This window comes from Mercenaria mercenaria, chromosome 1, assembly GCF_021730395.1.
Source record: "Mercenaria mercenaria strain notata chromosome 1, MADL_Memer_1, whole genome shotgun sequence".
Classification (NCBI taxonomy): Eukaryota; Metazoa; Mollusca; class Bivalvia; order Venerida; family Veneridae; genus Mercenaria; species Mercenaria mercenaria.
The window spans coordinates 43,778,611-43,880,332 of record NC_069361.1 but is presented as its reverse complement, the minus strand read 5'-3'; the positions used below and the strand labels follow the sequence as shown (position 1 = coordinate 43,880,332).

General features: G+C 35.9%; 4 protein-coding genes across 6 annotated transcripts in view; 2 read left to right on the top strand and 2 right to left on the bottom strand.

The window, feature by feature from the left end:
* Nucleotides 1-13,904: 13,904 nt before the first annotated feature.
* Nucleotides 13,905-55,485, bottom strand: LOC128557721 (probable inactive tRNA-specific adenosine deaminase-like protein 3). Its single transcript, XM_053545759.1, has 9 exons — nt 55,284-55,485; nt 51,634-51,783; nt 50,789-50,843; nt 47,496-47,566; nt 42,416-42,611; nt 34,037-34,148; nt 33,323-33,482; nt 32,442-32,565; nt 13,905-14,704 (listed from the first exon to the last, which is right to left on the bottom strand). Exons 2-9 carry the CDS (start codon nt 51,740-51,742, stop codon nt 14,518-14,520), a joined length of 1,014 nt encoding a protein of 337 aa, XP_053401734.1. The 5' UTR covers nt 51,743-51,783; nt 55,284-55,485; the 3' UTR covers nt 13,905-14,517.
* LOC123540149 (uncharacterized) lies at nt 14,115-21,969 on the top strand. 2 transcript variants are annotated; one of them, XM_053545745.1, is made up of 3 exons: nt 14,115-14,238; nt 18,974-19,067; nt 20,020-21,969. In XM_053545745.1, exons 1-3 carry the CDS (start codon nt 14,220-14,222, stop codon nt 21,356-21,358), a joined length of 1,452 nt encoding a protein of 483 aa, XP_053401720.1. In that variant the 5' UTR covers nt 14,115-14,219; the 3' UTR covers nt 21,359-21,969. The 2 variants fall into 2 exon arrangements, with proteins under 2 accessions (XP_053401720.1, XP_053401715.1); XM_053545740.1 differs by lacking the exon at nt 14,115-14,238 and having other exon boundaries at nt 18,619-19,067; nt 20,020-21,967.
* A 184-nt stretch (nt 55,486-55,669) lies between the features above and the next one.
* Nucleotides 55,670-76,374, top strand: LOC123540169 (enhancer of rudimentary homolog). Of its 2 annotated transcripts, none has more exons than XM_053545720.1 (4): nt 55,670-55,783; nt 73,696-73,783; nt 74,466-74,586; nt 75,776-76,374. In XM_053545720.1, the coding sequence occupies exons 1-4, from the start codon at nt 55,685-55,687 to the stop codon at nt 75,867-75,869; spliced, it is 402 nt and encodes a 133-aa protein (XP_053401695.1). In that variant the 5' UTR covers nt 55,670-55,684; the 3' UTR covers nt 75,870-76,374. The 2 variants fall into 2 exon arrangements, with proteins under 2 accessions (XP_053401695.1, XP_053401702.1); XM_053545727.1 differs by lacking the exons at nt 73,696-73,783; nt 74,466-74,586; nt 75,776-76,374 and adding exons at nt 64,945-65,032; nt 66,036-66,156; nt 68,693-72,716.
* Nucleotides 76,375-85,335: 8,961 nt separating this feature from the next.
* Nucleotides 85,336-101,722, bottom strand: part of LOC128557712 (uncharacterized) — a 17,550-nt gene continuing 1,163 nt past the window's right edge. Inside the window, exons 1-2 of the mRNA XM_053545716.1 lie at nt 101,149-101,722; nt 85,336-86,266 (exon numbers count right to left, since the gene is read on the bottom strand). The exon at nt 101,149-101,722 is cut by the window's right edge and continues 1,163 nt beyond it. Of these exons, the coding sequence (XP_053401691.1) occupies nt 86,106-86,266; nt 101,149-101,722 (735 nt within the window). The 3' untranslated portion in view covers nt 85,336-86,105. The remainder of the gene's footprint in view (nt 86,267-101,148) is intronic.

Here is a 101,722-nt window from a genome sequence, read left to right as displayed (position 1 = left end):
TGAACCACATGTTTCAAATGGAAAACTGATGCTAAAATATTAGAAAGTAGATCAGTAGGTCACATTTATGGTCACTGAAAGACAGTTTAAAGATTGGTATGCAAAACTGTACATGTCATCCAAATTTCAAGGCTGGATCTGGTTAAAAGCAAAAGTTTACACATGGACACACGGACGACGTAGACCTACTGACCTAGTTTTTGACTGCAGTTGACCCAGTTTCGAACTTGACCTAGATATCATCAATATAAATATTCAGACCAACTTTCATACAGATCCCATGAAAAATATCGCCTTTAGAGAGGTCACAAGATTTTTCTATTATTTGACCTACTGACCTAGTTTTTGATGGCACGTGACCTCGTTCTGAATTTGAGCTAGATATCATCAAAGTGAACATTCTGACCAATTTTCATGAAGATCCATTGAAAAGTGTGGCCTCTAGAGAGGTCACAAGGTTTCTCTATTTTTAGACATACTGACCTAGTTTTTGACCGCACGTGACCCAGTTTCAAATTTGAACTAGACATCATCAAGGTAAACATTCTGACCAATTTTCATGAAGATCCATTGAAAAATATGGCCTCTATGGAGGTCACAAGCTTTTTCTATTTTTAGACCTACTGACCCAGTTTTTGACCCAGTTTCAAATCTGACTTGATATTATTAAGATAAATATTCAGACCAACTTCCATATAGATCCCATGATAAATATCGCCTTTAGAGAGGTCAAAAGGTTTTTCTATTATTTGATCTACTGACCTAGTTTTTAATGGCGTGTAACCCAGTTTCAAACTTGAACTAGATATCATCAAAGTGAACATTCTGACCAATTTTCATGAAGATCCATAGACAATTATGGCCTCTAGAGAGGTCACAAGGTTTCTCTATTTTTAGACATACTGACCTAGTTTTTAACCGCACGTGACCCAGTTTCAAACCTGACCTAGATATCATCAAGGTAAACATTCTGACCAATTTTCATGAAGATCCATGAAATGTATGGCCTCTAGAGAGGTCACAAGGTTTCTCTATTTTTAGACGTACTGACACAGTTTTTGACCGCACGTGACCCAGTTTCGGACTTGACCTAGATATCATCAAGGTAAACATTCTGACCAACTTTAATAAAGATCCATTGAAAAATATGGCCTCTAGAGGGGTCACAAGCAAAAGTTTACGCACGCACGCACGCACGGACGACGGACGCCGCGTGATCACAAAAGCTCACCTTGTCACTTTGTGACAGGTGAGCTAAAAATGTGACCTCTGGAGTGGTCAGAAGCAAAAGTTTACGCACGGACGCACACAAAGGTTTATCTTTAATTTGACCTAGTGACCTTGTTTTTGACTCCAGATAAACTATATTGATCTAGATTTCATCAAGGCAATCATTCTGACCAAATTTCATGAAGATCAACTGAAAAATACAGCCTCTAACGCATACACAAAGTTTTTCTTTGATTTGACTAAGTGACCTAGTTTTTGACCCCAGATGACCCATATTTAAACTTGACCTAGATTTCATCAAGGCAATCATTCTGACTAAAATTTATGAATATCCCGTGTAAAATGCAGCCCCTATTACGTACACAATGTTTTTCTTTAATTTGACCTAGTGACCTAGTTTTTGACCTAGAAGACCTATATTCGAACTTAACCTAGATTTCATCCAGAAAAACATTCATGAAGATCAGATGTAAAATGCAGTCCCTATTGTATACACAAGGGGTTTCTTTGATATGACCTAGTGACTAGTTTTCGACTCCAGATGACCCATATTTGAACTTGACCTAGACTTTACCAAGGCAATCATTCTGACTAAAATTTATGAATATCCAGTGTAAAATGCAGCCCCTATTACGTATACAAATTTTTTCTTTAATTTGACCGGATGACCTTGTTTTTAACCCTATATGGCCCGTATGCGAAACTGGCCTAGATTTTATCAAGGCAATCATTCTGACCAAATTTCATGAAGATCAATTGAAAAATACAGCCTTTATCACATACACAAGGTTTTTCTTTGATTTAACCTAGTGACCTAGTTTTCGACCAAAGATGACCCATATTCGAATCTGACCTAGATTTTATCAAGGCGATCATTCTGGTTAGATTTCATGAAGATCAATTGAAAAATACAGCCTCTATCGCATACACAAGCTAAATGTTGACAGACGACAGACAGACAACAGACGACAGACAGACGCCGGACATCGAGCGATCAAAATAACTAATGAGCTAAAAAGAACAAAAAATATACAAGAAAAAGTTATAATTTATACTCTGCACCACCTTATACTGGAAGTGTATATATCATTCAGTAGTTGCAAAAATAATATCCAGAAAACAAGAGTGTCATTGACCCTACAGCGCTCACCTGTGTACAAGGCTTCAAGTGTTTGTATAATGGTTTCAAGTACAGAGTTGGGTTTCTTCTATGTTAGCCTATATTATATACATGTCACATACATTTTTTAACCTAGGGCAATAATTTGAACAATTACGGTAGACAGTACAACTCTGATATCACACTCCAAATATCAAGGCTCTAGCTGTTATTGATTCAGAAAAGAAGGTTTTCAAAGTTTCTTATACATAACTTAAGCCTATAGTAAGTACGTCACACACAGGGGCGTGGTCATTTTTGACCTTAGGGCAATAATTTGGACAAATATGGTAGAGAGTCAAACCCTTATATCTCATGCCAAATATCAAAGCTCTAGAGGAAAAGAATTCAAAATCAGACGGGCAGTTTCTGTAGAGAGGTTTTTCCTTTTTGGCTGCAATGGCAACCAGAACTCTGCATGGATAACTTAGATTTGCAGTGCAAAAAGCCCCCTTATCTAGATGCCAACGGGCAACATGTACAGCATACCCTTTGACCCATGTGATGTTGACCTTTGAGATAGGAACCTGGGTTTTGCACATGACACTCCGTCTCATTGAGTTAAACATCCATGCCAAATATAAATAAGATTCCTCAATGCATGTCAAAGTTATAGGCTGGACAAAATCTGACATGACCTTTGACCTCCAACTGTGACCTTGACCTTTGAGATAGAAACCTGAGGTTTGTGCGTGACACTCACTGGGGTTAACATTCATGCCATGCTCCATGCATGCCAACGGTATGGTCCGGACAAACAAATCCGGACGAACGGACGGATGCACATACACTAAACAGCCATTTGGACAACTATGTCTTCGCTTCCGCAAGCGGGCTTGACAAAAATATATGTAAAGTAATTTAAAATATTATCATAAATCTTACTGTTTAATGAAGGTTGTAACACTGATTACAGAATCTTTATTTGCCCAACGTCATACAATGTACAAAAATGTAGCACACAGGTTGCTGAAAACAAAAAGTGTTACCAAGTTTAAAATGCAATTTGCTTTTCTGAAAAATGAATTTAGAGCTCAATAAACTGCTTTTTAATTTCAAGGTAGTTAATTAACTTTTCAATTGTTAACTTTCTTTAATGTAATTGGTTATTAAATTATTTGCTCCATTCAGCTGAAATGTATTTGAAACCATCTGTTAAAATGATTAATATAGATACTTATTTTTTAATGTAAGCTTCATGAACTTGTAAATGAAAATAGAATTATATGGTCAAATGACCTAAAATAATAATTGTAGGAATGTTTAATATTTGTGTTTTCAGCTGGTTCTTACAGATTAATAAGAAAGAGAATTTATGATACCCTTTCTAGCAAAATTCATAACTCACAAAATTCAATGTGAAGATCAATTAAGCAGATCATGAGAAGTTGCTGAAAGCTTCTTTTCTACCTTTAGCTCTGGCAGCTAACTTGTTTACTGAAAACGAAAAACTTATCTATAAGTATTTTGAAAGTGTAACGAAACAATAATATTTTGCCAAGGATAATATTTAATGGCATTTTATGTAAAAAACAAAAACAAATTTGTTTCTAGTGCTATAAGCATGCTTAAACTAAGTTAAAGCGAATTTTATCACAATTCTCATTACTTTCTGTGTATCAAATCTTCAAACGCAATTCTTAATCTTTACATTATCTTTGAATCTTATATTTGACAACATTAGTAAAATAACAACAACAAAAACATATCTGGAACGCTTTTAAACAATGACAATTACAATTTCATAAGCAGTACTTTTCTTAACAAAACTATTTATCAGATGTACCCAGACGACGAGAAAACCACTTAAGGATGTGCTAGACACATCTGGTTACCTCACAGTTAGAACACTGGCTAGGCACTGGTTACCAGACAGCTAGACACTTCCACATTCTAACGTGAAATAGTTTATTTAATTATGTCCTGTCGTAAAACTGTACAAGCAGTTATGACACAGTCACATGTTGGGTGTGCTATAAAATGTATACTGTCACAAACATTATAACTGTCACAAACATTCAGGCCAAGTACTACGTTACAACGCACTTTAAAGAAAATTTCAGGTTCAACGGCCAGGTCACTGCACTATGCTAAAAGCACTTTTATGGTGACATCACCAGGATGCCGAACTTCTGCAATGGGTTGTCGCGAGATCATGTTGAAGTACTACCACTACAATGACACGCCGAGAATGAAGTGATGCTGCTAACAGTAAGACCTTTATTTTCACACGTAATCCTTAAATACAAGCTTTGTTGGTTCTAAAAACAAGAAGTTTTTTAATTTATCTTTTGGAGTTTGAGATGAAATCAAGCTAAATTGTACTTGGCAAATATATTCATATTCATTTGAGATTCGTAAGGAATCGTGATGATGATGAAGAAAAGTGAAATTACTATAAGACTAAAAGAAACGGAAGGGAATTCAAATGTATATGTGTGCTCAAATGTATATGTGTGTATGATATAAAATCGCATTTTTTTTGTTGTTCATGCATATTTCATTCTGTAAATAGTCATTTTATTGATACCCAATGGTGCATTCTTATATCGTAATTGTATAGGGAAAGCTATGATAGCTTAGATTCCTTGAAATCATGTTAATAGTATTACATGATATATCCTCATAATGTGTCCATTTTCGACATGGATAATTAAACTTATAGAGATGTTGTGCTTCCGCACAAGTTGAATGTTTAAGTACACGTTTATTTAAGGCACTTTTAAAAGCACTTTTATTGACTATTAGATCATCTTCATTACTTGTATATAGATTCATCAAAGTACAGTTATAATGATTTGAGTGTTTAAAATTAACTAAATTGAATTGATACTTTTGTTTCGTATCCTCAAAGTCGACTTGTCAACCTCGTCTCGAGAAGATGATGTGTTGTGATATAATATAAAAATCCCTTCAGGTGTGGAGTTGGTTTCCTCGGAGTAATTATGTTGTACATGCAGTACATATAAATTTGTAATATTGATACAAATAGCAAAGGGATTTGTTGTGAATGTTAAAATCGCCACATTATATAATAGATACAATATGAAGGCTGTTATTTATTGAAAATAACAGATTGTGGTCATTCATTGGTGTAAATATACTCTGCTGTTATAGATGTACTCCATCATTGTTATGCATGTAGAAGCATAACTGATTATAGTCATTAATTTGTGCAAATATAGTTTTCGGTATGTGTTTTGTTTGTTTTCAAATTTGTTTCATTCATGTAAGAGTCATACGGTATTATATTTGATGTTTTACTAGCGTTTCTTCTCTTGTGTGAGGTATCGATTTGTCCGTTGTCTATTTTAGAATACAGACTTTAAAGAAAATTGATACAAGCGTGTACTTAATATTAAGAACTATGAAGATTAAAAGGGCTTGATAGCTTATGATCACACGTTCATATGAATATTCCGGTAAAGGATTTAAACAAAAAGACAGTTCTAACACAACATTTGTAAACAGTTACTTTCTACGAAATAGTAAGAACTTGGCAATTCAGATTAAACAGTGATAAAAAACGTAACATTCACATTTAAAATTGATAGAAAAGGAGAGACATTTCACCGAATTCCTTACTACGAAGTTATTTTATTGCGATTGAGATTAAAACGTAATAAATGGACATAGCATGCACAGTACCATAAATATTAAAATGAACGTAATTATTGAATGACATGCTAAAACAACTGAAAGTTTACATGAATTTAATACGCAGAACGTTAGAAAATTTTAGTGCATGGAGGAATGAAGCCACGACTATCGAGTTGGACATGGTACGATCAATAAAGTTTCGGTGATTCAACGATGATAACATCTCCTTGGGTAGATATCATTTGGCAAAACAACGAACGATGGCAGTGGACTTGCTTAAGAAGCTACATTGAGAACCGCCGTCTACAGATACTGTGGTCATTTAACGTCATACTATAGTCGAATCAATGGTTACGCGCAGTGGATGTCACATTTCACCAACCAACTTGGAACACCAACGGAAAATTTCTCATTACATTTGTTCATCTTTCACATATCTGAGTTTCATGCAATGTTGAACACATTTTATATTGTTCTTTATAATTTCAGAATTTTATGTTTTTGTACCTAATGATTCAGAATATCCGTGAACACACAGACATTGAATGGAATTCATATGCAAACTGGCGCATTCTAAACATGGAGAATGGAAAAGACTTTCACTGCATACAAATGTGTGAATGTGAATAGGACTATACCGAATAATGAATGCTACGTATACATATGAACTGATGTTTACTGTGTAACCTTCATAATGAATTCTATGTTCAAGTGATTACTTATTTGTATGTTTAAGCTATGTTGATCTGTCATGTCATTTAATTTCTGAGACCTAAACAAGTAGGAATTCCTGTTTATTTGATTTTATTGTGAAATGAAAAGGGAACGAACAATTAAAGGAACTTCTCCTGTCTCCTTACTTGGCGTGCCCTGTTATATAGACAGCATTATTCAATTTCCTTAATCTGAAACAATACTAACGCCTTAATACTCCTTAATACATGGATCTTTTAGACTTCTACCATTTTCTGTTTAATTCCATCATTCAGACATTTCAAACATTTTTTTAATTTTTTTTTTTTATGAAAGGAAGGAATTTGTAGTGTAATGGTTAGGTGTTTTGTATTTTATTTCGGGTTTTTCTTTCAGAAGTTTAAGATTTTAAAAATTACAGATGAAAAGCTGTACATTTCATTAATTAACAGTTAGACAAAACTTGTCAACTCTACAGTAGCTTCAGGGTGTAAAACATCCGTGAATTAATTACTAAGTTGACGGAAGTTGAAAAATATGTCTGCAATGTTTTCCTGTATTATCCTATATATATTCAATACATTCTGTGGTCGGGGGAGCTGCCCAGTTGACGGGCAAGAGACATGGTCGTCCCGCTCCCGCTCAAACTCGATTATCAGTTAAAAGTTAGGCTGAAGTGCATTAATAATTAAGAACTTGTGTTCATAGAGTTGTTATCAGAACTGTTTTAAAAAGGCTAATTACACGTTGATTATATCTTTGAAATTCGACTGAACATTTATAAGTAACTGTGCACTGCTCTCCGTAAAAATAAAAATGTTAGAACTGTCATAATCGTGTTGTGTTTCAAGACAATCTTCAGGCCAGGTACTACGTTACAACGCACTTTAAAGAAAACTTCAGGTGCAACGGCCAGGTCACTGCACTACGCTACACGTTGACCCCTAACTGTGACATTGACCTTTGAGATAGTAACCTGTAGTTTGCACATGACACTCCATCTCATTAAGTTAACGATGCATGCCAAATACAAACAGGATTCCTCTATGCATGTCAAAGGTACGGGTCGGACAAGATCTGACATGACTTTTGACTTCCAGCTGTGACTTTGACCTTTGAGATAAGAACCTGGTGTTTGCGCATGACACTTTCATTAGGGTTAAATTAGGGTTAACAGTAATGCCAAATATAAACAAGATTGCTCCATGCATGTCAAAGTTACGGTCCAGACAAACAAATCCGGACGGAAGGACGCACGCATATACACCAAACAGCCATTTGGACGACTATGTCTTCGTTTCCGCAAGCGGGCACAACAAAAGTCAAATTATGTTTAGATATTCAATCCCCTTTAAGGTAATGACAGACGTTTAAATAAATTTTATTTGAAGTGCAGAAAGGTAACGGTCACAAAAGGTAATAAAATTTATTGGCCATCATAATTTTTAACAAGGTCTATACCTGTGGGTAACCCCCTATAAACGAAGTCTCTATGTGGCTGCAAAAGCCAAAATACAGCAACTCTGGAACCCATGATGGGATCTGGCCAGTTTTCGAAAGGAAGTGAGCTATTATACCAATACAAGTTTTGTGCAACTTTGATTAAAATCGATGGCAAAATGTGGTCTCTATCGTGTTCACAAGAAATTGTGGACGGACGACGGACGCCGACGGAGGACGTTCGACGGACGAAGGGCAATCAAAAAAGCTCACCCTGTCACTACGAGACAGGTGAGCTAATAAAAAAGATACAAACTTTTGATGATTTTAGAAAACAAGATTTCCGTCAAACGTCTGTCATTACCTTCATACTAAGTAACCGCAATTGATGTAAACTGAATAATAGCCATTCTCATCATTGCTTCATAGAATGTCGATTTATGTCAAGTTAAAATTTATGGATAAAGAAAGTTAATGGTATGTATACAATCTGCTTAGTCTAGATATTGTCTAGTAAAGGCTAGGTTAGTGATTTGATATTGTAAAACTATCAGGAAGGAGAAATGCTGAACACTGAATTTAGATTTTAGTTCAAATGTAAATGTTTGTAGATATAAAGGTTATATTTATCTACTGCCAGTAAAGATGTTTTTCTTTGCCAAAGATGTTTTTATCTTAGTCTTACTTTCTACTTCATAGATTTATATTGTTATGAAGAACTTTCATCTTTATTCATTCAAATTTCATTCGATTTTCATTAGTGGAGTAATTGCTGGCACTAAACTAATTTAGGATAAAGTACCTCTTACGATAAAGTTTCCTAATGTAAGATAGTGAGAATCTTTGTTGAATACTGTATATTGGGTAATATTTGCATCACTTCATGATCCGATACCCAACAGACCTAGTTAAATGGTACTACACTTCAGTCAAGAGGTCCGGGATTCAAATCACTGTACAGGCATGATATTCTTGGGTATCTCCCGCGTAACTAAGAGACCGGTACCGGTTCTTCGATGGAAAACGGCTTTAGTTTATACATAATTTATTTTAGGTCGATTGTGAAGGAAGTTCTACAACTTATATTAATCACTCTCGACACCTCATTCCTGATGGAATCCATCGCCACGAGGGTATGAGAGAAGAGGCCAGTTTCTGCCCTTTTAATGATGAGCGCCAAGCAAGGGAGCCACTGGTACCATTTTTCACGTCTTTGGTATGACGAGGCCGGGAATCGAACCCACGACCTCCCGCACTCGAAGCGGACGCTCTACCACTAGGCTATCGAGGCGGAAAACGGCTTTATGTGGTCCACCCACACACCAGGCAAACATTCTGATCAATTCCCACGAGTTTCAAACTAAAAATTAGGTCTCTAGAGTGTTAACAAGCTTTACCTTTGATAAGACCTGGTGACCTAGTTTTTGACCCCACCTGACCCAGATTGAAACTTGACCTAAAGATCCTCAAGATTAACATTCTGACTAAATTTAATTACGATATGGTCATAAATGCGGCCTCTAGTGTTAACTAGCTTTTCCTTTGATTTGACCTGTTGACCTAGTTTTTGACCCAACCTGACCCAGATTCAAACTTGACCTAAAGATCATCAAGGTTAACATTCTGACCAAGTTTCATGAATATGGCCTCTAGAGTGTTAACAAGCATTTCCTTTGATTTGACCTGGTGACATAGGTTTTGACCCCACATGACCCAGATTTAAACTTCAACTAAAGACCATCAAGATTAACATTCTGACCAAGTTTCATTAGGTCACAAATATGGCTTATAGTGTTCACTAGCTTTTCCTTTGATTTGACCTGGTGACCTAGTTTTTGATTTTACCTGACCCAGATTTGCACTTGACCTAAAGATCATCAAGGTTAACATTCTTACCAAGTTTCATGAAGATAAAGTCAAAAATGTGGCCTCTATAGAGTGTTAACAAGCTTTTCCTTTGATATGACTTGGTGACCTAGTTTTTGACCCCAGATTACCCAATATCACACTAGCCTAAGTCTTTACTAAGGGTAACATTCTGACCAAGTTCCATTAAGACGGGGCCAAACCTGTGACCTCTAGAGTGTTAACAGTCAAGTTGTTGACGAGGAATGGACGACGAACAGACGACGGACACAGGGCGATCACAAAAGCTCAAGTTCAGCACTTTGTGCTCAGGTGAGCCAAAAAGTAGGTCAGTAGGTCAAGGTCAAAGTCAACTGATGACCCCACGTAATGATTATAACAACAGGGCCATGATGGCCCTATATCGCTCACCTGTTATTATTGCACTTGAGGACAAGAAGGTACTCAGAAAAAATATCGAATTCCAAAGAACAGGAACAACAAAGGGAAGAAATTTAACCAAAAAGAAAAAAAAATTCTTACAAGGGACAATGTATCAAAATACACCTAAAAATTGGAGGTACCATCCATGTTGTACCACCGAGAAGTGGTCTCGGTTTTTCCCTACGACCAATAATAAACAAGAGGGCCAAGATGGCCCTAGGTCGCTCACCTGAGAAACACACCATAACAGTGTAAACATGTTTGACCTAGTGATTTCATGGAAAAAAATATTCTGACCAATTATCATTAAAATTGGAGCAAAAAATCTTGAGTATAAATAAGTATTTTCTTTGATTTGACCTAGTGACCTAGTTTTTGATCCCAGATGACCCATATTTGAACTTGACCTAGATTTCATAAAGGCTATCATTCTGACCAAATTTCATGAAGATCAATTGAAAAATACAGCCTCTATCGCATACACAAGGTTTTTCTTTGATTTGACCTAGTGACCTAGTTTTTGACCCCAGACTACCCATATTCGAACTTGACCTAGATTTCATCAAGGCAACCATTCTGACCAAATATTATGAAATCCAGTCTAAAATGTAGCCCCTATTGCATACACAAGGTTTTTCCATGATTTGACCTAGTGACCTAGTTTTTAAACCCAGCTGACCCATATTCGAACTTGATCTAGATTTCATCAAGGCTATCATTCTGACAAAATTTCTTGAAGATCAGTTGAAAAATTCAGCCTCTATCGCATACACAAGGTTTTTCATTGATTTGACCTAGTGACCTAATTTCTAATCCCAGATGACCCATAATCAAACTCAATGTAGATTTTATCATGGCAATCATTTTGACCAAATTTCATGAAGATCAGTTAAAAAAATACAGCCTCTATCGCATACACAAGTTATTTCTTTGATTTGACCTAGTGACTTACTTTTTGACCCAAGATGACCCATATTCAAACTTGACCTAGATTTCATAAAGGCTATTATTCTGACTTAATTTCATGAAGATTATTTGAAAAATACAGCCTCTATCCCATACACAAAGTTTTTCTTTGATTTGATCTAGTGACCTAATTTTTGATCCCAGATGACCCATATTTGAACTTGACCAATATTTAATCAATGTAATCATTCTGACTAAATTTCATGAAGATCAATTAAAAAATACAGCTTCTATCGCATACACAAGGTTTTTCTTTGATTTGACCTAGTGACCTACTTTTTGACCCAAGATGACCCATTTTCAATCTCGGCCTAGATTTCATTAAGGTTATTATTTTGACTTAACTTCAGGAAGATCAATTGAAAAATACAGCCTCTATCGCATATACAAGCTTTTCCTTTAATTTGACCTAGTGACCTACTTTTTGACCCCAGATGACCCATATTCAAACTTGACCTAGATTTCATCAAGGCAATCATACTGACCAAAATTCATGAAGATTAATTGAAAAATACAGCCTCTATTGCATACACAAGGTTTTTATTTGATTTGACCTAGTGACCTAGTTTATGACCCAAGATGACCCATTTTCAAACTCGGCCTACATTTCATCAAGATAATCATTCTGACCAAAATACATGAAGATTAATTAAAAAATACAGCCTCTATCGCATACACAAGTTTTTTCTTTGATTTGACCTAGTGACCTAGTTTTTGAACCCAGTTGACCCATTTTCAAATTAGGCCTAGATTAGATTATCTCAAGGTAATCATTCTGACCAAAATTCATGGAGATTAATTGAAAAATACAGCCTCTATCGCATACACAAGGTTTTTCTTTGATCTGACCTAGTGACCTAGTTTTTGACCCCAGATGACCCATTTTCAAACTTGTCCTAGATTTCATCAAGGTAATCATTCTGACCAAATATCATGAAGATCAGTTGAAAAATACAGCCTCTATCGTATACACAAGCCAAATGTTGACAGACGAGACAGACAGACAGACAGACAGACGACAGACAGACAGACGACAGACGCCGGACATCGAGCGATCAGAAAAACTCACATTGCTCAGGTGAGCTAAAAAAGTTACTAAAAATAAGCTATTTATAGTAACGTAAAAGGGAAGTAATTAAAAAAAAAATTATTGTAAGTGAACAAAAGAAGGATCTGCCAAATAAATCTGTTGACATAAATGAAATTTCAGATCAGTAACTTCATTAGTTACGGAGATATACCCATTTTAATTTGAAATAAAGGGAGGTAATCTGACATAAAATCAGTCCATAGTTACCTACTCTGATTGTCTCAGTCCAACTAATGACAATAATGAAATTTCAAATAAGTCTTATAAGTACTTACTGATATAAATCCATTTTGATTACAATCAGGGGAGGTAATCAGATATAAAATAACTCTGGAACGTACGATTGGATCTGATTCAGCATGGAATCCAAGATTTAATGTTGTCGAAGATATTTTGGAAGTTTGTATCAAATAAAACCTTGAAGTTTCTATATGGCTGCAAAAGCGAAAATAGCCAATTTTGGACCTTTAAAGGGCCATAACTCTGGAACCCATGATGGAATCTGGCCACTTCATGACAGGAACCAAGATCTTGTGGTGATACAAGTTGTGTGCGAGTTTGGTTAAAATCAAATCATAAATGAAGCTGCTATTGTGCAGACAAGGTCAAAAAAGCTAATTTTGGCCCTTTCAGGGGCAATAACTCTGGAACCAATTATGGGATCTGGCCGGTTCAAGAAAGGAAGCGAGATCTTATGGTGACACAAGTTTTATTAAATTCAAATCATAGATGAAGCTGCTATTGTGCAGACAAGGTCAAAATAGCTAATTCTGGCCCTTTCAGGGGCCATAACTCTGGAACCCATAATGAAATCTGGCCAGTTCAAGAAAGGAACCAAGATCTTATGGTGATACAAGTTGTGTGCCAGTTTGGTAAAAATCAAATCATAAATAAAGCTGCTGTTGTGCAGACATCGTCAAAATAGCTAATTCTGGCCCTTTCAGCGGCCATAACTCTGGAACCCATAATGGGATCTGGCCAGTTCAAGAAAGGAACCGAGATCTTATGGTGATACAAGTTGTGTGCAAGTTTGGTTAAAATAAAACCATAAATGAAACCAGTATCGTGCAGTCAAGAAATTGTTGAAGCACGGATGCACGAACGGACTGACTGACGGACGGACGGACAATGCCATTTCAATACCCCCCCTCCCGATTTCATCGGCGGGGGATAATAAGTTGTGGGAAACGTCAAGTAATGCGGCTTTTGAGATAAAATGTCGACAATTTACTAGCTGTTTTAAACCATAAATAAACATTTTATGTATAATTCAATCAATCCTGTCAATTATATATATAGGTTCATCGAGGGAAACTCTTATAAACTGTAAATAATGGTATAACTTAAAGCTTGTTCGTTACCATCAGTTTTCATGAGACAGCTACCTTTTGACTGGGTACCCAAAATGTTTGCAAACAAAAAGAACAATATGCTGTGAAGTTTCATTTAATTAATCTTAAAATGTATGTATTTTTCAAACAATGAACACTTTCTAAACCAACCAATAATTGCAATTCACCTCTAATCTTAACACTTGGCAAAATCATTCAAGTTACGCTCGGCCACAAGCTATAAATACAAAAATTTTGTTTAAATGCATTCTTCGCTATACCCCTGGTATATCTTATAGGTGCAAGTTGAGCTTGCTCAGGTGACATCTACAACTGATCCTAGTTTTGTTAAAAGAATCATCCAAGCAGTTAAGAATATATAGAGTGGTCATGGATTACAGACGGACTGACCACTGGAAGAATGGACATGCGTATTTTTGGTATGGTAATCCTCAAACCTTATACCCAGGACTTTCATTATCAATACCTTCCATCTTATAGCTTAATCTTCACATGATACCCATATCCCATCATAACCTGTATCAACAAGACCCAATAATCTTGACAATTCTTGAGTTATCTCAATACTATTCTCCCAACAGTATCTATTCCTTCAACGTCAAATTTCAAGCATTTTCTCATACTCACAATTTCATAGAACGTGCAGCTAATAATAACCAAGCATTACTTGGTACTAGCCATTGTGTAATATAATTATATCATCTGTCTATTATATTGTTATATAAATCATCACAATCCGTTTTCATCACACCTTTAAATACTTCATAATGATGATTCAACCCTTCCTGTACATGAACTTTGTACATGGATCCCAGAGCCCCTTCCTGTTGGCAACTACCATAATATACACGCTGTACCCTAGAGTGAACAAGAGCCATGGAACACCTGAAAATAATGATTATCAGGAGTATAGTTTATCGAATAACACAAAGAAAGAACAACATCAGATGAGATATGACTTGGTTCTTAAGATTGTGGTGCCAATCTGGTACATTTTTTGTGTAGTTTGCATTTTTCCTTTGATCAATTAAATCTCAAAAAACTTTTTAAGCAAATAATTCTGCAAGTTACGACACAGTATTAACTAGCGACAAAAATCCACAACCTTTCTTCAGCTACATACCGGTAGTTCCTTCGCAAATATCTCATTCCAAATTAGAGTTACTGAGTTGATTTTTTCTATTTTCAGTAACTATTAATACAATTACACATGTAATTTGTTTTTGCTGGGTTTGGGTTTAATGTTACACTGGCACAATTAATAGTTATTGGCGACTTTCCAGCTATTTTTTTGTATTAGGGGGCTCGTGTCACTTTTTACTTTGGCTTAAAGCAGCAACATCATGTATGTATCCACAAGGGCCTGTCTGCAGCTTTTTAAACAAGAGGGCCAAGATGGCCCTAGGTCGCTCACCTGAGAAACACACCATAACACAACATAACAATGTAAACATGTTTGACCTAGTGTTTTTCATGGAAAAAAATATTCTGACCAATTATCATTAAAATTGGATCAAAAATCTTGAGTATAAGTAAGTATTTTCTTTGATTTGACCTAGTGACCTAGTTTTTGACCCCAGATGACCCATATTCGAATTTGACCTAGATTTCATCAAGGCTATCATTCTGACCAAATTTCATGAAGATCAATTGATGAATACAGCCTATATCGAATACACTAGGTTTTTCTTTGATTTGACCTAGTGACCTAGTTTTCGACCCCAGAATAACCATATTCTAGATTTCATCAAGGCAACCATTCTGACCAGACTTTATGAAAATCCAGTGTAAAATGCAGCCCCTATTGCATACACAAGGTTTTTCCTTGATTTGACCTAGTGACCTAGTTTTTTAACCCAGATGACCCATATTCAAATCTGACCTAGATTTCATCAAGGCTATCATTCTGACAAAATTTCATGAAGATCAGTTGAAAAAAATTAGCGTCTATCGCAAACACAAGGTTTTTCTTTGATTTAACCTAATGACCTACTTTTTGACCCAGATGACCCATATTCCAACTTGACCTAGATTTCATCAAGGCAATAATTCTGACCAAATTTCATGAAGATCAATTGAAAAATAGAGCCTCTATTGAATACAGAAGGGTTTTCTTTGATTTGACCTAGTGACCTATTTTTTGACCCAAGATGACCCATAATCAAATTTAAGGTAGATTTTATCAAGGCAATCATTCTGACTTAATTTCAGGAAGATCAATTGAAAAATATATCTTCTATCGCATACACAAAGTTTTTCTTTGATTTGATCTAGTGACCTAATTTTTTACTCCAGATGACCCATATTCAAACTTGACGTAGATTTCATCAATGCAATCATTCTGACCAAATTTCATGACGATCAATTGAAAAATACAGCCTCTATCGCATACACAAGGTTTTTCTTTGATTTGACCTAGTGACCTAGTTTTTGACCCAAGATGACCCATTTTCAAATTCGGCCTAGATTTCATTAAGGTATCATTTTGACTTAATTTCATGAAGATCAATTGAAAAATACAGCCTCTATCGCATATACAAGCTTTTCCTTTGATTTGACCTAGTGACCTAGTTTTTGATCCCAGATGACCCATATTCGAATTTGACCTAGATTTCATCAAGGTTATCATTCTGACCAAAATTCATGAAGATTAATTGAAAAATACAGCCTCTATCGCATACAAAAGGTTTTTCTTTGATTTGACCCAAGTGACCTAGTTTTTGACCCCAGATGACCCATTTTCGAACTTGGCCTAGATGTCATCAAGGTAATCATTCTGACCACAGTTCATGAAGATTAATTGAAAAATACAGCCTCTATCGCATACACAAGGTTTTTCTTTGATTTGACCTAGTGACCTAGTTTTTGACCCCAGATGACCCATTTTAAAACTCGGCCTAGATTTTATCAAGGTAATCATTCTAACCAAAATTCATGAAGATTAATTGAAAAATACAGCCTCTATCGCATACACAAGGTTTTTCTTTGATTTGACCTAGTGACCTAGTTTTTCACCCAAGATGACCCATTTTCGAATTCGACCTACATTTCATCAAGGTTATCATTCTGACCAAAATTCATGAAGATTAATTGAAAAATACAGCCTCTATCGCATACACAAGGTTTTTCTTTGATTTAACCTAGTGACCTAGTTTTTCACCCCAGATGACCCATTTTCGAACTCGTCCTAGATTTCATCAAGGTAATCATTCTGACTAAATTTCATGAAGATCAGTTGAAAAATAAAGCCTCTATCGCATACACAAGCTAAATGTTGACAGATGACAGACGACGGACGCCAGACATCGAGTGATCAGAAAAACTCATCTGAGCATTGCTCAGGTGAGCTAAAAATGGAATCTGTTAATGCATTACAATTTTGGAGAAAAATCCATCAATGCACATAAAAGTCATGGAGCGAAAACAAATTTTTACTTGACCTTGAATAGTGACCTTGACTTCTGACCAATAACCATGTGTCATATGCGCTACTAATAGTCTATTCACGGATAATATTTCTGTGTAGTAATAAAAATTCTTCAATGCAATAATAAGTAATGGGGCAGAAACTAATTTCCATTTGACCTTAAACAGTGACCTTGACCTTTAACCGACAAGCATAGTTCATGTGTTGACACACTGTTTCATCATGGGGAATGTTTGTGTACATGTATACCACTTAGATAATCCATTTAAAAGTTATGGAGCAGAAATTTTTTACCTTGACCTTTGACATACAATAACATACGTCTGTTGAAATGGACTACATGAATGGGCCACACTTCTGGACAGTTCAGCGCCTTTAAAAACTCAAACTTTTTAAGCATACAACCATAGGTCATGTAGGATACTTTTTTTGTTGTTGTTGTTGGGTTTAACATCGGATTAGAGTTTGAGACTAGCCTGACTGTCAAACCCAAGATTTTGTTACTTTCTGGGCATTTTCGGTCTATATGCATCCTTAGTCAAACATTTTCATCATAACTATGACCATTCAGAGGTTTAAGTAACCTCTAACCAAGCATCTGTAGAAAGGGACTGCATTAATGGGCCACACTTCTGGACAGTTCAGCACCTTTAAAAACTCACAATTTAAAAAAAAACTGTTACATTTCTTCGTTTGATGCATTTGCAACAATGTACCAGCTAGTGTTTAAACTTAACATAACTATGTAAAACATCGTTTCTGCCAATTGTTTACACATATTTCTTTACAAATGGCATTTTTTAAAGGGGGCTACTCCTTTAGAATATTTCAAGTATCCAATTCTATGGGATAGAACAGTAAAACCTGTACTGGACAGACAAGCTGATTGTCATGATGTTGTTTGTTTACTAAAAACTTCTGTTGTTTTGTGATATACTGCTAAACCTTAATATTTCTTTGAAGCAAAGAATTGTCAAATGGAAAATACTCTAATATCAATTTTTTTAAATTTAGGAAACGTTTTGCTATAGAAAGAAATAAATGAAGTGATTTTGTGTGTTTTAGATAATTCTATCTACAGTAACACCCATATCATTATCTTGGGAATAACACTCAAAAGCATTAGTCACTTTGTTTAAATTTGGTATAAAATATAAATATAAGAGATTAAATATCTATGGGTCTATTGTTACAATTTTCAATAATCATAATACTTTGCTATCTGTTAGTGTAACCACTCTAGACATTGTTATATGGTAATTTTTTCAAAACTTAATACCTGCCAAAGATATCATATTTCATATCAACCGAAACATTTAAGTTCGACAAAGATAAACCTGTACAACTTAACACAGACATTGCTCGGGCTAAATTGAATTTTCTTTATTTCACAGAAAAGGAAGTAAATTGAAAAATGCAATATTTGAGTGGATATAAATCTTAAATCTTGTCATAAGAAAGAAATAAAACTGATAATAGGATAAAAATGGCGACTAAGGGTGGCAACAATGCATCGGATGAAATTATAGACACCAAATGCTCTGTGTGTGCTGGAAAAAATATAACGCGAGAAGCTGAAAAATACTGTGTAGAATGTCAGGACTATTACTGTATACCATGCACAGACACGCACAAAACTTTTCCGGCACTGAGAGCACACAAATTGCTGGATAAATCCGATTTCAGTTCACATGGTCTACAGTCATCTTTACCGTCTTTTCCAACAGAGAGATGCCGGATCCATAAAGCCAAACTTTTGGACATGTTCTGTAAGAACCATGATGAGGTTGTCTGTGCCACTTGTGTAGCTATAAATCACAGGTAAATACTTTGAGATTTAGCAGTCTTTAAAGGTCACATACTATAAAATCAGATTTTTATGCAGAAGAATATTCTTTAACTTTACAGAGTGATCAGATATCACCAAGGAAAAGTTAAACAGAAATGAGCCGTGCCATGAGAAAACCAACATAGTGGCTTTGCGACCAGCATGGATCAAGACCAGCCTGCGCATTCGCGCAGCCTGGTCAGGATCCATGTTGTTCGCTAACTGTTTCTCTAACTGCAATAGGCTTTGAAAGCGAACAGCATGGATCCTGTCCAGACTGCGCAGATGTGCAGGCTGGTCTGGATCCATGCTGGTCGCAAAGCCACTATGTTGGTTTTCTCATGGCACGGCTCAAATATCTTGTTTTAGAAAAAGTAAGCAGACGATAGGATAGTATTCATACTGTTTAATTGTAAGGCATCTTGATTCCAGTGATTACTTGTATTTCCAAGTCGTAATTACAGTGAAATCATTTAAATCATGGGGACGAAATTCTGTGGTTTTGAACTTTTGACCAAACAGTTATTTCATGGGGATATAAGTACGCGGATTTTGAACTTTTAACATTAAGTGAAAGGGAATTATACTGATTCATTGAGATTTAATTCTGTGTATTGACTCACCCTTTAAAGCCATCAAAATTAGTTCCTAACCAATATCTTTAAGTTCACAGTAACTAAGTATATGTGAGACTCATCTTGTGTTGGACATGTAACCTGGCTGAACATGATGATAAATTTGATTCGCCAAATTTTAACTTCACAAATATATATGAGACTACAGTATTTGCACTCCAATCAGGTGTCAACATTTACATACAAAATATAATATGAAAATAATTCAAAACAAAGGGAAGTATAGTGTTTCCTCAAAACTAAATAAAACACAAGAATTGAACGAAAGGCTGTTTATGTTATCATATTACACTGATTCTTTTTTTTTCAGAACATGCCCGGATATACACTCTATTCCGGACGATGTTGATAATCTATACAAACAATCAGCTTCTGATCAAACCAAGAAACAACTCCTAGCAGCAAAGAAGGATGTAGAGGATAAAAAGAAAGCCAAACAACAAATCCTCAGTGAGCTGAAGAAACAAAAGCAGAGAGCAACTGATTCTATCATAAACTACAGAAAAGAACTGGAGGCTGAGCTCAAGAGACTTGAAACTGAATCACTCAAGGAAGTTGATGCACAGTATAGAGGAACAAAAAGAGATCTACAAAATGAGATCAAGGAAGCAGAGCAACATATTGATGTCTTAGAACAATCTACTGCCAAGCTACAAATGTGTCATGGAAATAAAGCCCAAGAATTTGTATGTTTCAAAACAGCTCAGAGAAATATTCTTACAGCCAAAAGTTCCACAAGTAAACAACAATCAGAAGTGAAAATATTTTTTTCTGCTGATATGAAAATAAAAAACTACCTAAAACAGTTAAAAACATTAGGAGAGGTGTCTACATCAGAAGCAACTTACAAGCCAAGAACCACAGCATACACAGTAAAACAACAGAGGAATATTGATATTCGGCTTAAAGAAGACAGAAATGCATGTACAATATGGGGATCCTGTTTTACTGAGGATGGTTCCTTGCTGCTTGCTGATTGGTATAATAACAAGTTGAAACGTCTGGATGTCTCTACAGATACCATCACAGACCATCTAGATCTGGAGGCAGACCCTCGTGCTGTATGTCTAACCAGTAAACAAGAAGCTGCAGTAAGTCTTCACAACAAAACCATACAGTTTGTATCACTAGGATACAAGATGACAACAACAAGGAAGCTGAAGATGGACCATTACTGTTTTGGTCTGGCCTTCAATGATGGGAAATTGTTCATATCTGATCAAAACCAAACAGTTTATATTCATGATGTAAGTGGCACCATGCTCCATAAAATTACAACTGACAAATCAGGCAACCCTATTTTCACTTTCACTAGACATATTAGTGTGAGTACAAACAGAGACCGTGTGTATGTGGCTGATAATAATAAAGGTTTGATAACTCTAGACATACAGGGAAATTATCTATCAACATTTACTGATCCTGATTTAGTTTATCCTCATGGAGTATGTACAGATATGAGAGGAAACATACTGGTCTGTGGGTTTGAATCATCAAATATTGTCCAGATAAGTGAGGATTCAAAAACAAAGTTAGGCATAATCAAAACAGATCAATATCCATTATCAGTCTGCTTTGATCCTCACCAGAACAAACTAGTTGTAACTCATCTTAACAGCAATACTGTAAAAGTCTATGAGCTGAAGTAAGATACATTTACTGCTGCTGACATCACAACTTGAAACAATGAATGATCACTTACTTACTTTTGTTGGACTTTAATGTCACATTTCTTTTAAAAAAATACAACACAATTCAAGTCATTATTAATTTTGGAATTATAATATATCATTTATAGTAAAACATTATAAAATAAGTTTAACAAGCAAATTCGATGAATTGGTATCCCCCGCCGAAAGGGTTTGTGGTGAGGAATGGCAAAAAAATATATCCGGCAAAAAGTTAAGGATGTTAATAAGAAGCAAATAATTTCATTAGTCAAAATCAATTTAACAGAAAACAAATGTTTAATTAAAGAGTACATAATAAATGTATGATACATTGATCCTGACTAAAGAATTTATTTTGAATGGGGTATGCTTACTGTAATAAGCTTAGCTTTTAAAATTAAATGCAGTTAATTGAAATGTGAGCTTGAAGCTTAACTGGAACAAAATATTGTCTTTGAGTGGTTGCTGTTTAACATGTACATTTGAACTTAAAAGAACAGAATGTCCCTAAGAGAACACAGGTAAGATATCTTGAACATGGCTGAGGGCAAGGTTTGTGCAGTCACAACTTAACATGTTGAAGGTTTGAACATTTAAAAAAAAAAAGGAATGGAAATATATATATCTATATATATATAGATATATGTATATATTTATTTTTTTAGGGGGTGGGGGTGCGGGGGAACGGGAGAAGAAACAAAATTTCACATGTTGATTATAAATATTGATGGAAAATTAAAAATGAAAAAAAAACAAACAAGAGGGTCATGATGACCCTGGATCGCTCACCTGAGTAACATGAGCTACATGTTTCAAATGTCTAACTGATGATTTTTAGAAATTTTTTGGAAGATTTTCCGATGTACAATCAAGAAACCCCTGGGGCAGGGCCAATTTTACCCCGGGGGTCGTGATTTGAACCAAGTTTGTAGAAGTCTACTAGGCAATGTTACATATCAAATATCTAAGATCTAGGCCTTCTGGTTTATTTTTAGCAAATTTATGAAGATTTCCCTATGTACAATCAAGTAACCCCTGGGGCTGGGACAATTTGACCCTGGGGGGTCAACATTTGAACAAAATTTGTAGAGGTCCTCTAGGCAATGCTACATGTGAAATATCTAAGCTCTAGGCCTTCTGGTTTATTTTTAGAAAATTTTGAAGATTTTTCTATGTACAGTCAAGTAACCCCAATGGGCGGGGTCAGTTTGACCCCAGGGTCATGATTTGAACTTTTTTTGTAGAAGTCTACTAGGCAATGCTACATGTGAAATATCTAAGCTCTAGGCCTTCTGGTTTATTTTTAGAAAATTTTTGAAGATTTTCCTATGTAAAATCAAGTGACCCCTGGGGCGGCGTCTATTTTGATCCCAGGGGTCATGATTTGAACAAATTTTGTAGAGGTCCACTAGGCAATGCTACATGTGAAATATCTAAGCTCTAGGCCTTCTGGTTTATTTTTAGAAAAATTTTGAAGATTTTCCTATGTAAAATCAAGTGACCCCTGGGGCGGCGTCTATTTTGATCCCAGGGGTCATGATTTGAACAAATTTTGTAGAGGTCCACTAGGCAATGCTACATGTGAAATATCTAAGCTCTAGGCCTTCTGGTTTATTTTTAGAAATTTTTTGAAGATTTTCCTATGTAAAATCAAGTGACCCCTGGGGCGGGGTCAATTTTGACCCTGGGGGGTCATGATTTGAAAAATTTTTATAAATGGTCCACTAGGCAATGCTACATGTGAAATATCTAAGCTCTAGGCCTTCTGGTTTATTTTTAGAAATTTTTTGAAGATTTACCTATGTAAAATCAAGTGACCCCTGGGGCGGGGTCAATTTTGACCCTGGGGGTCATGATTTGAACAAATTTTATAAATGGTCCACTAGGCAATGCTACATGTGAAATATCTAAGCTCTAGGCCTTCTGGTTTATTTTTAGAAATTTTCTGAAGATTTACCTATGTAAAATCAAGTGACCTATGGGGCGGGGTCAATTTTGACCCAGGGGTCAAGATTTGAACAACTTTAGTAGAGGTCCACTAGGCAATGCTACATGTTAAATATCTAAGCTCTAGGGCTTCTGGTTTTTGAGAAGAAGATTTTTTAAGATTTTCCTATATAAAATCAAGTGATCCCTGGGGCGGGGTCAATTTTGACCCCGGGTCATGATTTGAACAAACTTGGTAGAGGTCCACTAGGCAATGCTTCACACCAAATATCTAAGCTCTAGGGCTTCTGAGAAGAAGATTTTTAAAGTATTTCCTTTCCGTTTCGGTTGCCATGGCAACCAGAGTTCTGCATGGAATTCAATTCTTTGAATATATTTGAAAGGGGGCCACCCAAAGATCATTCCTTTGAAGTTTTGTGTAATTCTGCCCAGTGGATTGCAAGAAGAAGATTTTTTTAGAAATTGTTGACGGACGACGCACTACGGACATCAAGCAGTCACAATAGCTCACCTTGTCACTTTGTGACAGGTGAGCTAAGGGTAAAAGGGTGAAGTTGTGGGGGATTGGGGTGGGGGGCGGGGGGGGGGGGGTTCATGATCAGTGGTGGGCATGACTGGGTAGAGGAGTGAGGTGGGGGAATGGTACAACTTGCATGATGATAAATAATCATGGAAGGTTTGAAAAAAATCTAAAATAAGAAATGAAAAAAAAAAAAAATATTATTAATTTTTTTTGGGGTGTGTGGGGGGGGGGGGAGGAGGAGGGTTGGGAGGGGGAGGGGGTGTGACCAAGGCAAGTGGGTGACCTGGTGTGGGTGCGCAACTTCACATGTTTATAATAAATGTTCATGGAAAAGAATGAAAGAAATTTAATGAAATTCTGCCAAATGGTAAGTTTGTTATGTACAAATATGTGGATTTTTATACAATTAAAGGGCAATAACTCTTAATTTACAAATAAATCTGTACGAAATTGTGTGTACACAACCACATTATGGTGATCTAAATTCTGTTTAAGTTTCATAGTTCTAGGTCAAATATATCAAAAGTTATGATGCAGAAATTGCCATATTTATAGTACCCTATATAGTTAACACTAGAAACTTCTAAGGGCCATAACTCTAGTGTTACTTGGGCAATCTGACTGAAACTTGACGGGCCGCAAGAACTCATAGTGGTGAACATGTATATGAAGTTTTAAATAAATATCCCCAACCATTTCCTAGATATGGCTCCGGACGGACGGACGGACGGAAAGACGGACGGACGGACAACGCCAAAACTATATCCCTCCGACTTTCGTCGGGAGATAACAAATGAAATAGAATTCTATAAAAAGTATTTTACTACACAGATTTAAGACTTTACACCAGTTAACGGTATGTTAAAGAGTTAGGATTCAAATTAGCTGTAAGATTCTTCTTCATTACAAAATGCTATTTTGGGTTCCAGTGGATTTTTTTTCAATGAATTGTTTAATCTTATTCCCTGTAGACTTTGTGTGTTTTTGTTAGCATTTGTTGCATATCTTCATTTGTACTATACATATGCTACAGATCAAGTTAAGTGAAGATCTTTCAAAGTGCATGAGAAGAAGTTGTTTACAGTTTTCCTATCTTTATCTCTGAGAGCTCTTAAAAGAGGTAAAGTGGAAACACTTGAATAAGATAGAGTGGTCCATGCAAGTATGATGTAGAAAAACAAGTTGAACACAGTGATTTTCAAGTGGTAAGTTTTCAATTTTAAGCTATCTTCTTTGTAATATATTAATTTGTACTTCCCAGCAGGCAAAGTAAATTACAATTAATGCAAATAAGTATATATAAGTATTTTTTAATAATATTTGATAATATATTACTGATTCATTTTTTACATTCACTATAAATGACCAATTCACTGGAAAATCTGCAAAAAGGAAGAAAATGAAATAGGAGAGTAGAAGCAGAGAGAAAGAGTGGAACGAGTGAAAGAAGAATATGATCATTCTCAATAGAAGGTATATTCACTTAACTTGTATTCTGACAGTTCATATTATTTCTATGATATTGTTAAAATGGACCAGTTAACTTTTAGTGAAGATTATGTAATTCTTATTTTGTAGTTCTTTGTAAATATTTCTTTTTCTATTTTAATTCATAGTTTCTGATATGATATATAATACTAGAAATACATTTTGCATCCCCAAGGGCAGTATGTCGAGCCCGCCAGCACCTTTGGCCTCTAAGTGTGACCTTGACCTTAGACCTAGCAACCTGGTTCTTGCGCATGACACTCCGTCTCATAATGGTAAACATTCATGCCAAGTCACATCAAAATCCCACCATGCAAGAAGAACGAATGCTCCAGACAAACTTAATTTGACCTTTGACCTCTAAGTGTGACCTTGATCTTAGATCTAGAGACCTGATTCTTGCGCATGACACTCCGTCTTATAATGGTGAACATTCATGCCAAGTTACATCAAAATCCCACCATGCATGAAGAAGAAATGCTCCGGACAAACTTTTGACCTTTGACCTCCAACTGTGACCTAGACCTTTGAAACACTCATGCCAAATAAACAAGATTGGTACATGTATGTCAAAGTCATGATCCGGCCCAAAAAAAAACAGACAAACACACAGACACACGCACGCACATACACCGACCCGCCATAAGTGATAACTATATCGAGCTCACCGCCAGCGGGTTCGACAATCAAAATCCCATCATGCATGAAGAAATGTTCTGTAGAAACTTCAATTTGATCTTTGACCTCTAAAAGTGACCTTGACCTTAGACCCAGGAACCTGGTTCTTGCGCATGACACTCCGTCTCATAATGGTGAACATTCATGCAAGGTTACATCAAAATCCCACAATGCAAGAAGAACGAATGCTCCAGACAAACTTAATTTGACCTTTGACCTCTAAGTGTGACCTTGATCTTAGATCTAGGGACCTGATTCTTGAGCATGACACTCCGTCTCATAATGGTGAACATTCATGCCAAGCTACATCAAAATCCCTGGCACATGCATGAAGAAGAAATGCTCCGGACAAACTTTTGACCTTTGACCTCCGACTGTGACCTTGACCTTTGAAACACTCATGCCAAATAAACAAGATTGGTACATGTATGTCAAAGTTATGGTCCGGACCAAAAAAAACGGACAAACACACAGACACATGCACGCACATACACCGACCCGCCATAAGTGACAACTATATCGAGCCCACCGCCAGCGGGTTCGACAATAAAACTGTCAAAGACAAGCACACATTTTCTGTATTTCACTAAAAAAAGATACAATATCATTAAAATAGTTAAACAGTTTAATACTATTTGGCCTGTTTGCTAAAAATAAGACAAAGCTGACTACTTTTAAACTCAAGTTTAATGAGAAACTTAAAGCTCTTAAAATCTCAGTTAAAGTATTCCGTATAATTATGTAAAACATCCATAGTAAATATAGTAAATATTTATAACTTGAAATAATGTAAAGAATGTTGTTTTTTTATTGAAAGCTTCTCAGTTTTGAGATTACTGAGTCGATTTTAAACACTTGACAGTATTTAAAATGTTTTCCCTTGTATATACTTTTCATCAAAAATATTATCCAATTTGGCCTCAATTTCATTATTTTTGTATATTTTTTCTCCATTTGTGTATCTTAAAAGTACTTGTTAAGTGATTTGAGCCGCGCCATGAGAAAACCAACATAGTGCATTAATTTTGTGACTAGCGTGGATCTAGACCAGCCTGTGCATCTGCGCAGTCTCGTCAGGAGCCATACTGTTCGCTTTCAAAGTCTATTGCAATTACAGAAACTGTTAGCAAACAGCATGGATCCTGACCAGACTGCATGGATGCGCAGGCTCGTCTGGATCCGTGCTGGTCGTAAAGCCACTATGTTGGTTTTCTCATGGTGCGGCTCAAATAGTGAATCATTTCTACCATATATTATGCTTCTGTCTCCCTCCTATATATTATGAAGAAAACATTTAACTAGCAGATAATATCTCAAAATAATCTGTAGGTTCCAAATCATATACTTGAAGTTTTTAAAGGAACTATTTATCTTATAGTATACAAAGTTCTGTATATATTTCAATGAATGTTTCATACCATTCTTTATAGAACTAGAAATGTGTCCATGGGACACAGATGCCCCGACTATATGACAAAGGACATAAATATTTTCCTAGGTCAGGGAACATAACTCCTACAATACTGAATGAATCCGGACGCAAAACCCCAGGTGCACAACTGCACATGCTGACCAACATTCCTTTAAACTTTGGTGACTCTAGGACAAATACTTTTGGAGCTACGCGTGACACAACATTCAAATGACCAATTTTTAACTAAGTCTGGGGCCATAACTCCTACAAGACTGAATGAATCTGGACGCAAAACCCAAGATACACAACTGCACATGCTGACCAACGTTCCTGTAAATTTTGGTGACTCTAGGTCAAATACTTTTGGAGCTACGCGCGACACAACATTAAAATGACCAATTTTTAACTAAGTCAGGGGCCATAACTCCTACAAGACTGAAGGAATCGGGATGTGAAACCCCAGGTGCACAACTGCACAATGTCATGCTGACCAACATTCCTGTAAACTTTGGTGACTCTACGTCAAATACTTTTGGAGCTAGGCGCGACAACATTAAAATGACCAATTTTTTTACTAAGTCAGGAGCCATAACTCCTACAAGACTTAACAAATCCGGACGCGAAACCCCAGGTGCACAACTACACATGCTGATCAACATTCCTGTAAAGTTTTGTGACTCTCTATCAAATACTTTTGGAGCTAGGCGTGACACAACATTTTCGGAAGGACGGATGGAAGGACAGACAAACAAGAGCAAATCTATCAGCCCCCCCCACAAAAGTGGGGGCATAAAAACGTTTATGGTTTGTGTTTTATTTCAGAGTTGTTCCAAATGATTTAATGACTAACTTCTGTTTCCTTTTTAATATCTTTTATGATTGCCTGTGCTAATAAAATATCTAATCAGAAAACATTACCTTTGTTTATCATTTCAATGTTGTTTATGTTCAGATTTTTGTCATTTTTCAAGTAATAAAGATCCTTCCATTTTAACCATTTCATAAATTAATTTCCATGCTCCTTTATTGCTTTTATCATTTTTTGCTTAATCCAACATACTTTTAAGGCATTCAAGAAATATCCAAAATCAGCCATTTTTAAGGTAGCTCTACACGTTCAGCTCATTTATTTCTACAATGTAGAATCTAATAAGAGCACCCCAATGTGGAGCAACATACACCCGAAGGTATGACCGTTGACCCCACAGTGTGACCTTGACCTTGCAGCTAACCATCCAGAAGATGCACTCTGCACATTTTCTCAATGTCGTGAACATTTGTGTCAAGTTTCTTCGGAATCCTTTAAAGGGTTCAAGAGTTACAGAGCAATGACCTTTGACCCCTTAGTGTGACCTTGACCTTAAAGCGAGACATCCAGATCATGATCTCTGCACATCATCTTGATTTGGTGAACATTTGTGCCAAGTTTCTTTAAAATCATTCAAGCAGTTCAAGAGTTACAGAGCGGACACGAAACACACATGTCATCTTGATGTGGTGAACATTTGTGTCAAGTTTCTTTGAAATCCTTCAAAGGGTTCAAGAGTTACAGAGTGGACAAGTATTTGCTTACAGATGGACAGAAGGCACATAGACGAACACCGGGGGTATAACATAATATATCTCTTCAGGGCATATAAAACACATGAATTCTAGCTACACTGACTTGAAAAGAGTGGACCTCAAGCATGTTTTCATAATAAAAGTCTATGGGAAAATTGCAATTTTGATGAAATTTCTGCAAATATATTATATTCTAAGTTGTAGATTTTACTGAAACTTCCCATAGTTATAAATAAATAGAAGATGCTTTTGTAGAAAAGGGCATGTCTCCCCAATGCATACGTATAGGCAAAACGTCAATAGGGGACTGGAGCAAAAGTCAAAGAGACACTGATGGTAAGCTGCAATATAGATCATCTACTTGGAATGTCAAATCATCCAACTAAGTTTCAACATTCTGGGCCTAGTGGTTCTCAAGTTATGAATTGGAAATGGTTTTCCATGTTCAGGCTCCAGGGGTCATCTACCCTGCATGTCCAATCATCCTATTAAGTTTCAACATTCTAGGTCAAGTTTTTCTCAAGTTATTGATGGGAAATGATTTTCCATGTTCAGGACCCTGTGACCTTGACTTTTGATGGAGTGACCCTAAAAACAATAGTGGTCATCTACTCTGTAAGTCGTATCAGCTTATGAAGTTTGAAGGTTCGAGGTTAAATGGTTCTTAAGTAATCGACCGGAAATTGATTTCCATTTTCTGTCCGCTGTTTTTGTATGTCCAACCATCCTATGAAGTTTCAACATTCTGGGTCAAATGGTTCCCAAGTTAGTGACCGGAAATGGTTTTCCATGTTCAGGCCCCTGTGACCTTGACCTTTAACAGAGTGACCCCAAAAATCAACATTCTGGGTCAAGTTGTTCTCAAGTTACTGATTGGAAATGAGTTTCCATGTTCAGGCCCCTGTGTCCTTGATCTTTAACAGAGTGACCCCAAAATCGACAGGGGTCATCTAAGCTGCATGACCAATCATCCTATGAAGTTTTCAACACTCTGGTTCTCAAGTTATTGACTGGAAATGGTTTTCCATGTTCAGGCCCCTGTGACCTTGACCTTTAACAGAGTGATCCCAAAATTGATAGGAGTCATCTACTCTGCATAACCAATCATCCAATAAAAATTTCAACATTCCGGGTCAAGTGGTTCCCAAGTTACTGACTAGAAATGGTTTTCTATGTTCAAGCCCCTGTGGCCTTGACCTTTAACAAAGTGAACACAAAAGCAATAGGGGCCATCTACTCTGCATGACCAATCATCCTATGAAGTTTCAACATTCTGGGTCAAGTGGTTCTCAAGTTATTGATTGGAAATAGTTTTCCATGTTCAGGCCTTGTGACTTTGATCTTTGATGGAGTGACTCAAAAAAACCCAATAAGGGTTGTCTACTCCATAAGCCCTTCCATCCTATGAAGTTTGAAGGTTCTAGGTCAAATGGTTCTCCAGTTATTGATTGGAAATTAAGTGTGAAGGACGGACGGACAGGGCAAAAACAATATTTCTCCAAAGTGTGTGTGGGTGTGTGCGTGTGTGTGTGTGGGTGTGGTGTGCGTGCGTGTGTGCGTGTGTTGGGGCGGGGGAGATAACAAGAGTCATTGACCCTCAAAAGTCTTCAAGTGTGTTTGTATAACGTACTGGTACCAGAGTTAGGTTTAAACAAGAGCTTGTAGAACACAGAATACCTCTCTTGATGCATCCAGTAACTGCACATGGAATGGAAATTATTTGGATGTTTTGACGTACTGACATCAATTCAATAATGTGTCATTCACAACTCATAAATGACCTCCATATCAACTGCAGTTTAGACCAAAGCATTTTCTACTTATTTGACAAAAAAATGTTTCTTCTGTTCTGGTTAATGTGACCTTGACCTTTGATCAACTGACATCGAAATCTGCTGGTCATGATCAACCTCCCTATTAAGTTTCGTGATCCAAGGGTTCTCAAGTTATCGTCTGGGAACATTTTAAATGTTCTGTGTCACTGTGACCTTGACCTTTGACCTACTGACTTCAAAATCAACAAGGGTCATCTGCTGGTCATTATCAAAATCCCTCTTAAGTTTCATGATCATAGGCCTTAGGCTGAGTTACAGTTTCCTTGACTTTTGTCCTCAAAATCAACAGGGGTCATCTGTTGGTCATGACCAACCTTCCTATTAAGATTCATGATGCTTAAGTGTTCTCGAGTTATCATTTGGAAACGGTTTAACAGTTCCGGGTCACTGTGACTTGTCCTTTGACATACGGGCCTCAAAATCAATGTCTGTCATCTGCTGGTCATGATCAACCTCCCTATTAAGTTTTGTGATCCTAGACCCAAGCGTTCTCAAGTTATCGTCTGGAAACCGTTTTACTATTCTGCGTCAATGTGACCTTGACCTTTGACCTACTGACCTTAAAATCAATAGGGAGCATCTGCTAGTCATTAACAACCTCCCTGTCAACTTTCATGATCCTAGGCTCAAGTGTTCTCGAGTAACTGTCCGGAAACAGTTTAAGTGTTCAAGGTCACTGTGATATTGAGCTTTGACCTACTGACCTCGAAATGAATAGAAATCATCTGCTGGACATCAACAACCTCTGTGTCAACTTTCATTATCCAAGGCCCAAGTGTTCTTGAGTTATCGAGCGGAAACTGTTCAACTGTTCCAGGTCATTGTGACCTTGACCTTTGACCTACTGACCTCAAAATCAATTGGGGTCATCTGCTGGCCATGTCTTCATGCTCAGATGATCTAATAAAATGCATAGGCCTGTGTGCTTATTTTTTAAATATTTGCCCATGATTACAGAGAACTGCACATTCCAAGCTGATTGTAAGACACTAAACAGGTAAACATTTGAGTCATTTTTATCATTGTCATTTTACCGGTAATTTTGATTTATTCAAGAGTTGCCATTTATTCATAAAAGGATTTTTGTTTCTGTATCCCGAATCCAGGCTTTATCCTGTTCCTGAACCATTTGGATAACATTTAGAAAAGACAATACGTAGAGGATGTTACAGATAAAATTTGGTGAAAATCCATAAAGTGGCTCATGTCACTAAATTTCTATTATCATCTCTTGTGGCCCTTACATATGATAAGGAACCATTTGAACAAATCTGAAAGAGGTCCATACAAGGATCATACATACCAAGTTTGGTCAACATCCAGCAAATGCTTTATGAGTTTAAAGCTTCTTTTTTTTCATTTTTTAGCTCTGGTGGTCCCTTAAAGGGGCCAAGCGGACTTATTTGAACAAATTGGAGGGAGGACAATACAATGATGCTACTGAACATATTTGTTGAAGATCCATCAAATGCTTCCCAAGAAATTGTTTAACGCTTTATCTACCCTTTGCTCTGGCAACTAAGGTCCTCCTCATGTGAGCAATTAGATCCATTTAGGTCTTTTGTCTTTTCAAGATTTGACATAAAAATGAAAATTGGAAGGATTTTTACTCACATGACACAAGGCTCCTGTGTAACATACATATGGTATCCTGTACATAAATATGGTCCCGTTTTACTTTCTGGCTCTTCTGATTTCCTTTCTTTCACATCAGGCTCAGCAGAATAGAAGTCAGCCTCTGCAAAGAGAGTAACAAATACAGTGAAGCAACGATTACTAAAAGGTTGCAAGGAAATGAGCGAAAGGATCAGGTTTTCAAGAAATACAAACATAGATTATCTAAGGAAAGCAGCCAAGAGAAAACATGAATTGCTTAAGTGAGCCAATGTGTTTGAGGAATCAATGCTTCAGTGAGTGATATTTGACTGTATAGCATTACAAGACTCTACCCTATGACTTATGCATACCTTTTGGATAGGTCCACATTTCTACACTCTGTGATATAAGCTTTCTTTTTGGATATTTCAACATTCATCCTCCCTGTGATATAAGCTTACCTTGTGGATATTTCCACATTCCTCCACCCTGTGATATAAGCTTACCTTGTGGATATTTCCACATTCCTCCACACGATGATATAAGCTTACCTTGTTGATATTTCCACATTCCTCCCCCTTGTGATATAAGCTTACCTTGTGGATATTTCCACATTCCTCCAACCCGTGATATAAGCTTACCTTGTTGATATTTCCACATTCCTCCATCCTGTGATATGAGCTTACCTTGTGGATATTTCCACATTCCTCCACCCTGTGATATAAGGTATTTCCACATTCCTCCACCCTGTGATATAAGCTTACCTTGTGAATATTTCCACAGTCCTCAACCCAGCGATATAAGCTTACCTTGTGGATATTTCCACATTCCTCCAACATGTGATATAAGCTTACCTTGTGGATAAATCCACATTCCTCCACCCTGTGATATAAGCTTACCTTGTTGATATTTCCACATTCCTCCACCCTGAGATTTAGCTACCAGGTCTATACACACCATTGTGGCATGATGAAGAGGATGAGAAACTTCTCGTATGTCATAAGCCTTTGCTATCACCGTGTCCGTTAATGGATCCACTATTACAGCTCCTATAGGTTTCTGAAACCAACACTGTCAAGTATTATTTACAGATGCATGTCTGTGTAGTCATTATAAATTCATGTATTTGTTAAATTTTATATTTGTTTAAGAAATGACATATCTCATTTAGTGATTTGTCATTGGATAAAATCATGGTTTAAAGTTCAGATACAAAGGAATTATATCGTGAGTGTGCAGACACTTGTGTATATACACTAAACAGTTATTTTAAATGCTATGTCAGGGATGCCACTTAGTTGAGAAAATGAAATTCCCTGACTTTTCACAGACTTTTCCCTGACTAAACCGTACTTTTCACTGACCAATACCACAATATTTTTTCAGTCTCTTCCTCCCCTACAGCCATCCAACACACGCTTTTATATTTATTTTGCTTCAGATATAACAAACTTTTCATTAACGAAGACAAAAATTTCAAAGTTAACTTTATATCAAAATAGATTAAACAAAAAAAAAACATGATGTTAACACACAATTACATCGAAATGTGTTCAGGTGGCAACCCTGTATGTAGAGCACACTCAGTGCAGGCTTGACAATAAATAAAATACCTGTTTACTGCATTTAGCTAGTTGTACCATTCTGATTGCCTCTACCATATGATTGCTGATTACTCTCAACTCTTTGTCTGTAAAGAATGTGCCAGATAGCAGACGACTGATTCTGTAACAAAACATCAAGCTTCTTACATTTCAGTTTAACATCTTTTTATGATACATGTTTTGTACTCCAGTTACAGTTCTTGTTAAGAAGGTCCAAGGGACTGAGCACCAATAGTTTTGACTATTGACCGGCAAGCCATTCCTAAGTGTTTCATTGCATGGCATCAGAAATAAATTTTCTTATTTATTTTTCTTCAAGTTTTGACTTGAGCCCAGCAAAATTTAGTGTTGAACTATAAACCAGACAACAGCACAAACTATAGACTGGCAGTCTATATAAGGAGTCATGTAATAACTGTTTCTGGTAACTGCAGCCATATTCCTGGGTTTATAAACTGCAATTATATCTGTTTCTTATATTATATAATAAGTACCAAACAGGTCGAGGACAAAAGTCTACTAACACAATGACTTGTCACTTTGGTTAATTATTTGCATTAATTCACACAACTCCTTAACTGGTCAACTGAACTTCTCCCTACACAGAACTAAACTAGACAGAAAACACACACACATGATACTTGAGTCTTGTTTTCTGTAATGACAAAATTTATGAGAAAGCATAGTGACCTGCAGTCATAATTTACAAGTTTTATCTTGATGCCTTACTGTCAGTTGAGAAACATTTGTGAGGGTTTTATTTTCAGAAATATTCTCAAATACTGTCGCTTGTGAATTCAAAATGTTTGTATGTATTAATCTGAATCATGTCCTAAAATACAAAAGCTCAATTTGCGAGAATTCTTAACCATAAATTAGGCTGCTAACCAGGAAATTGTTAAGTAAAGCCTAAACCAAAATTCCTCAATCTACAGTATATAAAAATTTAGTCCAGTCAACATTTAAAGATAGATTTTAAATCAGAGTATAGTCAGTTAACAAAACCTACAAAGAATTAATGCCTCCCTACAAAAAAATTCCAATTAGATCAATTTCTTAGGAAATACCAATAAATGAGGCTACTCTTTATTTCATATAATAAGAGCTGTCTGTTGACAGCGCACTCGACTATTCGAAGAACTGATAGAAGTATGGGGTCAAAATATTACCAGAGATTTTCAGACAAAAGAAGACAAATAGATAAGATAAATGAGAGCTGTCCGTAAGACAGCGTGCTCGACTTTTCTCAGTGCTTGACTCTGAATTAGAGCTTTGCCAGTAAAAAAAAATCCAAGTTAAAAAGAGACATAACTCTGTCAAAATTCAAATCAGAGTTATGGGAATTGTGTCTTCTGGTGTAGACTTTGATAGTAAATAACTATTTTGAGTTTCAAGTCAAAAGCTTTATAATAAATTAATAGTAACAGAGATATTTGACTTTATCAAAAATTTTAACAAAAAATTCTAAGTTAAAAAGGGGCATAATTCTGTCAAAATTCATATCAGAGTTATGGGGATTGTTTCTCCTGGTTTAGACTTTGATGGTTAGTAAGTATTTTAAGTTTCAAGTCAATAGCTTTGATAGTAACAGAGATATTTGACTTTATCAAAAACTTTAACCAAAAATTCTAAGTTAAAAAGGGGCATAATTCTGTCAAAATTCAAATTAGAGTTATGGGGATTGTTTCTCCTGGAGTAGACTTTGATAGTAAATAACTTTTTTAAGTTTCAAGTCCATAGCTTTGATAGTAACAGAGATATTTGACTTTATCAAAAACTTTAACCAACAGCGACACCGACGCCGATGCCGACACCAGGGGGAGTGCAATGACTCTACTTCTTCTTCAAAAAGTCGAGCTAAAAATGTACCTGTTTTTGTGGATTTAGATAAGTCTTGCAATATATGGCAATGTGTGACCATGATGGTAAGCAAGTGTTCAAAGTTTCAAAGCCATATATCAAAAGCTTAGACAAAATATGGAATGGTATGTGAAACTTAACTAATTTCTATGTCAAAAAAGGGCCATATTACTGAGCTAAAGTCCTTGTCCTAGTTATGCAGTCTTGCCTACATAAGTATGTAGACTATGATGGTATACAATTGGTCAAAGTTTCAAAGCCATAGGCAAAATATGGACTGGTGTGAAAACTTTAACTGCTTTCCAAAAAGGGCCTTAATTCAGCCAAAATAGTTGACAGAGTTATGTACTCTTGCACACAGATGGAGATCAAGATGATAAATAAGTGTTCAAAGTCTCAAAGTCACATGTCAAATAGCTTTGACAGAACAATGACTTGTACAAACAAGAGGACCATGATGGTCCTGAATGGCTCACCTCCTCCCACATGACCCAGTTTTGAGTATGACGTCATTTTTTCTATTATTTGACATAGTGACCTAGTTTTTGAGCTCATGTGACCCAGTTTTGAACTTGACCTAGATATTATCAAGATAAAAATTCTGACCAATTTTCAAGAAGATCCATTGAAAAATATGGTCTCTAGAGAGGTCACAAGGTTTTTCTATTATTTGACCTATTGACCTAGTTTTCGAAGGTACCTGACCCTGTTTTGAATTTTACCTAGACATCATCAAGGTGAACATTCTCACTAATTTTCATGAAGATCTCATGAAAATATGGCCTCTAGAGAGGTGACAAGGTTTTTCTATTTTTATACCTACTGGCCTAGTTTTTGACCGCACGTGACCCAGTTTCGAAACTGACCTAGATATCATCAAGGTGAACATTTAGATCAATTTTCATGAAGATCCATTGAAAAATATGGCCTCTAGAGAGGTCAAAAGATTTTAATTATTTTAGACCTACTGACCTAGTTTTTGACCGCAGCTGACCCAGTTTCAAACTTGACCTAGATATCATCAAGATGAACATTCAGACCAACTTTCATACAGATCCCATGAAAAGTATGGCCTCTAGAGAGGTCACAAGGTTTTTTTATTATTTGACCTACTGACCTAGTTTTTTAAGGCACGTGACCCAGTTTCAAACTTGACCTAGATATCATCAAGGTGAACATTCTGACCAATTTTTATGGAGATCCATTCACAAGTATGGCCTCTAGAGAGGTCACAAGGTTTTTCTATTTTTAGACCTACTGACCTAGTTTTTGACCGCACATGACCCTGTTTCGAACTTGACCTAGATATCATCAAGATGAACATTCAGACCAACTTTCATACAGATCCCATGAAAAATATGGCCTTTAGAGAGGTCACAAGGTTTTTCTATTATTTGACCTACTGACCTAGTTTTTGAAGGCACATGACCCACTTTCGAAACTGATCTAGATATCATCAAGATGAACATTCAGACCAACTTTCATACAGATCCCATGAAAAATATGGCCTCTAGAGAGGTCACAAGGTTTTTCTATTATTTGACCTACTGACCTAGTTTTTGATGGCACGTGACCCACTTTCGAACTTGACCTAGATATCATCAAGATGAACATTCTGACCAATTTTCATGAAGATCTCATGAAATATATGGCCCCTAGAGAGGTGACAAGGTTTTTCTATTTTTAGACCTACTGACCTAGTTTTTGACCGCATGTGACCCAGTTTCGAACTTGACCTAGATATCATCAAGATGAACATTCAAACCAACTTTCATACAGATCCCATGAAAAATGTGGCCTTTAGAGAGGTCACAAGGTTTTTCTATTATTTGACCTACTGACCTAGTTTTTGATGGCACGTGACTCAGTTTCAAACCTGACCTAGATATCATCAAGATAAACGTTCTGACCAATTTTCATGAAGATCTTTTGAAATATATGGCCTCTAGAGAGGTCACAAGGTTTTTCTATTTTTAGACCTACTGACCTAGTTTTTGAAGGCACGTGACCCAGTTTCGAACTTGACCTAGATATCATCAAGATGAACATTCTGACCAATTTTCATAAAGATCCCATGAAAAATGTGACCTCTAGAGTGGTCACAAGCAAAAGTTTACGGACGCACGGACGGACGACGGACACCTCGCGATCACAAAAGCTCACCTTGTCACTTTGTGACAGGTGAGCTAAAAACGAACCGATTTCCAAGTCCAAAAAGGGCCATTATTCAGCCAAAATAGTTGACAGAGTTATGTACTCTTGCCTACAGGTGGAAATTGTGATGATATTCATAAGCAAGTGTTCAAAATTTCAATGCCACATATCAAATAGTTTTTACAAAACACTGACTTGTACGAAATCTGAACCAATTTCCATGTTCAAAAAGGGCCATAATTCAGCCAAAATACTTGACATGCATACAGGTAGAAACTGTTATAATAAATAAGTGTTCCAAGTTTGAAGTAAATATCTTTGATGGTATACAAGATATTACAATTTCATAACAAGCGGGTCAAGATGACCCTGGATCGCTCACCTGAGTAATATGAGCTACATGTTTCAAATGTCAAACTGATGATTTTTAGAATTTTTTTGGAAGATTTTCTGATGTACAATCAAGTAACCCCTGCGGGGGGCCAATTTTATCCCCAGGGGTCATGGTTTGAACAAAGTTTGTAGAAGTCTACTAGGCAATGTTACATATCAAATATCTAGGCCTTCTGGTTTATTTTTAGCAAATTTATGAAGATTTCCCTATGTACACTCAAGTAACCCCTGGGGCTGGGACAATTTGACCATGGGGGGTCAAGATTTGAATAAATTTTGTAGAGGTCCACTAGGCAATGCTACATGTCAAATATCTAAGCTCTAGGCCTTCTGTTTTATTTTTAGAAATTTTTTGAAGATTTTCCTATGTAAAATCAAGTGACCCCTGGGGCGGGTTCAATTTTGACCCCGGGGGTCATAATTTGAACAAATCTTGTGAAGGTCTACTAGGCAATGCTACATGTCAAATATCTAAGCTCTAGGCCTTCTGGTTTATTTTTAGAAAAATTTTGAAGATTTTCCTATGTAAAATCAAGTGACCCCTGGGGCGGGGTCAATTTTGACCCCGGGGGTCATGATTTGAACAAATCTTGTAAAGGTCCACTAGGCAATGCTACATGTCAAATATCTAAGCTCTAGGCCTTCTGGTTTATTTTTAGAAAATTTTTGAAGATTTTCCTATGTAAAATCAAGTGACCCCTGGGGCGGTGTCAATTTTGACCCTGGGGGTCAAGATTTGAACAAATCTTGTAAAGGTCCACTAGGCAATGCTACATGTCAAATATCTAAGCTCTAGGCCTTCTGGTTTATTTTTAGAAAATTTTTGAAGATTTTCCTATTTAAAATCAAGTGACCCCTGAGGCGGGGTCAATTTTGACCCCGGGGGTCATGATTTGAACATATTTTGTAGAGGTCCACTAGGCAATGCTACATGTCAAATATCTAAGCTCTAGGGCTTCTGGTTTTTGAGAAGAAGATTTTTCAAGATTTTCCTATGTAAAATCAAGTGACCCCTGGGGCGGTGTCAATTTTGACCCCGGGGTCATGATTTGAACAAACTTGGTAGAGGTCCACTAGGCAATGCTTCACACCAAATATCTAAGCTCTAGGGCATCTGGTTTTTGAGAAGAAGATTTTTAAAGTTTTTCCTTTCGGTTGCCATGGCAACCAGAGTTCTGCATGGAATTCAATTCTTTGAACAATTTTGGAAGTGGGCCATCCAAGGATCATTCCTGTGAAGTTTGGTGTAATTCTGCCCAGTGGTTTTCAAGAAGAAGATTTTTTTAGAAATTGTTGACGCACGACGGACGACGCACGACGGACATCAAGCGATCACAATAGCTCACCTTGTCACTTTGTGACAGGTGAGCTAAAAAACCAACACCGACGCTGATGCCGATGACATGGTGAGTAGTATAGCTCTCCATATCCTTCAAATAGTCAAGCTAAAAATAACTTACTTGAAAAAGTTTTTTAGATATTTTCTAGAATATCAAATTTGCGGAGACTTATATTCTCATAAAGAACTATATATCTACTAGAAAAGTAAAAGAACAAGAGGGTCATGATGACCCTGGATCGCTCACCTGAGTAATATGAGCTGCATATTTCAAATGTCAAACTGATGCTAAAATATTAATAAAGTAGGTCAGTAGGTCACATTCACAGTCACTGAATGTCAGTTTTAAGATTGGTGTGCCAAACTGTATATGTCATCCAAATTTCAAGGCTGTATCTTAAACTAGATGCCCACGGGCAACATGTCGAGCCCGCCAGCTGTCAAAAGGACTAGGAGTTGCACATGACACCCTGTCTCGTTGAGGCAAACATTTAGGTCAGTTATTTATAGTAACAACAAAGGGAAGTAAATCTTTAAAAAAATCTAAGTCCACACAAAAATCCTTACTAGTAGAGATTGGTCAAAATACACCTCAAAATTGGATGTAACATGCATATTCTACTACAGAAAAGTGGTCTTGATTTTTCCCTACGACCAGTAATAAAAAAGTTACAATATAAGCTATTTATAGTAACAACAAAGGGAAGTAATTCTAGGTTCTTGCACATGACACTCCATCTCATGATGGTGAACAACTGTGCCAAGTTACATCAAACTCCCTCCATGCATGAAAAAGAAATGCTCCGGAAAAAGTCATTCTTGTATCCGACCTTTGACCTCTAAGTGTGACCTTGACCTTAGACCTAGGGTCCTGGTTCTTGCGCATGACACTCCGTCACATGGTTGTGAACATTTGTGCCAAGCTACATCAAAATCCCTCCATGCATGAAGAAGAAATGCTCCGGACAAAGTCATTATTAAATTTAACCTTTGACCTCAAAGTGTGACCTTGACCTTTGAGATAGGAAGCTGCGGCTTGCGCATGACACTCCGTCTCACTGAGGTTAACAGTCATGCCAAATATAAACAAGATTGCTCCATGCATGTCAAAGTTATGGTCTGGACAAGCAAATCCGGACGGACGCATGCACGGATGCACTGACGCACGCACATAAACCAAACAGCCATTTGGACAACTATGTCTTCGCTTCTGCAAGCGGGCTCGACAAAAACAAGAAAGTAGGTCAGGTGGTCAAGGTCACAGTCAAATGGCCCCTACTTTGGGCCATCAGGTAATTATAATTAAACATTCTAGGAAATATGATCAGGTATTTTTTTTTCCCATATAACTCATATAACAAGTGACCCCGGGTCGGGCCTCTTTTCACCCCAGGGGCATAATATGAATAATATTGGTAGAGGACCACTAGGCAATGCTACATACCATATATCAAAGGCCTAGCCCTTGAAATTTCAGACTAGAAGATTTTAAAAGTTTAATGTAAAACTTGGGACCCCCGGGGCAGGGCCTCTTTTCATCCAAGGGGGATAATTTGAACAATTTTGGTAGAGGACCACAAGGCAACGCTACATACTAAATATCAAAGGGCTAGGTCTTGTGGTTTCAGACAAGAGGATTTTTTAAAAAAAATCCTATAATTTTTATAAGTCTATGTAAAACTTGGTACCCCTGAGGCGGGCCTCTTTTCACCCCAGGGGCATAATTTGAACAATCTATATAGAGGACCATTAGTTGATGTCACATGCCAAATATCGAGGCTCTATGCCTTGTGGTTTTGGACAAGAAGATTTTCAAAATTTTCCCTATATAAGTGTATGTAAACCATGTGACTCCCAGGGCGGGGCCATATTTCACCCTAGGGGGATAATTTGAACAATCTTGGTAGAGGACCACTAGATGATGCTACATACCAAATACCAAAGCCCTATGACCTGTGGTTTTGGACAAGAAGATTTCTAAGCTTTTCCTTTCAGTTGCAATGGCAACCAGAGTTCTGCATGAAATTCAATTCTTTGAACAAATTTGAAAAAGGGCCACCCAAGGATCATTCCTATGAAGTTTGGTGTAATTCTGCCCAGTGGTTTTGAAGAAGAAGATTTTTTTAGAAATTGTTGACGGACGGACGACCGACGACGCACACCGCACGACAGACATTGAGTGGTCACAAAAGCTCACCATGAGCCTTTGGCTCAGGTGAGCTAAAAAAGGGTTTTACTAGTAGCTGTTATGAAAGCAAGTTATGCTTCATTATCTACGACCACCTAAATTTAATCTTTTTCTTTCTTTGAGCATCACTTTTCGGGACTTAAATTACTTACCCCTCTATCTTTATCTAACATGTGATCGGAGCATGCAGATTTCAAACGAATGCTCAAAGTACATATCAAAAAGCAGTAAAGGTAAAAAGAAAGCACGATGTTGTTGAGAAAGGGCACAAAGAAAGGAAGAAACATTATAACTCTTTATATTCGGAGTTCTTGTGACGAGACCTGTGTAGGCTTACATTTGATTTGATAGTGATCAACCTTTAAAAAAATGTTGTCTTTCCAATGTTGTTGCTCTGCAGAACACTGTATCACCAAATTTGAAAAAAAAAATGTGTGTTTTCAGTATAACTTACACTTTATTTTCATGGAAGTTGACAGGCCAGTATTGTATACAGTTGTTATATTGGTTCCGTGTGAGTGGCGGGCTTGCTGGAATCTTGACCACACCAACAGCTCCAATACTATCAATAAACGGTTCCAGTAAAGATCTGACCTCTTCTTCAGACTGACATGATTTCTTACAGATAACAATTTGTAGATTTGCTGTTCCTGTGAAAAGAAACTATACGTTATTACGTCAATTTTATCATCAAAAACCTTGCACTTCTCACACTTCCTGGGAAATGGGAGGTATTCCAGGCAAGCAAGATTATTTTACTGTTGTATACTGTGAAATCATTTATATTCGTGGAGGACTAATTTTCGTGGATTTCGTGGTTTAATAAGCCAATCCATGAAATTTAATCCGTACGAACAAGTAAAATTCCCATTCCTTTTATGTTTAAAAATGGATCCCCATGAAATTGCCGTATTGACCAAAACCATGAAATTTTGTGCCCACGAAATTAAATGATTTTACAGTATATAGTCAATTTACGACATTTAAAATAAAAAAATATTTATAATTTTGTGATAAGAGGATAGTGAAGACACTGTATCACTCACCTCATCTGGCCTTATTTTTCCTCCACATTAACCAGTATTTGATTTGAACATTCTACTGTTTTAAGTCAATCAGGTGGAAAAAGTGGACTATTAACTTAAGGTGAACCTTCTTTTTTCGATGCCTTTATCAAATGACATAGTTTTTAGCACAAACATTTTGACAATGATGACCAGGTTAAAAAAAAATGCAGCCAATAGTGTTATAACAAGGATTTTCTAGGATTTTACCAAATGGATCAGTATTTTAGACCACTAATGACCCAGTCTAAAACTTAACCTAGACTTCTTGGAGACTAATGTTCTGACGAAGTTTCATGAAGATTAGGTTTAAGATGTGGCTCCAGGAGTGTTAATAAGGTTTTACTATTATTTCACATATTGCCCTCCTTTATTGCACAAAATAACTGACCTACATTTATAGAAAAAAACATTTTTAAATAACTTTAACAAAAATCAGGCAAAACAACTGAACAGATGAGGATGATAGTCCGCAATAAACTGCCAATACATAATGACCCAGTAATAGATCCTCCGTCTGTCACATACAGCACACCTTGCATAAATTATCAGACTATCATTAACCTTTACCCTGCTAAATTTCTATAACGAACTGGTCCATCATTCAATTTAGTCAATACCATTTATTATTCAAAAGGCGTTCACTGTAAATTTACTGACTGAATAGCAAACAGTGCAGACCAAGATTAGCCTGCACAGATGTGCAGGCTGATCTTGGTCTGCACTGGCAGGAAAGGCAGAATCACTTGCTGCCAGCAGGCTAAGGATTAACATACAATGTAAGAGAAAAGGCAGTACAGTAAACTCTGCCTGTAACGTATTCAGGGGACTGTAGAATTCATATCACTACATCCTGATATTGTTACACCAAAAGTTGAGTTTGGCATCGACTGAAACCAAAAGTAGGTTGGTTGCAATTCTGATAACGAGGGTGGATCAGACTGTTCTGTTTCAGAGTCACAATCACTGTCAATTTTGTCAGTGTTAGTAGACCTGACGTTTGTGACATTTTGTATTTTATATTTGAGTGTTCTATGATCTCGCATCTTTAAACCACTCAAACAAAGCCTCTTTAACATTACTATTGCTTGTATGTCTTTTTAATTTCTAGGCAGACTGAATGCCGAAGTTTCATATGCTTTTACGACAGCATCCCATTTTTTTAATATCGTGCTAAGTGTGTTTTGCTTAATTCCAAAATCAGCCGCAATATCGTGCTTTTTTTTAGGTCCCTTATTAACTTCACAGATTATTTTGCACTCAGATTCTATATCTAAAAGTTTTCTCTTTCGACTAGGAGAATTCATTATTTTTCATGTATTGCACGAAACTACATGTACAATCTTAGTAACTTTCAATATAAATATTTACTCAAATATTTTTTCGCAAAAAGCATTTAGCTGTAAATGTGTGAAAATAAACGTTTAATTCATTGAATTGTTAGAGTGATAATTTGTTTGACTACCCGTAATCGTCTGAGCACCAATCATTGTCGTGAGTTCACACCATCTCGAAAACCATAATTATCTCATTAAACAAGAGGGCCATGAAGGCCCTGTATCGCTCACCTGACTTTTCGACCTTAAGATCATCAAGATTAACATTCTGACCAAGTTTCATTAACATATGGTCATAAATGTGGCCTCTAAAGTGTTAACTAGCTTTTCCTTTGATTTGACCCGGTGACCTAGTTTTTGATCCCACATGACCCAGATTCGAACTTGACCTAAAGATCATCAAGATTAACATTCTGACTAAGTTTCATAAAGATACATCATAAATGTGGCCTCTAGAGTGTTAACAAGCTTTTCCTTTGATTTGACATAGTGACCTAGTTTTTGACTCCACCTGATTCAGATTTAAACTTGACCTATAGATCATAAAGATTAACATTCTGTGTGTGTGTGTGTGTGTTCGGGTTTAACGTCTTTTTCAACAATTTTTCAGTCATATAAACAACGGTGTCTACTTGTAGCAGTGAGCACAATGCCCAACTTTATAGTGCTGCCTCACTGGAATAGACACGTGGCATGATACCCCACCCAGTTACATTATATTGACACCGGGCTGACCAGTCCTAGCACTATCCCCTTAATGCTGAGCGCCGAAGCTGCTAGTACCATTTTTTACGTATGACGTGGCCGGGGATCGAACCCACGACCTCCCGCACTCGAACGGACGCTCTACCACTAGGCTACCGAGGCAGTCTGACCAAGTTTCATTAACATATGGTCATAAATGTGGCCTCTAGAGTGTTAACAAGCTTTTCCTTTGATTTGGCCTGGTGACCTAGTTTTTGACCCTACATGACTCAAACTGGACCCTGAGATCATCAAGATTAACATTCTGACCATGTTTCATGAAGATACAGTCATAAATGTGGCCTCTACAGTGTTAACAAGCTTTTCCTTTGATTTGACCTGGTGACCTAGTTTTTGACCCCAGATGACCCATTATCAAACTCGTCCAAGATTTATTGAGGTTAACATTCTGACCAAGTTTCATTAAGATTGGACCAAAATTGTGACCTCTAGAGTGTTAACAAGCTTTTCATTTGATTTGACCTGGTGACCTAGTTTTTGACCCCAGATGACCCAATATCAAACTCTTCCAAAATTTTATTGAGGGTAACATTCTGACCAAGTTTCATTAAGATTGGGCCAAAACTGTGACCTTTAGAGTGTTAACAAGCTTTTCCTTCGATACGACCTGGTGACCTAGTTTTTGATCCCAGATGACCCAATATCGAACTCATCCAAGATTTTATTGAGGGTAACATTCTGACCAAGTTTCATTAAGATTAGGCCAAAATTGTGACCTCTAGAGTGTTAACAGTCAAATTGTTGACGACAGACGGACGACTGACGACAGACACAGGGCGATCACAAAAGCTCACCTTGAGCACTTTGTGCTCAGGTGAGCTAACAAGAGCTGTCATAGGAGACAGCGCGCTCAACTATTTCGATGCTGGATAGTGAAACTGGGCACATCTGAGGAAACTAGAGCTGTCACTGGAGTGTTTAATGACTCCAATTGTGGATGAAGATATTGCACAATAGCCTGAGTCTATGTCAAAAATATCAACTTAAAGTAATAAGAGAGGTAAAGATAAAATGTATCAAAACACTATATAAGTATATCCTAAGCAAAAAGGGGCATAATTCATTAAATATTGGTGCCAGAGTTATGCACCTTGTGTCATATGGTGTGGGTGATGATGTTGAACAACTATTTTAAGTTTGAATCAAATCCATTCAGTAATAACAGAGACAGAGTGAAAGTGCATCAAAACTTTAACCTAAAATTCTAAGTAAAAAGAGGGAATAATTAATGAAAAATTGGTGCCAGAGTTATGCACCTTGCACCATATGGTGTGGGTGATGATGTTGAACAACTATTTTAAGTTTGAATCAAATCCATTCAGTAATAACAGAGACAGAGTGAAAGTGCATCAAAACTTTAACCTAAAATTCTAAGTAAAAAGGGGAAATAGTTCATGAAAAATTGGTCCCAGAGTTATGCACCTTGTGTCATATGATAAGGGTAATGATGTTGAACAACTGTTTAAGTTTGAATCAGATCCATTCAGTAATAACAGAGACAGAGTGAAAGTGCATAAAACTTTAACCTGAAATTCTAAGTAAAAAGGGGAATAATTCATGAAAAATTGTGCCAGAGTTATGCATCTTGTGTCATATGATGTGGGTGATGATGCTGAACAACTATTTTAAGTATGAATCAAATCCATTCAGTAATAACAGAGGTAGAGTGAAAGTGCACCAAAACTTTAACCTGAAATTCTAAGTAAAAAGGGGGAATAATTCATGAAAAAATGGTGCCAGAGTTATGCACCTTGTGTCATATGATGTGGGTGATGATGTTGAACAACTATTTTAAGTTTGAATCAAATCCATTCAGTAATAACAGAGATAGAGTGAAAGAGCATCAAAACTTTAACCTGAAAATCTATGTGATAAGGGGGGATAATTCATGAAATATTAGTGCCAGAGTTATGACCCTTATGTCAGATGATGTGGATGATGATGAGGAATAAGTATTTCAAGTTTGAAGTAATTACAGAGATAAGTTGAAAAAAGAGAAAGTGCACCAAAACTTTAACCAAGGTGGGGACGCGGAAAGACACCAACGCCGACGCCGACGCTGGGGCGAGTAGGATAGCTCTCCTTATACTTCGTATAGTCGAGCTAAAAACAGGAAAACAAAGCATTGGGAATCTGAAAAGTGCATCGTTACATCCGAAATATCATTACATGCGATATCGATACATCTGGAGTCAAAGTAAAGGAAAGTTAGAAGTCAGGACTGCAACCACATCATTGTTACAAGCCGTATATCCGTACAAGCAATATCGTTACAAGTGGAGTTTACTGTATATGTATGACTATCAAATATTTCTACAGCATTTCAAGATGTGCAATTCTGAAAATATAATACAAAGAAAGATATTACCATTAGCTTGACTAGACTTTACTCTCTTTATATGTGGATACTGATCCAGCGGGTACTTGACTGTTAAATGCCTGGAAGATACAATATATTATATAGCGAGCTCATAAGGACCTTAGGCAGGCAGTCATAGGTTCAAACTACACCAGAGACCAGGTATTCCATAAACATGAGGTTTATGGTCATTCACTATTATTGCATCACTTAAGCAACTGATTATTATTTGGAGCTTTCATGGGAGAACAAGCTGGCTCATGGGTGGTGGGTAGTTCTCCTCAAGTGCCAATTTCTGCTGAAATAAAGCCTGGCATCTTGATGATATTACATGAGGGACAGTCTCCAATTTAGACTACATAAAGGAATTTTAACAACATTGAATACTAGTAATTCTTTTATGTCATGCCCAATTACACACACTGTCATGTTCTTATAAACAAAAGGTATGTTTTATTTACAACAAGAGTGTCATGATGACCCTGAATCGCTCACCTGAGTAATACAAGCCATATGTTTAAAATGGCACACTGATGCTGAAATATTAGAAAGTAGGTCACATTCATGGTCACTGAAAGTCAATTTTAAGGTACATGTCATCCAAATTTCAAGGCTGTATCTTAAAACAAGAGGGCCATGATGGCCCTATATCGCTCACCTGTTATCATTGCACTTAAGGACAAGTCTTCAAGGTCAAAAGATCATAATAGAAATCAATCAAAAGAATTATGAGAAAATATAGTTGAAATTTTCTTTAAGTAACTTTAAAAACAAGATTTGAAAACTTTTTGTAGAGGTCCACTAGGCAATGCTACATGTCAAATATCTAAGCTCTTCTGGTTTATTTTTAGAAAATTTTGAAGATTTTTCTATGTACAATCAAGTAACCCCATGGGGCAGGGTCAATTTGACCCCAGGGGTCATGATTTGAATAAACTTTGTAAAAGTCTAATAGGCAATGCTACATGTCAAATATCTAAGATCTAGGCCTTCTGGTTTATTTTTAGAATTTTTTTTTAAGATTTTCCTATGTAAAATCAAGTGACCCCTAGGGCGGAGTCAATTTTGACCCCGGGGGACAAGGTTTGAACAAATTTTGTAGAGGTCCACTAGGCAATGCTACATGTCAAATATCTAGTCTCTACGCCTTCTAGTTTATTTTTAGAAAATTTTTGAAGATTTTCCTATGTAAAATCAAGTGACCTCTGGGGCGGGGTCAATTTTGACCCAGGGGGTCATGATATGAACAAATTTTGTAGAGGTCCACTAGGTAATGCTACATGTGAAATATCTAAGCTCTAGGCCTTCTGGTTTGTTTTTAGAAAACTTTTGAAGATTTTCCGTTGTAAAGTCAAGTGACCCCTAGGGCGGGGTCAATTTTGACCCCCGGGTCATAATTTGAACAACTTTAGTAGAGGTCAACTAGGCAATGCTACATGTCAAATATCTAAGCTCTAGGGCTTCTGGTTTTTGAGAAGAAGATTTTTTAAATATTTTCTTATGTAAAATCAAGTGACCCCTGGGGCGGGGTCAATTTTGACCCCGGGGGCCATGATTTGAACAAATTTTGTAGAGGTCCACTAGGCAATGCTACATGTGAAATATCTAAGCTTTAGGCCTTCTGGTTTATTTTTAGAAATTTTTTGAAGATTTTCCTATGTAAAATCAAGTGCCCCCTGGGGCAGAGTCAATTTTGACCCCGGGGTCATGATTTGAACAATTTTAGTAGAGGTCCACTAGGCAATGCTACATGTCAAATATCTAAGCTCTAAGGCTTCTGGTTTTTGAGAAGAAGATTTTTTAAGATTTTCTTATGTAAAATCAAGTGACCCCTGGGGCGGGGTCAATTTTGACCCCGGGGTCATGATTTGAACAAACTTGGTAGAGGTCCACTAGGCAATGCTTCACACCAAATATCTAAGCTCTAGGTCTTCTGGTTTTTGAGAAGAAGATTTTTAAAGTTTTTCCTTTCGGTTGCCATGGCAACCAGTGTTCTGCATAGAATTCAATTCTTTGAACAATTTTGAAAGGGGGCCATCCAAGGAACATCCCTGTGAAGTTTCATCAAAATTGGCCTGTTGGTTTAGGAGGAGATGTTGTGTAAAGGAAAGTGTGGACGGACGACGGACGGACGGACAGACGGACGGACGGACGGACGGACGGACGGACGCCGGACGGTGAGCGATCACAATACCTCACCCTGAGCACTTTGTGCTCAGGTGAGCTAAAAACAAGAAAGTAGGTCAGTAGGTCAAGGTCACAGTCAAGTGACCCATAATTGATTGGGGTCATCAGGTAATTATAATTAAACAGTCTAGGCAATATGATCTGATAATTTTTTAAGTATATATTCCTATATAACTCATATAACAAGTGACCCCTGGGACAGGGCCTCTTTCCACCTAAGGGGCATAATTTGAACAATCTTGTTAGGGATCCACTAGGCAATGCTACATACCAAAAATCTAAGGTCTAGGCCTTGAACTTAAAGACAAGAAGAGTTGTATTTTTTCTTAATATATAATTCTATGTTAAATTTGGGACCCCCAGGGCAGGGCCTCTATTTATCCCAGGGGCATAATTGAACAATTTTGGTAGAGGACCATAAGGCAATGCAACAAACCAAATATCAAAAGCCTAGGCCTTCCAGTTTCAGGCGAGAAGATTTTTAAAGTTTTTTCCTATATGTCTATATAAAACTTGAGACCCCCCCGGGGCAGGGCCTCTTTTCACCCCAGGGTTATAATTTGAACAATTTTGGTAAAGGACTACAAGGCAATGCTACATACCAAATATCAAAGGCCTAGGTCTTGTGGTTTTAGACAAGAAGATTTTTAAAGTTTTTCCCTATATACATGATATATAAGTCTATGTAAAACTTGTGACCCCTAGGGCGGGACTTCTTTTCACCTCAGGGGCACAATTTGAACAATCTTCATAGAGGACCATTAGATGATGTCATATGCCAAATACCAAGGCTCTAAGCCTTGCGGTTTTGGACAAGAAGATTTTTTAAGTTTTTCCTTTCGGTTGCCATGGCAACCAGAGTTCTGCATGGAATTCAATTCTTTGAATAATTTTGGAAGGGGTCCACCCAAGGATCATTTCTGTGAAGTTTGGTTTAATTCTGCCCAGTGGTTTTCAAGAAGAAGATATTTTTAGAATTTGTTGACGGACGCACGACAAACGCCGCACAACAGATGACGGACATTGAGTGGTCACATAAGCTCACCATGAGCCTTTGGCTCAGGTGAACTAATAATACCTCATCCTTCAATCTACTATTAATTCTTTTAAGCTACCTCAGGATTTCAGATGTTTTCTTCTTCTCTGTAACCTGACATACATACACGTCATCTGAAAGTTAAGATTTTGTATGTAGTTTGAACTTATAAATATACAATCTTTAAAAACAATCACGAAAATTACAGTGATAATTCTTTTTTTGTTAAAACTGCATCTCATGGAGTTGCAGTTGTTTAGTGTTAGATCTCGGCTTAAAAAAACTTAAAACTTGAAACTCAGAATGCTGCTTTGTCATTGGTTAATTTCCAAAATGTGCTCTGAAAGCAGCCAATCAGATGCTGCAGTGGACATATTTACTTAGTTCTATTAATTCCACTAACACTGGTTCTATATTAGGACATATTTACCTAGTTCTATAGCAGCAATATATTTATCAGCTAACACTGGTTCTATATGTGGACATATTTACCTAGTTCTATAGCAGCAATATATTTATCAGCTAACACTGGTTCTATATGTGGACATATTTACCTAGTTCTATAGCAGCAATATATTTATCAGCTAACACTGGTTCTATATGTGGACATATTTACCTAGTTCTATAGCAGCGAGATATTTATCTGCTAACACTGGTTCTATATGTGGACATATTTACCTAGTTCTATAGCAGCAAGATATTTATCTGCTAACTGGTTCTATATGTGGACATATTTACCTAGTTCTATTGCAGTGAGATATTTATCTGCTAACACTGGACCTAAAGGTGGACATACTTACCTAGTTCTATAGCAGCAAGATATTTATCTGCTAACATTGGACCTAAAGGTGGACATACTTACCTAGTTCTATAGCAGCAAGATATTTATCTGCTAACATTGGACCTAAAGGTGGACATACTTACCTAGTTCTATAGCAGCAAGATATTTATCTGCTAACACTGATTCTATATGTGGACATATCTGCTGATCAGCTGCATCAGTTCTAAGTTTTTTGTTTACAAGGTGTTGCATAGTATACCTGGCTGAGTCAGATTCAAAACTCTGAGAAAGACCTACAATGAAAAGAATACTCTGGAAACCAAGATCTTTGCACTGTTTAGTTATGTTTTTATCCATTTCAACATGCTTTCAACAGCTAACTAACAAAGTTCTTTGATCTTTATGCGGTACATATAATTATGGTGACTGATTTAAGAACATTTCGATACATGTCACAAGGTGCATTTGAGTCTTTTGTAGTACATTTTGTTGCGTTCTCCTAGCTATTGCATCCCATCACATCATAATAAAATTTTGGAAGTTTTGTGTGTTGTGTTTGCGACAAGACATAACTATCAATGCTACAGAATAAAACATTTTATTTCACAATGGTGTGCGCACCATTAACAAAGACTTTATTTTGCCATGCCCAGGAACAAGTGCCAAAACGAAATTAAATGTTTTACTGTTGAGTTGGCATGCATGCAGCTATATACCACATTCCAAAGTGATGTCCTGGCACGCATACCAATGAAAGACAAAAAAAACTTTTCATTTCATCTTAGCGCACACCTCAACAGGCCAAAATGGAATCTTTGTTTAAATGGCACACAAACCAAAAGCTGAAAGACTGTGAGCTATATCCTCTGCCACTGTTATGGACAGTGAAAGGGTTGATGGTATTTGGTGGAACCATTAAACATTTGAGTTGTGACCTTGACCTTAAGCTGGCAGGGGTGAATTTTTTTATCCTGCACATTGTCTTGATAAGGGGAATATTGCAGCCAAGTCATGTCAAAATCCTTCAAGGGGTTTAAAAGATACAGAGCAGATACAAAATGGAAGGCTCAAACCGTTGATCTTACGTTGTGACCTTGACCTTGAGCCAACAGTGCTGACTCATGAGTTCTGGACATCGGTTGTGATGAGGTGATATAATGACCCATTAGTTTCATGAAAATCATTTCATGGGGTTTAGGAGATACAGAATGGACACAAAATGGAAGGCTCAAACATTTGACCCTGAGTTGTGGCCTTGGCAGTAAGCCGACATGGCTGACTCATGAGTTCTGCACATTGTTTTGATGAGGTGATCATTTGGCCCAAGAATCATGAAAATCCTACAAGGGGTTAGGAGATAGGGTTAAATTAGGACATACAACGGACATAAAATGGAAGGCTCAAACCACTGACCTTGACATGTGACCTTGACCCTGACATGTGACCTTGACCTTGAGTCAACATGACTGACTCGTAAGTTCTGCACATCGTCTTGATGAGGTAATCATTTGACCCAAGTTTCATGATTATCTTTTTTAAAAGGGAGTTTGGAGATTATCAGTGGAAACGAAATTGAAGCTCAAACCTTTGACCTTGAGTTGTGATCTTGACCGTGAGCCAGATGGCTGACTCATGGGTTCTGCATATTGTCTTTATGAGGTGATCATTTGAGCAAACTTTTATAAAAATGGAGATACAGAGCAGATATATGAAATGTTACAGACGGATAACGTAATAACACAGTTCCAATTGAAGTGCCACATGCAAATAGTTGCAGATTATTAGATATATTCATTTATATATACAAAGAAACAGTTTATGTCCTTTCATTATTGGAAATTCCATAGTACATTTTGGGACACCCTGAAAATTCTTAATACTCACTTTTGCAAGATAAGTCTGTTCATCACCTAGTTTATTAAATCTTAATGCCTAATGGAGTATATTATATATGACAGTTTTCACTGTAATGCACTTGTATAGATTTTTAACGGTAATGTGTGTAGTATTTAAGGTATTAGGTCACTAATAGTAATGTTTACAAAATGGCCTTTGCTTGGTATATTCTGAAAGGTAACCGTGTTTTGCACTATTTTGCAAATTTTAAACAACTTTTACCGTGTCGTTTTTTATAAATTTTGAATAACTTATGGTATCTCCTCAAGCTCAAGTAGAGACACATTTCAAAGTGATAGCCACTATCCAAAACATTTGCAGAGAACTCATTTTACCATTAATTTCAATCAAAGAAACATCAAACTATTGGCAACCAATTATAAAACACAAAATAAAAATGTTAGTATCATTCTTTCTATGGTGCCTCGAGTAAACAGATTTAATGAGACAGAATTCATACTTCAACATTGAAAAAATAAGGTCGAATGATGAGTTTCTGTTTTGAATTTTGCTTACTCCATTTAAAAATAACCTTAGGGAAGACGTAAAACCTACCTTAATTTCTTCCACAATATATAATCTAAGAGTGAAAGCAAAATAGAGAACTTTCACCGTGCGTAACTCAATATTTTTAACGATGTGTAACTCTACCCCTTTTGTTTAAGTAGTAAATTCACTTTGAACACCAAAAAATCGCTTATAAGATTCATCTTTTTCTATTTTTGTACAAAACATCAATAATAAGTCTTGAAAGAAGTAAAAACTTATTAGTAAAAAAGGAAAATAAAGAAAAAAAAAAGTTGGTCCCAGTAGGGCTTGAACCTATGCCCCCTAAGAATTGCAGTAAAAGTAGGTTTATGGTAGGAATTAAATACTATTCAAAAAGGAGGTTCTCTATTAGTGATCTAATACCTTAATCTATTCATGTTAAGTTCTGCCTTTCAGCGAATCAAAGAACAGCATCTCTTGTTGCATTGCCTCTATATATTATTATACTATTCTGTAATATAGTCAGTGAGAGTGTATGTGCTGTTTGATAGTAAAGTGTAAAACCATCCCAGTCTTGGGTCTGAATACTTATCACTTAATATCAAGGGACTGGATATAAATAACACATAGTAATGGCGACGAGGATGGGATCTTCAAGTACTGAAGGACAATTATATAACACATAAATTTCATTACAAAATAGCACTTTTCTGATACCAGGTAGAAATATGATTGTAACAGAATTTCATCCATTGTCCATGATTCTTAATCTTAATTCCTTTCAAACATATTTGCGTATATAATATTATGTAAGATGTGATTATCAATACGTCATGAACATAAATATTACTAGAAAGTCCTAAGATTTGACATTATTCGTAAACCCAGTTGAACTCGCATGGTGTCCAGGACATGAGTTCACCTTCCTTGAACCAGTGACCTATCTCTTTCTTGGCACTTTCTACACCATCAGAACCATGACAGATATTTCTGCCGACATAACAAACAACGTTCATAAATAGGAATTTAATTAATGCAGTCATCTAATTCCAAACTAAAACACGTGTTTAGTGTGTTAAATATACTATAGTCTCTTTGTTTCAATTACTTAATCAGTTTATGTTTACATGTTATATACAATTTCAGACATTTATCGCAAGGACAAATCTAAAAGAAGACAGGGATGTAGTATTTAATCTATTCATGTTAAGCTCCGCCTCTCAGCGAATCAGAAAACAGCATCTCTTGTTGCATTGCCTCTATCTATTATTATACTATTCTGTAATATGGTCAGTGAGAGCGTATGTGCCTGTTTGACAGTAAAGTGTACAAAACCATGCCAGTCTTGGGTATGAATACTTATCCCTTAATATACAGGGTCTGGATATAAATAACACATAGATTTTACCTTGGATGTCACATCCGAAAACCTATACACTTCGACAGTACCGCGGTGCAACTGATAAATCAAAACAAGAAACAATTCATAATGTCACGTAAATCATTTCTTTATATATTTTTCCATATATCTTGCCTGTTGTTCATTACTGTTAGTCAAGAAAACAACAATAATTTGGAACAATCTTTTTCTATCACGGTCTCAATTTTCGTGATTAATTTTAAACGAATTGATTTCCGTTGTTGTTATCATCGAATCAATCTTATCTTATTAGAATACTTGCATTAATTTTTCCAAATTTCTACTCGGTTCTAGCTTCAATTATGCGTTAATATCATTATCTGTTATATAATCTTGTGTAATAAAGACCACCATGGTGAATCCATTTGATTTGATGGATTGATGGATAGATGGATGGAATAATTTCTTTATTCGTAACTGACTTCACAAAGCCCCGCGTCGCCATCTTCCTGTTGTGCAAAATTTCCGAAGAGAAAGTGGTCAGAATGGTAATAAGTTCTCTACATAATAGTTAAATTCACCAAACATCTTACAGATGCATGTACTTTCTATCATTTTATATAGTTAAATTCATTAAATCCAGCTACAAGCCTTGAAAATTGCAAGTCCAGCATTTGCTGTTGATGTAAATTTAGTGGGTGGGGTGCATATTTAATAATTTTATATTTCAAACAGTTTTTTTGTATATATTACGATAGAAATATCGGATAATGTTGGCCTTATTCTTTCTATATGTCCCTTGTTTAAAGATTTTCTATAAAATGTTTGTTTGGTCTGCATTTTCAAGTTGATAATGGCTGTTGACAAAAAATGTGAGATTGAAATACGGTGCCTTGAAAGGAATACCGGATGTTTCCCCCCTTAAGACATTTTCCTCCCAAGACGTTTCCCCCCCAATTTAGTTATACCCAAGACGTTTCACCCCCAATTTTTAAATAATTTCTTTCTTAAACAATTTCACCTTAATGTTAAATCTTTGATTGTATTGAAATAAAGTGTATGGCCAGTTACCATTGATTCGTGCCTTATATCAAATTCGTGCCCCCAAAAACGGAAGGAATGGCGCCTCGCGCGACCACTGCGCGTGTCCGAGTACCTATCAACTTTCGAAACAAGTTTTTTATTCGTCACTTTAACAGTCAAAATGCGACAGAAACATGTAAAAATAGTCCTATTACAACAATACCCTAACACCTCAAGCCTTTAATGTGTTCAATTCTGTCTGAAATGGCCCATAAATCCATAAATTTGCGTAGTTTACAATCTTCTGCATTCCAAGAACACGGAGACGCTTGACACACTCATGTCACGTGATATTGATCATGGAAAATTACCTGTAACGTATACTTACACCGAAAAGTTGCGCTACGCATTATCATACAAAATGCCAATTAAAATCCAATTATAGATTGAGGTCTCTTTAAAGTAAATTCTTATATAATCTGAGATTTCTGACATTAAATTATAAGGCAGAGTTCCTATGCCTAAACTGTGACCAGCAGTAATGTCAAACTACATCAAAATATCAAAATTGTAAAATAAATCTACGAAAAAGTAAGAAAAAAATGTTGATATTCATAGTTCAGATTTAAAACTTTGTCTTTAAAATTTAGTAAATAGTTGGGCAGTGTTTTTAGTTATTTGCATTTATTACCACAATGTCTTTCAAAACTTCATGAAATTTATATTAATCTATAGTGACATGAAAAAACTTTTGTTGTGAAGTATAGAACTGGTTCCCCTGATCATAGAGACCTTTGCTGAAAGCTGGGAACCAAGGGGCACGAATTTGATGATAAGTGTTCCAGCGATCCAGAGTGTCAAGGTTGACTAATACAGATGTGTTTATTTTTAGAAACATGTAGGATTCTTTCAGTTTTTTGTTGTTCAAACAAAGATAGAAGTGCAGTTGTTACAGGAAACAGAAAACTGTTAAGTTTACGTCTATTTCATAAAGGAGTAACATGTAATTAACCACTAAGGGGCACGAATATATGGTAAGACGGCATACATTAATTTTGTAATGAACTGCAGCAAGTATTTAGTGATATAATTTGGACATTCAAAGAAAAATATAGCTCTTGTTGAGTCAACCTTTTATCCCTTAATTTCATCATTTATTTTGAGATATGGCCTCAATGAATATGGTTTAAAGCTTTCATATGATATATATTAACAAAAAGTACCTTTTAGTTTTACTCCAGTTCCTGTTCTTTATGATTTTTTAATCAATGTTCATAATTTGTTCAAGTCAGATGCAAATTCTCAGATACAAAAATGTGGACTCCCTTAGTTTAGCACTTAAATTATCAGAAGGTGTAATTTACACCTTTTGATTAAATTAACACCTGTGATTAAACACACAGGTGTTTAATGATTATGATATTTATGAACAGAACAGAACAGAACATATTTTATTTCTCAGAAAAACTATTACAGTTTCTAGTGACAAGTAAAAACATTTTAATATTCATTTGATAATGAAAATGTGACATTAAGAATATAGATGTGTCCAAATGAATGGATGGAAAATATTTTCGGATGGAGATACATAATTAACAACGGTTTGATGTGTGTCTGTATTTGTACAATATTTAAACATATACCTACAGTCTAATTTCTAAAGCTGATATTTCTACTAGTATCACCTTCATTATACAATATGTTTAGTATTTACTCTTGGACAGAAACGAATATTATACATTATATAAATATCTGCCCAAAACTCAAAATATGTCTTATAATCTGGCATATTACACATTCCTCTTTATGGCTACAAACCAATTTGCAGGAGATATTTTTTATATTGAATGATTTAGATAAGTTTTGGACAATTGTGATATTATAAGTCACACAGATAAAGTGACCCTTATATGTCATACAAAGCAGTGACACAGTCAGAAAATAATAAAAAAAACATCTTGTTTTATTATTTAATATCAGAATGTGCATCTCATAAAAGGTCTCGTTCCACTTTTCTGTCTTGTATCGAAAGACACTACAGTATTGAACTGAGCAACTTTCTTAAAGATTGTGATGCAGAAACGTTTTTAAGGAGTATACTTAATGTTCATGTGTTCATGTGTTTGATATATATTGCATGGATGAAATGCTTCACAAAAAGCTCATACAGTGTGCTTGTAAAATTTTAATTTATACATGATTATATATCCGATGTTGACTTAGTCTAACCAACTTGTCTAATAAACAAGTAGTTTGTCAAGCTATAGAAAAGTAATAATATCAAAACATTATCAGTATTACCTGCCCTAAAAAGCTTATATTTTGTTTCGATAAGCTTAAGAATTCCAGGTTCAATACTGAAGCATTTTCATTGTAAACCTCATGTGGAAAGAAGTTCTGATAATTAATGTACTCCTTATTCATATGTCTATTGTGGAAAACAATACTTATTTTATTTTCTTGCCTATTAATTCTATATATAGTAAACTCTTCCTTGGTTACTTACTCAATTGAAGATATTTGTACTTTATATCATTAAGAATCCTTCATTTTGTTCTGAGAAATTAATGCGGTTTTAATAACATAAGGGACTAACAAATATTGAAAAATAGCAAATAGCTTGACCCTTATCATGCTGGGCATGATTGATTCTGCCTTTGCGACCAGTGTAGATCTTGATCTGCACATTTTGTGAATTTGATTTGTTAATTTGTGAGAATTGAATCATATCATTAATTTTCTTATGAGCCTCAAATATATTGTTCAAAATTAATGTCCCCAATGATTTGAACATTCATGAAATGAGTGAAGCAAAAGTTTTTTTTGTTTTTTTTATTCTGACCTGTTAACTTAGAACATAGACTTAGGCTATTGTGCAATATCTTCATCCACAATTGGAGTCATTAAACACTCCAGTGACAGCTCTAGTTTCCTCAGATGTGCCCAGTTTCACTATCCAGCATCGAAATAGTCGAGCGCGCTGTCTCCTGTGACAGCTCTTGTTTAAATTATTGACTTGACGCTTTTTGGTAATAATATGAAAACTACAATAAAATTCTAATGTCAGCAAAATTATCTTAGACACAAAAATAATAATCCTAATATGACAGGAAAATATCCTGGTGTAACAGTTGATACCATTATACAGAAAACTCCTTTTCGCACAGGGGAAAACTTCTTTTTGAATATGTTAATTCTTTTCAGAAAGGAGTAATGTATTTCTAAATATTGAATATTTTGCAATTAGAATCACTCGCGTATTTTTCCGACATTTTAAAAATGAACAAATAAGCAGAAACATATGAACAGGGAAATACATAACTTTCAATTTAATTGATATTTCTCAAAGTAATATTTGAGTGTAAACAAATTGTACTGACAATTCCCTTGATGAATGTTACAGAAAAGAATCCACTGCATTCACATAATAAGGTGTTAAATGGTAATTACTGAAGGTGATAAATGCCACATTTATTATGTGAGATTATCCAATCAAACATTTAATTTAGATTGAAGACTTTATTTAATCTTTACATTATATTATATATTTCTGAAAGAAAAGTAAATTTTATTATCAAGTACTTCTTGCAAATAAAATCATCTTCAAATATAATTACAGATCATAGAATTTAACTGGGAACGTTAAATGATGAATTTCTTCTTTATATTTTTCCCATTGAAAAGCAGATCATAACATCTATTTAAAGTGTAAGTGATGCAGCTCTAAAATTAAATGACGTTAATGGAATATCGAGTAACAAATATTTGACTAAGACTAGAGTACCCAAAAGTACTACCATTTTCAGGAGGTATACATCAAAGAAACATAAAAGAAATCAGTTTGCGTAATCAATATTTCACTTTAGCAAACTTCAAAAACAAAACTTTTAAATGAGTGCAAACATAATGTATTTAAGGTAACTCACAACCATCATGGGCTAAATAATGAGTATACTGGGTATACTAATTAAACAGAATAAAATTTATCCTTTCATACAATCATTTTGTTATATTTTCTATTATGTTTTGCGGATAAACATAACCTGTCTCCTTACCAAATTTTGGTATTTTTCTTATAAACACATTTTTTAAAAACAATAATTGCTGCATTATCTTTTAATACCTAAAATGAATTTGGGGGTGAAACGTCCTAAAAGCTGAGAAAAGTCTTGGGAGGAACTGTCTTGGGGGGGGGGGGAACGTCTGGACACCCCTTGAAATACTGATGTTGTCAAATACACAAACTTCCAAATCTTTTTCGAGGAGGATCTTCTACAGTTTTCATATAAACATACTATGAAAATTAAATTCACCAAAGCATATAATATGAAATAAGACAAAGAGCTCAAAGAAATCAAGTTTAGCTAAAAATAAAAAATAAATCATTTATATGTAACAAAGAAACTATTGGAAATTTTTCTTTCATTATTTTTGAGTGATGAATAATTTTCAGCAATCGAATGAAGTTCTGTATTCTCTGCGGAGAGAAGTATTACCTATCCGCTAGAGTGCGCTTTTTAACAACTTCCAATGAAACTTTTAAAATCTATCACAAAGTGTGAAAGTATACTTGCGTTACCGTAAAGCTCGATTCTCAAGCTCGCTATTAAAACAACATATTTTATTTATATTACGCTGCTGACTTTTATGCATGATATACAAATTTGAATGTCGGCTACTGGTTTAAATGTCAATTATGTCACGTATTGGCCATAAATTCAAATAAAATTAACATGTATTGAAATGGGATTCAGATCCTGTATGTACTGTGCATGATTAATGTTTACCATGTCTACACGCCAATATGCGTAAGACATTTATTATATACATTTGAAGTTTCTACATAGATCTTGTTTGAAAGACAATGTGCATAGATGTTACATTTGTTGTGTAAAAGCAAAATAAAAAATTAAAATTGTATATGTTCATAGTATTTGAATTGATGAAGTTAATGGCATTGAAGATTTGTGGCACAAATTCTGGTTAGGTTTCCATATATTTCAGCTCAAAGATTGCATAACAGTAGCTAAATGTATACAAATACCTCTGAGCTTTATTTTAGCTAATTTTTAACTAACACTATGAGCTTTGATATTTTTTATTTCCACATTCTTGCAATCAATTTGATATTGTTTTGCCCTCTTGTACATTACATCTTTTAAACTTTCGCGCACAGTCGCGCACTAGCACAAAACACTTTAAAAGAGGACGATGCGGTACATATAAATACATAGGTAGGTATCAAACCAAGATTGATAATGTTTTCTTTCTGGTAAGATTAGAAACCCATTAGGGTTTTCATTTGGATTTGGCAAATATGAGTCCTGAGACTCCCTCACAATGTAGTCCTTAGTTCTAATCAAGCAGCAGCGCACTCTCAGAATTCCTGCAATCAAGTCAGATTGCATCTTCAGTGCAACAATTTTAATATTCATCTGCATGTGCAAAATATACTCAACTTGACCAGACCATCCTTTGTTATTTTTATACGCTCAAAGGGACGCATTATGTTATGAAGCCGGTGTCCTCCAGTTAGCATATTCATGTCTGCTCTGTTACTTTTGAACCCCTCGAAGGTCTCATCGAGACATTGTGCAGAGTGCATGTCTCGAATGGCTCACTTTAAGGTCAAGGTCACACTTTAAGGGGTCAAAGGTCAATCCTTAGTGCGTATATTGCTCTGCATTGCGGTGTTCTTGTTAATACCCCGGTATTAAAAATGTCACTTGTTAATGTGAAGTTAATAACAATCCTTGTGTGATTAAATTTTTAAAAAGAAATGAGAAACCAAAATGTTACAATTGAAAAAGAAAGTTAAAGACTGGTTATATTTATAAAAAAACTGAAATCTATTAATAGCATTCAGTGTTCTTGCTGTTCCACCTGTATGACACTCGAGATGAGTGTTTTGAGTAGCTAGTGACATTTTGGGGGTCAAATTAATTATGTCTCACACCACACAGTGGTGTGGGAGATATATTGATTTACTCCTGTCTGTCTGTGTGTCTGTCACAAATCTTGTCTGCACTCTAACATGTCTAAGTCGAACATTTCTTATCCGCTCTTCACTAAACAGTAAACTTGAACAAAATGTGTTTGACCACAAGTCCTCGGCCAAGTTTGATAACTAGCCAAATCGGCGCAGGCACTTCAGAATTGTGGCCCTTGAATTAAAGAAAATCAGCCCCTTTACTCTTGTTCGCGCCCTAAGTCGAAGATTTCTCATACAATCTTTGTCAAACTTAAACAAAATGTGTTTGACCATAAGTCCTCAGCCAAGTTTGATAACTAGCCAAAACGGCCCAGGCACTTTAGAATTATTGCCATTGAATTACCGAAAGTTGGCCTTTTTACTCTTGTCCACGCTGTAATTCAGATATTTATGTCTCCCCCAGGAGACATATTGTTTTTGCCCTGTCCGTCCGTATGTCACACTTCATTTCCGGGCAATAACTGGAGAACCATTTGACCTAGAACCTTCAAACTTCATAGGGTTGTAGGGCTGCTGGAGTAGACAACCCCTATTGTTTTTGGGGTCACTCCGTCAAAGGTCAAGGTCACAGGGGCCTGAACATTGAAAACCATTTCCAATCAATAACTAGAGAACCACTTGACCCAGAATGTTGAAACTTCATAGGATGATTGGTCATGAAGCGTAGATGACCCCTATTGATTTTGAGGTCACTCTGTCAAAGGTCAAGGTCACAGGGGCCTGAACATTGAAAACCATTTCCGATCAGTAACTAGAGAACCACTTGACCCAGAATGTTGCAACTTCATAGGATGATTGATCATGAAGAGTAGATGACCCCTATTGATTTTGGGGTCACTCCATCAAAGGTCAAGGTCACAGGGGCCTGAACATTGAAAACCATTTCCGATCAATAACTAGAGAACCACTTGACCCAGAATGTTGCAACTTTATAGGATGATTGATCATGCAGAGTAGATGACCCCTAACAATTTTAGGGTCACTCTGTTAAGGTCAAGGTCACAGGGGCCCGAACATTGAAAACCATTTCCAGTCAGTAACTTGAGAACCACTTGACCCAGAATGATGAAACTTCATAGGTTGATTGGTCATGCAGAGTAGATGATCCCTAACGATTTTAGGATCACTCTGTTAAAGGTCAAGGTCACAGGGGCCTTAACATGGAAAACCATTTCTAATCAATAACTTGAGAACCTCTCGACCCAGAATGTTGAAACTTCATAGGTTGATTGTTCATGCAGAGTAAATGACCCCTATTGATTTTGGGGTCACTCCGTAAAAGTTCAAGGTCACAGTGGCCTGAACATTGATAACCAATTCCGATCAATAACTTGAGAACCACTTGACCCAGAATGTTGAAACTTCATAGGATGATTGATCATGCAGAGTAGACGACCCCTATTGATTTTGGGGTCAGTCTATTAAAGGTCAAGGTCACAGTGGCCTGTTCATGTAAAATCATTTTTTGGAAATAACTTGAGAACCACTTGACCTACAATGTTGAAACTTAATAGGATGATTGGACATGCAGAGTAGATGACCCCTATTTATTTTGAGGTCACTTGATCAAAGGTCAAGGTCACAGGAGCCTGAACAGTAACTTTAGAACCACTAGGCCAAGAGTGTTGAAATTTAGCGGGATGACTGGACATGCCAAGTAGATGATCCCTATTGCAGCCAACCATCAGTGTCTCTTTGACCTTCGCTCCTGAACCCTATTGACTTCTTGCCTATAGGACTTTGCATTGGGGGAGACATGCGCTTTTTTCACAAAAGCATTTTCTAGTTTTCATTCGATCTTCACCAAACTTGAACAAAATATGTTTGACCACAAGTCCTCGGCAAAGTTCGATATCTATTCAAATCGCCTGAGGCACATCAGAATTATGGCCCTTGATATACCCAAAATCAGCCTTTTTACTCTTCAAAGGTATATTTGTATTGAGTAAACAGTAAAGACTGACTTACTATTTATATGGTTAGGCAGTTGTGGGAGACATGTGCTTTTCTCAAAAGCAGCTCTACTTGTATAATTGGATTAACTGATGAGTTTAATTATCCAGCTGGCTAGATAATTACGCACACATTGGTTGTTGTTGTTTGTAGCAAATTTATAACAGTGAAAAAGAAATGTCGCTCGTGATGTCGCCAACCAATTAACTGGTATCTAAAAAGAGTTAAAGACAAAAATAAATTTTATTAACTATTTTGATTTTCTTGTCTGAAACTGCCATTTTTAGTTCTGGAGAAAGTTTTTAAAAAGCAGGTAACATTAGTCTGGGATGTTTATTTTCCTAGAAATTTTGTGTTTGCTTACACCAACACATGATTGTGAAAATTGGCATCGGGGAAGTTAAGCTTTATGAGGAGTCACCCTATGATAGTGGCTAGGATAAAGAACCAGGTATTTTCTACTAAGAAGTCCACCAGATTGACACCCTTAAACATCACTGTTTTCTTGAAGTGCAGAGTGGGACTTCGTCAGAAATTTGCAGCTTCTATAAAGACCTCATCTTGTTTACTTTTTGGGATGTACATAAAATCTTTTAAAGTAAGTCTGATACATGACCATTTTGTTTGGCTGTATTTATGAAAATGTATGTAATAACTGGTAGTCTGAAATGTAATCAGAAAATCTGAGTTTAAAAAATTATTGTTAATTTGATAAAAATGTATTGATTGAATATATTGCAGAGTCACACAATTCTTCTTGTGCAGCCCAACACCAAACCAGACACACGGACATACAGTGACTATGAGTCTCTCAATGAGTGTCTTGAAGGTAAGGCAAAATATCTTGAGAAAATTACTTTATTTTAACCTTTACCCTGCTAAATTTCTAAAATGGACCGACCATGTGGGTTCAAAACCTCTGTTAGGGTGTAAAATAACTATCCAGATGGCTTAAGGGAGATCCATTGTTCTACCCAGGTGCCCACTCGCGCCTGAATTAATGCTAACAGGGGTAACTCAAAGGCATCAAAAAACTGGAAAGTTGCCATAAAACCTATAAATATTGTGTCTTTGACACCCAACAAAACAAACAAAAATGTGGATGAGCCAGACCTATTAGCAAAAGAATCTTTTAATCGTATTAAAGCAGACAGGAATTAACTGCATAGAGTCTATTAGAGAATAGTAAATGTGAGAAAGTAGGCAGTCGTCTTGTCAGTATGTTATAGCCTTTACAGTGTACAGTCACTGTTGGTCAACTGGAAACTGCTTTTATTTTTCCAAGTATTTGTTTAATACCATTTATATAATAGATAAATAATTGATAATTCTGTTGAGAAATCATGATGAATTCTTGTACTTCTTCAGAAAGAAAACAAATCAATATACATGTATTAATACTCTACTACATGCACATGTTAATGTGGTTTTACAGTTTGTGTTTCAGTTACAGACTTGCAGTAGAACCTCTGTTAACGATACCTACAAATAGAGCTAGCACCTCACGTCTTTGCTATTATACTTATAGAATTATATTCTTTGTGTCATTTCTAAATTTTCTTTGTAAATTAACCACTGGACAGCAAATATATTTTAGTCTTGTAATGATGTAACCGTGTTTAAGTCTTCATACTGTACATGTACTGGTGATTGCTCTGGAGAAGCAACAAAATGGCATAAGTAGGACTGATACCCATACCCTCAGAATGGGGTATATTACTTTGTTTTAAGTCAAAAAGGGAATTTCAGCACTGTATTGGAAGTCCTTACAAACAACTAAAATGCAGTTCCTTGAGATGGTTTTAATATAACCTTTAATTTGTATACTGTAGGTATCTGTAAGATATACGAAGAGCACTTGAAAAGACAGAATTCAGACTGTCCCAGTATCACCTATGACATCAGCCAACTGTTCGACTTTGTTGATCAGCTGAACGACCTCAGCTGTCTTGTGTAAGTAAATTAAGGAAATAAATGATTTTATGACTGTCTCATTATGTCTCCCCCAGGAGACATATTGTTTTTGCCCTGTCCGTCCGTCCGTCCTTCCGTCCATACGTCACACTTCATTTCTGAGCAATAACTGGAGAACCATTTGACCTAGAACCTTCAAACTTCATAGGGTTGTAGGGCTGCTGGAGTAGACGACCCCTATTGTTTTTGGGGTCACTCCGTCAAAGGTCAAGGTAACGGGCCTGAACATTGAAAACCATTTCCGATCGATAACTAGAGAACCACTTGACCCAGAATGTTGAAACTTCATAGGATGATTGGTCATGAAGAGTAGATGACCCCTATTGATCTTGGGGTCATTCCGTCAAAGGTCAAGGTCACAGGGGCCTGAACATTGAAAACCATTTCCGATCAATAACTAGAGAACCACTTGACCCAGAATGTTGAAACTTCATAGGATGATTGGTCATGAAGAGTAGATGACCCCTATCGATTGTGGGGTCACTCCGTCAAAGGTCAAGGTCACAGGGGCCTGAACATTGAAAACCATTTCCGATCAATAACAGGAGAACCACTTGACCCAGAATGTTGAAACTTCATAGGATGATTGGTCATGAAGAGTAGATGACCCCTATTGATTTTGGGTCACTATGTCAAAGGTCAAGGTCACAGGGGCCTGAACATTAAAAACCATTTCCGATCAATAACTAGAGAACCACTTGACCCAGAATGTTGAAACTTCATAGGATGATTGTACATGCAAAGTAGATGACTCCTATCGATTTTGTGGTCAGTCTATTAAAGGTCAAGGTCACAGGGGCCTGAACATTGAAAACCATTTCCGGTCAGTAACTTGAGAACCACTTGACCCAGAATGTTGAAACTTAATAGGTTGATTGGCCATGCAGAGTAGATGACCCCTAACGATTTTGGGGTCACTATATGAAAGGTCAAGGTCACAGGGGCCCGAACATTGAAAACCATTTCCGGTCAGTAACTTGAGAACCACTCGACCCAGAATGTTGAAACTTCATAGGATGATTGTTCATGCAGAGTAAATGACCCCTATTGTTTTTGGGGTCACTTCATTAAAGGTCAAGGTCACAGGGGCCTGAACATTGATAACCAGTTCGGATCAATAACTTGAGAACCACTTGACCCAGAATGTTGAAACTTCATAGGATGATTGAACATGCAGAGTAGATGACCCCTATTGATTTTTGGGTCAGTCTATTAAAGGTCAAGGTCACAGTGGCCTGTTCATGTAAAATCATTTTTTGGAAATAACTCGAGAACCACTTGACCTACAATGTCGAAACTAAATAGGATGATTGGACATGCAGAGTAGATGACCCCTATTTATTTTGAGGTCACTTGATCAAAGGTCAAGGTCACAGGAGCCTGAACAGTGACTTGAGAACCACTAGGCCAAGAGTGTTGAAATTTAGCGGGATGACTGGACATGCCAAGTAGATGATCCCTATTGCAGCCAACCATCAGTGTCTCTTTGACTTTCGCTCCTGACCCCTATTGACTTCTTGCCTATAGGACTTTTCATTGGGGGAGACATGCGCTTTTTTACAAAAGCATTTTCTAGTTTTGAGTGTTCTTTTGAAAATAAGTAACAGTGATTCAGAATGCTTTCAAAATCATAGGTAAAGATGATGCAAGGACACTTTGTAATAATGTTAATTATATTCTAGCTTTTAAAGCTTGAGGTTGGCGGTTTGAACCCTATAGCTGCGGTCTTAAAATTGCCGCCTGACCACTTGTGTCTCTAGTTGTATTAATCAATTTGATAAGTTTATAGAAAAGTCTCCGGACTGTGGCATTTGATTGTTTGATTCTGAGCTTGGTTGAATACTGGCAAGGATGCATTTTGAGTATTGTCTTGAAGTCAGCTGAATGAACTTGAAAACCTTAACAGTATGCTAATTTAACAGAGGCTAATTAAGATGCATTTTCATTGATCAAATCTTGTCCTTTTCTGATATACATGTAGTAATAACCAACCAGATGCTGGAGATTTAACACTGGTATCAAATCTCAGTTTTATAAACGTGGACACTGTTGAAGGTTTGTAATTATTGCAAGGCGTCCCTGTGTTTGGCGTACTGTCTAAAGTGGTTTGTCAGGTCTTCATTCTCCATTTAAATGTTTGTTTCACAATAAATCCAGTTTGATTTGTTATCTTGTACAGGGTTTCCGAAATCTGCAAATATATAATATTTTTGTCTGGTAGCCCGAACATTTAAGTTTATTTGGCAATGCTTGTTATGGTTTATTTACCAAGTGCTTGTATACTACAGAATGCTTAAATTAATATAGGGTTTAATAATTTTAGCCATACGCACATGTTATAGCTAAAACAATTCAGCTTCAGAGATGTTGTATGCTTAGACGTAGTCTTGTACCTTCTTCAGCATTAGGCTAGTATAATAAGTATTTGGAAAAGTGATGCAAAAGTTACCTAGACTATATAGAACCTTTTTAAGTTTTTTACAAAATAATCTAATTTTCGTATTTAACAATTCAGGTACCAGAAGAATATCAACTCGTACGTCCCACACAACAAAGACTGGTTGAAAGAGAAGATCTACATAATGCTGCGTAAACAGGCCGGACGATAAAGAGCAGTTATCAGTGGATAGTGATAGAACTTTGTGAACATGACTTGATTTCAAACATTTTTTAAGTTTGCAGGTGGAAATATCCTTTAGTCAGTGAAAAAACAGCACTGTGGCTTTTCATTTGTCAGAAAGCTGATTGTTTGGCATGGATAAGATATTTGAGAATAGGCACACATGCATACATGTATACACTGAACTGCAGCATCTATAAATTTCAATGAATTTGTTTCCGAAATATTTTCCAGATCTGTATTTTTAAAAAACGCATGATAAATAATGATATAAGGGTGGTGATTTTTTGCGTTACAAAAAGCATGACTACATCTTTGATAATATGTCATTTTAATTACGAAATATCTTTTATATAAAGTCGAATTTAAAAACTTTTAACAACTTTTCGAGGCACCGATGTGGTGCCAAATGGTACGTCAACATAGTTTCAGTAGGTACGTCAACATGACCACAATATCGCCATGTTGCACAGAAGATAATTTCCAGTATTATTTTCATATTACAAGATCAAATTTTCTAGCTCTGAATTTTGAAAAAAAATCAAAGACATATTGTCTTTACTTGATTGTCGTCATCGGCGTTGATTAAATATTTTGTTTAGGTCCACCTTTTCTCAAAAACTATAAGAGCTACAGCTTTGAAACTTTGTTCACTTGTTTATCATCATTAGATGACTATGTAGGCAATTTGGCAGAATTATGGCCCATTTTGTACTTAGAAAATTTGAGTGTCTTGGTTAAAATTTTTGTTTAGGTCCAACTTTCTTCAGAAACTATAAAAGCTACAGGTTTGAAAATCGCACACTTGTTTATCATCATTAGATGACTATGTATGCCAAGAACCATAACTCTGATGTGCATTCTGCTAGAATTATTGTCCATTTTGTACTTAGATATTCTGAACTATAACTCTTTTCTTACATGCTGTCCAACACATGCAGACAAACAATAGCACCCTTAGGTGGTGCTCTTGTTTTTTTTTGTAGTGGATACAAAACTAAAACAGTTATTTTGAAAAATATACAAAGTTCCTTTAGAACCATTTGTGTTAGAATGATATAAATATGAATGGTATTAACTTATATTATACTTGTCCAAATTATTGCCCGAAGATAAATAAAATGGCCACACCCCTGTTTCTGACATGTACTTACTATAGGCTTTTATATAAGAAACTTTGAAAATCTCCTTTGAATCAATAATAGCAATATGTAGCCTTGATATTTGGCATGTGATAGCAGATTTGTAATGTCTATCGTAATTGTTCAAATTACTGCTCCAGGTTGAAAAATGTGTGTGACATGTTTATAATATAGGCTAACATAGAAGAAACCTAACTGTGTACTAAACACACTTGAAGCCTTGTACACAGGTGAGCGCTTTAGGGTCAATGATCCTCTTGTTTCATGTTCATCACTAGTATTGATTTTTAATTTTATGTACAAATTGTTTAACTTTTTTTTCATAGTAGAATTTTCTGTTCACTTTATAATCTCATTTTTAGTGTTTAATGAGATGAAGTAAATTGGCATAATTACGGTAGATATTTTCAATAGAGTTCTATCATACAGATTTAAGACTAGTTACTTCATATTTATTACAGATTTGCATTAATAATTTTATATCTATCTGAAATTTATTAGAAATGCAAGTTTGAAAAAAATATAATTATTACCTCCCTTTGCCTTTCTTGACAGACAGACAGATTAGAAATGAATTAATTAAGAATCTACACACACTTCAAAAGATTGTCTTTTTTTATGCCCCCGAAGGGAGGCATATAGTTTTTGAACCGTCTGTCCGTCTGTCAGTCTGTCCGCAATTTTCGTGTCCGGTCCATATCTTTGTCATCGATGGATGGATTTTCAAATAACTTGGCATGAATGTGTACCACAGTAAGACGACGTGTCGCGCGCAAGACCCAGGTCCGTAGCTCAAAGGTCAAGGTCACACTTAGACGTTAAAGGTCATTTTTCATGATAGTGCATTGATGGGCGTGTCCGGTCCGTATCTTTGTCATTCATGCATGGATTTTAAAATAACTACGCATGAATGTGTGACACAGTAAGACGACGTGTCGCGCGCAAGACCCAGCTCCGTAGGTCAAAGGTCCTAAACTCTAACATCGGCCATAACTACTCATTCAAAGTGCCATCGGGGGCATATGTCATCCTATGGAGACAGCTCTTGTTGTCCATAGTGTTGACATATCATTGAAGTAGGTAGAAGACCAGAAACTGATTTTTTTCACATTGTAGACTGAAATTATAATGAATATTGTGCCATCATAATGATCATGTATTGGTATGGTCATTGAGGTAGTGGACTCATAATGATATCCAGCAATATCCATGTGATTACATATTCTCCTTTGGTATATTTTATCATCCTGCGGCCATAGCAGAAAATTGTATTTTCTTAAGAACTGGATAATAGAAAGATCTTACATGCCTGTCAGTGTAGGACAGGGTTTTCCTTCTCTGAGGGACAATGTGGAATGAAAAACTGGGTTACCGGTAGTAGCAAGATTTTTTTATCTGTGCTGTCCTGAGGGTCAGGGAAAACAGCTGTCATTCACAGGCAGACATGTAAAATCATTTTTCCTGCCTATTGCGTTCAGAATAGATCGCGATGAAAAATATATTTGGGTATCTCCAGACATGTATATAGTGTAGGTACTATGTGACATCACTTTAGTGTGCACTATCTGGGACAAGAGTTTACACTAGGGAAAGAGGGGAATATCTGTCTTATGATTTGGCAGATATATACCTTCCACGCCAGGTAGGAAAGAATGTCGAAGCACTTGCAGAGAATATGTAAACGAATGGAAAATGCCAATAGTTATTACGAATCCACTACCTTAATGTAAAAAGGGGATTTTAAAAATCAGAAAATAATTTATCAGTTTCATATTGTAGCAAAACTAGTGTTGATATAGTATGTACTGATGCAGAAAATGTTGTGTTACCTGTGCCTTTAAAACATTTTATATTGTTGAAAATAAGTGACATCTTAGCCTCTGTAAACAATTTCATATATATGTCAGATTTTTTTGTACATTATATTGATTGGACTAAATGAGATTTTATGATGTTGGATACATCAATTAAATTGTAAAGGTGGGAGTTGTATCAGTATATGAGAGTTGATTTTTTTGCATCTCAAGAACTGTTTTTCATCGAAATAGATGTTTTGCATATGGAAATTTTTGTGAATAGGTTAATATTTACTTCCAATGTTTATTTTGTATAATAGAGAGAAAATAGCATGTATTTTCATATAAACAACATCGGTGCAATAATATCAGATCAACCCTTAACACAAATTTTCAAAAAGCATTGTTCAGAAAAAAATGTTAAATCTGAAATCAAATTAAAAAAAAAACTTTCAGTCATTGAATTAGCATGACTGTGTAAATTTTTAATTAGATTTAAAGACATTTTAAATTAGAATTAGGAATTGTATTTTGATGGGAAGGCTAATTATAATTCATTGTGGGCTATTCTATCTATATGTTGTAAAGATTGGTAAATGAAGTTTTATTATAATTTTCTTGTATACTCTTAAAACAATTCAAATTTTTGTAATAAGATACTGTAAAAATATAAACATACATGTATATGGATTGAATGCAATTTTTTATGCTTTCATACAGTAATCTTTATTCTGAATCAATGAATTGCGCTAGTGATTTATTTTATGTCAGAACTCACAGTGTAGTTTACACCTATATAGATGCACAAAATAACATTCAGTCCTTAAATATGTATGAGATCCTATGATAGAAATGTATAAAAGTTACTGGTAGTTGCTGTTGTGCTATTCACATTTCATTATTCATCATTCCTTACATTTCAAATCTGAATGACATAAATGTGTATTGAATGACTTTCAAATAAAATGTGTATATATTACATCTATGACTCTTTTATGTTGTTAAATATTGTTGATGCCAGAGTACTCTCCCTTTATGTGTAGATACCAGTCTGTATCTGTGTGACACATTGTCATCAAAAAGCCACTCCACCCCAGTCACTAAGGCAGCTGACTTCGAATCACATGCCCGTTGTTGCTATGGATTTATGACTTCACCTGGGGTTTAGATTTTTTTCCTGTGAAAAAAAACGTCTAGCTATGGAAAGGGAGATTGTGTTACATACGTGCTTGCTTGAAATAATGCCCCTATGGTTTTCCTTCACAATGAAAAGGTGCCTTATGACCCAAAATTGTTTCAGTATCACATTATACCAAACAAACTTCCAGGTAGTTGAGATAACTAGAGTGAGATATAGAAAACCTTCATTAAGGTGTTGTTTACTATTTGAGAAAAGTCTGCAGAGATTTTATCATCATCAGTGTCTATATCCCCACACCAACAGAAATGAAAAACTTAGATGATATAAGGTTAAGTTATGCGGAAGAGAGACAGCAAAAGTTGAAATACTCGGTAAATTGTCTATGTCATGAATCTGTATATTACATGAAGGAAGGATACTGGATGAATAGATAACAATAGTACACACAAGATTAACAGTCTTGAGTTAAAAAAGGCAAAAGCCCAGTCCTAGTTGTTAAGTTTCAGACATATTTTTGAAGGTCCTCCACCAAACTGGATATAATACTTGTACTGGATTCTGTTGGCACAGCATCTGTGTCTGTAGGCTTTATATATACAAATTACGACACTCGACGAAGGTAAAGAAATCAGTTGCCAGGATTTGTCTAATAATTTGACCATAAAAGAAACAACAGGCATTTTCCCTGAAAATGCAGAAAAACTTCACACACCCCCTTCCACCCCCCCCCCCTGCACCCAGAGAGATGTAAGCATTCCACATTGGTAGAGGGATTGTTTGTAAAATAGCTTGGTTTTACATTTTTTTTTTATATTTCAGAGTCATACAATTCTTCTAGTCCAGCCTAACACAAGACCAGACACAAGGACATACAGTGACTATGAGTCTCTAAATGAATGTCTTGAAGGTAAGGCCTAAAGATTTCCAGAATAGCTAGGGAAAATAATGCATGAAAAAGTTTATTTCAAGTATTTGGAATACTAAATCTGCTGATTTCCAAGATTTGGGTGTTGTGCAGAATTTGAACATTTCTAGTAAAAAAAAAAAAAATGCTCATTATCAGACTGTTTCTGGGGTTGCCCTGGAGCAGAAAAACTGTCCAAAGAAGGTCGGGAATCATTTAATTGGAGGAAAGAATTCACTGCATGCTGATGTAAAGTACAAATGTAGACACGTTTGGGTATATTATATAGAGGCCTTGCAACTACTTGTGTATTGGAAGTGACAGTAGAGTCTCTGTCACTGCTCATGGTCGGGTGAAAACTGCATTGTTTCTAGCTGTGGGATCCATATATCATTTTGACAGATCTATGGAGAAACTGAATACATTTGTTTCTTGTGTTGTCTGAACAAAGGAGGAAAAATCTTTGGTTGGTTGGTCTGTTTGTTGTAAAAAAAATTTGTAGCTCATTTCTGCTGAAATTACTTTGATACTTTTTAAGTGATTTCAACAAAACTTCATACACAAATGTACACCTGATCACCATGGTCTGATTCAAATAACCTTATTGCCATTGACAAAGCAGTGTTTTGGTGGTATTAATCACATTTAGTGATAGCTCTAGTTACCTGTATTCTGTATATTGCAGGAATCTGTAAGATATATGAGGAGCACTTGAAGAGACAGAATCCAGACTGCCCCAGTATCACCTACGACATCAGTCAGCTGTTTGACTTCATTGATCAGTTAAATGACCTCAGCTGTCTTGTGTAAGTTTATTAAGTAGATATGTGTATAAGTGTGTGTATCTTAGTTCTTTAATAGTCCCCAGTGGTTGCACGTATGCGGACTCGTGAAGCAGGTTGTTTGTGGATTTGGATGGTGGATTTTAAGTTACCAGAAGATACTTGAATTTCGGCGTGCAAGTTACTATCTGCAGAACAAATGAAGATATTAAGTTGAAACTTCACATTTGCCTTCGGGGTTATAAAACTAGTTGATAGCATCAAGTCCCGTAACTCTGACCTGCATTTTGGTCAAATTATGTCCCCTTTTGAACTTAAAACTCTTGATATTTTAACATTTTGGGTAATATTTTCCTGCTTTTGGGACAATATTTCGAATAGTCGAGCATTGGCTGTCTTACGGACAGATCTTGTTTAAGTGTAGAATAAGGTGCATTAGTGGCTGAGTGTTTGAAATGGCTGAGCATCTAATCACTTGCCACTCACCATTGTTTGAAACTCCACTTGGCATGCACAGGTTCTGCAAAGTTCTGAAAAAAGTCCTTGAAAACTATCTTTTTCTGGAGAAGTCATGGAATTTAAAAAAATCAGGGAAAATCTCAATGATAGCCTAAACTTGAAAAATCATGAAAAATGACCAATATAATTTACAAGCACTAATTAAGCTCCTACTGGTGTTTCATTGGGGCAGACTTACAGTTTGCCCCCCCCCCCCCCCCCCCCCTCGCACCCTTCCTGTCAGTGAAAGTGGGATCCTGCATTAACTTTAAAGTACAAGATATGTTTTCATGAAACTTGATACATTTGTAGATGGCAGTATGGAGAATATTCATGCCATTTATTTCATTGCAATGGCAAGGTTCCTGCAAATGCCAGAAAATATGCCAAACAGTCCATTGGATCAAATTACATCTTGGAAAGTCACCATGTGACCTTAATTCAGTCAATTTCACTCTTAAATATAACAAAAATAAAGTGTTTAAATACACTGTCATTTCACTGTTAGCTTATATTGTAACTATAGGTAATGTTCGGAATGGTTTTATTTTTGCGGTAGAATAATCAGTGACAAAACACAAAACCTTAACAGTGGGAATATGGCTGTTGTCTATTAAATTGCGAACTAAAAGTGATGCAAAAATTGATAAGGCTACAGAACCTTTTTTCAGTATTTTACAGAAAAGTAATTAATTTTCGTATTAAACCATTTCAGGTTCCAAAAGAATCTAGGCACATATGTCCCTCACAATAAAGACTGGTTAAAAGAGAAGATCTACATAATGCTGCGTAAACAGGCTGGACGATAAAGAGCAGTTTTCAGCAGATAGAGATAGAACTTTGTGAACATGACTCAATTTCAAACATTCTGAAGTTTGCTGGAGAAGGGAAGCCGTAGTCAATGGAAAAAACAACAACTGTTACAGTACAGTCACTGAATGATATGAATAAAGTATTAATTGAGAATGGCCACACACATACAGCAAAACAAATATTTTCTACAAAATAATGTCTATGCGTTAAGCTTTAGTACCCTTAGAGACAGTATCATTTAACTTCCATACTAAAAAAAAACTTAAGGTAGTGTCAGCTCAGGAGATAGTGTATAGAATTTTGTTTTTTAAATTGTTGGGTTAAACAGTTATAAAAAAAAGGTATAACTTCCATTTTTGTTGGTGTGGGGATATAGAAAGAAGAATTTTTTTATGGTCAAATTGATTTTGTAAATATTGCATGAGCTTATTCTTTTTGTTCATGTAGGAGTATATAGAAAGTAAATTTCAATTTTGATGGAAAAATTAAATTATGTAACTTAGTATCTTGCTTCATAAGTAGCTTTAAATATGTCTCATAAAGAAAGGAAACTCAGTTTGTATTGTAGCGGAGAAAGTATTGGTACATTCAATGTGAATTGATTATTGTATCAGTTAGTTTTGTTCTCTTAGACTTAAGTGTTCTGTTTCATTATTTACATTTTGCTAGTTTCATTTTTAGCTCGACTATTCGAAGAATAAGTAGAGCTATCCTACTCACCACGGAGTCGGCGTCACACCTTGGTTAAGTTTTTCGTACCAGTCCACATTTTGACAAAGTCTTTTGAGATAAAGCTTTGAAACTTTCAACACTTGTTTACCATCATCATGGCCAGTTATAGGCAAGAGCACATAACTCCATCAAGGATTTTGGCTGAATTATGGCCCCTTTTGACTTAGAAATCATGGTTAAGTTTTTCGTACCAGTTCATATTTTGACAAAGTCTTTTAAGATAAAGCTTTGAAACTTTCAACACTTGTTTACCATTACCATGGCCAGTTATAGGCAAGAGTACATAACTCCATCAGGGATTTTGGCTGAATTATGGCCCCTTTTGACTTAGAAATCTTGGTTAAGTTTTTCGTACCAGTTCATATTTAGACAAAGTCTTTTGAGATAAAGCTTTGAGACTTTCAACACTTGTTTACCATCACCATGTTCAGTTATAGGCAAGAGTACATAACTCCATCAAGGATTTTGGCTGAATTATGGCCCTTTTTGACTTAGAAATCTGGGTTAATATTCCGTACCAGTTCATATTTTGACAAAGTCTTTTGAGATAAAGCTTTGAAACTTTCAACACCTGTTTACCATCACCATGGCCAGTTATAGGCAAGAGTACATAACTCCATCAAGGATTTTGGCTGAATTATGGCCCCTTTTGACTTAGAAATCTTGGATAAGTTTTTCGTACCAGTTCATATTTTTTGTAAAGTGTTTGACATATGGCTTTGAAACTTTTATCACTTGTTTAGTATAATAGTCTCTATCTGTAGGAAAGAGAACATAACTCTGTCATCTATTTTGGCTGAATTATGGCCCTTTTTGGACTTTGAAATTGGTTCTGTTTTCATACAAATCCATGTTTTGTCAAAACTATTTGACATATGGCTTTTAAACTTTGAACACTTGTTTATCATTATGATTTCCATCTGTAGGCAAGAGTACATAACTATTTTGACTGAATTATGGTCCTTTTTGGAATTTGAAATTGGCTCATACATTGTCATTTAGTGCAAGACTTATTGAAATCAAAGAAATACAGGAACATTGTTTGTCTAATCTATTTATTTCTTTTGTCTGAATATCCGTGGAAATATTTTGACCCCATTCTTCAATCAATGCTTCGAATAGTCGAGCGTGCTGTCATCAGACAGCTCTTGTTGTTTCCTTGAATAAATGATTGTTTTATTCACCATTGTAAAGGCTTAATGAAGCATTCTGTAAAAAAAAGTATATATATTTCCCCTCTGTTTTGTGTAAAATGGGAGACTTTTGTCAGTTATCTTCCTTTCATACTCTCTTAAAGTAACTCGGTCCTTTTATTTGGCTTACCGCAAACCCAGACTTTATTACGTTTCCGGAAAAATGACGCAGTATTATTCCGTTTTTCAAAAAAGCAGAACTCCTAAGTTTTTGTGTTTTTTCTCGTTCATTTTTGCTTTTAAATGTTCAAACATGTTTATTTGTGTATTCAGTGAATAAATAACTCTTTGTAAAATGCAATCAAGAAAATTGCATCAGACTCGTTTTTGAATTAAACTTAACATTATGGGTAGTAGAATTAACTACATCTTTCATGACCCCCTCACCCCTGCCCCCCCCTCCTCTCCTCTGTCAGCACCGGCTTACGGAACTATACTGAACAGCAAAAAAAAGAAACTATTCAGATGTATAACTGGGATATCCTTTGATAAAAGAACTTTAAATTTTTAAATTTTACTTTTGTTTCTTCATACCTCATTGCTTTTGAAGAACGTGCTATAAAATCAATCAACCGTGAAGTCAGTAGTCCAACATTAAAAGCTTTATCTTCTGCGCGTCTGTTGCAGCGTAACATCCACATTAGGGGCAGGCGCTGAATGTGATTCAGTCATGCGGTGCAACCAACAATTGAATTTATTTCTTTACTTTGTGCTGTTTTTCGAGTGAGTCAATCATCAATATTTCCAATGACAATAAAATTTCACATTTAAAATTATTAATTACACGCGTATGTGAAGTTCGTGCAAAACAGCTTATGTAAAACTACTGACTTAGAATAAACTTGTAAATTGTGTGTATAGTGTAATGTTCGAAATTGTGGCACTTTATACGTTATACACGATTGCTACAGAGACAATGACTGGAGAAACTTTTGGTGCTCTGCGAAAGGAGATTTTGATAACGACAATGTAAACAAATATGTTAGAAAGAACGGGACAATGGTTCTGAAAACGCTACGTGATCAGCTGAAAACTGAGAAAAGTGATTTTTAGCCTTCGCAAAAGCAATGTATAGCATACTTAGTGAAACATACTTTGTATTACAAGATTGTAGAATGTTAAGTTATTACGAATAAGAAAACGAGCTGATTTGATGAAACACATTTGTGCCAATTGCCTAAATGGATTAAAGAGTAACTCTCTGTCCGACGGTCGTTTCAATTTGAAAGTTTATGAAGTAACAATTTTGACCTCTGACTATGTTTGGAATGCTTCGGAACAGGTTTGAGTAACTATGTCTTCATTATGTGTTGTAAATCTGTGTAGAGAACCTCTGTATTTGCTGTCTGAGACTTTGAAATTGGGTGTCACTTAGTGTAATCGTTTTCGATTATACAGTTAATGGTTAATTTGAAGTACTGAAAGATTTCATTTTTAATTTCATTTCTATGCATTGCAAGTTTTTATCATTGAATTACAAATTGCATGCTAAAACTAGTGAACACTTATTTTAAAAGTAGAATATAATCAAAGACTTCGAGCGACATCATATGCTACAAAGGTTGGACCCTGATTTTATTCAGGTCAACTTTGACATGGAAAATATGCAGTCTGTACAATCCCTTATCTCTGATGCCATTAGCTTTCTTCGTTATTTCTGCGCCATAGTGTTAGGCTGCACTTTTTGAGCTCCGATTTTGATTTGACGTTTTTTAGCATGTTGATCCAGAAGTAGCATCAGAAACAATCACATAAATAAATTGGCATATATTATATATTGCTGATAAACACTTTATGAACTTTCGCTCACCATTGTGGTTTTCAATAATGGATCTTATTATGTATGATAGCAATTTTTTACACCAAATCGGACAATCAACAAGGTGTAGACCTAATCCTATTGTGTTATCAAGGTTAAAAGCTGGTCGCCTGAAGGCACGAGCCTTGAAAATAGCAAAAGTGGTTACGGTAAACCAGTGGTTTTCAGAGGTGTAAACTTTAGCCACCTTGTATATCATAAGAAAAATGGAAATAAATTGAATAGACAAAATGAACAGCTTACATGTTTCACGCTGAATTATCGCTCGGCAGTAAACAAAGATGTTCTTATTGGTCAATTATTACGTGAGGAAAAGATAGATTTTGCTCTTCTTACAGTATGAAACGTCTGATATCAATCAAAATGGCTATAAACTGAGTGTTACGAACAGGCAAAATAGGGTTGGTGGTGGTGTTGCACTGACATGTAGATCTACTGTAAACATGCGCAAACTATCAGCTGGAAATTCTCACAGTTTTGAATATGGTTTTTGGCAACTGATTTTCAAGAACATTACTATGCATGTAGTTGGGATGTACAGACCTCCATCTTTGTCAACTTGTACCCAGTTTGTTACAGAATTCTTTCAATATATGAAGGGAGTACTATCACAGTATTCAAATGTAATGGTCATGGGTGACTTTAATCTTCATATCAACGATGACACAAATGCAATAACAGAATTCAACAATTCCTTGTACAACTTGGGTTTGCAACAGCATGTACAATTTAGTACACACACTGGTGGTAACGTTCTTGATTTAGTCCTTACGGAAGTGGTAAATGGTGTTGAAGTAGTTCCTTGTGAACTGGGTCCATATATTTCTGACCACTGTGCAGTGAAAATTGTGACAAATGTTAAAAAGAAAAATATAACCAGTGAGGTGGTGCTTTTTAGAAATTTCAAAGACATGGATACGAACATATTTTCAAGTGATCTGAGAGAAATGACCATCGAAAGTGATAAGGTCAACTCTTTTGTTGATGAATTTCAGACAGCAGTGGAAAAGATAATGAACTCACACTCACCAAGTATAGAAAAAAAAAACAATCATCCATCGCGCTCCTAAACCCTGGTTCACAGAAAACTCCTTCATCGGAAAAGAGCGGCTCGCAAATCTGAACGTTTGTGGAAGAGACATAGACAATCACATCTGTATGAAGCCTTTAAAACAGCACGTAAAAACTACGAAAAAGAACTGAAACGTGAGAAAAGATCATCTTTAAGTGAAAAAAAATCTAAATGCCAAAGGTGACTCGAAAAAGCTTTATAGATTTGTATCTGAGACAACTGGCGCTAGGTCCCTATGCCAACTGGACATGACAGCACACTAGCAGAGAAATTTGCAGATCATTTCATGAATATAAATCGGGAATCATTGAAACATTTCAATAATTTTCAACCATGTGAAAAAGTTACTCCTTGTTTTGACAGTCTAAAAGATCTGAGTGAGGAAGAAGTTAGAAAACTTATAAACCAACTACAGACGAAATCATGTGAACTTGATATTCTACCAATAAACGTGCTAAAATCGTACTTAGATGAACTGTTGCCTGTTATTACCAAATTGGTAAATTTGTCGTTGCGTCAAGGCATCTTTCCAACAAAACTTGAATTTGCAAACTGCAGGCCTGCTAGCAACCTCTCGTTTTTGTCAAATATTATTGAAAAAGCAGCTTTATTCAGTCTCGGCGATCATGTAAACAAACACAATCTCCTCCCCAAAAATCAATCTGCTTACAATAAAAACCATTCTTCCGAATCAGCATTGTTACGTATAGTAAATAATTTACTGGATGCTATGGAGAGGAAAGAAGTTTCGGCGCTAATTGCCATCGATCTCAGTGCCGCCTTTGATACTGTAGACCATGACATTCTCGTTGATGTGTTGAACGAGCAGTATGGCGTTTATGGAACAGCACTGAGCTGGGTTGATTCCTATCTGCGCCCCAAAAGTTGTCGTGTAAGTGTCAATTCAGCCATGTCCTTTTCGCGCCAATTACATTGTAGCGTTCCACAAGCGAGTTGCTTAGGACCTTGGCTCTATTTCACATATGCGGGGACACTGTTTGATGTTATTCCGTCATCGATTTCAGGTTATGGCTTTGCAGATGACCACACTGCTAATAAACGCTTAAACCATTTTCTCCAACAGTCGAATCCCAGGCAATACAAGAACTTAAATAATGCGCTATAACAACCAACAACTGGATGAATAAAAATAAGCTCAAAATGAACACTTCCAAAACCGAGTTCATCAATTTGGTGGAGGCAACAGCTCTTTAGGTGTGCAACTGACAAAATATGCATTGTAGGTGATTAAGTGAAATCAGTGAGTTTTATTCAATATCTAGGTGAATACCTGGATGAAAACTTGAATCTAAAAGAGCATGTAAAACGAAAATGTAGAACAGCAATGCTCAACTGCTTCAGAATAAAATGTATCCAGAAACATCTTACCAAAAAGGCGCTGTCGAAACTCTTGTGCTGTCATTGGTGATATCCCATTTAGATTATTGCAATGTCATTCTTTAGGGTATTGCTCAAAGCGAGGTAAACAAAATGCAACGAATTCAGAACATGTGTGCAAAACTTGTCCTAAATTGAAGAAAATATGACAGATCCAAGAAAGCGCTCTATGATCTTCAATGGCTACCCATCAAAAACAGAATCACATTCAAAATGTTCATCTACATGTATAATTGTTCTGTTGGAAATACTCCGGAATATCTTTCAGAACTTCTCACAAAACAAACACAGACAAGGAACTTGCGTTCTTCAAGTTCTGTTACTGGGTGTTTCGTTGTTCCTTTCAACAAGCGCAACACGTTCAGCGACAGAAGTTTTGGTACTGTTGGGCCTAAACTCTGGAATGAATTGCCTCTCGAAATCAGGAACTCAGACACATTAGATGTTTTTAAAAAGAAGTAGACAACTCATTATTTTGGAAATTACTTTGCACTCTTTCAGAGATTGTGATTGTGATTTTTTAAGATATTGTGGTAACATGAACTGGATGATTTTTACTGTGTAAATTCATTCGAATATGAACAATTTTGTCACAAATGCAAAACTACAGTTGTTGTAATAACTTGAGGACATGTCACAATAACTCACTTCTACTTACTTACTAACAAAACAGCTATCTTACTTTATCTTAATATTCTAATGTTTCGCTAATTTTATCTGATGCCTGATCTTTTGTTTAGTTTATTCACAATGATATTTATTTCATACATCTTTAAAATGTCTTAATTTTTAGACGTAATATTTTATGTGTTTGTAAAACGCCATTGACATTGAATATGTTTTACGTAAAAATATGCGTTTACTCAAATAAAACAGTTTCAATTGAATGTGTTCAATGCTTTTCAGGCATCTTCTTAAAGATTTCATTAACTATTAAACAACAGTTTCTAAACGCCATGTGTCGGGCCGTGCAGATCTTCCATAACCTTGGTTAATTGTTGTCTTCTTTTGTTTTGAATATAGAGTCAATTCAATGTATATACACAACAAAATTCCGCGTTGGATTGTATTACAGGGTGTGAGGAGTGTTGCAAATTTCATTTCACCGAGTCTACGATAATTAATTTCTTTGGTTACTTTCTGTGTATTCAAATGATCTTATAGATTTTAGCCGCTAGTACTTCATTTGCATAGTAGTCTGTATGTAAGTCCCCAATAATAGTTATTTTGGTCTGCAATTATCGTTAAAGATATGCAAGTTTTAAATACAATCAGTGAATAGATAAACATTCATTGTTTTAGAAAGAAGTTTATTTTCTATCACTCCTTCTTGACCTTAAATATAGGAAGCCGAATAGATAGCTAAACATTTGTTTTGATAGCTGAACAGGATTATGGTACGTTAACAATATGTATTTGTTGATTAAATATTGTTTCAACTAAAGCGAATGTTTAAAGGAGTTAGACACGATTACCTCTGTATCGCGATTTCTTTGGAAATCCCCGTCTCATTTTCTTCCTGTTATTGTTTTATACAATCAATGGAGGTAACTCAAACATACATATTTTCCTTATACCCAATGATAACATCCCTTTGCTAAATACTTTTTTTACTTGGAGATGATACTCGCAAAAAACTCTTCAACTGATAATAATAATCAAAATTGAATAAATTGTATAACGAAAAGTTCTGATAAGTAATGAATAAAAGCTAGTATATACTGTTATGTTCGAAATTATGATGCATTAGAATTAAAGAATATAGAGACATAGCTGCACCGCACGTCATTACATGTATAGGTTCGTTTTAAAATTGTACTACATCGTCATGTGTCTCAAATTAATAGTTACACCCAAAAGCGTAGATGTCTTCAAATGAATAAGAAAATCAACACATTGTTCGTTTATATCTTAAGATGCTTCAGTGTTGTTATATTTTCTGGTCCTTTGAGATCATGGAGTCAATCCAACAGAATGTGTAATAGTTCCGCTTAAGCCTGTGCTAGGGAGCGTGAGAGGTGTTGCACAATTTATTACCTCTGATGAACAGACCCGAGTCTGCTATTATTCATTTTGGTAGCATTCTAATCTTCCAAGGGATCTTTCTACAGATTTTATTAACTATCACAACAGCAATTTTAAGTGCCGTGTTGGGGCTGTAAAAACGTCTCCAGGTACTTGGATTCAGTGTTGTTATTTTTTCTGGTCCTTTGGGATCATTGAGTCCATTCAACAGATGTGTAATAGTTCTGCTCCAGCCGGTGCTGAGAGCGTGAGAGGTGTTGCACATTTTATTACCCCTCATGAAGGGCTCAATCAAATCGAGTCTGCTATTATTCTTTTTGGTTGCATTCTATGCTTATAAGAGATTTCCTTACAGATTTTATTATTTATCAACTTAAATGTTTTCGATATGCATACAATTTGTAGAAAGCTTTTATTTCATACATATGTGTTGGAAAGGAATACCTAAACTGTACTTGATAATATTTTCATCCTTTTGTATAAACAAAATGATCGGGAAAACTGTGTCATCTGATCGAAGCATTTGATGGTTTAGGCGGTTAGTATACAAGTAGCTGTGATAAAATACATACAAGATAACAAGATATGTCGGTGCATTGTTCGTATCTCTCTTGTGAGTATTTAAACATATCCAATTTACGAGTTAGGCATATTTTTTTATGCACATATAGTCCTCGTGCAAAGGGTATATTTAACAGTGAAATAACTAAGCAACTTCCAATGTCAGCTCAATTTGTTAAATATGTCCTCGATGAGAGACTAGTACATAATAAAAATTATATATGACCACAACAAGAAAATTTAAACATCTGTCACCACACTAGAAACAAGCAGAATAGGCATTGCTTTAGCTAAGATTCTTATCAAAATAATAGTATATAAACTCTTAATTTAAATAATTCGACAACAAATCCTAAATCGACGCTAATTGAAATTGTTTTACAAGTAAATGTTGATTTACAGACTTCAGGACGGGACTCGTACCTTTACTTTAAATGCGAAACATTATTGCTCCAATTACTACGGTACCCAGTTATTTTACAGTAACTATCTACTAGCTTAATTCATACTATATCTGCTTGTTTAATTCATACTATATACATGTGTTTAATACAGTTGTATGACAAAATCAGTCCGAATTCACGACTACCCTTTCAAAATAAAAAGTGGGTTGAAAAAGAACATAATCACAAAAAAGAAAAATGATAAACTAGTCGACAGTATCAAATGTAAGTTGTTTTATTTTCAAGAAGAGTGTTATATGATTACAAAACATTTTGATGTAATATGATATAAATAAATAAATAAATTACATTAGTGAAATACTGATTAATACACCCGACTTCCTGAAGCGGTTAATTCTTATTATAATCTGTTTAGTGATTTTTTAAAATCGCTTCATTTTCAGCATACATCAATACAAAACAAAGCTCTCATAGACTGTTTTGTTTACGTATATTTCACGATAAAGTGCATATCAACTGACTTGGGTATTCGCCGATATTATCTTACAGTATGTATTTTATTTTATGCCTAATCTGAAAAAAATAGCAATGTGGCTAGTATCTAATAGTAAAATAAATGTTAGATTGTTTAGAAGGAGGCCTATTTCCAACCAATCAACCTTGTTCTACTAAAGAAGGCACTTGCAAAAATATTGTCAAAACCTATGTAACCAAGCATAGAGGGTATCTAATCTCTAAACATGTTTTTCTTTTATACAAATGAGATTTCCCGGTGTACAAATTCGATATCTGGTAAAAATGTATGAGTTTATTTTAAGAGTATCGCATTCTGTTGTCACTCCATTTAACGACTGAAAACGTTTCCTGCATGATCTATGTAGAATATCTTGTCCAGTAAGATTTCTTTTTCTATCTTCTATTCTGTGATTAATCCATTTCTCGGTGAATGACGTTTCCTGCAATGTCTAAGAAGGCTATGTTGTCGAGTAGGATTTCGTAATCTATCTTCCATTCTGTGATAAATCCATTTATCGGTGAATGACGTTTCCTGCAAGGTCCAAGTAGGGTATGTTGTCCAGGAAGTTTTCGTATTCTTTCTTCCATTCTGTTATCAATTCGTTTGAAGATCCTTCCGTTTCTACTGTATGTAAGCCTTTTTCTCTCCAATTAGTTGTTAATCCAGCATGACCTGAAAATAGATAAATCCAGAGTACAGTAGAGCTTGTTGCATTGGGTAAAATATATAATAAATCACAAGCGTTTTCAACATTTTTTTACACAACTATCATCTATAAAATGTTTAAAATCTTTGTAATACGGGTGTTCTGAGAAATGTTTCCGGAAACAAATCTATCATATAGAAAGTTATAACTCAGGTTATGTCCATATCTCTAAGGCCAGGATGTTTAAAGGTCCACTACTAACACCCGAACGAGTATTATATGAAAACCAGAGTTTGTAGCTGAGACGTCCTGTTACTGAAAATATGACCCACTGCATCGGATCTGACCAAATAGTCATGAATATTTCAAGAATAACCAACAAATAAACAAAAAAGTTTGCCTATTTCAAACAGAAAGTATATTTTCCGACTGCTTACGAACCCGTCGCGCATCTTCGGATTTTTTTCGGAAAAACGAGGCTATAATTTATTTAAAGATGCAAAATATATTATATGCCCAAACGATAATGTGATTTAGGTGGCAGGGGAGCGGTTTCGTAGTTTGGCCCCTGTCGATTTTCTGTATAAACATGACAGGGTAGATATAAAGGCATATCTGTCTTACTGGTTATTTATCATTATTAATTCTTTAATATATCTGGGGAATGTGAAACGGTTAATAATTCTGCATGACGGGTGTTTTAAAATTCCTAGCCCCGTACTTCCGGTTGAGGCTAAAACATAAATATCAGAACAAAAAGTTAGGCTACTTTTGGTCTATAAAATTTAGGTGCTGTGGCCGATTTCCACTACATCTGGCGTGGAAAGCGACAGGTGCATAGGACCGGAGAGGCGTCTTTATGTAGTCTATAGTATCTGCAATGGTCCATAGTAGTTTCAAAGAAAAATAAGCAAAAACGAGATTTCTATGGATATTTCAACACTGGTACCCACACGTCAATGTGGAATTCGCAAATTTGCACTCCCCTGCCACCTTAAGGAAAATAGACATCATTTCAAACCACTCAAATATTGACTTTTTGCATTTATTGCAACCCATTACGGAATGAACTGTAACATATAGTGGTTTTTTTTTATTTCTGAGTACTAAATTGGCCTGGTGAGTCCCAAAATGGCAGTGGGTGGCTATATAACAGTGAAGCTAAGGATTCCCAGCCAGTAGGATTCGTATCATAAAACGGCCAAAAGAAGAAAATAGTGCCTAGATAATGACTATTTATGCCATTTTGTTTAAAAGTAGCACATGTGTCTATATCTAGCAATGCCATCAAGCTATATAGTGGCTGGGGTGGCCCCAAAGGATGGATGGGTGGCCTTTAAGGGGTGTCCCGATAGGTTAAATATGGTAATTTGCATTTGTATACCAGAATTATGTTAAAAGTGTATCGTTTTAACATTTGAACGGCTTTAAAATGTAAATATCATGTTAAATTAACTCTAAAGGCAGTGAATAGTTGTTCGGGGTTACTTTGATTCAGAATGCAAATTTTGGCTGATTCTTGCGTGGAGGGGTGGGCATTTTTGTTGGCTTATTCACCGGCTATCTTGTAAATTACGGCAACGCTTTTTGTTCAGTTGATATCAGCATAAGTGTCTTAGGATTCAGGACAGGTTACATTTTATTTTATTTAAACATCTAAAAAACTTTAGGTGGCAGGGGAGCGGTTTCGTAGTTTGGCCCCTGTCGATTTTCTGTATAAACATGACAGGGTAGATATAAAGGCATATCTATCTTACTGGTTATTTATCATTATTAATTCTTTAATATATCTGGGGAATGTGAAACGGTTAATAATTCTGCATGACGGGTGTTTTAAAATTCCTAGCTCCGTACTTCCGGTTGAGGCTAAAACATAAATATCAGAACAAAAAGTCGGCCAGACGCGCGGCTGTCATCCATCCACTTTTTTTCAAGTGAAAATTAGGGAAATAAAGTGGTGGTTGGGAGACACATTCCACACCACCTGGATATGCATCAATGTTCGTACTATACATATATGCTACGAAATTGGATTTAAAAATAGAAATGGATGAATGGCATAGTTCAAAGTGAGGCCCGGTTAGGCTACTTTTGGTCTATAAAATTTGGTTACTGTGGCCGATTTTCACTACATCTGGCGTGGAAAGCGACAGGTGCATAGGACCGGAGAGGCGTCTTTATGTAGTCTATAGTATATAGTATCTGCAATGGTCCATAGTAGTTTCAAAGAAAAATAAGCAAAAACGATATTTCTATGGATATTTCAACACTGGTACCCATACGTCAATGTGGAATTCGCAAATTTGCACTCCCCTGCCACCTTAATACAACTAAGCATAGGGAATTCAACATTTTTGTAACTCACAAAAACTTCATGAAAATCATTCTTATAATACAGGTAATATACATCTATTACACTACAAGGTTTCGGGAGGACAATTTAGGCCCTTCCCAAATAAAAGTGTTTTCACAACTTCGTCTGCAAATTTTTTCAGTTAATCTCTTTTCAGCATAGTTTTAAGAATATAAATGAATAACTTACACTGTAGAAACAAAATGTGATTGAAATTTACCTAAATACACTGATTTATGTACATAAGGCTACATTAATTCAATAAAATTTTAGACATTAAACGCATTGTCTTGGCCTAATATATGTCACTGTTATTTTCTACATCTCATATTTTTCATGCAAATCGTGTATAATTACCATCATTGAAATACAGTTATTTTGTCGCGCGTCTTTAAACGGATGTTCGTTTGAATTAATTTTAAAATCACGTGATCCCGAAGAATTTCCGACCGATTACGGAAAAGCGATAAACACGAAAGTAGGACAAAATGACAACCCATGTCAGTCTAAGAAAATACAAAAAAAATCATTCGTTTCTCTGTACATATGTTGATTTTAAGTGAATATTGCACAACGAAACAAAATCAGTTAGAGCTAGGTAATGTTATATTCATGTTCTTTATAACCGTATGCTTTACGTAACGAAACTTTACACAATCAGATTTAACACAGATTACGTTACGTACGTATTCCTTAGAACCGTGTTTTATTTGTATATGTACATGTATATGTACTTGCTTACTTGTACCAATAAACTTTAATAATGTGGCAGTTGAGTCCAATAAAGCCAGGGGTGTTTAAAGATAATTCATCATAGATCTATTGCAAAACAATTATTGGATTTACCTGTATTGGAAAATAAACAGTGTCGATTGTATTGAGGTCAACTGCTACATTATCAAAGTTTATTAGTACTTTGTCTCGCAATTGTACAATATTCTAAGCAGGTAACTTGAAAATTACCACATACGAGGGCCATTCATTTAATTTTGCAACTCTACCTATAAAAACAATAAACCGCACGATTTTCACGTGCTACTTAAGATATGAGATGGTTCATTTCATTTTCTTTCAAATGGTGCCATATTCATGACAATTTGTCCATTAGTCTTGATTTGATAGCCATTGAAAGAAGATACATTCATATACACTGTGTATAACTATGCAAAGTGAAATTAAGACGCAAATGCGTGGTTACATTAGGACCCGTCTTACGCTAGGATTACCAGCCCGGACGATATACAATGAACTTTGTGATGCCTACGGAAGTACTTGTGTATCATTATACTACTGTTACACGATGGGTGAAAAGATTCAAAAGTGGAATTAATGCGCTAGAAGACAAGCCTCGTCCAGGTCGTCCCAACATTTTTGTGAACCCTAAAACCATCAAGCTTGTGAGGGATTTACTTGAAAAAGATGCCCGAATAACAACTCCTTAGTTGGCCAAAAGGTTAGGAATATGTGTCGGATCAGTTTTCAAGATATTAAAGAATGAGTTACATCTTCGACGTATATCTGCCAGATAGATACCTCATTTGTTGAACGATGTTCAACAGAGGACACGTGTTCAAATTGCTCGGAAACTATTGAAAAAATATCCAGATTTTACTGAACGGGCCTTTTCCAATTTATTTTCTGGTGAAGAGACTTGGGTTCACTATTTTGAACCCACTAGAAAGTGTAGCAACAAGATATGGGCCAGGAAAAATACTAGAAGACCAACAATTGCAAAATGGACACTAAGTGTTAAAGAGGTCATGTATACCATATTCTTTAATTGCCACGGAGAAACCGTTCAAATCGCGATACCAAGAGGCAGATCTGTTACTGGGAAACTGTATAGAGACCGCGCTTTGAAAAAACTTGAAAAATGTGTAAGACAGCGCCGGTGTAATGAAGTATTTCGACCCCCATAGAATAATGACCCCCCGGTCATTATTCTATAGAAAAAGTGACCCCCCGGTCATAGTATTATGACCTCCAGATCATAGTACTATGACTCCCCCACGTGAAGTAAACTGAACCTCACGGAGAATATTGACTCCAATAAAAAAAACGACCCCGGTCATTTGGTAAAATTTAGTGATAACTCATGTATCTAAGGCCTAATTGCTGCATTTTATGCCCCCCACTCGGGGGAGGGGGTCATATAGACTTGCCCTTGTCCGTCCGTCCGTCTGTCCTTCCGTTTGACCATTAGCCCCAGATACCATCACTTGACACAGAAATCAGAGCATTCCGCAACGGGAAAAGGGATTCTATTTCTAGACGCTGTATCTTGGTGTATACATTTTTTTCAGGAAAATAACAATTCACAATACGTTCACAAAACACACCAGTGTCAATAATCCCTGCAAACTTCGGTATGAAGTAATTCTTCAGAAGAAAACTGCACAAGAAACTGCTAGCATAGAACTTAGTATTAATAGAAGTTGCAATACTTAGCAGTGGCAGTAAAGTAAGGTAGCGGCAACAATAGAAAGTAGTAGTAGTAGTGGCAGTGGTAGTGGCAGTTGCAGTAGCAGCAGCAGCAGCAGCAGCAGCAGCAGCAGCAGCAGAGAAAGAAGTGACAGCAACAACAGCAGCAGGAGAAGAAGAGGTAGATGTACAAGACGTATTAGTGGAAACAGGTATAGTAGTATCAGTAGTAGCAGTTGTAGTAGTAGTAGTAGTAGTAGAAGTAGTAGTAGTAGTAGTAGAAGAGGAAGAAGCATATGTAGTAATAGCAATAGAAGTAGCGGCACCAGTAGTACAATCAAAATGTTAACTATTGGCAATGGAGGGTATTAGAGTTGTAGATCTAGTAAAATTGTCCGTTAGGTTTGGTGGGGATCACTTTTTAATAGATATTATCGTCGAAAGTCTTTTTAGGAGCCGGTGTTTTACACGGAAAGAGAACTCTTTAAATAGAATAATGTCCGGGAATCGATATTGTATGAGAGTTCGAATGTAGTAATTTCGGTAGTGAGTATTTTACATGGAAGGAGTCACTTTTTCTATAGAATAATAACCGGGGTCGTTATTCTATGAGATTCGAAGGGAGTCATCTTTAGGGAGTCAGTATTTTACTTGGAGGGGGTAGTTTTTCTATAGAATAATGACCGGGGGGTCGTTATTCTATATAGTTTTCAAAGGGAGTCAGTTTTTTTATAAGGGGAGTCAATATTTTACAGGAAAGGAGTCATATTTTCTATAGAATAATGACCGTGGGGGGGGGGGGGGGTCGTTATTCTATGGGGGTCGAAATACTTCATTACACCGGCCTGTCCTCGGATTAAGAGGGCTCTCTCTTTTACATGATAACGCCCCTGGATATACGTCATCACTTGTAACCTCGTTTCTGCAGGAAAAAGGTGTCTCAGTGCTGCCACACCAACCGTATTCACCAGATTTGGCACCTTGTGATTTCTAGTTGTTCCCAGAACTAAAAAAAACCACTTAGAAGGTCGTCATTTTCGAACTGCTATAGGATCCGCCATATTCCAGTATCTGAACAGTGTACCCAAATATGATTATGCTGACGCTTTCCGGAAGTGGAATAAAAGGCTGAAATTATTGTATAAACATGAAGGGAGAGCATTTTGCGGGAATACAATAAATATTTTGGTAATTATATTGTTTTTCTATATTTTATAGATAGAGTTGCAAAATTAAATGAATGGCCCACGTATATTCACGTAAAAGAAGACAACAATTACTATGAAATGTAATGATTCATAAATACAAGAATGAAAGTGTGTTTCAGAAAGTGCAGCCAGTCTTGCTGTGGGCTAACATTTATCTGGTAGAAGTGTAATAGGGAAAAATTTATGACAATACTGCGAAAACGAAGTCGGTGACCTTATTTCTGTTAGCTCATTTTACAGTAAAATGAATTTATACGATAATACTAGTTTTAAAAGAACATCTATGGACTAGTTTTTGCACACTACTTAGTCATTCCTCACAAAAACAGTTATTTCATAGAAAGATTTTGGCGTGATTTTTGCATAAAGTAAGCATTCCTTCGGCGAATAGTGGGAGTATAAATTTGAAAATTACATCACCGTATAAGATTCGACTGGCATATTATATCAAATGAAAAAAACAAAAACTTTTTGGATAAAATGAACGCCCCGAAACTAAATTAATCGCCATGAAAACGGCAACGTCACAACTATTTCCGACTAGGCTAAAACATGAAATTTCTACGTCATTTGCGTATAAAGTGCGCATTTGACCTTTTCAATAATTGTACATCGGGTGAAGATCAACTTTTGCTGTTATTTACGTATACGTACGTTATCAATGATGCAACTTGTTTTTGAAAATCCCGATCATTACACTTTCTTCACCTTAACGCCATTTTCCAACAGTATTTCAGTTCTGTAACGGCATGCAGATAACCTTGCAAACAAGTGTTCCTGGATTCTGTACAAGTACAAACCTGTTTTCTGCACGTAACTACCAACTTCCCCAGATGAATCAGACGTCGAGGACGAATGATTTCAGACAATGTCTTTTATTAGATAGTCATGGAGAACATACGCCGCGCCCGGGGATCGAACTTACGATCCCGCGATCCGTAGATCGGCGCTCTCCCTATTGAGCTAAGCGGGCGGGCTCTTAGAACCGTAACGAAAAGTCACAAAATATACCGCATATCTAAGATGAATCATATACCTTATACGTATATGCTGAAATGATACCTTCTCTTTACCGAAAAGTTAATTATAAAACAGGCATTAGGTAATATCCGTATTTCTTAGACCCGAACTTTGATACGAAAACTCTCCGTGCGAAAAGTCATATATCTGGTAAAAATTTGGCTCTAACTTAATATAATTTGGGATTATTTTCTTATGAAACCGAGAAGACTGAAACTTTGTGTTATTTTGCAACACACGTCACAATTATATGTAATATCGCCAAATGCCATAAAGGCAAATATTTCGTGGATTGCGTCAGTGGTATAGATAATAAAGAAATCCTTGGTATCGAATAACATGTCTCAAACAGTTATTTTCTACTGAATAGATATGTATACAGATGTGTATTATGATACCAATCAGATTGTGCCTTTGTGATACAATACCACCTCATCCGAACTTCAAAAAAACTTATTTAACGACAAATCACTGTTTGGGATATGTTACTTCTTAAGGAGTTAGAATACCTTGTTATCTAGGGTAAACTAAGGAGGCAGTAAAACGTTTTCAGCTGTTTGTGTCGAATTGGCCTTGGTCAAATTTACAAATAAGAGACAGTTTATGGATTGAAGTGCATATTTGAACTTAAGAATAATAATAATTGCTAGAACTGAAGTTTCAGTGGCTAGTATTGAGTTTCACTTATTAAAAAAAAAATTAATTGAGTAGCCTTGATCTTGATATTATGACGTGATGACTTGCAGATGCGAATACATGCTTCCGCTGAGCTAGCTTAAAGTGGAATTGTCATTTTAGCAGGGGCCTCAGGAAACTAGAATAGTGAAAAAACGGTACGAACGGCACATATATTTGAGCTTATTTTCAGATTTTACAGTGTTACCGAAGTATGAAACCGTGTAGCAGTTGGTACTATCATTTGCAGGGAATCTTCTACAGCGATTTGAAAATTGACAAATTTAGCTTTTTTCGTCATCAGTTTCCGCGACCGGGAGAGCACAAATTCAGATCTTGTATAAAACAGAAAACTAGATATTCGGGATATATTGCGGATGGTTTGTAACGATAGAAATACAGTCATGTTAATGTTGCAATATCTTTATTTCAGGTGTGTGGTTACAGACTTTTATGTGAGGTTTTGAAAGTTGGTCAGAGGGAAGTAACCAACGAGGCCTCTGATTGGTTGAAAAAGTATTTGGTATTCTACAGTGTATATCTACCATGTAAAGTGATCCCCCATTGGTGCAAAATATGTTGGATGTGTTTGAAAACTATCTTATTTCATCAAATAAAACTGTAATCCATGATTTCTGGCTAAAATAATACAAAATGATGCATTTTGTGTGAGAAGTATGCATGTTCTATCAGAAGGGCATTTTAATGGAAAAAAATCATTGCCTGACTTTGGGTAACCGTGTTCAAAGAGAAAAAAGTGCCCAAAAGTGATAGTCAACATATATATTTCCTGAAGTTTTTCAATAGTTCTTAGATAGTTCTTTCAATCTGAGTAGGTGGCATCAAAAGTTTAAATGTTAGGAAAGTCCCATGACCGGAAACATTACAATGTGGGCCTATGGAAATTTAGTTGTTTCCCTACGACCTAAAGGGCACCCTGAATTGCTATATTGCTATGCCATGTGGGTGGCTGTAAACAGAGAAATACACGTTGAATGTGTTTTATTTGTATGTTAATGCCTCATTTAAATCTTTTAGAACATAAAACGTGTCTCCACATAGATATTTTTCATGAAATATTATCATAAAAATGGGATTACTACTGGTACTGGTGTGACAGAGAGGTACTTTTCCGCCTCAAAAAGCTATATTGCAGCGTAGATGCTATTCTGTGTATATTTATCTGATTTTTACTGAATTTCAAGCCTATATATGCACAATTGAGAATAAAGTAAGCAAAAACTGGAACCAGATAACTCTGCATAAATCGGAAAGTCAAGAAATGAATATTATTTGGCAAAAAGAATTAAAATAGCGTTCTTTTTTTTAATAAAAAAAAGAAGCCCAGTGAATGTCTGAAATGATAGAGCTGCACCTTGATCTTGTTCATTCTCATACATTTTGTGTAAATTTGTATAAAATTTAGACAACTTCGTATTTGAAACAGTCGCTGGTATCTTTTTTTACTTTATTTGCAGTTCTATTTTCGAAAAATGAAAAAAGTATCTCATTCAAAGGTTTATTTGAACAATACATAGGGGGCTTTATAGATAAAATTACTGCTGATTTATTGAAATATAGTCACGTAATTGTGTTAGCACATCGCTAATTATGTGTGAAATACGGAATGAACGATATTTTACAATAAAGGGGAACAATTTATCAATTGCGATTGAAAATAAAGTAATACGAATCTGAATTACCTCCCTTTAATAGCAAAACACTTATTTTTTTGCTTATTTTTATGGCGTTCCGTTTACTGTGAGTGACTTTAATGACATTTTTCGTTAGATTGTGTTAACACGTTGACATAAATGCATGATACTTTCCTTGTGATGCATTTTTTTCTTTTACAGAAACTGAAGAAGGCATTAAAAATAGTGGTCATTTTAGAATTTTCCTACTTCTTTGCCTTATTTTCTGGACTACATGAAGATTTATGTGTCCCATTTTTTGCCAGTCTGGTGAAACGTAAAAAACTTATTGTGGCATTACACTTTTAACATGTTCTGCACGTCATATTTTCTAATACAGGCTGTAGAATGGAGCATCAGCAGTCAAATTCCTGCAATTTCTGGAGAATAGGTGCTTATTTCGACTTCTCCCCGAGTTCCGTTTAATGTATATATAAATTTCAATTAATTAATTTTCTTGATTGTACCACTTATTGCTATATAATCGTTCAGTTTTGATTACAGTCTTGCATCCCAAGGTTGACTGATAGGCGCATAAGGTGCAAAACCTATGAAAACACGCGATTTTGGTGGTGGGTGGGGTAAGAAATAGACCCACCATCGACAGAAATATCAGCGTATTCATAAAATATACATGCGAGCAATTAGACGGGACATTTATTAATACGCATTCCTCATTTTAACCATATGGGTAAAGTAATAGGAGTATGGTGATTGATATATCACGTTTTTCTTGATTCAAGTGAAATACTAGTATTATCTCTATCTCAGAAAAGGCAGGTCCCGCCGCCAAAATTTGGTCAGCGATTTTCAGCATATGGGTATTCGAGTGAAAAGGTAATCATATCTCAGTTCGTAAATGTTTATTTTATCATTTTGACCAATATTTTGTTCATATAAAAAAGAAGGATTATCTCTTTAGGTCACAGGGAAGTAACCAACGAGGCCTCTGATTGGTTGAAAAAGTATATGGTATTCTGCAGTGTATATCTACCATGTAAATTGATCTCCCATTGATGCAACATATGTTGGATGTGTTTGAAAACTATCTTATTTCATAAAATAAAACTGTAATCCATGATTACTGGCTAAAATAATATGAAATGATGCATTTTGTGTGAGAAATATGCATGTTCTATCAGAAGGGCATTTTAATGAAAAAATCATTGCCGGACTTTGGGTAACCGAGTTCAAAGAGAAAAAAGTGAAAAGTGATAGTCAACATATATATTTCTTGCAGTTTTTCAATAGTTCTTGGATAGTTCTTTCAACCTGAGTAGGTGGCATCAAAAGTTTAAATGTTAGGAAAGTCCCATGACCGGAAACATTACAATGTGGGCCTATGGAAATTTAGTTGTTTCCCTACGACCTTGGGTAGGCGACTCTAGGCCGAGAAGCTCTGAAAACTGTTTTCTGCCTCCTAAGATTATAACCGTAGCAGTTTATTGTATTCCGGGTAATTTATAAAACAGTTTTATCTGCTACAATCTCTAGTTTGTTTATCTCTGTCCCATCAAGTATATTTTTTTCTAAGTTTGAAGTACATTAACCTCCAAAGATATTTTATATCGAAAGAGGAAGGAACATAAGGACATTTAACACTTGTCTGTATCTCGGTTTCACTGTTATTTGTAGGAGTATTTGTAGTTGATACTTTACTTGTATGCGCGTTAGCATTCTAATATAAGCTTAAAATGTATATGTCGCGGGGCTCGTGTTTCCATGGTAACGGCACCCTATTTATCTTAACATTTAAAGTAACCATGGCAACAGGGATGGTTAAAATATCTAATATCTTGCTTTTTATCGTAATTTAAAAAAACAACATAAGTCACCATCATCCGTTTTCTAATATTCCGCATAACATTTCTATATAACTCCATAAAAGCCGCAAAATATTGATCATTATTTAGAGCGAAAGACTCATGAAAATATTTCGGCAAATAATGCCTGTTTAAAAATAGTTAAAATAAAAACAAATTGCTCAGAATTTCGTGCTTTCAGATAAAACCCATTAATTTTGCGCGGCAACTATCACGTAACGTCATGATGTCGATGACATCATGTTAAGGCGACAATATTTAGTGGCATTTGTGTGGTAATTTATTCACTATTTTAGCATTGTTTAACCATTAATCATCAGATCAGAAACAGGTTAATATTTTTCAGAAGAATAAATACACAAAAACATTTATTTTGTCGTAAACGTTGTCGAATATCGTCACGTGAGCTTCCGGTCGGGCTTGTGCACATACAGATGTTAAGGTAAACTACCTCCTTAAATGAATCTATGTAAGATATTGTCCCAAAAATCGTGGCAAAGTAACATTCCCGAAAATGAATATGTACTATACCAGTGTATTCATTTGCATAAATTTAGATTTTTTTTTTCAAAATGTTAGAGGCTCGGCAGGGTCAAGATAACTTATTTTCTCTTGCATGAAACTTTTTTGATCTGGCATAACTTTAATTGCCAAACATGGAATTCCGCCAAACCATTCCAGTTACAATTGCCGTCATTTTTGCTTAGTTTGCACATTCCGTATACGCGCTTTCATTTTCAGAGACACTTGTTAGAAATAAATTGACTAAAACAGCATGTCTGACAAAATTGCATGCCAGCTTAGGACACTAGCCAAAAAGTGACCATTGGAATGATGAAGTTAGCAACCGATAAACAAAATGTATATCGGTCTAATATAAATGGCATTTACATTCATTTGCGACTGGACCTTAGTTACGCACGTACTGAATGTGCACTATTAAAAACCTATGTAAAACCTAATCCTATAAACCTTTAGTGGCAGGGGCCAGATTTGTATTGTGACCCGAATAGGTAGATGTTTTTAAAGGCATTTATATTCAATTTGCTATTTATAAAGTTTATATAACTAAGGATTCCTTTGGACGAGTATTCATTATATCTATATAACTAAGAACTATTTCGGACCAGTAACTGTTGTGTTATCGATAGACGTGTCTAAATTTTGCCTGAAGTAACTGAATTGAGACGCAATGAAATCGGTCATCCATCCATCTAGATTCAGCTCAATTATATGGAAAAAATAAACAGTTATGGGACACATTTGTTACCACCATTATTTTCGTCTAGTCAAATGCTTGAAAAATATACATAATCGTGTTTTCTTTTCGGTTAGTCATTTGCAGATAATAGCCTAAGATACAGGTCACGTAAGTTGTGCGTTTCATGCCGTTTTAGCCTACAGAGTCTTTAATGTTCTGAAATCGATGTTTTATTCGTTATCATCATAGAAACATCGGAATCGACAGGCTAAAGAAGTTCTAAGTATATGCACTGCGTCCGCTCTACACTTCCTTACATTTTTCAAAACTTGATAATTTTTGGAATTTTCAAATTTACTGTCTCTTGTCCCCATTTAGTCAGTATATTGTACACTCAATACTGTTAACCTTTTAAATCTACATTCGATATATGATATTTCCAAGTTTGTCCATCGCGAATGCGGCTTTCAAAGCTTTTTATTTGTGTTAATGTAAATAGATGAGATCTGACGATTTTAAAAATGAATTTCACCTACTGCTTTAATGTCAAAAACCAAATATCAGATTGCGATTTCTTTTGTTCACGCCGAGAATAAATATTAAAGATTCAACACTTCGGTTAACTCAATACATCAAATGCGCCGGGCCATGAGAAAATCAACATAGCATCCGCGCAGTCTGGTCAGGATCCATATTGTTCGCTTTAAAAGCCTATTGCAATTATAGAAACCTTTAGCGAACAGAATGGATTCTGATAAGACTGCGCGGATGCGCAGGCTGGTCTGGATCCATGCTGGTCTCAAAGGCACTATGTTGGTTTTCTCATGACGCGGTTCAAATGTGTCAATCAACGATTTTATACTTCACAATAAATTTTAGTATTTACAGAAAGATAAAAAATTATTCCGATTTTGTTTACATACACTTCATAAAATTTTTATATGAATTATCAAAGGGTGAATAATGATAAAGAGATCGAATTCTGTGAGCATAAATTTAGAAAATAAATCAAGTTGTTCATTGAATTTAGACAAACATGTGGGCAATACTAGGGTTTTAGGTATACTGTTCAAACTGAAACAACAGTTTTTGAGTTTACTGAAATCCTTTCAAATATAGCTTAAATAAAACCTCCGATATTAAAGGTCCCTATACAATATGAAATATACGTAGATGTGAGGAATACATTTTTGAAGGGATAGTGTAATAGGTGCCGGCGAGAAAGTGTTGAGGAAGTGTGTGACGGGTGTGTAGGGATTCGAAGTGCGAGTATGAGAGATACTAGTACTTGGAAAAATATAACTCAAATCGAGAAGCGCAACATAAAACTTTAACTGACTTTATAGAAAAGTCTTACCCAGTTAGCCTTGATCTTTGAGATATCCTACCCTAAACCAAAACATTACTGCTGAAGATGGATCCGTATTTAAAGTAATTATAGGGTCAGAAGTTCAGAAGATGGACTGAAACTGAGAAGTTTGTCGTAAAACTTTAACCACACTATTAAGATCTTTCACCACACTGACATTGACCTGTAGGCTCGGGAGCTGAACGTTTTTATATTTGTGTAGGGGAGGGAATAGAGAAATACGGGACGGTGTTAGAAGTGGGGTAATGGGATTGAAATGCGTGAAAACATTTTGGGTTACAATTTAAATTGCGTGCCATTAAACTTTAACCATCTTACCTCAGTGACATTGACCTTTTATGTACCTGACCCTAAACCAAAACATGTCTGCACCTTACTAAGATTAAACCTTCCGTACGGTTTAATGAATATAGGGGAGACGTTAAGAAGATATGATGCATAGTGAAAATAAGAAGCCTGCCATGAATTATCGCTTTTCCAAGATTTGCCCCCAGGGACATTGATCTTTAGGATTTCAGACCTTAAGCTATCAAATGTATGACTCTTACCGGGTCAAACCCTTATGTGAGGTTGATGATAACAGGGGAGGTTAATAAGATGTAGTGAAACTGAAGAGCTTTTCGTAAGACTATAAGCTAAATGCAACAGCGATACTAGAACCACTACAATAACCCTCATTTCAAGATGGTTGGCTCTAACAAAGTCTGAGTGACGTTTCATTGTGATAGATACAGTATTTAAGACATATTGAAATTGAGAATCTCGCTATAAAACTTTTACATGCACTATAATGATATTTCGACCCATTGACCTTGAGCTTTGAGATACTGGTTAACGTATGCACTGCCTAGAACAGCCCTTATTTGAAGTTTGATGATCATATGGGAAATAATAGACGATATTGTTAAATTGATATCTTGCCATAAAGCATTAACACCAGCCGACGACGACGCCGACGACGACGCCTACGCCAACGCCGCGGCCAGTACAGTAGCCCGCCTTATTCTTGGAACATTCGAGCTAAAATGAAAATATAAATATCCTAAAGAGTGACTAAATACTTAAATGGAAGATAATAGTGAATTTGTTACTTTTTCAAACGTCATACATGTACAAAATGTAGTAGAAAATGTAAAATATATACCTGGAAAATTACAATAAAGTGTGAACTCATTATTTTTCCAAGCGTAGAATATATGCCAAATCTCCCACATTGTATTTGCTCTCCCCTTGCTAGACAGTTCCTTATACCAGCCCGTCGCAATATTGTCGGGGACATACGGTTTATATGTTGAAATATCTTGAGATTTAAGCCAGAATAAAAAATTATTCCAGTTTTTTGTGCTTGGTGAAAATCCCCATGCTCCAACGACCGGAAAAAGGAAAACAAAATTTTCTTTTGGTCCGGTCAGGATTGTGTGATGACGTTTTTCACTGAACGTTATTGTATAACCTTGCAAAGAGTAACCATTAATGTCCGGGTTTTTATCATACTTTTGATGCACCAATTTTAAATATCTCCAGAAATATTTTGAAACTGTTAAGTCGTCTTCAAGAATTACAGCAATTTCTGAACTGTTGACATCGGGTCTCCATGTTGTAAACCATTGTCCATAAATGCCTACATGCTGTGGGTGGGGTAATACTTCATATTCACCATGTTTAAATGTAAAAGTTTTAGCCGCTTGCAAAGTGGGTATGTCAACAATTCCTGTATC

Bases quoted from the DNA above. Each gene is read 5' to 3' on its own strand.
- LOC123540149 (XM_053545740.1), top strand. From the start codon at position 18,733: ATGGCGACTAAGGGTGGCAACAATGCATCGGATGAAATTATAGACACC. The intron at 19,068-20,019 runs GTAAATACTTTG...TTTTTTTTTCAG, and splicing joins TGTGTAGCTATAAATCACAG to AACATGCCCGGATATACACT.
- LOC128557721 (XM_053545759.1), bottom strand. From the start codon at position 51,742: ATGCAACACCTTGTAAACAAAAAACTTAGAACTGATGCAGCTGATCAG. The intron at 47,567-50,788 runs GTAGCTTAAAAG...TGTATCTTCCAG, and splicing joins AAAACATCTGAAATCCTGAG to GCATTTAACAGTCAAGTACC. The intron at 42,612-47,495 runs GTAATATCTTTC...TTCTTTTCACAG, and splicing joins AAAGTCTAGTCAAGCTAATG to GAACAGCAAATCTACAAATT.
- LOC123540169 (XM_053545720.1), top strand. From the start codon at position 55,685: ATGGATGGAATAATTTCTTTATTCGTAACTGACTTCACAAAGCCCCGC. The intron at 55,784-73,695 runs GTAATAAGTTCT...TTTATATTTCAG, and splicing joins AAGAGAAAGTGGTCAGAATG to AGTCATACAATTCTTCTAGT. The intron at 73,784-74,465 runs GTAAGGCCTAAA...TGTATATTGCAG, and splicing joins TCTAAATGAATGTCTTGAAG to GAATCTGTAAGATATATGAG.